Source organism: Tachypleus tridentatus, chromosome 2 (genome assembly GCF_004210375.1).
Source record: "Tachypleus tridentatus isolate NWPU-2018 chromosome 2, ASM421037v1, whole genome shotgun sequence".
In the NCBI taxonomy this organism is placed as follows: Eukaryota; Metazoa; Arthropoda; class Merostomata; order Xiphosura; family Limulidae; genus Tachypleus; species Tachypleus tridentatus.
Window position 1 is genome coordinate 146,293,040 of NC_134826.1, and position 125,056 is coordinate 146,418,095.

Here is a 125,056-nt window from a genome sequence, read left to right on the forward strand (position 1 = left end):
TTAAAGCGAGTTGAGTGAATAATTTTATTGATAGGAGTGAGCAGAAAGCAACAAAAATTTCATTTTGTAAAGGTAAGGGTTGATCTTGTAATTCTCCGTGTAATATCTGCCCAACACAGTTGAATAACTGAAAGTAATCCTCTACCAACAACAATGGATGACAATGAAAACCTATTTGTAAACAGACCTACCGATTTATTCAATACAAGGCACTGCAGGGATGGACAGCTCAGGAGTTCCGCACAAACCAAGTGAAGAAGAAGACAATAAAAAAAGAAATAATAACAAAAATGAAATAAACCTGACTGTATAAAATTAAGTGTCTAGTAATAAAAGCTCTGTATGAGACATGATGTATGGAATAAATAGTGAAATTAATGGTAGGTATACCACTACGATGAATTACACGTAATCCTAAATAACGAAGACCATGGTAGGCTTAAGAGAATGATACAGCAGAAAAAATACAACTAAGACTAAAGGCTAACCTTCACTTGACTATGAGTATTAACCTATCTAGTGAAACTTATGTTATGGAACCCAAATAACAAAAGATAATAATATTTACAATAGAAGTATACAAAGACCATAACAGTATAGTGTGTTATCTCCACAGTCACTGGACTGTATTTCAAATTTGTGGACCTCTAAACTCAGTGTGAGACCTGATAAAAGCCAGTTCTTTGGACAATGAATCTCATGATAAAGTTCTACTGAAAAAAGACTTGAAGTCTCTGTGAACGTGCTAACAGAAAATATAATCTCTGAAGTGGTAACATTGAATTTATGATGCAAAATGAATAACCAAGCACAACTGTGCCCGCAGAAACAATAAAACGTTTTGTAATGAAGAAATAAATTGTGTAACTGTATAATTCCACTGTGGAATAACTCAGTAAGTTACAAATATCGATATTCCATAACAGAGAGTAAATCTGTTGAAAGGAATTAATAACAAAGTTACAGAGAAATATTAAACTAAAACATTTGAAGGAGGCATAAATTGAACGTTAGATAACGAGGAATTGCCAAACGAAGAGTGATAGTTTGATAGAACTAATTAGGGTTACATGCATCGAGAGAGAATATTGCACTCTATTATTGGAGGAATCGGTCAATTCTAATTAAGAAGAGATAAAAAATGCTTATGCATGAGTAAGAAAATAATTTATGCTGCTTACAAATATATTGACAATTTAGAAAATGTGTTGATTAATTTAGTAACACATCTTCAGAAGTTCTCTTGATGTATGTAGTTTAAGTGTCTTATGGAAAAAAAAACACTCATTAGGCTTCAGTAAGTTATCTTTATATAATACTATGTAATATGAAAATTGTAATAAAGTACAGTTGTGTACATTGGTTCAGTAATATAGCACCAAGCATGTGGGCCACTAACGCAGAGTTTTACCCATATAAATGTATCAAAATAATTGAAGGGCTTAGTGATAATTCTTTAAACAAAACCATAATATATTGGGGTTTACACTGTAAAATACTACCTAAAACAGTCACTTTTTTATGATATATATTGCAAAACATTGTGAATGATGGCTCCTTATAAAATATACTGTTTTTCAAAATGAAGGTTAAAAATCACATCCTTCCAAAAAAAAACTAAACAGATTAGTGATGCAAGATTTTACTTTAATAGATTCACACTTTTTTATTATATCATATTTCAGTAAGTGAGTTTGCAAATCTGTTATTAGCACCTTTTGGTGTTTTCTCATTGATGTAGTAAAAACTGAAAGAGGGGCCCACATTTTTTACCTTTAACCTCCATTAAAATCCTACAAAATTCTTGCCTGTCCTTAACTATTATCTATTTTTAATGTCTATATTTTTGTACTTTTCACCAAAGGTTTAACATCAAATGACTCAGATCAATCCAAATATTTCCAATAAACTAGTAAGAACTGGAAATGTTGCTAACATTTGTTTTTGTAACAAAAGGATTGACCTTACTGTTTATCCTTGTTTTCTCTTTTTTTTTGCAATTTTTCTATACTTGTCTGTCATCAACTTTTAGTTTTTGTACTTCAGTTCACTGATGATACATCCGAAACCTGATTATTAAAAATTTTACTTTATTTTTATCTTAACAAGTAACAAAAACATCGAACTTAATCATGTAAAGATCAGTCTTTCACAAATGTTCCCCACTTCACTTCTAGCAACCACTTGTTCATTAATGGATGACAATAAATCTGAAATGGCACTTCTCTTGGTTCCTTTTCTGGCCAGTTGGTATTGACAATTGCTCTAAATAACCTTTATATACCTGTCTAGTTCACTCATTTTTTAACTCCATACAATTCTAATAAGTGTCTAAAATGAAATTCACCTGTAGATATTACATTAATAACAACTCTGATCTCATTACATAATTTCACACTGACATCACCTGCCTAATGAGATAGCCTAAAAAACTGTCAGTTAACAAGTTCTATTCCTGAAGCCCCTGACTGTGACCCGTATACCTTAAGGATCTTACCTCTTAACTACCACATGTTTTCAGTCTCAAGAGGTTGTAGTCATCCCTTGTATAAAGATTCAGACCATTGCCAAGCTTAAAACATTCTACCACTATTAAATAACTTATACAATATAAAAAAATTCATTTTGTCAATGTTTTCCAAGTCTAACAAGCGACAGTAGTTCATATTATATCAATCTTTCACTTTACTTGTGCTCTGAAAGCATTCATTTTTTTCTAATAACCATAATATTAAAATCATAGTAAATAAGTTTATTCTTGATTCCATTAGTGTTTTTATCTTCCAGTTTGACAGACATATCTTTAAAGATAGTTGTTATGCTCTAAATCTCTTTTAATTGATCGTGCTACCTTAGTTGTCCTATAAACGTGATTCTTTTCATCATCCCTGACCATTTTGAAAGTTTGATTGAAACTATTTCTCATAAATATTTTTAAGAGTTTGGATTAGTCTAATTAGTCTCATCTCTAGCATATAATTCATTGTCACCCTGTCAAACTAGCCAGCCTGTTGCTCTAAATATAAACAGAAGTAGATAATGCCTGAAGGTTTTAACAAAATTTTGGTACAATAGTGTGGATTCTTATATCTCTCACAAAGATTCAGGTAATATTTCACAGACAAGATTGAACAAAGCCTGAGTTATACAGGTGAGGTTACATTTGTTGAAAGTGTTTTATAATCAAAATTTTAATGGTCTGCAGTTTTTCTAACGTATTTATAAAATTATATGGCACAGTTTTATAAAACCACAAGATTTAAGATTATTTTTTTGTTGTTTTGAATTAAGGCATGTTGATATAATAGTCTGTGGGGTAAATAGGGAGAAAAGAATTGGATTATACTACCCGGGGACACAGATAGAGGATATAACTGACAGAGCAGGAAATATAACAAAGGGGACTAGCATATATGCACGCTTTGTGGTGCATGTAGGGATAATAATGTAGGGAACAGTAGTTCAGAGGAACTAATAAGTCCAAAGAGTTGATAAAGGCATTAAAAGAAACAAGTCATAACTCAATTTTGTCAGAGATACTGTCAAGAATTAACTTTTTGGATGAATATATAAGTAGTCATTAGAGCTAAATGCTAGACTCAGGTTTCACTTGTGGTACTGGTGGAGAAAAGGAGCTTTTTGCAATGGATGGTTTACATTTAAATATGACAGGGCGTGGCTTGTTTGCTAAGGCTATTGACTCAGCTGTGAGGAAAGTTTTAAACTAGGACTAGAAAGAGGTGAGGGCTAGGATAAACTAAAAGCGAAACGAATGAGAAGATAGAGATTTAGCACAGGAACAGATTATAGATGTTGTCATAAGAGTAGGCTTCATTGTTACTATTGCAATGCTGAAGTATAAGAAATAAAATAGATGACTTTAGAACATTAGTAAGAATGAAGGATTTTAAAAAGGAGAGAACAAAGTTTTGGCCTTCCTAAGCCATCTGAGGGTCGCGGGTTCGCATCCCCGTCGCACCAAACATGCTCGCCCTTTCAGCCGTGGGGGCGTTATTCGTTGGTAAAAAAAGTAGCTCAAGAGTTGGCAGTGGGTGGTGATGATTAGCTGCCTTCCCTTTAGTCTTACACCGCTAAATTAGGGACGGCTAGCACAGATAGCCCTCGAGTAGCTTTGCGCGAATTTCAAAAACAAACAAACAAACAAATCCTAAGTCATTTTCGGGTTAAGAAAGAAAGAGTTTGACCTACAACGGTCACTTTCAAACTCTGTCTTTCTTAACCTGTTCTCTACTTATCAATAAAAGTGTTAATACCCATACCAGCCGTTCTGAGATGCATTTTTATTTCAAGTGGGTTTCTCGTCATCAAGAAGAGGATTTTGATGTAATGTGGATAACTGAAACATGGTTAAACGTAGATGATTTTGATGACAAAAGTTTTATACGAAAGTTAAACCATTTTGAGGTGATCTAACACAATAGCAAAAATATCTATCACAAGTAATTTCATTTCAGAAACATGTTTTGGGTGTTACTTCTGTGGGCTACAAGGGCAAAAGTTGACAGCGATGCAAAGGTAAAAAATTCTCTACAGTAAAAACATTTGATGTTCGTAAAATATCGATTTTTTGGTTCTACACGATTCAATCCGTATTTCAATAAGATCTGTGATAATAATATTTTTGTTTATTATCCAACTCGTGAGTCGTGAAACGAGGTACAACCATAATTTTCCATGATGACGAGAAAAACCCACTTGCAGAGAAAATTATATATTTAGAAACGACTGGTATGGGTAGAAAAGGCACAAATAGAAGAGCAAACAACGTTTCGACCTTCTTCGGTCATTGTCAGGTTTACCTGAGTCTGTGAACCAGACGATGACCGAAGAAGGTCGAAACGTTGTTCACTTCTCTATTAGCGCCTTTTCTACCCGATACCAGCCGTTTCTAAATATATAAATGTATAACAACCGTAATTTGTGCACACTATAAAAATTATAATAAAATCATATAATACTAAATATTATATCTCAGCCTGTATAAAATTTTCATCATAAGCTTTTCTTCCTGCTATTAATGTATCTGTCCTTTCCATAACACTTTGAACTTCACCGTCCATAAGCAAATTCTATACTTTAACATAAATTTTGAATTGTTACAGCTACAATTATCAGTAAACAAACGACAAATTAACACAAAATCATTTCTTTCAGATTGTTTTCCAATGGAACAGTTTACTGAGTCACATTGATAAAATCCGGGGTTTGATTTCCTGCAATGGACTAAGCATATAGTCTAATGTGACTTTTCTGTTATAAAACAAACGATTCTTTGTGATGCTAAAGAAATGTATTAAAAGTCTCATGGTATTTCCGAGTTAATATTGAGAATTTAATGGTCATTCTTTTCTTCACTAGGTGTCACTTAAAGCTTGTTCACATGTGTTGAGAGAAAGAAATAATAAAAATGAAGTACGTTATTATATAGCCTTAACACATACTGTGATATAGTGTTTGTTGATGAGAATAGCGTTAAATAGTAATAATGTCAGATGTGACTTCTGAAGTATATAACAACACTGAAAAATCAGATGAAAATGATACTGACAGATTGGTAAATCAGGGTGATGCCCTGACGGATCCTGCGACTAAAGCGTTGAAGAAAAGCTTAGCGGAGACACAGGGTGATCAAAGTAAAGAAAACGAAAGTTATGATGATATTGGAGAATTTTTCTTTGAGTCTGATCATCTTGCTTTGAAGGGTAATTCAGACTACCATAACATGCTTAAAGTAAGTTATATGGTTACCCTGAAGATAACGTAAGATGGTCAAAACGTTGTTCTAAATTTTATTTTAATGAAAGTTTTAATACCCATACCAACCGTCTTGAAATACATTTTGTACGATTATAAATTAAAATCATTACCTTAGGACGTTGTATTTTGCACCGTAACTTCGTTGAACTTGGAGGAATAATGAACAGTAAGCTAAGTGATGGATTAATTTTAAAAATAAATAAAGAAGGCTGTAACTTTTGATAATCAAGTGCACGAAAGCTGTTACCATCATAACACTTAATAATAATAATAATAGCAACGCCAATAAAGATTTATAATGTCACTTATGATTCAGAAAATGTTTATGAAACCCATGATTTTTCGTTATGTTGTTGGCTTGAAAATTAATTCATTGATTAGATGGCAAGTCTTTCAAGCTCACTATAAAGAATGGATTGGGAAACTATTTGCTTGAATGGCATTTAGTTCAGTAAGTTGCAAGACTTTACCAGCTGGAAACTATAGATGTACCTTGACCTCATGTTTCAGTGAAATATGTAAAATTTACTTTGACAATTTTGCAAACTTGACAAGTGTATAGCATGTTTTCAGTTGTTCCTTACTTACTGTAGTGGACTTATATTTATGTATAATTTGGACAATATGTAGTATTGAATTATAAGAAATAAATATGAGACCTAGTCTTCAATTTGCTAATGGTTACTAGGTTATATTGGTTTTGGAGAATTCTGCCCCTAGTTCCTGGTCAGTAACCTTGAACATCAAAGTAAGATGAGGCTTCTTATATTGGTAGAGTTTGTATTATATGCATATGTTATTTTGTGTTCTCTGTCATACTTCGGTCACAAGTAGTGAACTGACAAATATGTTGGGCATAATATTTTAATTTTCATATTTTATCTGAAGAAGTTATAGCAAGCCCTCTAATGATATCCTTGAATTATCCATATAATAAAATAGTACTAAATACTAAATAAATGTTAAACCTTGAAGAATATTTGTCTACCCATTCTTTTTCTATTTTGCATGCTATTATGGATGCTATGCCTAGTTGTAGTTTATTTTGTAAATTACAAGTTTATCTCTGACTTGTTTTTGTGTTTTTAATTCACTAGACAGTCTGAAATTGTTGGCAACTGAAAAAATGCTAACAAAAAATACGGGAAAATGAAGACAAACTTCGGTTCAGTAATTTTTTAATTTGTTGTTGGTTTTTACAGTTTTTTTCCATCTCACTAGATTGCTTCAAGCTGTGTACAAAACCTTGAAATTTCTGTATTAGAATACATGTATGGTTAAATTTTGATAAGGCTCTATATAATATATTAATTAACATAGCATATGCTATAGATGACAAAGATTGTTTGTTCCATTGAAATGGTCGTTCCACACCTTCCCTTGGGTAAAAAATAACATTTAAAACCACTGCATATTTTTTAAGAGTAATTGATTCAACTTTTAAATTCATAAAAAATGCTAGCCTCTGCAACTCTTAATGACAATTCATTCCATAAGCTCATCAGTTGGTTATAAAAACTTTAAATGGAGTTATGCTTTTTCAAATTTTTAACTTTTTTTTTTTGGTCTATTACTTTCAGAATATAGAAATCAGAAGCCCTAATCCTATAAATAATGTCCTGACGTGACCAGGTTGTTAGAGAGTTCAACTTTCAATCTGTAGGTTTGAATCCCTGTGTCACCAAACATGTCTACCCTTTTAACCGTGGGGATGTTGTTATGATCAGCCATTGGTAACAGAGTTGGTGATGACTAGCTACTTTCACTGCTAATTTATGGATAGCTAGCACAGGTAGTTCTTGTGTAGCTTTTTGTAAATTTGAAACAACCCCCTTAAGTAACATTGTAAACTTTAATAAGATAGTTTTAATAGTATTCCAAGTTAGGCCTAACTAGTAATTTGTATAGAGATAATGCACTCCTTTAACTTATGATCTGGATGTCTATAAATACACCCTAAAATTCTATTAACATCTCTGCAAGGAACAGTGCTCGAGATATTTATCCATCACTTTGCCAGAATCCTTTTTCCTGTTGTTTTATTGGGCATATTTTCATCTGTATTTTAGTTTAAATTATGATAATCCAAATGCATTAGTTTGCAGTTGCTGTAGTTAAAGAATAATTTGCCAAATATTTGTGTAACTTACCAATTTATCTCAGTACTTTTTTTAATGCTTTTAAATTTGCAACACAGCTAGAAAAGTGACCTCTCAGGTATTCAATTAGTAGTAAGTTTCTAGTTTGACCAGACTTCATTGATAACAACCATTTGCTATTGCCCATCCTACAATCTGTCCAACTAGTTTCTCCTCAACTGTTACTGTTGGGATTTTTTCATTTTCTATTAAAATCACTGTTAGTCCATATAGAGTTTTATGACATTAACGGAAATTGTTCTAAAAAATTAGATAGGTCATGTAAAAAAGTAAAGGTTCTCATGTCTGATTCAGGATCTTTCTTGCTAGTTACTTCAACTTGTAAAAAATAAATATATTGATAATATTATTGACTAAAGATGTCATATTGTGAGAGGAAACTGATATTGAAATGGTTCATGACATGCTTTAATGATAAGTCAAGAAGGTTGAAATTTGGGTTCAGTAGCATTGGAAAGAAAAGTTGTGTGTGAATATTGGATAAAATTGAAAGTTTTTTGTCACTTTATATTTACAGTTTTTGTTTCTACTATATAAGTATGTACTTGTTGAAAATTGTACATGGAAGGGCTACAAGAAAAATCAGTATTTCAAAAATCTTAACTAAAATATTAATAGTTGTATTTTTTATACCCCCACCTGTGAAAAGGAGTGGGATACACTGGTTTGTCTCTGTTCATTCATCCGTCCATTTTCATGTTGTGGACAGGATGTCTCAAGATTGAAGGGGTAGATATTGACCAAATTGATGCAGCAGCTACTACATACAAAGTTATAGGTCTGGTTACCTTTTGAAGGCAGTTTAAATGTACATACAAAATCTGTCACAGTCTTATGGGCATATCTGAAGATTGGTTGGATGGAACCAAACTTGTACAACAGCTAGTGCATCATAACATAAAATTTAGGTTTAACAAGGTACCTGTTAGTCCCTCTAGGCTGTCCTCTATGCTAAATAAAACTATTAAACAAAAACATCAAATAAATAAACCTAAAAGCTAGCCCTTATCATTCATATAATTGTCCAGCTTTTTCTTAAACTCACTTAAATTGACTATATTTTCAACATCTGAAAGCAATCATTTTGAAGGCCAACCTCTAGGCTGATGGTGACTTCTACCCTGCCAAAATTTATATTTGTCTTCCCTAGTCCTACTGTTCTCACTGTTAACTATGAAAAAAAGTGATACATCAGGTCCCCTGTAACTATTCATATTTCAAGAGAAAACAGTTTCAAGTATCTTAGTATGACAAAGTTTCCATCCCAGGCATCATTCTAGTAGTTCCTCTGAACCATTTCCAACAATTCAGTGTTTTTCCTGAGGCAAGGAGCCCAAGACTGGACACAATACTCCAAATGTGACCTAACCAGTGAACTATTTAGTAAAATTATAACCTCTTTAACTTCAGTACTTGTATAGATATAACCTAAAATCCTATTTGTCCTACCATTAGCACACTGGTTGATTGGCTTGTGAAACTGATCAACCATTACACCAATATTCTTTTCTTTTATAACACTGTTAAGGTTATTCCCATCCAAATTATATTTGGAATTCAAGTTATGATAACTCATAAGTATTATCTCGCATTTATTATAAAACCCATCTATCATTTATTTGCCCAACTCACTAAATGATCAAAATCCTTTTGAAAATTAGCAGTATCCTCTTCACAGCTAGTAACATCCAATATCTTGATGTCATTGTTAAATTTAAGTAATTTATTAATCACACCTTCATCTGTGTCATTAATATCAGTCAAAGGAGTAAAGGTCCTAATGTACCCAACTTGTAACATTAATTCAGTGTACCTGAATTCCTTTTATAACAATTCTGCTTTCTTCCATCTAGCCACTATTTTATCCAGTTTGCTAACTTATCCCCCTGTACAGAGAGAATGTTTTACAATCTTTTTATGTAGCACCTTGTCAAATGTTATTTGAAAACAGACACACCAAATCTACACCCTTACCCTCAGCTGCATACACAGTAACATTTGTAAAGCATGTTAAAAGACTTGTAAGACAAGATTTTTACTTAGTGAAACCATGTTGACTGTAGGATAAAACTAAACATTTTTAAATCGCTTTACTAAGCATCTTTTATCAGACTTTCCAAAACTTAAGACTAATAGGCCTGTGATTACTGGGACCTCCCTTGTAAAGAAGAGTTACATTAGCTGACTTCCAACCTTCTGACTCATGTCCACCATTCAAGGACTTACAAAAACAAAAGTAGCAAATAGCTCACACATCCTTAACCTTCTTCATTAGTAAAAACTAAAGGAAAAGCAGAATAAAAACTTTATCATCCCTCAGTAGTCCTACACCCAACAAACAGTGACTTAAGCATACATCATAATATTAATGGAGGGCATAGGTGTTTCATAAACATGACTTGTTTTTCAATTCATTTTTCTCTCTGTTTTCTTTAGACTATAGTAATGCTAGAAGCTCAAAAGGTCCAAGCTATTCAAGACATAGAAAAGCTAATGGCTCTTCGGGAACAGGCTGTTAAGACTCCTATTCAACTTGTAGAAAAGTTACAGAGGAGAGAGTGTTTACAGATACCAGAAAGGCAGCGGGTTGTTCAACTACCACAGATTGACTGGGATCAGTATGCTCTTAGTGACGAACATCTTTCATTTGGTAAAAAACAGCTAACGAGGCAAATGCTTAAGGGGCTAGGTGAAACAGTATCTAATAACAGTATGGGTAGGTAACTTTCTAGATGTTTACGTAGAATTATTGCAGAGAAAATTTCATTCTTAAAACTACTGTTATTTAAGAACATACCTTTCAAGAACGTTTTTCCAAAGGTCTTCTGAAAATGTTTATTATTATTAAAGAACATTTGGACATTGTTCAGGGTGCTTTACACCTAAACTGACTTTGCACAAACCAGCATTACTTTTATTTCTCTGTTTTTTTCCTCTGTTTCATTAATATAAGATCAATAATTTGAAAACAAATTACTTTTCAAGATATTGTAAATATCAGTGTGTTATTGGGATACCAAAAACAATTACTTTTACAATGTGATTATTTTCATTATGGAGTTTTATTGAACAATTTGTGTGTGTGATATTTAAGAGTTTTGGGCCAGTTCTATGACTTGAATCTCTTGTTACAAATAAATATATAAATTATACATATCATTACAATGTTTCAAAATCCATTAAAAGACTAATGCAATTGACATTTGTCTCTGAAAGTTTTTAGTTCAAGATAAGTCAGCTTACAATCTAATTTAGGTTTAATTTTTATGCAACTTCTATATTCACTCATTCTTAAAGGTTCACTCATTCTTTCAGCTAAATCTAGCAATGTGATTCTCTTTGTGTCTTAGTGAGAAGAAATGTGATTTGAAATTTACCCTGGATTAGCCCACCATGAAACATACTGACCAGATTTATAAACTAACATGTTAAATCCATTTCTTGACACTCTGTATTTCCCTGGCAAAGAATCTACTGATCCAAAATATAAAGTGTGTTTCATAGTTTAGGCTTAAGATATGTTTGATGAGTCTACGCATGATGGAAGATTTGATTATTCTAATTCTCTCATCTGTGAGGTGATGGCAATCCTAATTTTCACCTAGCTTCAGTTTCTCTATTAAAGAACTTAAAACTTTCAACCACCTGTTTTATGGCTATGTTAAACCTCTTCAAAAATTAGTCACTTTGTAATTTCATAGGACCTTGTGTTTTTCCTCTTTCATTATATATATGTACGTACTAATTCATCTGTCACATTTTTCTGTGATAATTTCTACACACTGTCTATTCACACAAAGTTATTTATTTGTAGTTTTATGTTTATACTGAAACTTAAAATATTCTTAAATATCTACAATCTTTCATCATATTCATGTTTGGTACGTGTGGTAACTCGTGAATAAAATAATGTCCTTCATGTTAGTGGTAACTCGTGAATAAAATAATGTCCTTCATGTTAGTGGTAACTCATGAATAAAATAATGTCCTTCATGTTAGTGGTAACTCGTGAATAAAATAATGTCCTTCATGTTAGTGGTAACTCGTGAATAAAATAATGTCCTTCATGTTAGTGGTAACTCGTGAATAAAATAATGTCCATGTTAGTGGTAACTCATGAATAAAATAATGTCCTTCATGTTAGTGGTAACTCGTGAATAAAATAATGTCCTTCATGTTAGTGGTAACTGAATAAAATAATGTCCTTCATGTTAATAAAATAATGTCCTTCATGTTAGTGGTAACTTGTGAATAAAATAATGTCCTTCATGTTAGTGGTAACTTGTGAATAAAATAATGTCCTTCATGTTAGTGGTAACTTGTGAATAAAATAATGTCCTTCATGTTAGTGGTAACTTGTGAATAAAATAATGTCCTTCATGTTAGTGGTAACTTGTGAATAAAATAATGTCCTTCATGTTAGTGGTAACTTGTGAATAAAATAATGTCCTTCAAGCAAGAGTGAATACAAGATATTGTAAAAATAAACTTTGCAGACAGAGTGATAATATGGCATGAAGGTTGTGTTGGAATTGTAGTATATAAAAGTATCGGTTTATTGTCGAAACATTTGAAAAATATTCAAATCAATCTTTTGTTCTGATTATTTCATCTTTTGATTAATGTATAGAAGGCTGCTTGTGATATTCAATACCAACACTGACATTTAAAATTAGAGTGCTGCTAACACGTGTATCCATGTGCTTCACTGTTAATTCATGAGTGTTGTATGTAGACAAATTCTGAAACTCGGTATGTTAAGTAACCATGCAATGTTATGTAGTTCAAGGTGATGTTAAGTAATCATGTAATGTAGTGTAGTTCAAGATGATGTTAAGTAATCTTGTAATGTAGTGTAGATCAAGGTGATGTTAAGTAATCTTGTAATGTAGTGTAGTTCAAGGTGATGTTAAGTAATCTTGTAATGTGGTGTAGTTCAAGGTGATGTTAAGTAATCATGTAATGTGGTGTAGTTCAAGGTGATGTTAAGTAATCTTGTAATGTGGTGTAGTTCAAGGTGATGTTAAGTAATCTTGTAATGTGGTGTAGTTCAAGGTGATGTTAAGTAACCATGTAATGTAGTGTAGTTCAAGGTGATGTTAAGTAACCATGTAATGTAGTGTAGTTTAAGGTGATGTTAAGTAACCATGTAATGTAGTGTAGTTCAAGGTGATGTTAAGTAACCATGTAATGTAGTGTAGTTCAAGGTGATGTTAAGTAACCATGTAATGTAGTGTAGTTCAAGGTGATGTTAAGTAATCATGTAATGTAGTGTAGTTCAAGGTGATGTTAAGCCATGTGGTGTAGTTCAAGGTGATGTTAAGTAACCATGTAATGTAGTGTAGTTTAAGGTGATGTTAAGTAATCTTGTAATGTGGTGTAGTTCAAGGTGATGTTAAGTAACCATGTAATGTAGTGTAGTTTAAGGTGATGTTAAGTAACCATGTAATGTGGTGTAGTTCAAGGTGATGTTAAGTAATCATGTAATGTAGTGTAGTTCAAGGTGATGTTAAGTAACCATGTGGTGTAGTTCAAGGTGATGTTAAGTAACCATGTAATGTAGTGTAGTTTAAGGTGATGTTAAGTAACCATGTAATGTGGTGTAGTTCAAGGTGATGTTAAGTAACCATGTAATGTAGTGTAGTTCAAGGTGATGTTAAGTAATCTTGTAATGTAGTGTAGTTTAAGGTGATGTTAAGTAATCTTGTAATGTGGTGTAGTTCAAGGTGATAAGTAATCTTGTAATGTAGTGTAGTTCAAGGTGATGTTAAGTAACCATGTAATGTAGTGTAGTTCAAGGTGATGTTAAGTAACCATGTAATGTAGTGTAGTTCAAGGTGATGTTAAGTAACCATGTAATGTAGTGTAGTTCAAGGTGATGTTAAGTAACCATGTAATGTAGTGTAGTTTAAGGTGATGTTAAGTAACCATGTAATGTAGTGTAGTTTAAGGTGATGTTAAGTAACCATGTAATGTAGTGTAGTTTAAGGTGATGTTAAGTAATCTTGTAATGTGGTGTAGTTCAAGGTGATGTTAAGTAATCTTGTAATGTAGTGTAGTTCAAGGTGATGTTAAGTAACCATGTGGTGTAGTTCAAGGTGATGTTAAGTAACCAGGTAATGTAGTGTAGTTCAAGGTGATGTTAAGTAACCATGTGGTGTAGTTCAAGGTGATGTTAAGTAACCAGGTAATGTAGTGTAGTTCAAGGTGATGTTAAGTAATCTTGTAATGTAGTGTAGTTCAAGGTGATGTTAAGTAACCATGTGGTGTAGTTCAAGGTGATGTTAAGTAACCAGGTAATGTAGTGTAGTTCAAGGTGATGTTAAGTAACCATGTAATGTAGTGTAGTTCAAGGTGATGTTAAGTAACCATGTAATGTAGTGTAGTTCAAGGTGATGTTAAGTAACCATGTAATGTAGTGTAGTTCAAGGTGATGTTAAGTAACCATGTAATGTAGTGTAGTTCAAGGTAATGTTAAGTAACCATGTAATGTAGTGTAGTTCAAGGTGATGTTAAGTAATCTTGTAATGTAGTGTAGTTCAAGGTGATAAGTAATCTTGTAATGTAGTGTAGTTCAAGGTGATGTTAAGTAATCTTGTAATGTAGTGTAGTTCAAGGTGATGTTAAGTAACCATGTAATGTAGTGTAGTTCAAGGTGATGTTAAGTAACCATGTAATGTAGTGTAGTTCAAGGTGATGTTAAGTAACCATGTAATGTAGTGTAGTTCAAGGTGATGTTAAGTAACCATGTAATGTAGTGTAGTTCAAGGTGATGTTAAGTAATCATGTAATGTAGTGTAGTTCAAGGTGATGTTAAGTAACCATGTGGTGTAGTTCAAGTGATGTTAAGGTAATGTATGTAGTTTAAGGTGATGTTAAGTAATCTTGTAATGTGGTGTAGTTCAAGGTGATGTTAAGTAACCATGTAATGTAGTGTAGTTTAAGGTGATGTTAAGTAACCATGTAATGTGGTGTAGTTCAAGGTGATGTTAAGTAATCTTGTAATGTAGTGTAGTTCAAGGTGATGTTAAGTAACCATGTGGTGTAGTTCAAGGTGATGTTAAGTAATCATGTAATGTAGTGTAGTTTAAGGTGATGTTAAGTAATCTTGTAATGTGGTGTAGTTCAAGGTGATGTTAAGTAATCTTGTAATGTGGTGTAGTTCAAGGTGATGTTAAGTAACCATGTAATGTGGTGTAGTTCAAGGTGATGTTAAGTAATCTTGTAATGTAGTGTAGTTCAAGGTGATGCTAAGTAACTGTGTAATGTGGTGTAGTTCAAGGTGATGTTAAGTAACCATGTAATGTAGTGTAGTTCAAGGTGATGTTAAGTAATCATGTAATGTGATGTAATTCAAGGTAATGTTAAGTAACTGTAATGTGATGTAATTTAAGGTGATGCTAAGTAACTGTTTAATATGATGTAATTCAAGGTGATGGCAGTGAAATAGAAATGTATGAAACTGTCAAAACTTCAGAGGGTAATTCTCAGTCAGTTCTGGTACGTGGTCGCCCGTTTAATCAATCAAAACCCTCTACATTCAATCAGTTGTGGACACCTGATGAACAAAAACGCTTGGAAGATCTTCTGATTCAGTTTCCTCCAGAGGAAGTGGAAGCACGTCGCTGGAAGAAGATAGCAGCTGCTCTCGGAAACCGTACACCAATACAAGTAAGGATGCTGTGGACATTGTTTTTAAGTTAAATCACATGAAAATAAATAGTTTGTCTCCAGAATAGTGTAACTTCACTCAACTATTAAAAGATTTTCCTGTCGAATACCCAACTTGTATTATATTATGTTAATATATATGAATAACATTTACAAAACATGTTGTAAAGGTAGAAAATATTTGTCTGTGAACACAACAAATACAGATCTGTAGTGGTTGAACTTAACATTTATTTTTTAAGTCTGTTGGTGGAATTGTTGTTAAACTTGCCTGTGTGGACTAATATATGGATATTTACACTACTAAATACAAACTTTAGATTATTTGACCAGAAATCCATTGACATTATTTGACCAGTCAACTGACCAACTACTAGAAAGCAGAGGCAGTCTAACCTATATAAAACCCAGTGTGTGTCTTATCACGCTTGATTTCTTGTAATGGGAAGTCATAAAAGGAAGATGCATTTATTCAGACAAAATAATTTGATTACTATCTGCCCATTATGCTTTTAGGGATGAAAGGGGTCCATAAGGGAAGGGTGGTTGTTGTGAAACCTTATAAGTGTTATGAGTGTTGGTTGGTATTGATAAGTCTAAAGTAAAGACATGGTATGGGATCAACTAGCCCAAAGCCAAGTAGATAAAATTTATCAGAAAAAAATTTAAAAAATGATTTAGTTTTATCCTTAAGCTGTTTCCAAATTAAGCAATTTTCTGTTATATCACCAACATTTTAAATAAAAATCAGACCTGTTTAATCAACGTAGAGTTGAAATTAAAATATGAACAAAATTTGTTTCCAATTTTGTTGTTAATATATTTTATTTTATACCTAGACTAACATCAATTATTAGGTTATACTTTTGTTGCTAAGCAACATGACATAAAAGCCATTGTTGGAATGCAGTGTTTTTAAAATGTACTGGTTTTTTTATATATTAGAAGTTGTTAATCTAACTGATTTTTACCAATAATTGTTCTGTAAATAGACCAGAAATTCATTTCATGATGCCCTTGATTTTGATTAACTTACAAAAGAACTTACGAACATTTGACTGCATTTTTCTGCCTCTTTGTTGTTCATGTTTGATTTTGCAAAATTTATTTATTTCAATTAACTATGAAGTGTGATATACTGTGTATACTGCAGAGCAGAGGTGGTAGTACTTGCCTTGTCACTTTTGAAGGGCTACATGCTGGTTGAACATATAGTTCCAATCCCCTTTTACATCTATGATGTATTAATCTCTGATTCTGATATTCACAACAGCAAATTTTATGAAAGCTGTACCAGAGAATGGTAAGTGTTTGTGCTCTCAAGGATCTAAGTTGGGTAACTTAAGTTCAAGACATCCATTTAGGTAATGTTAAAACAATTATCATTTAGGACCTCTGTTATTTTTATGTTCTATAAAAACATAAATAATCAGAAGTTGTTCTGTCTCTACAGATACCACATTCATGAAAACATTTGCTAAGTTTCTTTTTGATAGCACCTTGTATCGTCATAAGTAATTCTTTACTTTAGTTTTAGTGTGTTCTCATATTTGTATTCTAAGACTATCAAAGGGACTTTCCCTGTTAGTTAAATACTTCTCTGTTTCATAAAGTTTTTTGTAATGGTTTAACATATATTGTTTCTTAAAATTTTTAATCCATTTGTAATAGTCCTCAGGGGATCATCTTGAAGCCATATGATAGCCTTAAGGGTATTTGTAAGTGTTGGATGAGTCTTACCTGTCTTTTAAACAGTCAAATTTCTGAATGCTTCTAGTATAATTAAAAACACCTGAGGTTTTATTGTCCTTTGAGAAACCATCTTTGGAAAAAGCTCCAAAAATTCCCTTTTGAATCCATCAGAGCTCTAGAAATTCCCTTTTTAATCCATCAGAGCTCTAGAAATTCCCTTTTGATTTCTAAAAACATAAGAATGCATTATCTGTTATTACAAGATTATTTTATTACCTCTTACCAGTTACAAGTTTAAATGTGTGACTGAAATGTGCATGTTTAAAACAAACTGTATAAATAAGTGATGTATGTATCTAGACAGCAAATGTTTGATTGAAAACATTTGTGTGCAGTTAATACTAAGAAATATGTAGTACAAACAGCATTGTTGTACATTTAAACCCAGAACCAAGTATGTTACTGTATCATAATCCCATAGTACAAGCAGCATTGTTGTACATTTAAACCCAGAACCAAGTATGTTACTGTATCATAATCCCATAGTACAAACAGCATTGTTGTACATTTAAACCCAGAACCAAGTATGTTACTGTATCATAATCCCATAGTACAAACAGCATTGTTGTACATTTAAACCCAGAACCAAGTATGTTACTGTATCATAATCCCATAGTACAAACAGCATTGTTGTACATTTAAACCCAGAACCAAGTATGTTACTGTATCATAATCCCATAGTACAAACAGCATTGTTGTACATTTAAACCCAGAACCAAGTATGTTACTGTATCATAATCCCATAGTACAAGCAGCATTGTTGTACATTTAAACCCAGAACCAAGTATGTTACTGTATCATAATCCCATAGTACAAACAGCATTGTTGTACATTTAAACCCAGAACCAAGTATGTTACTGTATCACTGTATCATAATCCCATAGTACAAGCAGCATTGTTGTACATTTAAACCCAGAACCAAGTATGTTACTGTATCATAATCCCATAGTACAAGCAGCATTGTTGTACATTTAAACCCAGAACCAAGTATGTTACTGTATCATAATCCCATAGTACAAACAGCATTGTTGTACATTTAAACCCAGAACCAAGTATGTTACTGTATCATAATCCCATAGTACAAGCAGCATTGTTGTACATTTAAACCCAGAACCAAGTATGTTACTGTATCATAATCCCATAGTACAAACAGCATTGTTGTACATTTAAACCCAGAACCAAGTATGTTACTGTATCATAATCCCATAGTACAAACAGCATTGTTGTACATTTAAACCCAGAACCAAGTATGTTACTGTATCATAATCCCATAGTACAAACAACATTGTTGTACATTTAAACCCAGAACCAAGTATGTTACTGTATCATAATCCCATAGTACAAGCAGCATTGTTGTACATTTCAACCCAGAACCAAGTATGTTACTGTATCATAATCCCGTAGTACAAACAGCATTGTTATTGTACATTGTAAACCCAGAACCAAGTATGTTACTGTATCATAATCTCATAGTACAAACAGCATTGTTGTACATTTAAACCCAGAACCAAGTACGTTACTGTATCATAATCCCATAGTACAAACAACATTGTAATTGTATATTTAAACCCAGAACCAAGTATGTTCCTGTATCTTAATCCAATTGGTGTAAGTATGATAGAAACTAATTCAGAGTATCAGATTGGTTTTCATCTTGTAATGTAAATTTGCACATTCTAAAGTTTCTTTACAAAAAACAAACTATGCAGTACTGCATACTTTACTTTACTGCATACAGTACTATGCATACTTTTTACTATGCAGTAAAAAGATATAATGTAAATTTATGTCAGTTCTTATTTCCTTCAATGAAGCTTCAACATATTTTATAGTCTTCTCAGTTGGTAAGAACTAATGTCATAAGTAAAGTATGACTTGGGAAAAGTATGTTATTTCTGTCTTTACCCGTAACAATCTTTCAGTCCTTAACTTTAAAATTATGATACATTTTTTGTAATACATATTATAAACCAAATTTCTATTAACACCTTGATATTTGTTAGTTATGGGTCTTTTAACAAATACATTAAACAAAAAACGTGAACAAAATGAAGAATATTGAAGTTAATCATACTAGTTACTGCTTTGATCTATCCTGGATCTTTCAAGTAATAAAATATGATTTTACTTTTACATTTGTATGTAGTTTCTTTCCTATGAATGTCATAGCAGTTTCAAACATGAAATTACTCAGTATGGTGTAACATTTGGGACCCACTAATTATGGGTTATATAGTTGAGTTGAATGGTAGTTAAGATGTGCATAATTATTCTGTATATTTTTTTTTATCATAACATCTTCACTTTATTACTTCTTTGCAGTAGTATTTAAAGAAAATCCATAATTATGATTTATACATCAGGTGTCAGTTGATAAACTTATTTTCTTAAGAATTTATTTGTAGGTAAAATGAAAGTATATTTTCTGAGAAATTTAAAACTGTGAAATGCTTGGAAAATCTATGTTATAGAAATATAATCATACAAGTGACATGATGTATAACTTTTAGTCTAATAAGTTTAAGCTATTTTTGAAACTATTATAAATATATCGATAATTTGCCATCATTAGCAGAGTTTTATATGTACATATATTAAAAGTTTTGTTTTCCTAAGGTTGCAAGCAGAGTTTTATATGTACATATATTAAGTTTTGTTTTCCTAAGGTTGCAAGCAGAGTTTTATATGTACATATATTAAGTTTTGTTTTCCTAAGGTTGCAAGCAGAGTCCAGAAATATTTTATTAAACTTGCAAAGGCAGGATTACCAGTACCTGGCAGATTACCCAATGTAAATTCCCTGAGAAAAGTAAGATGTTTTTTTTTAATATTCTATTTTATAATAAATTTTACAAAGTTCAACCTCTTTTACTCACTAGAGAAAAATTGTTTGACTGATGTAACCAAATTAACCATATTACTGGAGTCCTGTTTGCTATTTTTGTCCAGTAGAGTGAAAATATTGTTGAATTATGTATTGTATTAATATAACTATTTTTTTTAAATCAGTAAATGTGTAGTGTTAACACTCTAAGTAATTCTAAATGTTTTATTTCAGTTATGTATCAAAAGGGTAAGATTTAAACCTTCTAGTTGCACTCTTAGGTTCTATGCTTTCATTAAGACTAGATATTAGTCCTGTTATATCATTTAGTCGAAGCCAAATTAACGTGTGTAGAGAGAGTGTACGTTAACTTATCAAAACCTATGCAGTCTCTGTAACAAAAGCCAAGCCGTTTCAATGGTTTTTGGCAAATTTATAGTTACTTCCTAAGTGTTGTTAATACAGGAATACTGACATAAATATACATCTGTCGGGTTGTTGTTGAATTTTACACAAAACTAATCAAAGGCTGTCTGTATTAGTCATCCATTTTGTGGTAATGCATGACTAACATCAGTACACTAACCACCACTGGGCCTTCTCGCATCCATATCCTATGGGGATCATTGTCGTCTGTGCAATTACAAACAAGTTTCAGTGTCAGAGGGGAAATTTTTGCATTCAGTAAGAACATTTCTTGAGTTAATTAAAAGTTTGAATTTATACTGCTGTGAGATTAGCCAATGATTTGGATTGTTTGATACCCCCCTCCCTTTATTGATACTGTTATGAAATATGGTAATATTTGAGATTGACTGGTGCCATTATGATTCCTATTGAAACCCTCTTTATTCATACCAACTTATACTGTTATTAGATTAGCCAACAACTGGGAGTTATTGGTGCTGTTTATGAAAACGATTTTAAGACTACCTACATCTAATGACAAATTTAATTTGTCAAAATGGTCTAACACACATTCTAAGTGCTGCTATGTTAAGTAATGTATTTTTGTAGCCTAATTAGGGTTGTAATAATACTAAGCTTTGAATTAGTTTTCATGCTATTTTAATTCATATAAATCATTTTCAAATGACAGTTGTTGTTTTTTTGTATTGTAGCCACAGAATAACAAATTCCTCATAATTTTGACAAACACTTGTTCTCAGTAACCGTAAATGTTTTTTCACTTCTAGACTTCATCAAGGAGAAATCAGTTTAGTCGACAACAAGCACGTCTTATGTTCAAGTCCTCCTTCTTTGCTTCCCACGCTCCTCCCGTATTAATGAACGACCACGATGATGACCAAAACAGTATGCACACCTTTTCGGTACCAAGCAGCGTAGATGGAGATGCCACAAGTGAAGTCAACGATGATTCTTCTGTTAGTTTTCATTTGTTTAAAGAATTAAAATACACCCTTTACTCACCAAGAATAACTGACAGATCCACTGCAGAGGTCCAACATATAACAATGTGTTGTACTGCTTAATCACCGAGAAAAACTCTGCATGTATCAGGCAATTAAATATAAATATAAATCTTGTAGCATATGTATTGTTATTGATTTATAATGACAGAAAAATAGGAAGAACATTTCTTTTATGTTTTAAACAGTAATTAACTGCTGAATGTACTTCATTGTTATAGTGGTTCAGAGTTCTGATAACAGCCTAATATTTAACATTTAGTTAAAATATAATAGTAGTATATTCCTTGTAGGATGAAATAAAACATGGAATTTGTGCAGAATTAGTCAATCTTTTGGATTTTGAATGTAATTAGGATTTGGAATACAAGTTCTAATCTTGTTATTGAAAATTTGGTGTTGCTTCTTTAAGTGTTTTGTTGTTTTCCAGGATGAAGAAGGAATTTCTCCAGAGCTAAAGGATACCCCAGAGTACAAAGAACTGATGTTGTTGAAACGTTTGAAAAATGAGAGACTGAAATGTCAAGGGTTAGCACAACATGTAGGATTTAAAGTAAGTAATGAGAAAGAGGAACTGGACACTTAATTTTACTTAAATTATTGGCTCTAAGACTTGCCCAGTAACACAGAAATTCAGTGAAGTACGTCCCTAACTTCTTAAAGTTTGTAAATAGCAGTGAAGTTGGTGGTTCTAGTGTATGTAAATATTATTCCTCACTGATAGTTCTGTATTGTTTGCTCGACAACAACATTTTTAAGATGACTTCAGTGTTTATTTAATTTAACTGGTTATAGGAATAAAAATAATCATGGCTTGTTCTTAGAATTTTAAAACTTGCTTTTAGAAACATGTTTTGAAATATAGTAAATTTGTCTTTAATTTAGAAATGAAGCTTTAAGAATAGTATATAACCATTTGAAATTATCAACTTTTGTTTTTGTAGTGTGATCGTTGCAAGTGTGAGCCCATCGTAGGCACTAGGTGGCACTGTACAGATTGTCCTTCAGAAGATGCAATAAACTTATGCAGTGACTGTGTGGATTGGTATGAATAATGAATCTGTTTTTCTAAACCTAAAATGATAAATAAATGATGCATAGAATTAAAGGCTTTGAGGTTTGATGTGCTTAAAATAGTTTATCAAAATCAGAGCTCAAACTTTGCTGTTTCAACTATCAGCTTGATTTTCTATTCTGTGTATTTGTGGTTACAAATCTAACGATTTATGTGTTAACTGACAGTGGTAGACAACTAGCATTTTGTTACATTTTGGAGTAGCCATACTGAGTTTTGTTAAATTTGTGTAACAATTCAAAACAGTAAACCTAGAAGTTCCTTGGAGCCACTACCATCTTATTTAAAGAAGCTTTGATTATTAATGCATCCACCTACAAAAATTAGTCTGATCAACCCAATACAATTTATTAGAATGTATGTTATTTTATTTATTGATGTACATAGAGTACTGGAGTTTTTGTCGTTCATAAATAATACATTAATATCAATTTTAATATCTGTTTTGTCTTCCACCATATCAGTCTATAGTGGTCTATCTGTCTGTATGTGTTCACAGAATTAAAAATTACATTAGCTGTTTGATGATTTATTTAATGTACAGTAAAAACAAAATTTTGTTTCTTAAATTGTTCCAGTATTCACGAAACTGACGTGCACAAAAGCGACCACCACCTGGAATCATTTCAACACTCTCAAACCTCGGCCACATTGGATAAGGATTACATGTACTTCATGGGTGGGAACTACAACTACTTGGATCCTAATTATATGCCAGCAACTTGATTCTTTGTCATGTGCATTGGAAGAAAAAATATTTATTGTGGTGAAATTTAAGGAAAAAAGGTTTCATATGTTTTTGTTTTTTTTGTAACTATTTATTGCATATCTGCAGCTCGAGGTACATCTCATCATGATATGTTGTAATAATTTCAGATATATTAATCCTGCATCAGTCTTCTGGGGTCTTCATGGACCCCAAATATCTTGTGAACTTTGGCACAGTAGGTGGGAGCACTTACGTGTTTGTTGTTCTCTGTTACTTCAGTATTTGGCTAGTTTAGGTGGTGTTTTCCCTTCCATCTGTGGACTTGTACTGGTAGGAATCAGATTTCAATACCTGTGACTGGCTAAATACAGATAGCCCTTTGTATAACTTTGTACATAATAACAAAACTAGTTCAAATGGCAGAAAAGAAACATTGTAATATTCATTTACTGGTTAATATTGGAAACGATTTTGAGTTAAATGTTTTTGTTTCAAAGACAATGGGTTATTTTAAAATTAATTTCTTCTCATGGATTCTCTTATGACCCCATAAGAGTGACTGTATAACATTTTTACCAAAGACTATTGTAGGGTAATAGTGTTTTCATTCATATGTAAAACATTATTAATGTAAATATGTCAACGTATGAAAAGTTTCATTAATCCAATACACTGAATACGTATATAATTTAACATTTAAACCTACGTTGGTTATATTCCGTTTTTAAAAGTATCATTGTAAAATAGGCTAGTTTTAACTTATTTGGGATTATAACAACAATGATGGTAGTAATAGTAGTTTTATAAAGATAATTGTACACAAAATATGTTAAATATGCACATGTACAGATGAGTGATAGCATTGCTTTTAAACATCAGTTTCTCTCAATCTTGCACACAAGTTTTGGGTTCAAAATGGGAAGAAAATTGAAACATTGTTTATACTTACTTATTTAACAAAAATATAGTTTTGTTATTGTTTATATTATCTCCATATAACACATTGTGAGCTGGAAAATGGATAAACCTGGTTGCAGCATTTTGTCTGAGTTAATGTAAAAATTTTCTGCACGAACATACCTCAGAAGGCTTAATTAATTATTCACCTTGTGTTAAAACAGACTCTTAACAGTTGACATCTCTCTGAATAATACAGTTACTACTGTAAGTTACTGCAAGGAGTAACTTGTTTTAAAGCAATTCTTGTTTTTTGATACAATGTTGGAGTAAGTTAGAACTAGTTCACAAATTAAAATATATAAAGTTTCAATGCAATATGGCCTTTTCTTATCTAGCAGTGACAAAAGTACAGAGTAGAAAAATTGGAATTTTAGTAAATGTTACAACATCCTTAGCTTGTACAGTAAACAAAAATAACAGGTGAATATTCCTCACTGCTTAGTGGTAAGTCTGAGGCCTTATCGTTTCAATAGTTGTGGTGGATAACATTGTGCTGCTTGATGTCTAACAATAAAACTTGTATTTGTTTTTAATGAAGTTTTCTATTGAATACTTTCTCAATAAAAATAATATTCCAACATGACCGAGAACGTTGTCCTTTAGAATCAACTCCAACATTTAAAAAATTCTTACATACACAGATATTTAAAGTCACGTTTTTTTGAGCTGAAATATTCATTTTTATGGATTGGGTATTACTGGTTTAATAATGAAAAATAGAAGTTCCCACATTCAGTCAACAGTTTACTAATGAAGCTGTTGGATTGGATGTTACAAATGTAATACTCTTCACTATCTCCCACTGGTTTATTGGTAGGACTTGTAATGGCAAAAAATAAAGGTATGTTCTTAATGATAAAAAAAAACTCCAAAAATCGAGTTAATCTTAATTGTATGGTTGTCTTTTGTTGTATTAACAATTCTAAGAATAACTAGGCCACACAAACTAACATTGTGGTTAAAAAAAACAACTTGCATGCATTCATGTAAATAAACCTATTATAATTAATCAGGAAATGACTTGTTTTAAGGCTGGGAAGTTTCAGATCTATTTCTTTGCACATATAACTTTTGAAAAGTTTAAAGAAATAACAAACTTAAGTTTTTATTATATCAGTATTCATATATGATACATTATAAAGTAATTTTTAGTGCAAAACTGACAAAAACCATGGATAGTTAATAAATATTTTTAGTTGACTGCTACTTATATCACTACCAAGCCTTTTGTATGTACTTTATCCAGAATACTCATGACTAATATACATGTGTGTGTGTGTATTTATAATTAATATATCTTCAAGAAATGTAATACTCATTTCTAATGTTAGAGATCAAGAGATCTTGTGACTTAAGTAAATCAGCTAAAAATACTTAGGCCTTACTCATGTTCATCATTAGCATTTCTCTTTTCTGTATCAACAAATTTTGTTTCAAACTTGAAACAGTAACCACAATTAAGAATATCAATGTTTTTAGTAAAATAAAATATAGTAAAAATACTGGCAAAAAGGGACAGCAAAACCACATAACAAATTACATAAATAATTTATGGAATATAAATACACTAGTCTGGCATCTAAACGTTTAATACTTTATGTACTTCTGATTTGTTTAAGAAAACAAACAAGTTTAAAATATACATTTTAAGAGGAAGGAGATGAAAGATTGACACTAATATAGAGCAATCAAGGATCTATTAGTGGAATGATGGAATACTCAATTGTATAAATTAATATAAAAATAAAATCTAATCAATATTTACTTCAAAACACTTAACGTTAAACACTCCAGATTGTGTAACGTTTGGACATTATCACATCATGTAAAAGTAACAGTTTAAAACAAATTATGCAAGAATCAAAGATCTGGTACTTTCAGTAAAAACTATACAACTGCATGATCCAATCACATGTTGAAAACAGATGGAAATTCCTGATGACAAGAAACCCACTTGAAACAAAACTGTATCTCAGTTGTTAATTACAAAGATGACCTAGGAAGGTTGAAACATTGTTCACTCCTTATCAAGGAAAGTGTTAATACCCATACCAGCTGTTCTGAGATTAATGGAAAAAACATGCACCATAACACAATGTACATATATTATTTATGTATATACACACACACATGTGCAAGTTAAAAAAATAATTATATATTTTTGTTAAACTTCCGATTTATATTTTACACGTTTAACAGAAAGTAAATATAAAAAAGTTTTCCTATTATTAAAATTAACAATATTTTTATATATTCTTTAACTCAAAGGAACTAGGTAAATAAAACTGGTTCAGTAGGACTTCCATTAAACTATTAATAACAAAAATGTTGAAGTCTAAAACAAACTTACATGCCAACTTTCACATACCATGCAACACACACTTCACTATAGATTAATGTGTAAACTTTTTTTGTATGTGTTAACATGATTATTTAAATCCGTATTTTTCCAGATATAATCTTTTCGTAAACATCTTGATCCAGTGGCGTGTACTTTACAGTGTTCATGTCAAGGTAATACAAAGGATCCTTTACCCTGTTCATGTCATATCCTTCTTGTTGTAAATTAACTTTCTTCAATTTGTATGTACCTTACAGAAGAAAAAAAAAGAAAAATTAGTTCTCTCCCAAACTTGAAAACAAATGGTTGTTTACACTTTAAAAATGTCTTGTTGCAGCTTCAACTGAATTATTTTGGAATTTTAAAGGTGACTTACTAGAACTTAATTGTACTCTTAAATTTATAGTGGGTTTGGTTTGAATTTCATGCAAAGCTACATGAGGGCTATCTGTACTAGTTGTCCCTAATTTTGCATTCCAAGAGTACAGGGAAGGCAGCTAATGATTATCACCCACTGCCAACTCTTGGGCTACTCTTTTACCAACGAATAATGGGATTGACCTCACATTATAATGTCCCCATGGCTGAAAGGGGCGAGCATGTTTGATGGGACTCGCGACCCTCAGATTACGAGTGGAGTGCCTTAAACACCTGGCCATACCATGCCTATTTATATCGAAAAGAAAAAAGATATGTCTCAAATTTTTCACAAAAATAAATACTTAAGAGGAATACTTAATTTACTGATACAATGCTAGTTATTTAAAGTTTACACATTTGGTAATTTCAAAAACATGGTCATAACTGTTATACCTCTAAGTCCATCCTTTTCAATGCAAATCACTACTGGTAGGATTGACACAAGTGTTAATGTGATAGCAATAGATGAATAAATAATTCTCTGTTGGACTACAGAACAATAAGGTTTTGTTTTACTTGCTATTCTAAGGAGTTACAGCAGAACTGTTCTCAGTGAGCTAGTGGACTGTCAGAACAGTAAGGTTTTGTTTTACTTGTTATTCTAAGGAGTTACAGCAGAACTGTTCTCAGTGAGCTAGTGGACTGTCAGAACAGTAAGGTTTTGTTTTACTTGTTATTCTAAGGAGTTACAGCAGAACTGTTCTCAGTGAACTAGTGGACTGTCAGAACAATAAGGTTTTGTTTTACTTGTTATTCTAAGGAGTTACAGCAGAACTGTTCTCAGTGAACTAGTGGAATGTCAGAACAATAAGGTTTTGTTTTACTTGTTATTCTAAGGAGTTACAGCAGAACTGTTCTCAGTGAGCTAGTGGAATGTCAGAACAATAAGGTTTTGTTTTACTTGTTATTCTAAGGAGTTACAGCAGAACTGTTCTCAGTGAACTAGTGGACTGTCAGAACAATAAGGTTTTGTTTGACTTGTTATTCTAAGGAGTTACAGCAGAACTGTTCTCAGTGAGCTAGTGGACTGTCAGAACAGTAAGGTTTTGTTTTACTTGTTATTCTAAGGAGTTACAGCAGAACTGTTCTCAGTGAGCTAGTGGACTGTCAGAACAATAAGGTTTTGTTTTACTTGTTATTCTAAGGAGTTACAGCAGAACTGTTCTCAGTGAGCTAGTGGACTGTCAGAACAATAAGGTTTTGTTTTACTTGTTATTCTAAGGAATTACAGCAGAACTGTTCTCAGTGAGCTAGTGGAATGTCAGAACAATAAGGTTTTGTTTTACTTGTTATTCTAAGGAGTTACAGCAGAACTGTTCTCAGTGAACTAGTGGACTGTCAGAACAATAAGGTTTTGTTTGACTTGTTATTCTAAGGAGTTACAGCAGAACTGTTCTCAGTGAGCTAGTGGACTGTCAGAACAGTAAGGTTTTGTTTTACTTGTTATTCTAAGGAATTACAGCAGAACTGTTCTCAGTAAGCTAGTGGACTGTCAGAACAGTAAGGTTTTGTTTTACTTGTCATTGTAAGGAGTTACAGCAGAACTGTTCTCAGTGAGCTAGTGGACTGTCAGAGCACAATAAGGTTTTGTTTTACTTGCTATTCTAAGGAGTTACAGCAGAACTGTTCTCAGTGAGCTAGTGGACTGTCAGAACAATAAGGTTTTGTTTAACTTGTTATTCTAAGGAGTTACAGCAGAACTGTTCTCAGTGAGCTAGTGGACTGTCAGAACAATAAGGTTTTGTTTAACTTGTTATTCTAAGGAGTTACAGCAGAACTGTTCTCAGTGAGCTAGTGGACTGTCAGAACAATAAGGTTTTGTTTTACTTGTTATTCTAAGGAGTTACAGCAGAACTGTTCTCAGTGAGCTAGTGGACTGTCAGAACAATAAGGTTTTGTTTTACTTGTTATTCTAAGGAGTTACAGCAGAACTGTTCTCAGTGAGCTAGTGGACTGTCAGAACAATAAGGTTTTGTTTTACTTGCTATTCTAAGGAGTTACAGCAGAACTGTTCTCAGTGAGCTAGTGAACTGTCAGAACAATAAGGTTTTGTTTTACTTGCTATTCTAAGGAGTTACAGCAGAACTGTTCTCAGTGAGCTAGTGAACTGTCAGAACAATAAGGTTTTGTTTTACTTGTTATTCTAAGGAGTTACAGCAGAACTGTTCTCAGTGAGCTAGTGGGACTGTCAGAGCAATAAGGTTTTGTTTTACTTGTTATTCTAAGGAGTTACAGCAGAACTGTTCTCAGTGAGCTAGTGGACTGTCAGAGCAATAAGGTTTTGTTTTACTTGTTATTCTAAGGAGTTACAGCAGAACTGTTCTCAGTGAGCTAGTGGACTGTCAGAAAGCAGAACTGTTCTCAGTAAGGTTTTGTTTTACTTGTTATTCTAAGGAATTACAGCAGAACTGTTCTCAGTAAGCTAGTGGACTGTCAGAACAGTAAGGTTTTGTTTTACTTGTTATTCTAAGGAATTACAGCAGAACTGTTCTCAGTGAGCTAGTGGACTGTCAGAACAGTAAGGTTTTGTTTTACTTGTTATTCTCAGGAGTTACAGCAGAACTGTTCTCAGTAAGCTAGTGGACTGTCAGAACAGTAAGGTTTTGTTTTACTTGTTATTCTAAGGAATTACAGCAGAACTGTTCTCAGTGAGCTAGTGGACTGTCAGAGCAATAAGGTTTTGTTTTACTTGTTATTCTAAGGAGTTACAGCAGAACTGTTCTCAGTAAGCTAGTGGACTGTCAGAACAATAAGGTTTTGTTTTACTTGTTATTCTCAGGAGTTACAGCAGAACTGTTCTCAGTGAGCTAGTGGACTGTCAGAACAATAAGGTTTTGTTTTACTTGCTATTCTAAGCAGTTACAGCAGAACTGTTCTCAGTGAGCTACTCTACCCCTGTGACTTAAAGACTAATTTATAAGTTATTGGTTGCTAATTACAGAAATGGAAAAACGTATACAGTAAGTCGTACTTGTTTAAAGGTTTATAAATTTAACAAGACTTTCATATGTTTCCCTTCTTTTACAAATAATAAAATAAGTAATCTATATAAATAAATGTAAATATAAGTGTGTATCTGTTCCTTACATGTCTCCACAGTTATTGGTGATTCAGCATTACAGTCAACACAATGATACAGGATGACACGAAGGGGGTGACAACCTTTCATTTAAAACCATCCTATACAAGTGTGGCTTATGTTTTAACTATTAAAATCAAAAATGTCTTTTCTAAACAGTGGTTGAAGTTTCAGTAAATAAATGGTAGTGGAAAAAAACGAACAGTACCTGTGCTATCCAAGTTATTCACAACACGTAAAAATATTGGCACAGCATACAATGGTAGGAACTTTTTCAGGTTTTGTGCCAAAGTATTAAAGTCTATAGCACATTTACTGTCACTGATAGCACCCATTCCAGCTTTTCCTTCAGTACCTGGAGAAAGAGGTATTCCCTATAATTACTGACCACATAAAGAAAATCAAAACAATAAATATACCATTCCTTCTACATTGTATGTAGCCCAGTTTTAAATAAAAACTAACTACACTTCACCAAAATGATTTTGCCATTATTTAATTTAAAACTAATAAAAAAGTAAATTCAAGAAGAATTGCTTAAAAAGATTTAAATGCTAATTAATTATATATATAGTTAAATAATGTATAACCAATTTATTAATCACAAAATTTAATTCATCATACAACATCAAGCTTGGTTTCATTAAATCGTTCATAAATTATGGAGATTGGAATGTTTATTGAAAGAAAGATATTTCATTTAGCATTACAAGCTAACTATTTAACTACATGTTATTTTTATTGCTTTTCTGGCTGCAGATACTGAAATGGAAAACTTAAATGTGGAACAACTGCCACTAATGTACAGTTTTAACCGTTTTTCACACATGAGACTGATGTTAAACCTAACAGTTCACACATATTGGGACCCACTTTTGTAAAAATGTCCCAATAAATACATTCTCTTCTATAACGTATCTTTGTTTGTCAGTCCTTTGGTTCAACATTATTATGCTAGGTCTAGTTGAGTAATACCATTAAATGTATGGAGATGCTGTTATGTCACTCTCTGGAACAGGATTTCTGAAATGTGTGGGTCACAAGCACTCCAGAAAATATTTAATTTTTCTGTAAAATTTGGAGAAGAGAATGACTATGCTGTGACACTATTTAATAAAAAATAAAATAAACATTATAACAATTCTTCATAAAACATTACATTTTAATAACTCTTCGAATTGGAAATTTCCTTAATAGTGCAACAGACGAGCGTAATTGACTGAAAGATGTGGAAACACTACATCCAGCAAGTCTTTAACTATACTTGGAGCTCAGGAACACAAAGTGTTGTTTCAACACTATCCATTTTATTACTGAAAACTTTAATAAATCAGTTACACTTTTTGGACAATCTTTATGTTCCAGTAAAGATGGAACTTCTTAGGTTTCTAGATGAAGGATTATGCCATGAAAAAGGTTCATGTACAACAGTAATAGGTCTTAAACATGGCATGGAATTTATTTTAAATTACTTGTTTCATTATAAATTTGTTTTAATATACGTGAGCATGTTCATATAGGTTATTGAGCAGTTATAAGTTATTTAAATTAAAGTGAACATAAACCTACAATATACACTTATAATTTAAAACTTATACAGGAATTAATATTGACAGTATTCAATACTCACAATGCCTGTCAACAAAACAAAAGAACTTTCATCCATGTATCATTTTTGGTCTCAGACAGTTAGAATGAAACCTTACGTTACCTTAGTAGTAAACCATACCTATATACTTTACCTGTATGTATAAATGGAAATAATATTCCACTTACTTGTGAAATGCTAAAAACTTTAATTTTAAGATAATACAGCCTCTCAAGTAGATAAGCAATGTTGTTGACACATAGTAAGGATGGTATTTTCACACAATACTGAATCACTGTTGTATTAAACTGAAAGTTTACTTACTATAAAAAAAGTCACGTAATTATAGTTAGCGTGTAACATACGTTACAGTTTCTGTTGTTCCAAACGTAAAGAGCAATTACCTGGAATTTCTACTCCATAGACTACGCAGTCTGTAAACCCAAGAACTTGGCTTATGGCAGCTTCTACTTCCATTGTAGAAACATTTTCTCCTTTCCAGCGGAAAGTGTCACCTGTCCTATCCTTAAAGTAGATATAGCCATTCTCATCCATCACCATTAGATCTCCTGGTGAATAGAACTTTATTCTCAGTGATGTCGAGAAAACCCACTTGTAGAGAAATAAATATGCAAAAACGGCTCACATATTTTTTATATGTGAAATATTTTCTCAACCCAAATGAGCCATTTTTGCATATATAGAACTTTATTCTTCTGTAACAAGTTTACGTGAAAAGTAACTTTCCTTATTACATTACGTTCTGTTAAAAATTGAACAAACACTTTGATGATAGAAAATAATCAATGAAAACCCATAAAAGAAAAATTCCCACCTCGTATATTTTACATGACATGGTCTGTACCACAAACGTTTTAAAATAAAGTTAAATACAGATTGTCATTTCTACCTTCTTACAGCAACTGGTGTAGCATTATATTTATAAACCAGACAGGTCAGAATCGTTATGCATTAACTTAAATGACAGAATTCTTCTATCATTAGTGTGATAATTACACAAATTCTTTTAGTTACCAAATCTAACATTTATCATCAAAATCTAACAGTTTCAAGTTTTAATCAATATATTTAACATTTGAAAAGTTTTCAAATAAGAAAAATTGTATTAAAATGTGATCAAATCTTCTTTACTGAAAGTTCACACACTATGTACATATATTTTAAAACATTACAACAAAATATAACATATAGAACCAGACATTATAGTGACAAATACAGTAAGTGCAAAATCAATATAAATAACAGCCAAATGTCTGTCTGTCACTTTCTACATCTCCTGAGCAGTTAATAGGAGAAAAAGAAATTATCTATAAGATGCTTCTTTTTCAAAATACATTACAGGAAAAAAGCATGAATAAAAAAGTGCATAGAGAGAGAAAAATATTTAAGTGTATATTTCATTTTTACTTTTTTATATTTGTATTGGTATTATATATATGCAAGACTTTTATATCATGTAGAATAAATCAAGTTGAACCGAGTTTTATCCTATGAAAATTCCTATAGAAATGCCAACTGTCAAAAAACACCAACTTTGATAGAGGACTTTCCTTGCACTCAGTAAAACGACAAGGAATGGTGACATCCAGCTGAAAAAAAATCCCTGCTGCTACTCACCTAACCTGAGCTCTCTATTGTGTTGGATGCATCCATTGTATGAAATCAAAACCAATTTTCCAACAATGCAATGCAGTAGTCTCCTTTGTTTAAAAACAAACACAATGAAATTTTTCTTATTAAAATAAAACACAGTAAAGACAAAAAAAAAAAAATGGGACATTACACGTTGCTATCATTCAAATCATTGTGCTGACTGGAAATTTTATTTTTCTTCATCACTGTTTTAAAAAAATTATTATTGAATTGTTTTAATGGGCTTCTGCTTGTATTGTCATATTTTTCATGATCTTAAAATGATTTCAATGTGCACATTAACAAGTCTTAAAAATAGGTTGATCTTTTAAGATTTGTATAGATAATTTGACCTTATAGCAACACTAACTACTATAGATTGATGAAAATATGAACTATAGGACAGATGTGATTGACAGAATTATACTTCTAAGTTTAATTCAGTGAACAACATTTAAATCTTTTTTTGTGTTTATCACAATATGACTGAAAAAGAAACCTTCACTCACAAGAAAATTATTCTTCAACAACTTAAATAATTAAGAAAAACTAATACCTGACAAAAATGCTAAATCCCCCATGCTGAAAACATTCTTGGCAACTTTCATCGTTGTTGCTTGTTCGTTCACGTAACCATCAAAGTTGCGGACAGGGTCATTTTTTATTATCTTGCCAACAAACTCGCCTGGTTCTCCTTCAAAGATTAAAAAGTTAAAAAAATATTAAAAATAGGGCCAAGAAAAAATTTATCTAACATCACTTATTAAAATAAATTTTTAAAAAAATCAAACACTTAGTATTTCAGTTGACACTGTTAAACATTTTATGATAATTGTGGACATTATTTAATTAAAGATAGGTTATCCAGCAATATAAAACTAATATCTTCTGGAGATACATGCACTTGGATATTTTTATGATTCTAATGCAATTCAGGTAACAATGACTCCACAACCATCTCCACCTATATCTCGTATCTGGTAAATTCATTATGCAAGTTACCTCGTACAATGAGCTCAATCTGTTTTCCTTAATGCACTTACTTCATAATTTAATAACTAAATTAGTAAAAACTTTTGATTCCTTATAAAGTATGTAATTGTTTACTTTTATATGGTATCTGACTAGTCATTATCTTAACTAGGAGAAATAGTTCTTGTGGAAGACTACTGTCCAACAGTATAGATTCATACACCTTCAACAACATTCACCATTCATTACATTGTGGAAATGTTTATTATGCATCTCAAAGAGGCAAGACGTGCAAATATTGGCTCTGTTAATTTCGCAAAGTTTTCTAATCTCTAATTTTTCTTAGTAGGAGATACCTGAGGACTACCAAAAACAATGACAGCCTGAAATTAAAGCAAGACCAGAGGTACCACCAGATTGGCTGGACAAAATCTTGTTCCTAAAGGATGTTGGAATATTCCATTGACAACATGGCCTCGGACCACACCTCAACAAAAGACTTCATGGATGCTAACAATTGAACAGGTGACTCTGAAATCACAACTCGAGAAGGACAATAATAAATTCATGATGGTTGAAAAAGCAGAGACAGAGGTGGTAAGTAATGTTCCTGATGGAAGTAGTAAGATGGTAACAAGAAAATACCAACTACTGACAACAAAACACTAAATAACACCAACACTGATAAAAAAACATCCCTGTACTGATCACTGAAGGCATCCACCTACACTGCATATACCACAAGTAGTTAATGAAATAATAAAACTTTTCATTGGGTTAAATATTAACATCTGACATCTGTAAGCTCCTGATAGGAAGTGTGCCTCTTCAGTTATCTTACCCCTAGGACTACACACACACATATTAACCCCCTGGCCAAACATTGCCTTTGATGAAAACAAAGAACATCAAAACACAAGCAGCAATCGTTATCAGAGGTGTCGATTTAGACAGTAAAATAACAGAAGAACATAACGCCCCAACATACACAAACATAAAATCATAACTCATCACATCATTTAGGACAAAGCAGAAGACATCTCATAACTGTTGCCAACAGAATAATCTTCTAAAAGACAGTTGTACACTCTTTGTCAAAAATCATTACACAGAACCTGTCAAAACGCCTGCCAAACAAATTTAACAGTGCATTAAGTGCTAACACAATAAATAATACTGTACTGCTCCCCTAAACATGTTAGGTGATCCCACCAACCACAATTTTAGTTCTGATGTAAATGAAATAATTTTTTATAATATCCACATAAACAACAGAATAAACATTCCAATAACAGCTGTTTACTGTTCCCCACCTAAAAACTGATATAACAAACAGAATAAACATTCCAGTACAGCTGTTTGCTGTTCCCCACCTAAAAACTGATATAACAAACAGAATAAACATTCCAGTACAGCTGTTTGCTGTTCCCCACCTAAAAACTGATATAACAAACAGAATAAACATTCCAGTAACAGCTGTTTACTGTTCCCCACCTAAAACCGATATAACAAACAGAATAAACATTCCAGTACAGCTGTTTGCTGTTCCCCACCTAAAAACCAATATAACAAACAGAATAAACATTCCACTACAGCTGTTTACTGTTCCCCACCTAAAAACTGATATAACAAACAGAATAAAACATTCCAGTACAGCTGTTTACTGTTCCCCACCAAAAACCGATATAACAAACAGAATAAACATTCCAGTACAGGTGTTTGCTGTTCCCCACCTAAAAATTGATATAATAAACAGAATAAACATTTCAATAACAGTTACTCACTGCTCCCCATCTAATATATCATATCATCAAGAAATTAATGTTGCATTTTGGAACACTTTCATCAACTACCCTCCCCCAAGAAACAACAAGCATACATCACTCATAATATTTAAACTTCAGTATACTCTAATCACTTATTGTGATAGCACACAAGACACACACGTAATGTTGTTTGAATACATGAATGAAAATACCTCTGTAGCCACAAAGAATATCAAAGAAGTTTAGTTAGCAAGTGTCAGTGATGGTTCAGCAAATTTTGTTCAGGTGAGTTTAACCTAAAGATGGCCCCACACATTTATCATAAACAACACATACAAACACAAGATTAGCCCAAAGACTCACAATATGCATCCTAAACAACACATACAAATATTAAACAACCTTACACAAGATTAGCCCTGAGGTTCACAACATTCATCCTAAACAATACATACAAATATTAAACAACCTTACATAAGATTAGCCATAAGGTTCATAATATTCATCCTAAACAATACAAATATTAAACAACCTTCCTTCACTAAAGAATAAGTTATCTTTTGAATATTTCAAAAAAAAAAGAAGCAGCAGAGAACAGAAACAGCCTGACTTCAGCAAGAAAACTCAAAATTTTTTTTTCCAATAAGAACACAACTAAACCCATATATATACAAAGGATTAACCACTTAGGTCATATCTAATGATGATTGTGTTTTGCCTTGCAGCCAGGACACAGAACAGATATATTATTTAGCATCTGTCCTGTGAAAGTTCATCATCTCAACCACCCCTGAACAAAACACTTAGCCTGTCTCCTCCAACTTCCTTCACGGGACTCTGGCTATTATCTCTAGTTTATTTCAGTAACCATAACTTAAAACTAAATTCACTAAAACAATTAAATTTCTCAATCAGGGTTGAAGGGGAACAGAACTTGGGGGAGAGACAAAGTTTACTTTCCCTTCTTTCAAACTAAATCACTGTCATGTTTAGTTTGTTTTTTCTTTTAACATTAAATCACAGAATAGGTTTTATGGAAAACTTTCTTTGTAGACACAATTATTAAATAAAAGTGTCTTACCTTTTTCTTTTGCAACACTTAATTTTTAATAAAGAAAAACAACTTCTTTCAAGTTTGCTTTTTGATACTTTTATAACTGAAACCAATTTTAATCATTAAATCTGAAACTTGCTCCTCTCTGTTTGTAATCGTTATTGGTCAAATCTGGAACTTGCTCCTTTTGTTTGTGATTGTTGTTGGTCAAATCTGAAACTTGCTCCTCTCTATTTGTAATTGTTGTTGGTCAAATCTGAAACTTGCTCCTTTTCTATTTGTAATTGTTGTTGGTCAAATCTGAAACTTGCTCCTTTTTCTTTGTGATCGTTGTTGGTCAAATCTGAAACTTGCTCCTTTTCCTTTGTGATCGTTGTTGGTCAAATCTGAAACTTGCTCCTTTCTATTTGTGATCGTTGTTGGTCAAATCTGAAACTTGCTCCTTTCTATTTGTGATCGTTGTTGGTCAAATCTGAAACTTGCTCCTCTATTTGTAATCGTTGTTGGTCAAATCTGAAACTTGCTCCTCTATTTGTAATCATTGTTGGTCAAATCTGAAACTTGCTCCTTTTTCTTTGTGATCGTTGTTGGTCAAATCTGAAACTTGCTCCTTTTTCTTTGTAATCGTTGTTGGTCAAATCTGAAACTTGCTCCTCTCTATTTGTAATCGTTGTTGGTCAGATCTGAAACTTGCTCCTTTTTCTTTGTGATCATTGCTGGTCAGATCTGAAACTTGCTCCTTTTTCTTTGTGATCATTGTTGGTCAAGTCCGAAACTTGCTCCTCTCTATTTGTAATCGTTGTTGGTCAAGTCCGAAACTTGCTCCTCTCTATTTGTAATCGTTGTTGGTCAAATCTGAAACTTGCTCCTTTTTCTTTGTGATCGTTGTTGGTCAAATCTGAAACTTGCTCCTTTCTATTTGTAATCGTTGTTGGTCAAATCTGAAACTTGCTCCTCTCTATTTGTAATCGTTGTTGGTCAAATCTGAAACTTGCTCCTTTTTCTTTGTGATCGTTGTTGGTCAAATCTGAAACTTGCTCCTTTTTCTTTGTGATCATTGTTGGTCAGATCTGAAACTTGCTCCTTTCTATTTGTGATCGTTGTTGGTCAAGTCCGAAACTTGCTCCTTTTTCTTTGTGATCGTTGTTGGTCAAATCTGAAACTTGCTCCTTTCTATTTGTGATCGTTGTTGGTCAAATCTGAAACTTGCTCCTTTCTATTTGTGATCGTTGTTGGTCAAATCTGAAACTTGCTCCTTTTTCTTTGTAATTGTTGTTGGTCAAATCTGAAACTTGCTCCTTTCTATTTGTAATCGTTGTTGGTCAAATCTGAAACTTGCTCCTTTCTATTAGTAATCGTTGTTGGTCAAATCTGAAACTTGCTCCTTTCTATTTGTAATCGTTGTTGGTCAAATCTGAAACTTGCTCCTCTCTATTTGTGATCCTTGTTGGTCAAATCTGAAACTTGCTCCTTTCTATTTGTCATTGTTGTTGGTCAAATCTGAAACTTGCTCCTTTTTCTTTGTGATCATTGTTGGTCAGATCTGAAACTTGCTCCTTTCTATTTGTGATCGTTGTTGGTCAAATCTGAAACTTGCTCCTTTCTATTTGTAATCGTTGTTGGTCAAATCTGAAACTTGCTCCTTTATTTGTAATCGTTGTTGGTCAAATCTGAAACTTGCTCCTTTTCCTTTGTGATCATTGTTGGTCAGATCTGAAACTTGCTCCTTTCTATTTGTGATCGTTGTTGGTCAGATCTGAAACTTGCTCCTTTCTATTTGTGATCGTTGTTGGTCAGATCTGAAACTTGCTCCTTTCTATTTGTGATCATTGTTGGTCAAATCTGAAACTTGCTCCTTTTTCTTTGTGATCATTGTTGGTCAAATCTGAAACTTGCTCCTTTTGCTTGTAATCATTGTTGGTCAAATCTGAAAGTTACTCCTTGTTTGTAATCTTTGTTGGTCAAATCTGAAACAAGTTGTCTGGAAATTTCAATTGTTTAATTCAATGTATAGCTACAAAAATACCACATATTTATAAAAATATTACCCAGTTATGACTGGTGATATTCCATGAAATTGTTTCCGAGATCCAAGTTTTGGACTATACATTGCAAGCTCCATTACAATGAAATACTATCATCTATATGAATGATTATAATGTGGACTAAAACCTGTTAGTTGCTTCTCAAAAATCACATAAATATCCAAGTAAGACTTTGCTGTACTTTTGATATAGTTTTAAAATATATTTCCACCTACCAGGCTTACACTTCACACATATACCATCCTTGTTTCTTAATGGTTCTCCAGTAGCCTCATCAACCTTTATTAGAGTTACTGGATAAATTGATGGGATAATACGAGAAATGAAACCCACAGCTCCAGTAGTGTTGTTCGTGTTTACTGTAGAGATATTAAAAACTGTTAAACTTTATTCCACAAAACATAAAACACTGCCTTTTCAATGGGAGCTTTAATGAGACAAGTTTTACAATTAGTGTTCTAAAGATTACACAATTCTACCAACATGTTTACTTATGTTATTTATTAACTAATCTAGAGTTTCAAATATAATTAAATTAAACATAAATAATAAAAGTTGTGTAATTTCTTTCAGTGAGAAACAAATAAGTTAAAAAAAATTAGTCACCTATGAAACTTCACTGCAATATTTGTGTATACAAGAACATTTTTATTACAAAAACTAAAGTGCTACTGAAATATATACAAACATGATACAAAGTATGAAGGAATATGAAGACATGTTATTACTTAATGATTCCTTCCAAGTGAGTGCAATATTAAAAATATTGGCCAAACAATGTCTACGTTCGACAATGAAATTTCTGAATTATTAAAAACAACAACATTTCGGTATCTTCCCAGTTATGGAAGAAGGAGCCTGAAACAGGTGGTATCACTTTTAATATCTTAGGATGTTTCATGCTGTTATGTAAATGTTGTTTCATTTTCATATTTAAATATGAAATATCCTCTTTATGAGTGCAACCTGTTTCATGTCTCTATGCACATACGTTATATTTTGAAACTGCAGGTGGTGTATCTACACATGTTTCAATGTCTCATTTTCCATTTCCACAACTAATATTTCTCCAGGGAAACCAAAACTGTCCGTCACCTAAATATTTCATATTTCATCTCCATATTAGATTCAATTGATATTTATATCTAACTCCTAAAGATAAAAAATAATAACTATATCTATAAAAAGGGTAATAAAAAAAGATTAGATCTCTGTGAACTTTCATATAACAAGTCAGAGAAACAAAATAAGTTGACTTACTGATGTTTGTATTTCCTTCAGAAGACCCATAAAACTCTCCAACTGTCTTGATTTGAAACCTCTTGCAAAAACTTGACCACAGAGTTGGACGGAGGCCATTTCCTATAACAGTAGAAACTCTGTGCTGTCTCTGTTCAGGTTGAACTGGTTGAGCCATCAAATATCGACATGTTTCTCCGATATACTGGGCAACCTTAATGTTAAAAAATAAGTTATCTCATTCATCAAAAATTATTTTAGTTTTCTCACAGCATCTGGTTTATTTTGACAAAATAATTTTAGTTTGTGGATGATATTTGCATAGAAATCATTTAACTGAAAATACCACATATGAATAGGAAAGAAAAACTCTTGCCATAACCTCAGAAACTATTGTAGAAATTTGATTTTCTTGGTTACAAGCTTGGCAGAATCGGTCAAGTTTGTGACCCCAAATTAACCTTTATAGTTACCATACTGTAACTTCTTATATGTGTGTATCTTCACAAAATTTTGCAAGCTTCAGTAAGTATCAATCATTTGTAGACCAAAGAATTTTTTTTTAAAAAAAGAATACACACTAAAAATTCTCCATGAAAAAAGATGTCAAGATGTTGATGGCTCCGAGTGCAAAGTGATTTTTATATTAAGGTTAAAAAACACTTTTCTTCATCTGAGAAATCTCGAATTTCATTTGTGTAACCTCCTAAACACATTTCAATTATTTTACAGTAAAACTTATTTTATCTGTTATTTTCTCTAACATTACACTACATGATGTCGGTCAATTTGACCCACTTCACAAACACTTTATTTTTAGTTATTATTATTGTTCTTGATTTCACCTAATCTAACCTTATGTGCCATAAAAAGTTTCAAATTTTTTATTTCTGAATTACTTTTAAAATGACAAATAAAAAGTATACATGAAAAACAACAAAAATTATTTAACTGGATTTCTTTTTATTAGTTTCAACTGTCAATGATACTTAACCCTACTTTTTTATATATTGATGATACTACTTTATAAAATATTTTTTATTTAATCAAATAATGCACAAATTAATACAGAATAATAATGTGCAAAAGGCAGACAATGAATATATCTTAATTATTACAAGTATTCTGGCTTTCTAACTGCATGACAAGAGTTAATAAAAACGTTGCTAAGATCCTTAGGGAATAAAGTTTGCACTGGAAGTGAAATAAACAATTCTCTGGACAGAAAGCAACATATCATTCAATAAACCAAACACTTAATTTTCCACTAATTATAAATAATATAGTATTAAACATCAAAGAAAACTGTTAGCAATCGCAAGAGGAGTCTGGTTTTCTATTTTATAGTTCTGTAACTAAAAAGATTAAAGGTTATAAAAGTTATGCTTTGTGTGGGAAATGACAGCATTATAGTGTGTAATTTATGTTAAATTTTATACTTCTTGGAGGAATGGTAAATACATTACATAAAAGGGTGAATTTTATGATTTTTGTAACGTTTCCTGATAAGCTCAAGTACTTAAAGCTTGTATACTGTTCAAATTTGAAGTATTAGCTAAATTTTTATGCCAAATGGTTTAATTAACTTTTGAATGCAACTCACTAACACCTTGTGACATGCACTGAGTACGATGTCTGTAGCAAAAGTGTTATTTTTGTCATCTCACGAGTCAATAAAAAGTTTAAAAAAATGCTTTTACAAAAATAATACAAATAATGTGGTAGATGTAAAAGTACTCAAATTGACTAAGACAAAAAGTCTACTGCTGAAGACACAAAGTTATTTAAGAGAGAAGTTCTGACTCCAGCAGAAGTCCTTTCTTGGAAATAAGGCTTTCACTGATGCTGGTCAGCATACAAGTGCAGACTCAGAAAGACTTGTAAAGGTCTGTGATCCAAATCAGCACCTGAAAAGTAATGACACCTGAGTTGCCATAATGAATCAGCACACGTTCAGTCCAAAATCACTTGAGAGTTCCCTGTCGAACTCTCTAGACTACCAACAGCCTGATCATTATGGCTCAAGCTTTGGTGCAGACCACAAATGGTCAACCAAAAATTGATCAAGCCATTGGTAAATAACTTGCACCAGCTATCCCCATAGCAGGTGAAACAGTAGGTACTCACTGGTATAAGTAGAACAGTCAGATAATCTAAAGATTGCAGACTAAAAAGGTGGCATGATTCTTGTTTTCTGAGCCATAATTTAGTATTGTACAGCACATTGTATGGTTATAAAATTCTACTTGATTTACTAATTGATATAAGACAGTCATTAGAGCAACTAACCAAACACTGAAAGGGTTTTTGTGACACTTGCTTTCAACACTTTCAACTGCAGTTTCACTTAATGAGACATCAGCAGGATATTGGATGACTGCAGCTTATATGTTGCTGTTCTATACACTCACTGATATAAAAGAAATGGTGTTCCTTGTTTTCAAACTATCGATCAATGCAGTATATAATACATTCACTAGACATGTTACTTCCACCCCATTAAAAAGATAGGACAGTTCTTTGGCTGAGAGGGCTTTGCAGCGTTTACTTTTCAAGTTGCTGCATGGTATTATAACATTATCACTTGAGCATCAAAAATGAGGATGGTCATATGGCTAAAACCTAAGTGAGTGAGAATATAGAAATATTGCATGCTAGATTTTAATTTTCTATTGCACTTATAGTTCTCAATATGATGTTAAACTGCATCTAGCAGTAGAACAGTCAACTGATGTGGTGATTGTGAAACAAGTACTGTCTAGATACCATAGTCTCTGGGTCACCATCAGGGAATGTGTAGCCCCATTAGTCTTCATTACTGGGGGCACAGAATGATGGATAATCTCATTTGGTGGATGCTTACTGCAACTGGGACAATAATAAAGGAGACATGATTAAGTTAAGCACTACAACAATTAATATTTTGACATGTATAATCTATGGTACATCATTAATAAAAAACCACAACATTGTAAAGAGCTCTTGATAGAATTTGAAAGGACACCTTGCCCAATAAAGAAAATCAGGTGTAAATGGCAATTTCTTAATGTCAGCATTCTATTGGCTACACCCACACAAAAGTGGGTAATTGGAATTTGAGGACACTACACCAGCATGAAAAACACCTTAATATCAATTATGAAATAAAGAACTTAAAGCCCAAAATTCTCAGTCTGTGTGAAACATCTTGAAAAGATGCTGCAACTATTGTTTCAAAAGCTATAGAAATCATTTATTCAAGAGATTAGTTATAAAAAAATTTGGTTGATTTTGGACAAAGAAACTTCAAAGTGTTTGTGTGGATTTTGGACAATACCTGATAAAGTGAAGTTTGTCAAAACAAAGGTTAAACCTGTCAACATTATAATAATACAAGTATGTGTGTCGAGAGTTGAAATGAGAAAGAAGACATCGATAATTTCTATGAAGCTGATGATAGAGTGTAAAAGCAATGCAAAGCTCAAGACCTGATCATAGTGACAGGAGATTTAAAAAACAAATATTGGTTGTGTATGATTGGATAATACTTTTGGACCACACTGACCTAGAGAGAAAAATGAACTGGTTGGTGTATTGCAAATGATCAAGTGATTATGATCACATGGTACTCAAACACCACCTGAGAAGAAAATACGTGTTGACAGGTCCTGGTGATAATGTTAAAACCCACATCACCTTAAACAGAAGATACAGGAACATAATACAAAAATCAGTAACTACCATGGTAATAACTGTGGGAGTGATCACCTCCCTCTAATATGAACCATCAAGATATAATTAAGGAAATGTAAGAAGCCAAAGTGACAAAGATCAACTTTACAATTGTAATGGAAAAAGATCTGATTAAACAAAGTTACACAGTTGCTGTTGAAAACCGTTTAAGAAACTGAAGACAAAGTAATTACATTGAAGTGGTAAACTTTTAATAAAGCACTAAATGAAAGAGCCAAATATATGATTTCATTAACACTAAGGCAAAAGAAACAGAAATGGATAATGGGGGAAATCCTTGAGTTCATGGAAGATAGAAGGGAGATGAAAACCTGCAGTACAGAATAGTATAAAAAACTTGACAAAAGATTTCAATTAAAGTGTAATCATAAGAAGAAAACGACTTTATGAAATATATATATATAAATAGAGGAAAAACAAAATAATGAATATGTTATATCCATGTATTGGAATATCAAATGTCGCAGGTAAAGGTTTGGTTTGTTTTTTTTAATATTGCACAAAGCTACACGAGGGCTATCTGCACTAGTCTTCCCTAATTTAGTAGTGTAAGACTGGAGGGAAGGCAGCCAGTCATCACCACCCACTGCCAACTCTTGGGCTACTCTTTTGCTAACGAATAGTGGAATTGACCATCACATTATAACACCCCCACGGATGAAAGAGTGAGCATGTTTGGTGTGACAGGGATTCGAACCCGCTACCCTCAGATTACGAGTCGAGTGCCTTAACCACCTGGCCATGCCAGGGCCTCAGGTAAAAGAGGATGCACTGCTAGCAGATCTATAAAATCTAAGAATGATGATATATTTATAGAAAGGAAATAACGATGGAGAGAGTATTGAAAGTTTATTCCACAACAGGCGTACGTAAAGACTAGTAATGTATCAAGTCAGAAATACAAACAGTTATCAACAGAATAAAAAATGTTAAAGCTACAAATTAAATTCCAGTTGAACAAATAAACAACTTTGGTATAGAAAAGGTAAAAATTAATACTAATGAGATTTATGAAACACCCAAGGATTGCAGCAAAACTTGATCTTTACTGTGGTTAAAAATAAAACAAGAGTCATTGAATGTAAACATCATTGTACCATCAGTTTAATAAGTCATGTGACAAAGATCCTACTGAAGATGTTGATGACAAGGCCTAAAAGTATAATGAAGGCTGGAGTTCACAAAAGTTCAGTGTGGTTCTACTGAAGATCATGACACAAGAAAAGTCATCTTGATGGAGCAAATGCTTAAGAAGAGGGCATAAGCAATGGACTATCTTGTATTTTATTCATTATAACTAAACAGAGTCAAGTATATGGAATTAGTAAATATACCAGATGAAACAGATACTGAAGATAATGATTTGAGAGTTTTAAAAAACCTTTATTGGGTTCAAACTGCAACAGTGAAGACAAAAAACAAATTAAATGATTTGATCCAAATGAAGAGAAGCATGAGACAGGGCTGAACTTGTTTAATATACATATAGTAAGAATATCCTAAAAGAAGACTGAAGATTTATCAGAGCTGATCATTGGTGGACAAAATTTGAACTACTTATGTTGATGACACAGTTTCAATAAATGCTGATTCAAAAGATAAGCTGCACAATACATTTAGATAAAGCTGCTAATTAAAGTGACAAGAATGTTTCAAGTATCAACTGTAGGAACACACAATGCATGGTAATTACAAAGACAATAATTCCTGTATGTCAAAGAGAATAAAACAAAAGAAACAGATAAGGTATGTCAACAATTCCGGCTATCAGGGAAGCCAGACAACATCAGATGTTATATGTGATCATGCAGTAAAACTGAGGATAGAAATTGCAAAAGATGCATTTCTGAAAACAAAAAGTTTTCACTGGGGACAAAGTTGATGGTTTGGGATTGCTACGTTATACTAATTTTCCTTCATGCATCAGAATGTTGCCAAGTGCAGAAAAGAGAAGCAGTTCAGTTGAGGATTTCAGGGTGCATCACTTCTCAAACAAAGATATTTTGTCAAGAGCTGACCACAAGAGGAAGATCTTTGACATCAGAAATACAGTTGGAGTTTCTCAGAAATGTTGTGAGGAAGGAAACTGAAAGCTTGGTCATAAATGGAACAACTGAAGGAATATTAGATTGTTGAAGACAGACTGCATTATGTCAAGATTATTTAAATTAATTAATGTATTGGCAGAAGAGAACTGAAAAGACCATGGTCACTAATGTCCAGTTTGGATATGGTACATAAAGAGTGTATATTTGAAACTTTTGTAAAGTTGATATATTTGTCTTATTACAATTTTCTTATTTTTCTTAGCCCACACTATAAGCTACATATTCCTTACACCTTTGTTGTCTTGTTCAAAAATCCCTCCTTACACCTTTGTTGTCTTGTTCAAAAATCCCAAAGAACAATTTTAATTATACTTCAGAAAAACACATTTTAAATTTATAATAAATTAATTATTTTATAGCTACTGTTGCATTAAATTTGATACAGTCTTCCCAGAACTTGGAGGCAGAGAATTTTCGACGAAGTGCAACAGTGTCACCGTGCACTACAGCTTGACATGTAAACAAAAGGCCGGCTGCAGAATGGTATAATGGCAGGCTTGTGTAGTATATTTCATTATCTGGCATGTTCAGCATCCAACGCACACAAGTTCCCAGCCAAATAAACCTGTTGTGGAAAAGTAAATCTTGTATCATTCATAGATTTAAAGTGAAAAAATTATTCACATTTGAATTCAATAAACCCTTAAAAATTAAGCCATTGTATATTTAACCAAAATAATGTTTCATTCATTAGAAGGATTCCCAAAACACAATATTTATGTCTATTTCACCAAATATATATGTAAATCAAATACATATTTCCTAAGTAATCTTTCAGGCCTGATATTTTTATTAAAAAAAGAAAAACAGAAACAGGAAATGTTTCTGGTAATCAACAGATTGTTAAAGCTATGGATTCATTAAATAAATAAATATATCTATGAACAACAGCCTTATTTAGTTTAAACAATAAAAATTCATTTTTGTTTGTGACTGATCTTATGTGACCAAGTTTAATATGGTTTTAGAAAATGTTAAAAAAGGTCAAGGCTTTTAAACCACTTGTGTAAAACCATATAAATGTATAAAATAACAAAAAACTTAGTTTATACAATAATATGTTAAATTTCTTAACTTCAAATATAGAAATCATTGAAAGGGTAGATACTAAGAAACACTTGTGTACAAGTGATCATTGCTATATTAGGTTTGTCGATTTGCTACATACGGAGATAAGAAATAATATTTGGTTACAAATCACAAAGAACCAAATTTTTGAAGGAATGCAACAAGAATTATCTGTTGTTAAATGGATGAAGTTGATAAATATTTTTGACAAATAATTTACATACACTAGCAGTAGAATAAAACATTTAAATGACCTCAGTAGAATTATTAAAATCTTGTTAAATCTACAAGGATATAATATTCTTAGTAGCAAAATGTAGAAGTTTTATCTTTGAATCTTTTGGTGATTTCATTAACTATATTAGAAATTGTTAATTTTGAATCCTGAAATTGTGAAATCCTCCAGAATTTGTTAATTTGTTTTTAACTTGAGATTTATGTAAATTTATACATATATGTAATGGGTTTGAAGTTTTGTCCACATATTCCATATTACATTTAGTACCTGCTAAAAAATAAATTACATTTTTTATTTTACAAAATGAATTCTTGTGAGTAATTGGGTGAAAACTATTTAGAGCAGGATGTGTGAGAGCAATCTTTTTGTTATTACACTTTATAACATTAGCAGCAATATAATTACTATAATCAGCTTGCTAGGCTTAATTATAGTTTCAAAACATGTCATTAGTTAAGGCTATTACACTTAATTTCATAAAGATTAAACAATGTAATGGAAAAGTGTGACATAGTCAGCAATAAACCACATACATTGAATATATTTTAAAGAAAATTAATATTGATAAAGTAAATAAAATCAAAAGGAAGGACTGCATTAAAAACAACAAATCCAAACATCTGACTAATGATATTATAATAATATAATAATTATATTCGTTTGTTATAACATAAAAACAAGCTGAAACAAAAATAAATTAAAAGATAAACAAAAAATGCTGCACTTATTAAAAAGATCCCAGAGTAAAAGCTATAATGTGAGATGTAAAATGTACCCTAGGTTTTGGAGGTGACTGAAGAAGTAGAACCCACACTGCAGTGGGGATACACCATCTATCAGTTTTAACTTCCATTTGCTGGTCTAAAGAATAAAATAAAGGAGAAGCAATAGATACAGAAACAGAAATTAGGAAAGCAAGATGTGGGTGCTCAAACCCACAACATCCCACATCTATATCACTCTTCACTGCCTGCAGACAGTTGTGGGAAGATGACTGCTCTCCAAAAGAAAGTAAAGAAAAAATTAATTGAAAAATAAGGTTCTACCTTTTGAAGGTAAGTAATAAGTTAAAAACTTACCTCTTGAAGTTAGAATTCCAGCCTCCATTATGACAGAAAGGCACTAATTTGTAACCCAGTAAACAAATTATACTGGTATATAGCATCTCATCCACTTATCTAAATAAACTAGTATAGCACCCATTTATTAAGACTACTGTGACTATCATGTTCTAAACAAGCCTTTATATGTGGTAAGGTGTACATCCACATAAAGTAGTGCCAAGTTGTTAAATGACCTCATTCACAACTAAAAATAGTAATTAGGAATTTTCAGTAAAATTTCTCCAATTTTTATTTCCTTATATTTATTTAATACATTCTTATATTTATTACAGAATAATTTAATATTTTTATTTAAAGTTTTTTTATTAAATCCATTAACTATTAATTTTTGTATCAGTACTTTGACATTACTGATAAAATATTGTAATTTATTACAAATTTTACAATATCTGAATAACTGCAAAGTTATAATGTTTATAACAGATGTGTATGGTACATTACTATGTAAGGAGAGTTAACCATAAATTGGAAAGGCAGAATATTTTCTTTTATCAAATATACTTACATCAATACTCTTATCAATTATTTTAATTCCTAAATCTTATGCTTTCTTATGTTTATACTTTTTTTTATAGCAAAGCCACATTGGGCTATTTGCTGTGTCCACAGAGGGGAAACGAACCCCTGATTTTAGCATTGTAAATCTGTCCCACTGCTGTCCCAACATTTCTGAATCTAAAAATTGTGCTTCTGTATTAGATATTGAAGTATTTTGAATTTCTAATTCTGCTGGATTAACAGTGTTGATAACATTATTTATTTCAGGATTATTTATACTAATTAAATCATCTACATATATCTGTAAGTTAAGGTAAAAACATCTGGACTTATGCAGTTTTCAATAAATATATTCTCATAACGGTAAAGATATGAATTTGCTATACAAGTAGGATAGTCAGATCCCATCAGAACTCCTATTACTTGTTTAAAAACCTGGTTATTAAAAAATATATAATTATTGTAAATACAGAAACTTAATATATTTTTTATGTTTATGGAGCTAAATTTTCTTTCTTCCAGTTCTATGAAAGGATAACAGAAGTGTTCTATTAATGAATTTAAAACAAAGATTAAATCTTTTAATAGAATTGTTTTGTACAATGTTGTAAAACCAATTGTTTGAAGATTATTTATTTGTTTACAATTTCCGAGATATTTTAAAATAGGTTATGTTTTTTATTATTAACACTTACATTTTTTAATTTTATCAAGTAGAATATTAAGTAATTTATTTGTTTAATAATAAAGCCTATATTAGTTATAAATACAAAGTTCCAATTGGTCCATTACTATATAATTACAAAAGTCAATACACATGATGACATGGTTTCGACCCATGCGGAGAAAGTTAATTCAATGATATAAATGTAAGAATGGCCAATAAATTACTTAAATTTGTCAATAATATTAATATCTCAGGTGTTGCTGGCTGTGAAAAGGATGTTGCTTCTTCACAAAAAGATTTAAATCATTTAGTGACTTGGGCAAATAAATAACAAATGATTTTTAACTGTAATAAATATGAGATAATGCATGTGTGTTACCATAATTGGAATAACCTCAACCTGATGACTGCCAAGTATTTCAGCTGCTACAATACAACTCTAATGCTTCTTCATTTTGTAACATTTTCTTTTGTGACGCCATTTTGGATCGAAAGTGAAACAATTTGTAAGTAGGTCAAATGCATGTATGGTGCTAACATCTAGCGTTGAAGTTAGGTATCATTGAGAACGAATTAACTCGTCCGTGGCACTGTGTTACCAATCGGCTTGGACGAGTTATCTCGTCTATGGCACTGAACAGGTTAACAGTGTTATGACTGATTGATTGATTTAGTGTTTTATGGCACAAAGCAGCTAGGCTATCTGCACCAAACGTCCAGTAAAAAGGTAAAAATAAATTAAATGTAGTAAAATACATAAAAGGAAATGAAGGTAAAACAAAACATCATTGAAAAACAGAAAAAGTATAAAACCAATGTTGACACCTAGTCCACAATGTTAAGAGAGAAAACAGAGTAAGAGAAGTTGCAAAGGACTTTTTCTAGCATAATGGTAATGATCATAACCTGCCAGAAAGACTAACAGGTAAGTACAAGAACCACCGTCAGTCACCTGAAGTTGGCCTTTCCAGTTCTGGTTCCGGGTTATGTGTCATTATGGCCAGTACTAAAAGGTAAAGTAATAAAAGTTAAATGGCATGCAGCAAAAGTGTAATAGCAATTTGCCAGGATGACTAACGGGTAGTTCAAACAGATAGTTCAAACAACAGCGTTAGTCACCTGAAGTTGGCCTTTCCAGTCCTGGTGTCGAGTTATTTAATGTTCTGGCCATTTTACAATGTCAAATTGAACTAGAGAGAGTGAGACTGAAAAGAGAACCACAATTAAAAATGTGTAATGAATAAATATCAAACACTTAAATGAGGTTAAAAAGATTAATGGCCATTAAAAAACTAAAAACATTATCAAGGTGGACAGTGTCACCATCACCAATAACACTGTCCAATGTTACAGACAAACTCTGGGACAGAACGTGTTTAAAATAGTGCCGTCGTTGAGAGTCGTAACGATGGCAGGAAAGTAAAATGTGGCTTACAGTGATTTGAGTGTTACACAAACTACACATTGGTGCATCAGTTCCAGATAAAAGAAAACGATTAGTTAAAAAACTGTGACCAATGTGTAGTCTAGTTAGAACAACTTCCTCCTTCCAAACCTTACGGAAGCTAGATGGCCAAAGCCCAATATAGGGTTTTATTTAAAAAAGCTTGTTGTCACGTTGCTCACTCCAAGTGAACTGCCAGCTGGCACGGAGCCGAAGCCTTGAATACAGGACCATAGTCCATGTACAGAATAGGCACAGTGGTGATAGTGCCAGAGCAGATAGATTTAGCTGCCATGTCTGCAAGCACATTCCTGCAAATACCAATGTGGCCTGGTATCCAGAAAAACTGGATAGAAGTAGATGTTAATAAGAAATGGGCCAGTCGGTTTTGAATATCAGAATATCAGCGAAAACAGGGTGTGAGCCAACGTGAAGTGATTCCAAGGCCAGCAGAGAACTAAGAGAGTCAGTATAAATAGTACAGTCAGAGTACTGCTCAGCTTCAATATGATCCAGGGCAAGAGATATGGCATACAGTTCAGCAGTGAACACAGAAGCTGTAGAGGGGATTCTGCGTGCAACCACCGAACCTCAACTAACCATGGCAGAGCCCACAGAATCACCTGATTTTGAACCATCCGTATAAATTGGAATAGAAAGGTTGTTTGAAAGATGTTCAGTAAATAAAAGACAGTAGTTCCAATAGAGAGTATCTGCCTTTTTCAGATGACTTAAAGAAAGATCACATTTGGGGGCTGTAATAAGCCATGGGGGGAATGGGCTGACCAGTGGATTCTGCAATGTTTTCCAAGGACAGACCCAATTCATCCAATTTCACCTGGATGTGAAGGCCAAAAGGAGCAATGGCAGATCGTCTGTTCTGAAAAAGTATAGCCCACTGAGGAAGGAAAACACATCCCCAGGTGGGATGCTTTGGTAAGGAACGAAGTTTCAAAGAATACAGTAAAGACAGTTGCAAATGGCGAAGGTGCAGAGAAGGTTCATGAGGCTCTATGTATAAGCTCTGAACTGGAGAGGTGCAGAAAGCCCCAGTGCAGAGTTGAAGTCCTTGATGATGAATGGGGTCCAGCATCTTTAAGGCCCGAGGGTCTGGCAGAGCCATAGACCAGTGATCCATAGTCGGGTTTTGAACGAATAAGAGCACGATATATCTTTAACATAGAACAACAATCCGCTCCCCAACTGGCAGTAGAGAGGACACAGAGGATGTTCAGTGCTCTTGTGCATTTGACCCGTAGCTGCTTCATGTGTGGTATAAAGATCAGTTTATGGTCAAAGATAAGCCCCAAGAACTTGGTCTCTGGGACCACTGGCAGCAAAACTTCACCGATACGGAGTTCAGGATGAGGGTGGATACTCCGTTGGCAGCAAAAGTGCATGCAAACAGTTTTAGAGAGAGAAAAATTAAAGCCGTTCACCATAGTCCACTTCAGTACACGATTGAGGGCAGTTTGTAATTGCCACTCAATATATCTCATGTTCAACGACTGACACGAGATGTGAAAGTCGTCAACATAGAGCCCGTTTGCAACAGTGAGTGGGAGTTGTTCAATGATGGCATTTATCTATATACTGAAAAGTGTGACACTCAAAACACAAACCCTAAAAAAAAAGAAAAAGAAAGTGTCGAACCCACACAAACTTGGAATTTCCTACCATTAAAAATGTTAATAAATATGGGCAAATTGCCACGTAACCCATATACCCGAAGGTCTCGTAAAATGCCATATCACCACATTGTATCATTAGCCTTTTCAATGTCAAAGAATATTTATACAAGATGTTGTCATTTGAGAAAGGCTTCTCTGATTGACGTTTCAAGTCGAATCAAGTGGTTTATGGTGGAGTGCTGTCTTCGGAACCTACACTGGGTGGGTGAGAGAAAGTTATTTGATTCGAGGAACCAAACAAGACCAGCATTAACCATCCTCTCTGAGGTCTTACAGAGACAGCTCGTCAAAGGAATTGGACGGTAGTATGAAGGAATCTTGGGATCCTTCCCAGGCTTAGAGAAAGGTAAGACAATAGCCTGGTGCCAGGCAAAACATTCTCCTGCCAGATCCAGTTAAAAACAATTAGAAGAATATCAAGAGAAGCAGGAGAGAGATAGTGCAGCATGTCATAGTGTACATCATCAGGTCCAACAGATGTACTGCCAGACTGATGAAGGGCCATTTTCAGTTCCACCAGTGTAAAGGACAATTATAGTAAAAAGACAGTCATTACGAAAGGAAAGAAGTGAATGCTCTGCCCAAGTCTTGATAGCCAAGAAGGTGGAGAAACAAGCAGAAGGTCTAGATACCTGGTAAAAGCTTTCACCTAGAGTATTGGCAATGCTCTGGACATCAGCTACCACTTGGCCATCAGAGAGTAAGATGAAGAGGGGGACAGAATTGTAGTGCCCACTGACCTTTTGAATCCTGTCCCATATGACCTTGGAACTGGTGGTAGAAGATATGCTAGTTGTGAACTTAATCCAAGATTCCTTCTGGCTTTGACGTCTTACCCACCTAGCATGTGCACAGGCCTGTTGGAAAGAGATGCGGTTCGAAAGTGTGGGATATCTACGGAAAGCATCCCAAGCCCGTTTTTGAGCCTTCCATGCCAAGTGACAAGCAGAATTCCACCACAGACAAGGATATTGTGGAAAACATGTTGAGGTTTCAGGAATACACTGAGCAGCTGCATGTGTAATACAGTCAGTTACCGCTGCCACACAGTCATCTATTGATGGCCGATTCATGATGGCAGGATCAAGTTCTGCAAGAGCAGTGAAAGTGGACCAGTCTGCCTGATCCAGCTTCCACTGGGCACGTGGGTAGGGTGGTATCAACCACGGCCAGTCTCTCTCAAATTTATAGGAAAATGATCACTGCCTAGTGGATTATTGTCAACCCTCCATGAAAAATGGAAGAATAATGAAGGGGAGCAAACTGAGAGATCAATAGCAGTAAAGGACTGACTAGGTGCATGAAAGTAAGTGGAAGAACCAGTATTGAAAAGAGAAAGATTGTGATCAGAGAGCATACGCTCTACAGAGCAACCCCTCCTTTCAGAAACAGCACTTCCCCAGAGGGGATGATGTCCATTAAAGTCCCCCAGGATTAGAAATGGAGACAGCAACTATTCAACAAGAGCATCAAGGCCTGATTGATCATATGTCTCTCTAGGGGACATATGTCTCTCTAGAGAGAACAAACAGTGATGGTATGACTCAAGAAAACACTGATGGCTACGACCTCCAAAGGTGTGTTGAGTGACAAAGACAGGGTGGGCACATGCTGATCAACCAATAGTGCCACCCCTCCATGTACTCGTCCATCACACAGCCTGTCATTTCTGTACAGAGAAAACTACTGAATGGTGACTGTATCAGCAGGTTTTAGAAATGTTTCTTGTAAAGAAAGACATACAGGATGGTAGGAAGCAATCAGTGTTTTGATATCATCCAGATTGGAACGTAAACCTCGACAGTTCCATTGTATAAAGGTGGCCATTTTTAATGATGGGTTGGCAAAGTGGCTGGAGAATCCTTCTGTTTATGACCACGTCTTTTTTCCTTACTGACCTTATTTGGAAGAGGTCTATCGACCTCCATGGATCCTGCCCTGGGTCGATTGGGCTGGTCTTTGTTGTTGAAAGGGGATTATAGTGACTGAGGACGCAAACAAATGATTGTTTTGCATCGTGGGGTTGAAGAAAAAGATGTATCGGAAGAAATGCCTGCATTTGAAACCGAAGGATGTGGATCTTGAGATTTGTTGGCTGTATGGGAGGAACAGAGATGGGTGTAGAAGTTGATTCATCAACCTTTTTAACCATGGAGGTCTAAAAGCTTTTGGTTTGTTGTGAAAAAGATTCTCTTGGAGGTACAGAGAGATCTGTCTGCACTCCCACTGTAGTTGTGGAACAAAGTGCAGCAGGATATGTACGAGATGGAGTGGCGGACAGCAACTTCCGAGCCTCAGGATAACTAATGTTATAAGTTGTTTTCAAATGCTGCACTCCATTTTCCTCCAACCATTTTGGGCAAGAATGAAAGTAGGAAGGATGGGCACCATTGCAGTTGACACAATGTGGGTCCGTGTGACACTCATAGGCATCATGGTCCTTGCCACCACAATGAGCACATGTCAGGGAACCCCGACAGGATATCTTAGAGTGGCCAAACCTCTGACATTGGAAACATCAAAGAGGGTTTGGAATGTATGGCCGTACCCTGCAAATCAGATAACCTGCCTTGATGGTGGCAGGTGCACGTGGTGATGTAAATATCAAAACGAAAATATCTGTCGGCAGTGTAACTCCGTGTTTGAGAGTGGAGATGCGCCTCACTGCAGAAACTCCTTGAGTGGAGAGAACAGTGAGAATCTCTGACTCAGGGACGTTTTTCAAATCCCTCTCAACAATAACTCCTCGTGATGTATTCAAGGAAGCATGAAGGGTAACCTCAATAGGTACATCCCAATTGCCTTTGAATTCAAAAGGAGTTCACTGTGTTGGGATGTGGATGTTTCAACCAATATGTCTCCAGATCGAAGCTTCTTTACTGAATTTGGAGAGCCAGCAAGTCCCTCTGGTCTCTTCTGAATAAAAAAGGGGAACACTTGCCCTAAAGGTTTTTCTGGAAGAGAATGTAATATAAGAAAATGGGGTTACAGGTGTTACAGATGTTGAAGATTGCTGTTCAGAGTCTTCAAGATGTGGTCATTTACCTATTGACTGTTTTTTCACCATTTTATTTAAATTTTTTGTTGGAGGATCCATAGGAAAAGAGGAAAATTTTGGTACTCACTGACCCAACTCACCATGAAGCCCTACGAGGGGATGCACTACAATGTCATGCAAGGGCATTGCAGCAATGCCAGGGTTTCATGAGCACTATACCCAAACACCAGCATCAGACACAATGTTCACAACACCTGTTGAGAATATCCAACACTGGTTCTTGATTGACCCTAGCCCAAGTGGACCAGCCGATTGACCCAAGAGGGGGCCACCCAAAGGCTGTCCGTCTACAGGAATTCAAGGCCAAAGATGTGTGTTAGGATTGGACCCCTCAACCACCAGGATCCTCTCCTCCCCTTCACGGGTTGCCACGCATGGCAAACACATGGGTGGATGTTTAGATCCCAGAGGAGGTAAACTGAAAGAACAGAACCTTCTCTGGGAGGTCCCCTCACCACGTACAGGAATCTACACCGAGGGGGGAACAGTGTTATGAAGGAAAGGGATCTTGATGTAACAGTTGATCAGTCTCTAAAGCCATCCAAGCAGTGTGCTGTTGCTAGTGGTAGGACAAATAGAATTTTACCTTGTATCTACAGAAATATTGAATATATGTCTAGAGAGGTTGTTTCCATTGTACAGACCACTGGTCAAGCCACAATTGGAATATTGTGTTCAGTTTTGGATTCTTTACCTTAAGAACGACATTGAATTCTCAGACAGAGTTCAAAGATAGGTTATTAGAATAGTGGCTGGGATAGAGGGCTTGTCATGTGGGAAGACGTTGAAACCTCTCAAATTATTTTATCTTGAAAAAAGTAAAGTTTCAGAAGATCTGATTGACTTGTTTAAGATTGTAAACGGAACTGATGCTTTGACACATTTTTTGTTTTCATACTTAACAGTGAGAACAGTAGGACCAGGAAACACAAGTATTATTTTTGCAGAGTAGGAGCCATTTTCAGCTAAGACAGTTATTTTTATAACAGGATAGTTGTGGTCTTTAGCAATGGTTACCTTCACATGTCATTGAGACAGTAAAGTTATACGAGTTTCATAGAAAGCTTGATAACTATAAGAATGTTGAAGGCTGGCTTCAAGTACTGGGTTTCTTAATATCTTTAGTTTAGTTTGGAGAATGAGATATCCAAAATGGACCAAAACATTATATGGATAAAAATGAATTTTACTGTTTGTAATTGTATTATTTATTTATGACTTTACCCCAGTGTTCAAGAACATTTTTACACATGCATTAGTTGGAATTGCTTTATTAGTAAAATGTTTATTTATTATGCAAGATTACAAAACAAACATTGAGTTCAATGTGACTTAAAAGCCTCAAATCTTTCAACATTTTCTAAAACCACTGTATATAAAACATCGCTGAGACATGCAGAACCTCAGTAAGATAATAAATTTTAATGTTAATTAAAATATTTTATTAGCTAATGCAATCAAACACTCTATATTGAAAACTACATACTAGTTAACATCATGAACTAAATTTTATAGTCTTATAAATGATGCATGTATAAAACTTGCCTGCTATGTTTTATAATTGCTGCTTTAGGTAACCCTGTTGTTCCAGAAGTGTATATATAAAACAGTCGGTCTAAATGAAACCAAAAATGAGTATCTTATAATAATTACTGCTGTTTCCATACTGTTAAAATATAAATTCATCTTCGTCGTTAATAAATTAGTTTTAACAGGAATATATTTCTAATATAGAAACAGTGCATGAAATGTCAAAATAAAAGTGGGATAAAATGAGGCAAAGAAAAATAAATTGTAATTGTATTAAAAACCTATTTCTAATTATGACAAGAAGTCTACGTATACATTTCGATGGAATACAGATGTGTTGGTATTACACACCAACAAGAACCAACCCAATTCAAGCACTACTCATTATTTCACATATTTATATCTGCAACACCAAATTTATCTGCACAAATTCAGATAAAATATTAAAAAAAGAAAGAAACAGCAAACATTTAGTTTTTCTTTATAAAAATGTTAAGAATATTCAGTGAGTTTAAATTTTTTCTCAAATGTCTGTTGACTTACCACTGAAGTTAACTTGGGAAATTGTTAACGGTGAAACAGGAAGGCTATGTAGTAACAAAGTGTCAAGTGAATTTACAGAGAAACTTTTAGGATCAAAGTTCCCATAACAATAATATTTTAATCCATTTCTGTCTAATGTGTTACTGACGTCCTTAACAGCTGAAAAAAAAAAAAAAATCCACTTCAGTTTATTACAAAGTTCACACAGTCAAAATATTAAAATAGACGTTTTTTTTATACAAACAATAATAAATGTATAATAAAAATTATATTCACAAAACTTCATTAACTTGAATCTGGCATTGTAGACAAAGTGACAAGAGTACAGTATTATTTTCTGTAAAGTTACTCTTTTAAGTGCCTTTAAAAATAAAAACCAGAATACATTGAATCATCAGCAGGGTGCCCTCACTATTCCAATAATTATTCACAAATATTCACAAGCTCAGGAGAATTAGGCTAATTCATATTATTAAATGGTATTTTTCATGTTTACTAATGTAATAATACAAGAATTAAAATAAGTGTACACCTTCAGGTTACTCAAATTTCATGTTTGCTAATGTAATAATACAAGAATTAAAATAAGTGTACACCTTCAGGTTACTCAAATTTCATGTTTACTAATATAACAATACAAGAATTAAAACAAGTGTACACCTTCAAGTTACTCAAATTTCATGTTTGCTAATGTAATAATACAAGAATTAAAATAAGTGTACCCCTTCACGTTACTCAAATTTCATGTTTACTAATATAACAATACAAGAATTAAAACAAGTGTACACCTTCAAGTTACTCAAATTTCATATTTACTAATGTAATAATACAAGAATTAAAATAAGTGTACACCTTCAGGTTAATCAAATTTCATGTTTACTAATGTAATAATACAAGAATTAAAATAAGTGTACACCTTCAGGTTACTCAAATTTCATGTTTACTGATGTAATAATACAAGAATTAAAATAAGTGTACAACTTCAGGTTACTCAAATTTCATGTTTACTAATGTAATAATACAAGAATTAAAATAAGTGTACACCTTCAGGTTACTCAAATTTCATGTTTACTGATGTAATAATACAAGAATTAAAATAAGTGTACACCTTCAGGTTACTCAAATTTCATGTTTACTGATGTAATAATACAAGAATTAAAATAAGTGTACCCCTTCACGTTACTCAAATTTCATGTTTACTAATATAACAATACAAGAATTAAAACAAGTGTACACCTTCAAGTTACTCAAATTTCATGTTTACTAATGTAATAATACAAGAATTAAAATAAGTGTACCCCTTCACGTTACTCAAATTTCATGTTTACTAATGTAATAATACAAGAATTAAAATAAGTGTACACCTTCAGGTTACTCAAATTTCATGTTTACTGATGTAATAATACAAGAATTAAAATAAGTGTACCCCTTCAGGTTACTCAAATTTCATGTTTACTAATGTAATAATACAAGAATTAAAATAAGTGTACACCTTCAGGTTACTCAAATTTCATGTTTACTGATGTAATAATACAAGAATTAAAATAAGTGTACACCTTCAGGTTACTCAAATTTCATGTTTACTAATATAATAATACAAGAGTCAGTAAAATATTTTACAAAACAAATAAAGATATTTATTAATATCTATACATCTTAGTTAAAAATATCTTGCACAACCTACCATCTAGAAGTTCACTTCCAAAGATGATGGCTTTTGATTTTACCACAGTGACAGAGTGAGCTAAGGCTTGTAATCGCTGATTCGTGTTAATCAGAGCTGCCACAATTCCAATCTTAGATAGACCTAACCATAAAGCCACAAATTCAGGTTTGTTCTCCATAAACAGTGCAACTTCATCACCAGGTAAAAAGCCCTGCTCTGTGAAACAGTTGGCTACTCTGTTTGAGAAATCTTCAACCTACATTATATAATCGACAATCATAAACAAATTCAGTATTTATTTATTCCCAATAAACACATAGATCTATTCAAAATTTATACCTTTCGCTACAAGATCTTAAGTAAATAAACTTGCCACGTATGATGAATATTACAAGTCTTGTAAGTTCAGTTCAGAGCAGAAACTAAAACTTATTTTTAAAGGTTGGTTTCTATTTTTCACCATTATGTAAACTACACCTATTTAATTGTATTAGGCCCATAGATCTGGATGAACATTATTACATACTAAATACAAATGATAAAGGTGTTTTTGGGCCCGACATGGCCAAGCGTGTTAAGGCATGTAACTCGTAATCTGAGGGTTGTGGGTTCACATCACCGTCGCGCCAAACATGCTCACCCTTTCAGCCATGGGGGCGTTATAATGTTACGGTTAATCCCACTATTCGTTGGTAAAAGAGTAGCCCAAGAGTTGGCGGTAGGTGGTGATGACTAGCTGCCTTCCCTCTAGTCTTACACTGCTAAATTATGGAATGGCTAGCACAGATACCCCTCGAGTAGCTTTGTGTGAAATTCAAAACAAACAAACAAACAAACAAACAAACAAAAGGTATTTTCGTTTACACTTCACTTTAAGCATCATTTGACATCAACTAACATCAGGTTTAATAGTTTCCTGTTAGTATTACTATTAGATTTAACATTTACTAACGTCAAACCTACTTGTGTTATGTGTAACTTAAGTTAATTCTGTGAATAAAATAATATATATAGCTAAAATATAGTTCTAGTAACAACTAAACCTCAAACTATATCGATTTACACAAATTCGTTTTAGTTTGGTTTCTTTTGAATTTCGCGCAAAGCTACACAAGGGATATCTGCGCTAGCCGTCCCTAATTCAGCAGCGTAAGACTAGAGGGAAGACAGCTAGTTATCACTACTCACCGCTAACTCTTTTACCAACGAATAGTGATATTGATTGAAACACTATAACGCCCACACGCCTGAAAGGACTAGCATGTTTGGTGCGACGGGAAGATTCGTTTTGAATGTCACTAGTCCACTATATACCTCAAAAATTACATAAACAGAAATTTGGTTAATTTGCAATGCCTTCATTTTCAAATTTTTCAAAATTGGATACAACTACTTTGATTGATACTGCAAGTCACACAGCATTACTGAATCAAATTTCTAAAATATGAAAACAGCGACTGGAACTTTTTTAAGGGGCAGAGAAACGTATACATCAATACGTCCAGAAAAAATGCAACTAGTTTTATGCCTCATCACATATAATTCCAACTAAAATAAAACAAATTCAATGGTGCGTTGACAAGTATCAGAAATTTAACCCAACTTAAGTCTTTAAGTTAAGAGGCGCCAATTAAAAAAAAAACTGATTTCGACAAAGATACAATATCCTAGAAAACCTGGTTTTGATGCCTACTAAGTGCATATAGCTCACTGTGTAACTTACATTTATTAAGACGTAAATAAAGAATGGACTAGTGATGTCGAGAAAACCCACTTGTAGAGTAAAATATTTATGTAAAAACCTGACGATGACCGAAGAAGGTCGAAACGTTGTTCGCTCCTCTACGTAAAAAATTTTCTCAACCCAAACGAGCCGTTTTTACATAAAGATGAGACTACAAAATGCTGAATGTTTTAAATTTGCAGAGATGCCAACTATCTCAAATGACTGAGCATAATGATTGTAGACAAAGCCATTTCACATATATATGCAAAAACGGCTCGTTTGGGTTGAGAAAATATTTTACATAGAGCGAGCCGTTTTTGCATATATATTTCTCTACAAGTGGGTTTTCTCGACATCACTGAAAGCCCTTTCACAGTTTTTGTCCTTTTAGATCTGTCGAAAACAAGGCAACCTGGTGAACGAAGCCTCTTTTTTTTTCCAACTTGTGAACGATCGCATTGGTGTTTTTATGACGCTTAAAAAACAAGAAATACCCACCTACGCGAGTGGTGATTGGCTGACAAGTCCTGATGACCTCACTATAGATTCCCCCATGTACCCAGCACGGAGAAGCACCGCACTCAAACTGTTGGTAGACGTCGGAGATACAAATATTTTTTTATCGTTTCATGCACAAACATGATTATGGCAAGTAGCCATTTGGGCTATGTCTTTTATTTATTATCAAAATTTATTTGTACCTCACTAGAAATTTTCTTTTCACCCCTTTCAAGCCCTGGGGGAACAATTTATCACTTTATTGTATAGGCCTATATAATATATAATTATTTGGGAGCTGCAACAAGTCGTAATATTTGTCTGCATGAGCATGTAGTCGTAATGTATATACCAAAATCGTAATGGTTGGCATCTCTGAATTTGTATTCAATTATGAAAAGAAGTTATTTCAAAACATGAAAAAGAGAATGGCTTGAACTTAAATAGCTGTAAGGTAATATTTTACCTTTTCATATAGAAAACAATATAAAATACTTACATCCTGAAACGTCCATATTTGATTCTCGTAAAGAAAACAAGGCTTATACGGATGTTTTCGAACGTTAACTTGGAACAAACTTGGTACAGTGAGATTCTTTCTTTCGCATTTAGCCAAAAATGTCTTACATCGAATATAGCGGTATAAAGCCCTGGGGAAAATAAATTAACAATAACAATGTTTTATTGGGTAAGTTTTAAACAATCCTTCATTTTCTATCAATAAATCAAACTCTTAATAAAATAGGTAACGAACACAGAATTAATTAATGAAACGCGTTTCTACGTAAGTTCTAAATCTTTTTTTCTCACAACTGTATGTAATCACTACATTTTGAGTAATTATGACGTCATAAATCAAACGTTTTGTGTATTGGGCATTCATTTTAATTAGTTATAAAACTGTAGATAACTTGGGTTTTTAATATGCTTACTAACTACTTCAAAAGAATTTTAATGAAAATAATGGGTTGAATCACCTTTAACCAAGATAAAAGCTTGGACAAAGCACGGCTATCGAAAGTGTAATTTGGATTCGGTGTTCACGCTCATCCTAAAAACACTCAAAAGGGTTGAGGTGTATTTACTCTATTGACCAAACAAAAGTAACTGAAATAATTATAGTACTCTGTTTACCTAATTTCGAGCAACACAAGCACAAAGTAATACTGAATTACCGTCTTGGAAGATCGTTTGTCCACCAGTGTTAGGTGGACATAAACCGTACCGAAGTTCAGTTACACTCTGGTGTTATTTTCTCCAAATGAAAACTATGGATCCAATCCCTGACATAATTAGTTTCCCACATCATAACAACACCTTCAATAGCTTGCACTATCAGAACCATAAAAAGTATAAAATGTATTTAACTTACTAAACCACATTCCAAGTTATACAGTTATAGTGTATACGAGAACCATCGAAGCTACTTCTAATTTGCTTCAGAGAAAAGATTTCCAGATTCACTATCAATTATCATATGACGATTCTATAGCGTTCTATGTATGATAAACAAATCCTAACCACTGTTGAAACATCGAATAACTTTCTTAGATCAGTATGGTATTACCTTACTTCAAAAGCCTGACCAGTAGTGGTTCATCTTACTTTGTGGCAAGTAGTTAGTGGTATATTTTTCTAGTAGCAGCTGAATTTCCTATCGATTATCACTACTGTAGATTCTGGTGACATATTTTTGAGTGGCTAGTTCTCAAAGACCCCGATATGATAAATTTATTGACCTACATAAACATATGGAAGGTCTAATCGGTCAGTTTAAATATAACTTCAGTTTCGACAAGCTTTAAAAGTTCATAAATTTAGCCAAAAACACTTGACGTTTGAAGTTCCATTTTTACGTATGAACATTTAAATATGTTACATACATGTATTTAAAAATAATCCTGGTTCTAAGTCATGCCAAATTAATTTATATAGTCGAGATAAGTAAGATGACTCTTTAATTTTAATCGTCTGTTCGTTTTTTGAACGTATATACCTTTAGCTGATGCTTTTGATCGATAAATATCTGAAATTTAAATGTTTTGGTTTAACATGGGGAAAAAAATCCTCTACGTAGATCACAAGTTAAACTAACACGCGGACAAGTACTAAAAACCATCTTGTAAATGCAAAATAACAGACGTTCATTTTTCTTGCCATTTAAGCTACACTATGATCTTTCAAGTGAAGATTGACTTAAGTCCGTTGATGAAAAGAGCAATTGGTCAAAACCGTGCTGACATATGAATTATACTATCAGTAGTCACAACTTTGTTTTCTAAATAACTATCACTTTTTAAGATGTTTAGCATGCATCAGTGAGAGCTATGGAGTATCAGAAAGGTACGTCTCCTCTCTCACTAGTGTTGAAACTCAATAAACAACAGAACAGCCAGCCACGCTTGCTTTCATTTTAAGTGCCAATATTCTCTTCTCGTACAAAGTACTGAGAGTCGAAGGGATCAGATTAGAACGTCCTGTATCACAAATTGTGTGTGTGTGTTTTCTTTTAGCAAAGTCACAGGTTTTTTTTTTGGAATTTCGCACAAAGCTACTCGAGGGCTATCTGTGCTAGCCGTCCCTAATTTAGCAGTGTAAGACTAGAGGGAAGGGAGCTAGTCATCACCACCCACCGCCAACTCTTGGGCTACTCTTTTACCAACGAATAGTGAGACTGACCGTCACATTATAAATTCAAAAAAAAAACATGTGGCTTTGCTAAAAGAAAACATACACACACACAGTTTGTGATACAGGACGTTCTAATCTGATCGAATATTGAGATTGACAGTCACATTATAACGACCCCACGGCTGGGAGGGCGAGCATGTTTTGGCGCGACTCGGGCGCAAACCCGCGACCCTCAGATTACGAAGCGCACGCCTTAACGCGCTAAGCCATGCCAGGCCCTTGCAAAGCCACATCAGGCTGTCTGTTGAGTACACCGGGAAGAATCGAACCCCTGATTTTAGAGTTGTAAATCTGCAGACTTACAGCTACACCAGCGGGGGACATATTGCAAACTGATTGCGCCTATCGTACTATTGTATTATTACTTTATTAAATACAAATCAAACATTTAACTTTTGAAATATCACAGTGATTTGAAAAATAGCATTTCTTTCTGTTTTTTCGTTACCTATAAAAATATCACAAAATAAAACGTATTGTATATTACAACAATATTTTTAAGTTTTAAGTTTATGCATTTGTTTCGAAAAAAACAATTATTGTTGTTGTTAAGCACAAAGATACATCATGGACTATTTGTGCTGTGCCTACTGCGGGTATTGAAACCCCATCTCCGGTGTCATAATTCCAGACTTATCGCTGAGCCATTGAGGGACATTTTGAAAATGAAACTTATCACATTAAAACATGTTTGCTATTGTATTTGCATATGTTGGTAAATAAAAGCCTACATGCACTTATTAAAACTGTGCAGGCGATAAAAACAAACAGTTATGATGGCCAGATATCTTTAAAAAGTTACCAATATATAAAGGCCTAATTTGTGTAAATATAGTTCACTCGATTCTTTTTAAATTAACTTAAACCTTTAATTCAACTGTTCATTTAAAACTCCACATTCCCGTTCTATACGATTCAACCGAAGCCCTATTTATAAATATTATATTTAGATACACCTAAATCGGCAGCGAAGTGGTTCCAAATATTACTGTGCTTTTCTCGTTAAATATAGTAATGCGGCTGACGACCTCGTTCAAAGCTGAACCGTGTACAATATATTAGTAAATGTTCGCTTGTGACAACGTGAACGGATGTATGTTCTATGTCAAATGTAATTAGAATTAGCTTGAAAAGAAACTACAACAAAAATTGTAATATAAAAGCGCTCAAAACATCACACTATTGTTTTTATGACAATTCGTTATACATACACGATTTTTTATTCATTCTTGCGCGATAAAATAAATACTGATCTCCTACGTCATATGAAGGGTCCAAAATTACAGATCTTAATATCCACTTACAGCGTTGTATTTCATGTCTATAAGACGGAGACGTCGACTTCCGGTTCTAAATAACAATATAACATGCTAGCCGAACTACGGACATACCACAACAAGGAATAAGGCTTACGTTGGTTACTAAAGCAGTCTTTTAGTCTGTCATTTCAAAGTTTTGTATTAATCATAAAAGTTATCAACTTTAATTAGAACAGTATGGATATATCTTTTTAAACGTTATAAAGTTTTTCACTTTTAAGACACATCTCTAATGTGTTAAACGAGCACAAGTTTTTATGAACAGCTATCACAGCCTTAAATTTAATCACGTTTTCAAATTTAAATGTTTTACTGGTTTTCAAAACTGTTTGCCAAATTAATGTACTTTTCAAAACAATTACCATTTCCCACTATAAGTATAAAAAAAAAGAAGGAAAATTTTCCACCTGGACTCTTTGGTAGAGTGTTCCAATCTTTTTATTTACTCTTGAAGTGAATTTTTTTTGACAGTATGAGTGAACATATTTTGATAGCATGACATCACAACAGGTAAACATTTTCAAAAATGTTTTTACAGATTAATATACTTTTGACATACGTTGCTATTGTCAATTACATACTATATCGTTTATTGAACAAGCTTTTTATTCAAGTTTATATATAAGCCTAATGTGTGCTTTCTCTTTTAGTGGAATATTACAAACATATTTACGCCAGTGCACTTTAAACGTTTAAAATATGTTATATAATAAATGCAAATAAACTTTGAATGTCAAAAGTGCATAACTTCCCACAAGGAGCAAATAAAACTTTGAAATTTTACTTAACTTTCAGGAGAGAAATAAATTTTTGAATTAGGGTAAAACCATAATGATAATATATTAGACTTTTTAAAATGTTAATAACAGAGTGAAATGATTCGTTATATTTTGTTGGAGTATATACTTTAAATGTTTAGAAAACTGGTCCGAGTTCATTCTAGCTACAACTTACAAGCAAGAAATATTAAAGCCTTTGATTTAGATAATTGCTCATTTTTATACAGGCATATAAGCAAAACAAGTCGAAAATATTATATACAATCCAACGAATATTAGTTGTGACATCTTGAAAATGTATACTTAATGTTTAATATAATAAGTAATAACTAAGGAGTTTTTTTTTTTTTTTTGTATAAAACTACACAACGTAAAAGCACAGCAGTAAATCACCTTTCTCAAGTCTGTCTACTTGGAATATAAATAGACTACGTAAGTTAACGACAAATATTTCGTACAGCAATGCACAACTTTTTTGGTCATGTTTATCTACGTAAAGAAATAAAACTCACCTTAAATCTCGTCCACTAGTGTTAAAAATTAATAGAAACAAATTAACGATTGCTTGAAACCACGCAAACAAGAAAAACAGTTCATCGTTGTTTTCTCTGGTAATAGTATTCATTTGGATCGTTGTATAATAAAAAATACTCAACCCTTAGCTGTAAATGTAGTTTCTTCTTTTCCAGCAGGTTGTTTGAATCTTGTACACTATTTAATACAACCCCAGACAGTTATCAATTCGTTTATTGATGTTTTGACGTTGAGACAACTAAGTTCGCACATTCAACGCCAGTACCTCAGTCGTCACTTTGTCAAGCATTCACATGACCGCAGTTCCGTATCCCAACCAAAACAGAGGATATCGTATTACTTATGACACGCCATCTGCTGGTCGTTGTCGAAAGACTCAAAATTACAAGTTGTTTTATTATGTATAATGTACTTTTTATAGTTTTATTTATTGATCATTATTACTCAATCTGGGAACTCAATGACGAACTAATATGATTTTTCTATATTTATGAGAAAGTAGAATAATAAATTATCTTTAAATATTAAAAAAAATAAACCCTTGAAATACAAAAAATACACTACTTAAAAAATAATAAATTTAGAGCTTCTAATGAGAAATTAGTTCTAATACAAAATAAGAGTAAGCCAATTTTAGAATCTAAACTTTAAATGATAAATATTGAGTTAGTCTAAATCTCTAACATTGTTCCCAAATATTTATAGTTGAAAGATAGTTATTTTCGCGAACTTTCAAATCTGCAAAATATTCTTAACTCCAATACTTTTGTGGTAACGATCAAGAAATAATTAATTTGTCAGCACAAACTACTTTTTGTTTACATTTTATAACATGTTTAGAAAAATATCATTATAAAAACAGCTCTCAGAAACTTTTCTCAAATAGTAGCGTCTCAATAAACATGTTCAGTTACTGAGTGTAATGAGTTTATCCACCTCGCAACATGTCCGATGGGCAAAAACTTTTATACAAATTCTATGTGACTCCTACTTTGGTAGCTATAAGTTATTTAAAGATTAAAATTATGCTAAATCATTGGGAACTTTTCAGTACATTTATAATTCTAAATGTGTTAGCATATATACATTTAATATAATGTTCTTTCTGTTTCATAAATCACACAGCTATACAGTAGGTTATCTATGCTCTAACCTTCGCGAGTATCGAAACACGATTGTAAGCATTATAAATTCTCAGAATTATCTCTGAGCAGAAAAATGTATTGTCAATGTATCTGAAGTTTCATCTTCTGATTAATTAATACATTGGGTTTATTATTTTTTTAAATTAAATAGTATTTTCACCTCGATCTTATTTCGGTAAAACAAAACACATTATTGGTTAAAAATATAAATAAATATATTTTAAGTATTTTGTAATCCTACATTGTTATATTTATGAAAATACATTTTTAAGTGCAGGTTCTAACTAACTCGTTTAGGTATGTAAGTTATGACCTCTAATTTGGTTTAGGACAAGCTCAATAACCTTGTCCTTAATCTCACCATAAGGTGGCAGTAACAAATTTTGAGCATGCGCACTTCTGAGAAAATGAAATGACTTTGTGCCGGGCGAAGATTATTTTATTCAAGTAGCATAATTGGTTATTTACGGATATTTGGTGTGATTCTGTGCTTATATAAACGTATCACACTATAAGCAGTTATTATTACTAGGGTAAAAGAACGTAAGTAATTTATATTTTAATTCCAGAATACAGTGTTTTTATTTGTTTGCGATTAAATAAAATTACCATATTCTATACGTTTAAGTTTCGGCTTTTCGTGATGACGAGAAATCCATTGGAAGTAAAAATGTATTCTCCAAACGGCTGTTATGAGTATTAAAACTTTAATTAAAAGAAAGTACAAAACAACGTTTCGACCTTCTTAGGTCATCTTCAGGTTAACAAATAGAGAGTTTGTTAAAGAAGAGAGTAATCAAGAAAGACTACTTACGTTATGAAGAATAAAACTAAATTAAATACGAACTCGTTCTTTCACTTTAGCTTTATCAGCGGGCCTTCTTGAAGTTCAGAGACGCCAGGACCACTTCAATCTTTGGAGGACACTGGCTATAATACAAATAGAAAATGGTAACACGGGAAAACAAAATAAGACAATTAATAGGCTGAAAGAAAACGAAACATAATCTGAACATTTAACTTGTATAAATAATTTGCAGCTCCAATATGAAAGTTTCATTTTGGTCTAATTGGGAGGCATATAAAAACAAGTTACCTAACTTAACAAATTAAAAAAAAAAAGATTTGAAAAAAATGGTGTCTAAACTTGAGGCCTAAGCCAAGTAACTCTCCTGGTCCTACTCCTTATTGACCCTGTTTATCGGTTTTTATTAAGAAAACTTGAACTGGAAAATCTAATAACCTCCAGTTGGTATTGCAATGATAATTTTAAATTTCTGTTATGTAAAGTATAATATATCAAGTGTCAGGGTATACAAGTTTTATAAATTATACAGTAAATTTTGATGATTTTGTGAGTAAGGAATAACTTTGATGGGGTCACTGTTTTTCTGTCTGACTTGCTTTTCTCTTTTCTTGTTGGAGTTAAATATAGTTGGAGATTATATAAATATTGTAAGATACAATTAAGTGTTAAGAAAGTATCTATCTATGTATATGTGTGTTTTCTATATTTATATTGCTTTTTTATTAGTGTTTTCTTTTTAATTTTCTGATCAGAGCTAACTGCATACTGAAAGAGAAACTAAAAATCACTTGACTGATTGTTTTTGTAACATTATTACTTATCACAGTACTCATTGTTAATAATGTTATTTTAATCTATTTATTAAACACTTATGCTTATTGTGCCTACTTACTGAAGTTATTTCTGGAAGTTGGACTAGGTAGGAAGGTTTGATATAATTCAAAATTATATTTGATTTCCTGACTGTATTTCACACTTTAAGTTTTGACTAACCTGTTTTTAAAGTATTTCAGTTTGTGCAAATAGTGTGTCCACCAATAGATTGTTCTAAATGTCTGTCATCTGTTGAGTAAAACTAAAATTTCATAGGATGTAGATGGCAAGGGACCATTTGGTCCTTTAAGACTGCTCTTGTATATCCATGCTGAGAAAAGTAAAAATATAAACCCTTATTTTATTTTTCAGTAAATTATCATTTCTCTTCACAACTTGGTATAAAGTGCCCATCTTTACTCCTGCTGGGATCACAAGTCAATCACTGATTTTACTTTCAGAGAAATAAAACTAAGTGAAGCCCAGCTGGCTATTATTTGTTTTCATAATCTTAAATTTGTTTTACCTCTGTGTTATCTTTAGCTCAAAGAAATCAGAGGCCTTTAATATTTTGAGGAGCATATCTCCAGACCTTCCTACAGATAAACTGTCCTCACCATGTCTTCAGACCTACTCTAGAGAGCAAGAGCACTTAGCACCTGCTATTGGCAAAATTTTACTCTCTCAAAAGTCTCAATCATATTGACTCCCAAACATTGGCTGCCCTATAATTACCTTTTTTTGACCTGCAATGAAGATGAATATAAATACATCCCCAAATTCTGTCTATCAACAGATACCTGATTTTATGGTTTGAGAGATTTATCTTCAACAGTGCCAAAATTTGTTTATTTAGTCACAATGTTGAGTTGGTTCTCATCTGTATTTAACATGTGATGCAAGTTATGATATCCCAAGTGCATTATCTTCCATTTATTCTACATGTATCAGGTACAGTGTAGTTGGCACACTGTTATGTTTTATTAACTTAGAATGAATAGTTATATTCACCTGTTGACTGTGTAGTTAAGTTAGAATAATAAAATTAACTTACTGGTTAACTGGTTCTCTTGATTTTGAGTAAAGTTAAATCAAGTAATAATAAATTGGTGTTAAAACCAGTAGATGATATTGTATTACTTCTTTGTATTCTAATTATAATTTGTAAATTAGTCTTAATAAAATTCATGATGACAAGAAATCTGCTTCAAGTAAAAATATATCTCAGGGTAGCTGGTATGGGTATTAACACTTTTACTAATAAAGCAAAGAACAATGTTTTGACCTTAGGTCATCTCCAGGTTAAGAGTTTGCAACTGGCCATTGTGTTTCTTTTTAACAAATTCCCTCTTTTTTTAATCTGAAGATGACCTAAGACAGTTGAAATGTTCCCTGCTTTATTAATAAGTGTTGACACTCATACTAGCTGTCCTGAGATATAGTCTTGAGAAAAGTTATTAACTTCATCAGTTTACTTCAGTTTATAGCACAACAGTTGTTCATACAAGTTAATAATATAGTCTCTCAATAACTCAAACTGATGAGTTTAGTATTCTTCGGTGTTACTGGTGGTAATGAGAATGCTGTTGTTTTATATATGAAAATAATGAAATAAAGGAATCTTGATGTTTTGGTTGGTCAGTCTATTAAGTTGTCCAAGCAGTGTGCTATGTCTAGAGTCAAGGCATGCAGGATTGTTGGTTGTATTGACAGAAACATTGATTATAACTCTAAATAAATTTATAGTTTCATTGTGTAGATAAATTTTTAGACTTTGTTTGGAGTATTGAGTTTCATTTAGAATTAGGAGAAAACTGATATATGTTTACATTTCTTTAGGAAATTGATGGTGTTGATGTGTAATATATTTTTGTCTTAATGGTAAACGGTAAGACAAAAGGATAAATATACATGTTTACAGTGTAATAGTTACAAGTTAAATGTTTCAAACTGTGGTATTGACCTTTGGAATGGGTTGTCTTCATATGTAGTAGGTGCAGTAAGTTTAAGAGAAGGCATACTAAGTACAGTGGTACCTCGGTTCTCGAACAACTCCCTTCTTGAACAATTTGGTTTTCAAACATATTGTTTGAGAAAAAAAATGTCTCGGTTGTCCAGCATAAACTCTGTTCCCAAACCAAGCTGTCGTGGCCCGAACCCCCGAAATAACCCAACTGATGACCCTTTGACCATTTTTGGCTCATGCCAAGCTTACCCAAATCATTTTACCCGCACCTGTCGCTCAGTCCACACCCCTGATAAAATCTGTTGTGAACACTCTCAATTTTCTTTTTGTTTTACTAAATATTCTGATTAAATAAGCCACCACGGGGTTAAAGAAGGATAATGAAAGCAGCAAACCAAAAAGAAAAGTTGTTAGAGCCACAATAGAGGTGAAAAAAGATCTCATAGTGAAGTATGAGAGTGGTGTTCGCGTGTTACACAGTTTGGTATGGTGAAGTCTACAGTCTGCACCATACTGAAAAATAGAGGTCATCAAAGGAGCTGATGTTGCAAAAGGAGTGACAGTGCTTACGAAATAAAGATCACAATCAATGGAAGAGGTAGAAAAACTTGTTGATTTGGTTAAACGAAAAACAGTTAGCTGGTGATAGCATTTCTGAAACCATCATTTGTGAGAAAGCAAAACAGTTGTATGCTGACCTTTTGAAAAACACCCTGGAACAAGTGCTGATACAAGTGATGCCTTTAAGGCTAGTCGGGGGTGGTTTGAAAAATTTAGGAAGAGAAGTGGCATATAGTGTGGTGAGACATGGGAGGGTGCCAGTTTTAACAAAGATGCTGCTGATAAATTTGTTAGGGAATTTAAGGACTATGTAGAAGCTGAGGGTTTTATTCCCCAACAAGTGTTCAACTGTGATGAGACAGGCCTCTTTTGGAAGAAAATGCCAAAGAGGACCTACATCACTAAGGAGGAGAAGTCACTGCTAGGACATAGGCAATGAAGGACAGGCTAACTCTATTGTTATGTAGTAATACAAGTGGGGACTTGAAATTTAAGCCTTTGCTTGTGTACCATTCTGAGAGCCCAAGGGTTTTTAAGAAAAATTATGTCCTGGAAAGTAAACTAAATGTCATGTGGAGAGCTAATAGTGAAGCATGGGTAACCAGGCAATTTTTTATAGAGTGGGTCCATAAAGTGTTTGTCCTAAGTGTAAAGAATTACCTCACGAAAAAACAGTTGCCACTCAAGGCCCTTCTTGTGATGGACAATGCACCTGCTCACCCACCAGGCTTGGGGACGGGTTGGTGGAGGAGTACAGTTTCATTACGGTGAAGCTCTTGTTCCCTAACACGACTCCTCTCATTCAGCCCATGGACCAGCAGGTCATATCAAACTTTAAGAAACTCTACATCAAAGCACTGTTTCAAAGGTGCTTTGAAGTGACCTCTGGCACAGAGTTAACCCTCAGAGAGTTCTGGAAAAATCACTTTAATATCCTCCATTGCTTGAGGATCACAGACAAAGCCTGGAGGGAAGTGTCTTTAAGGACCATGAACTCATCCTGGAAGAAATTGTGGCCAGACTCAGTAGCAGATTTGAAGGCTTTGAGGCTAAGCCTGTTGTTGAGGATATTGTCTCACTAGACAAGTGTATGGGCTTGAATGTGAGTCATGATGATGTGGAGGAATTGGTGGAAGACCACAACACTGAGCTCACCATGGAAGAACTCCAAGACCTTCAGAAGGAGCAGTGACAGAAGGCAACTGAGGAAGTGTCTTCAGATGAGGAAGAGGGAAGGGAGGATGTTCATAGTTCACTAATCAAGAAAATGTGTGGAAAATGGAGAGAGCTGCAAAATTTTGTGGAAAATTTTCACCCTGACAAAGCTGTAGCAAACCGCAGCATAAAACCTTTCAATGACAATGCCATATCTTACTTCAGAAACATTTTAAAATGCAGGCAGAAACAAACCTCATCAGACAAGTTTTAGTGAGAAATAGGTCCAGTGAGTCACAAGCAGGTTGTAGCGATGCAAAGAGACAGAAAAGAAAAAAGAACCCCAGAAGAGAGAGTTGTCTGACGATTTTTGGAAGGTGACTCCAGTTCCAAACAATAATAATCCCCTACTGTCCACATTCCTCACCATCTTTCATTTACACCTTCAGCTCTCCTCAGCACAGGTAAAGTGCAGTTAAATTTTCATTTATTTTTTTTTATTGTGTTTATAGTTTTTGTGGTTGACATGTAAGTATAATTATATAGGTATAAATAAGCAATACTTTTACTTTAAATGCTTCATAATGCGTAGTTTTTGGAGGTCTAACGGATTAATTTAATTTACAGTATTTCTTATGGGAAAATTTGATTCGATTTTCGAACAGCCTTCTGGAACGGATTAAGTTCGAGAACCGAGGTACTACTGTATTTAAATAAGGACTGGTGCAGATGGTGTTTTTGTTTATTTGTTATATATCTTTAGTCTGTGAAATGTATGTTTAAATTTTCTGCTTACTTTACTTTAGTGGATGAGACAGCCTCATTGAACCAATAAGGTCCCTTATCTTTATATTTTATGTATTGGACAAAGGGTTTTGTTGGAATGGGCTACAGAAGATACAATTATTCATGTTATACATATTTATTTATTTTGAATCTTAAGTTATTTTAGAATTACTACAGTTGTCATTTGCTACATGTGTCAAATTTATCACTTGACACAAGTCAATATGTACGGTTCCTCAGCATTCTTAATACAATTAGAAACACCCTGGTTTAGTTTCTTCAGGAAACTTTAGTAATTTACAGTTATAATTGTTCTCTTCCAATTGTTTTTAATGTAAAAGAAAAATTAAGGCTTAAGCAGTGTCCCTGAGGCACCCAAATACCAAAAAATATCCATTAATGACAACCTTCTGGTTCCTCTCTCAAAACAAACCAATTAACAGATTCACCAGTGTTTAGCATTGCAACACTTGTAGCTAATAATTTGTGACCTTTTAAAAAGTTAGGTACACCAATTTACTTAACTTTCTTTGTTCTAATAACATCCTTAAAGTTAACAGACTAATACAATATTTCTCTTTGCTGATTCTGTCAACTGTTAATTATCTTTAACAATTCACTAAATGACTTTTTAAAGCTGTTTTTATCAGAATTTTTCTCATGATAAAGGAAAGATTAATTGGTCTCTAACTTTTATCTCTCCTTTACAGTAACATCAGCAACTCTAATCTCTAGACACCTGTCCACTTTCTGTTGATCTACTAAAAATTAGAGAACATGTTTCATATCTGGTGTTTAACCTCCACTATGGTAAACCTTTTCTGACTTGAGTGCTTTATTTACTTTTTATCTCAGGCTTTCAACCTACAACTTACAACCACGAGATTAATATCTACACACTTCAGGTCAATTTCAGTATTCCTTCTGGAATGCTAAAAAGTACAAATATTTATAAAACCTTCTCTTGTAAAAACAAAATAAAGGAAATGTTTAATGCTCAGCCATATTATACTTTTCTACGATAACATTATCAACAGCCCCTGAGGGTCCAATTTTCACAATAATGTATTACTTACCTTTTAACAAGAGATCTGATGTTACTTTTTAACATCACCAGCCAGTTATTTCTCATAAGCCCTTTTGGACTTCCTACTTTATTTAGTAACCAAATCCCTGGCCTACCCAGTTTTCTAAATCTTCCAACTCTTAAACTTGTGGTATTTTTCTCTGATTTCATCTTCATCTCTTTTTCCTTTTCTGTTTTTTCCTCCACATCACGTTTTCATACACTGTCCCAATTTGCTGATGATAAATCTTCTCATGGTTTCAGAATTAGCTTTCTGAAAACAGGATCTCAAAGTTTCACATCTTAACATGTAGTCAAACATTGAACATAATTATGTAGTGATTACTCTTCCAGTTTTAATGTTAAAGGACTATGTAGGACTTTTTGGTCCACCTAGGCCATCCTGTCCATTAAATTAAATACTAAAACAACTGTAGTCCTTATCATTAAAATATTTTTTCGGGTTTTCCTTTAAAATGTTACCCTACTTTAACAGTTATAATTATATCATTAATTGTAAACAGTAATTATAAAATGGCATCCTTTCTCGTAGACTCTGACTGTTTGGTGTAGAAAACTACCCTGAATCACCCCCCATCTCTCCTTGTTATCAATTTTCATACAGTTAAAACCAACATATCTAAAACTAGTCTACAGTGATTATTGTGTCAATGTTGTTATTACCAACTGTGATTTCTTTGTATGTATAATTTATAATTTACCCCTTCTCTCTAGTCAGGTTGACTATTGCAACTGCCACATAAAATAATTTTCCCTCTTCAGACTCCTGCTGGTAATCCATGTAGATTCTACCTCTAAGCTTCCTTCTTTTTTTTTTTTTTGTCATAACCTGTATTTAATGAATATCTTAAGAACTTCCTCAAATATGCTTTTCCCTGAAAGGCTTAATTAGAACCCATTGTCAGCATACAATTCACTCATACCTTGTAAATTATCCCATGCATGCAAACAGTCATATTGTTCAGGTTGTTTACCTGACTTAAGCCTTGTGTTCTGCTAAGCTCTTTAATCCCATGTTTAGCTGAAAGGACCACTCACTTTCCTTCTGTAAAGTTTTGAGGTCAGCTCTTATCTAAAAACTCTCTTCAATAACTCAACATTTTTTTCTTAGATTAAATGGCCAAATATAATACTTTAACACCTTGTAGGGCAAAACTCGTGACTCTCTTCAATTTACAGTCAGTGTCTTTGTGTCTGCAACCTAAAGTCTTGTATGATAAGATAATGAACATTATCTGGGCCTCAGATATTTTGTAATAGTTTTCTTCAGATGATTTTCTTCATTATAAAGTATTTTGTATAACAAGGCTTTAAGAGTAATTAGTTTTATTAGGTTTATTTTCTTAGTTTCATTAAAATGTAAAAGACTAAGTATTGTGTAAATGTAAAGTTTCTTTATAGATGGCGTATTGAAAAGGTTACATGTGAACATAGTCATGAGTAGGTTTTAAAGCTAGGAAGTTTAGATACATGTCAACATAATTATTTGGTATTTGCTGTTAACTTGAGTATTTTCAAGTGTTGGATAGTTACATGAATGTGAATTATACTTTGCTTAGGAATAATTTTTGTGCAGTTTTGTAAAGGAAGTAAATAATCTTGCTTTTCCTAATAGAGATTTGAATTTTTGAAATTCTTTTTAGTAGAGCTTACAAAAATGGAGATTGACTTCATTCTGGTGTTCAGAACTGAGGATAATTTGAGTGTTACTTATTGGTGTGTGGATGTGAAGGACTGTGTCAGATTTTAATTTTTCTTGTCTGCTGTGTTGGGCAAGGGTTCACTTAGGTGGGTCAAAATGCCATCTGTTTTGTTTTTACTTATGTTCCACTGAAATGTATATTTTGATTAGAGTCCCTGTGTTCAAATGATTATACCACTCCTCACAAAAAAAGGTCCATAACATTGTGTAACTTTGTTTATTCGTGCACCACAAGTAAAACTTATCCTGTTTGTGAGTGGAACTTAAGATAAAGCCATAACCTTAAAAAAAAAAAAAAACCTTTACAAATTATAGGCCTGATTTTGTTATGTATTGACATTACCGCAAAATCTCACACTTACAAAGGGATAAGTAAAACAAAAAAACTGCCTAATGTTTGACAGTGATAACACTTGCTGGGTTTATAAATTTAGCGATTTATTTTAACAATTTAAAAATCGTTAACAATTGCTTAACCAAACTTTAAGGGGTTTAAAGCGTTTATCTAATACAAGTCTTAACGGTGTAGTCGTAAAGAAGTAAAGTACACTGTATTATAATACAGTTTGTAATCGGACAGAACTTGTGCAGTCGTAATAAATGTTTACCAACTGGCCTTATATTTAACGTCCTACACGAAAGTTGTTGTCCGATAAATGTTTGAAATGACACTGATAATCCACGAGCTTTCATCAAAGCATTGGTTAGATCCAAACTTTGTTAAAATCCGTACCAAGTTACATTCTTTGTTGTATATAGAATTGTGAATAACTTAAATGCCACAGTACATTCACGTTCATTTATAAATATAATTGGTCGAATTTATAAATGTATAAACAAAATAATTGACATAATGCTATTTATTTTCGCGGACCAAACACCATAATTAAACTATTTGCAGTGTCTCCCTCTGGTGTGTCCGTGAGTTGTATAACATAATTCTCTACCGAGCGTATTTTATTTTAATTATTCAAAGTCTAAAGTAGACCCTGAAACAGCGTGAAGTTTAAATAGATTAATACGAAATCGCCCACTTACGCCCCAAACTAGTTAAAGAAAACAACCACTCATCGTTTGAATTTCGTAAGCTGACCTACAGTACCACACGAAGCAAGTCGCCACGTTTTATCACTTTATGGTTTCTTTGGGCATCGTTAATGATTGGCTGCCTTGTATATAATTGATACTGTGCTAAGTTGTCAGAACAGACGAGATTTAATCGTGGTGTGACATGTTAGGCAGATATAAGCGTTTTTAAAAGGGTGGTATTTATATCGCAGCTGCCTTGTTACCATCAGACGACAATATTTTGTTTCTGTTAACACTGTATTTTTAGTAAAGTGACATCCTGTTTTTACCCATTCTCTACCACCATTCGGGTCACGTGCAAGCAAGGTCATCTACAAAGGCCACGGAGCTCGCTCAAAGGAGCAAACTTGTGTTTACTTAGTCACTTCAACAACGTAGGTATGTGTACTCCTTCAGTATATGGAATGGTTTAAGATTCTTTCACATCCTGTATTAATTCTATAACGTCAGCTTTTCCTAAATTCTAAACTACTGCGCAACTGGATTTTGTAAGTATTTCTAATTACTGTATTGGCATAATTATGTATTAATATTTTCACATTGAAGCAATTGCAGCGACAGTGTATCTCCGGACGGCTGGTATTGGTATTAACACTTCTATCAAAATAAAGCAAAGAACAGCGTTTCGACTTTCTTAGGTTATCTTCTGAAGGAATATAATGGAACACCTTTATACCTATATTAAATTAACCCAACAACTAACTGCAACGCCCTCTACAATCTCGTACCCAAGAATGTCGAAATGTTGTTTTGTACTTTATTTTAATGAAAGTTTTAATATCTATACCAGCCGTCATTTCATGGGTTTCTCGTCATTGCGAACTGCAGTGACAATGTCTTATCTGCTAGTGGAGTTTTTTTATTCCTCTTTTTACGGGGACTTTACCAAAGCGTAGGGTATCTGTGACTTGAATATAATAATGCCTTAAATATGGGGCTTTATGCAACTTTGAAGAGAAGTCCAAAACAAATACTACCAATAAAGTATATAGACCGCATGTACATCAGCACGTATATTGGGCTTTGCATAATGAGTGTTGGCTTTTGATCTGGCATATTAACTTTTAAACGTTCTGCATATGGGTTTGATCTTGTTTCGTACTTCAAATTTTGTGTATTTACAATGAATCCATTTTCATTGTAACAGTAGATTAGTCTGAAATTATTACACCTGAGGATTGATCCATTAACCCTTTAATAAAGACCAAACACGATCCCTTCTAGGGAGTTAGTAGTCGTTCAAGTAACAATAAACCTGTCAGTTTTGAAAAATGGTTTGGGAAGTTTGTAATATAGTTTTGAAAGTAATTTAACAAAGCTTTTAGAATTTGATCGGATAATCGACATGGTTTCACTAAGGGAAATACTCGTCTTAAAATATTTTTATATGGTTTGAAAACGTTTCTAAATATGTAGATGAGGGTAAAGGTGTGGATTTGATGTATTTAGGAAAGTATTTGACAAAGTGTGACATAAAAGGCTCGTACAGAAACTTGTATCGGTAGGTGGTGGGAATGGGTCAGTTTGTTGGATACATAAAAGTTTATTGCTCTAATCAGACTCCACTATATCACCACTGTCATTATCCCTTATGGTTTGAAAGATGTTTGGGCTAATTATTTGTTTTACAGAACTCGGTGTTTCTTCCATGAATACTGAACTATTTCACCCACAAATGGTGCGCTTGACTTTGAAACAATGAAAATAAAGTATTGTAAAATACACTGCCTTAACATGCGATCATGAGCACTTACGAATTTTCCCTCTGTGACTCACCGGTAAACTTAAAAGATGAAAATAGTAAAAACCGAGCGCTTGCACAACACAGTTAGCCTATTGTGTAGCTTTTTTTAAAAAAACAACCAAACCAAACCTTTGTGACAAGTAGTATTGTCCAAAAAATAAACAACTTTCGCATTTACAATGTACGTAACTCAAATTGACATAAAACCTATCAAACATGAAGTGTAAACCTACCAGTTACTGATAGGACTGTTTCTGTTATTGACGATGGTGAAACACCCATTTGAAGTAAAAATGCATCTCAAAGCGAGATAATGTTACGGTCAATCCCAATATTCGTTGGTAAGAGTCGCTCAAGAGTTGGCGGTGGGTAGTCATGACTGCCTTCCCTCTAGTCTTACACTGCTAAATTAGGAACGGCTAGCGCAGATAGCCCTCGTGTAGCTTTGCGCGAAATTCAAAACAAACAAAACCAAAACCTTATCACGTTTATATTTTTAATCTTCTTTGTAATCTTGTCTCCAGTTTACTTGATAATTTTAGTAGTTTTAGCTGAATAACCATGTTTTTTCTAATGTAATAATAATAATACCAGGCTTAGGATAAAATGAAATCTTTCTAAATAGTTCTATAAATAAATGAGGCTATTTACTGATTAATACGGTTATATATAAAAATAATGGGAAAAAAAGCTAAAGTCGGACTTTATCACAATGTATGTTTAACTGAAAAGGTATTTTTTAAGACAGTTTTCTTTGGAAACATTTATTCTCATGAAATCATGCTTTTTTTTTTTTTAACTTCATTACATTACTTTCTGTAAGAACTTAAGGGGTGTATACACTAATACTTCCATGCACATGTTTCTTAGTTTCAGTGGACAGTTGTTTTTATCTGTAATTATTAGGTTGTCCAGAAATAAATGTTGGAATTCTCCCGATGACATACAGAAGCTGAATATTGAGTAACTTATCGTTGATTGGTTTGTTTAATCCAACGTTTGTTGCTTACAAGGTGTCTTTATTATCTACTGTTTCAACTCTACTCAGAATAAGTTTCGCAACCCCCAAGGCAGCATGGACAAGAAGAACGTTCATCTGATTTTCCTCTGACTTTAAACTTGGACGAAAAGTCACCGAAACTAACGGAACATGAACCAGGCATTCGGCCATGGATCTGTTATTGAACGTATAGTTCAGTGTTGGTTCCAAAGGTTTCGACATGCAGATGAAAATCTTGAAAACCACAAAGGTCGTGGAAGGAAGCCATCCTTAGATGAAAACACATTAAGGGAAGCAGTTGAGACAGACCCTCACACAGCAGTAAGTGAGCTTGTAGTAAAGCTGGATACAAGCAAATCAAGCATTGCCAACCACATGATTGTGATTGGAAAGAAGAAAAAGTTAGATAAGTGGGTTCTGTATGAGCTGACTGAAGGTCAACAAAATCGGCGTTATATGAGACCTGACAAGGATGACGCTCCAAATATTGAATTAATTGGTAACGGATGTTCTGCCTCATCCACCTTATTCCCAAGACCTTTCCCTTACTTTCATTTTCTCGAGCATTTTGACAACTTTTTGAACAATAAACACTTTCAAAACCAGGCAGCTGCAGAAGAAGCTTTGAGGGAGTTTATTGACCATACAAACTCTGATTTCTACAGCAGGGACATAAACAGCATCGTTACACATGTTGAAGCAAATGGTGCTTACTTTGATTAAAGCATGTTGTACAATACTGGTTTATACTTTTCTAAACTTTTGTTGAAAATCGACATTTATTTCTGGACAACCTAATAGATTTGGCGCTAGTAGTATTTTAGTTGTTTTAGTGGAAAGTTACATATAATGCAATACCACTGATGGGAAATAATTATTTTCACTGTGCAATTGCCATACCTACAGTTAGATATGGCGTCAGTAATATTGTAGTAGTTTTATTGGGCAGTTGCACTATCTGTAATTAGATAGTCATTATTATGAATGAAAGCTAAAAATCATGTTTCTTTTCCATTTCTCGTTAAGAGTGGTGCACAGGTTTTTAAAAAATCTCACCATACTGTATTTTAGCAAGTATGTAGATTTAACAATATAAATGGGTGCGAAACGTTTAAATTGCTTTCGCTCTAATTACACACATTTCTGTATCACTTCCTATTGGGGCCCGGCATGGCCAAGCGTGTTAAGGCGTGCGACTCGTAATCTGAGGGTCGCGGGTTCGCATCCCCATCGCGCTAAACATGCTCGACCTTTCAGCCCTGGGGGCGTTATAATGTGACGGTCAATCCCACTATTCGTTGGTGAAAGAGTAGACCAAGAGTTGGCGGTGAGTAGTGATGACCAGCTGCCTTCCCTCTAGTCTTACACTGCTAAAGTAGGGACGGCTAGCACAGATAGCCCTCGAGTCGCTTTGTGGGAAATTCAAAAAAACAAACAAACAAAACAAACGCTTCCTATTGGTCAGTAAACCACATTTAGCAATAGTTAAGACTACTATGTTGGTAGTAGTCTTAACTATTGCTAAATGTTATGTTAAGAATATATCCTAATGGTTTTACTTTTGAGATAACCAGCAATGAGTAGGTATTGCATACACATTATAAGACATGGATCTAGTGTATTGTCATTGAGACGTCTTTGTCTTGAGACAGACTAACATAGAAAAAAAATAGAGAATTTGATACTCTGTTCTGTAACCAGAAGTTGTCACTCTTACTTACGTTGTTTATTGGATAAAGATCACTTTACGTTGCATAGTTGCTTTTGTTTAATGGATAAAGATATTTGTACTTTACGTTGTGTAGTTTCTTTGTTTATTGGATAAAGATCGCTTTGTACTTTACGTTGTGTAGTTTCTTTGTTTATTGGATAAAGATCGCTTTGTACTTTATTTACGTTGTGTAGTTTCTTTGTTTATTGGATAAAGATCGCTTTGTACTTTATTTACGTTGTGTAGTTTCTTTGTTTATTGGATAAAGATCGCTTTGTACTTTATTTACGTTGTGAAGCTGCTTTGTTTTGGTTTATTTGGATTCACATTTTCTTCCATTTAAACATTGTTGGTTTTTATGTGCACGTGCTACCTTTCTATAAACGAGAAGCCGCAGAACTGAAAGTAACAAAGCGTTAATAAAAGCAGGATTTTCACGGTGTGGTCAAACTTTTTTATAAATCTATTCATTATGAATGACTCGCCGCATTTTCCAACGGCTGAAACGGTGTATATGTACGGTTGTGATATGCAACCATCTGATGCTTTTTGGTTGTTTTTTCGTATGTAGAAACTTTTGTAATATATTTTAGTTGTCATAGTTAAACTTGGAAAGTTTCCCAGTTATCAAAATCGCGCACTCGGCTTGGAACTTAACATTGAAATTTTCATAGTGTAATTTGATATATTTATATATTTTAAGATTGCCAAAAAGCATGATGTTTTATCATTTACCAAGTTCGTACCTTGAATGGTTTGTTAAATATTTGTCAAGAAGTACACCAACAATAATTGTAATTAGAAAGACAAATATTAACGTGAATAAAAAAACTGTCTACTTAGATATACTTCAAATATTACTGATTTGAAGCATAGTCCGGAAAGTCCGGGTTTTGGTTAATGTCATTGATAATTGTAGTGTGCGATAAGCAAGCGAAGGCGGATATAGGAGTTGTTGAGATAATTATGTGAACTTAAAGTGAGCAGTACTTGTTCTATTCCAGTACTGAAAATTAAAACGATATATCCGTTATTTTCAAAAATATATTGATATGTTTATTTTATTAACAAACATTAAGGAGTTATTGTGTATCATGAGCAGTACTTGTACGTACATTTTGGACCTACATTTGGATTCGCACTTTCAGCTCTCTCTGGGACAGCGATAAGCATACGGATTTCTGACGTTAAAATCAGGGGTTCGATTCCCCTCGGTGGACACGGTTGATATCCCGATGTAGCTTTACTATAAAAACGCCCAAGTACACATCCCTACTTCCAAAAATCCTTTGTCTTTGTTCATCTACGGATAAGGTTAGTAAGTTGGCCACAAGAGAGCGCATTTGCGTGCAAGTCAGTTGTATAGATTAACTATTCATTTTTCATAATTATCGTTTTTCTCTACAAGACAGGCAGTTGGTAGTTAGAAAAATTAGATTAGTGAGCTCTGATATGCAGTTGCATATTTCTCATTTACAACTTTTAATTTTGATTATAAGACAACATTTCATAATGTTTTAGAACCAATTTCTTTTTCTCCCCCTATCGTTGACTCATTAAAATCACGTAAAACGTACTCTGGAAGAACAAAAGTTACTTAATCATAAACATCCACGTAGTTCATTCCCTGCAATTTTTTAGTTGCTTGGGTGTGACCTAATAAGTGTTTCAGACGTTGAATCCAGTAGATCGCTTCTCATTACTACAGGATCGCACTTTGCCCTATGGAGCCGTAGATGTGTCATAAGAGAGACAAGTAGATATCACTTCAATTACACTAGCCCTGTTGGCTGTAGGTGCTACTATCTAGCTGTCACCCACCCTCCCTTGTTCTTTCAGTTTATAATCAGGAACAGCTGGTGTAGATAGTCCCTCAACTATCTGAAACAAACACTGCTTTTTAATAAAAGAATTATACTACTAGTTTTGGGTTTTTATAATAATTGAGGTTCATGGTTTATTCGTTTCTCCACAAAGTCCATTTTATAGATGTTGTTGCAAAGTTATAATCATCTTTGGTAGAATTGGAGAACAACAAAGCTGACATAAGAAACCAACTTGCAACAATTTTATTTTAGATGCAAAATGCAACACCATGAAGAACTAAAAACAAATTTAACAAATCAATGAAGTTGATTCAAAAGACTTGTGATATCAGAAGATTAAGTTTTCACGAATCATTCATGGTGTTCCAAGTTTGTGGATTGGAGAAACGTAAATTATTTGCTATCACAACTTTGTTGAGAATGTAAAACATTGTGGTCCACTCATGTTTAACCTGTCTAGCAGAAAAGACAATAAATACTTGTGAATGATAAACAGCATTAGACACCTACTGGGCTAAAAACTAATTACGTTTTTGCAAATATTAGCATAGGTTATTTTCTTTTTAGTATTTCTTCCTAGAGAGAAGAAACAAAATGGAAGATAGAACATGTTTTGCTGAGGATTACGTTTTTCCTGATTTTATGTACCAGAGAAGTGTTATAATGTGTGATTTTGTATGAAAATAAATCTATCGATACTGACCAATTTTGAATAATTTTAAAAATAACATTTGAAGTTAAGATTCATTATAATAATAATAATAATAATAATAAAAGGTTAGTGAAGAAAGTATTCAAGCTGTATGAATTTCTAAATGTCATATCTGAAGACCTTCATAAAAAAAAAAAATTTTTATTTGGGTTGATTAAATCATGTTAAAACAATTTTCAACATAAGTCGTATTACAAACTCCAACTGATGTACAGTCACAACGGAACATCATGCATCAGAACTATATTTTGTCATTGTTTAGTCCATTTGTATTCAGCATGATACCAACAAAATTGATTGCCTAAAGAAAAGACAAGTAACAAATATTTCCAGTACAAACTATACATATACTTAGATTATAAAGAGGTGTTCAAGTTGAAGATTTAGAATTTTCAAGATGGATATTCTTTGAAATTGCTGATCTTGAGGCAACAGGACCATCCAGAAAAGGTCAAATCACTCCAAGTAATGCATACCCAGATTGCTTTCACGAGATGTCAATTCAGCAGTTGTAAATTTCAAAAGGTGGTGAATGGAACATGTATTCATGCTATTTCATCCAGATCTACTGATCAAATCACTGTGTGCAATTTTGTAGATTTCTGTGCAGTTAGACCACTGAAACAGTCATCCTTCTACACTGGGTAGATTACAGAAAGCATAAGAAAGGAATAGTGCGATTTGTGCATGACAGTTCTTATGACCAAGCCTCTTCTACTGGAACTGCAAAGCAATTAACAAAAGTGGTCATCAGATAGAGCACAAGTCAACATGGGCCTTAATTAGATAGTGAAATTTAAATTAATTCACTGTAATTAACTTCTGTATGTATGTGTTTTGTTCTTTGTTTCGGTATAATTGTATTTACGAGTTGCACCTATTATCATAAAGACAGTGAAAAGATGGCTTAATCTAATAACTATCTGTGACTTATTTGTTAATAAAATGACTGTAAATGTTTTTAATAACATTCCTTTTATGTAGTGAAAAAGATGGGGGTAAATTACTATTAATGAATTATACCTCAAGTTGAAACTAGACATTGATTTTAAGAAATTTAAAGAATCGTGAAATTTGATACTGCTTCATAAAATACGTAGTGTTTTAAAATAAATTACACTTGTATTTTTATCTGTCAGTGTACTGTATCTTGTCTAATTTAACAACATGCTCAATGTAAGTAAAGCGTGTATAGTAGACAGATTTTTGATCAAACATAATTCTCCTGTAAGTATGCTACCTGTAGCAGTGTTTTAAAGTTTTTAGGTTTGATAATAAAGTCCTTGGTCTTGCATGCTGTTGTTTATAGTACGATCGATATACAAAATTTCATCAACAGAAGGTGCTAGAAAATTGTAAATTAAAAATACAGCTGTTGCAAGTGTCTTGCATAACCCATTAAAATTGACGAAGCATTTATGTCTGATTGATATGGTTTTCACCAACTTTTAATACCTCTAAGGTTCTGTGTCATGATTCTGTATTGTATTTGAAAGAAAGTTTTGTCATATCAAAGGCAGATTTGGGAGGATTTTTTTTTTTCCTTTTCCCATCAACTATTTTTGGGCTGTGGTGAATTAGAAGTTGTATTAATATTGTCAGTGTTAGCTGATTTAGGTGTTATTAAACAAAACATAAATTGGCCCTCAGCTTTTACACTGTTAATATGTGAATAATATAGAAAGAGTTGTAATCATTATACTTTTCAAACTTGTATTGTATTGGGTTGTTTCTGTTTAGTCATTACCATTAAATTGTAGTTTTTGAAAATTGCATGTTACAATGGAATATTAGTTTTAACATGTGAAAGTGTGTATTGATGATAGTTTAGCTTGCACACCCTTTTTTTTTTTGTTATTAATTATATTAAAAGTTTACAAACATGTCGTATGTCCATTAAAGTTCCCAAAATTCAGTTTTTGGTTTCTTATTCTTTTTAGGTTTAAAATATTATTCCATAAATCAGAAGAAAAAGTTCTTAGCAACTAATTTCTGGAGGACTGTTTACTTACAAATTACTTCCATTACAAATCTTTAACAATGAATCACTCTGTAATGAATCATAGTATGATGAACCACTCCATGATGGATCATATTGTGAATGCAAATGGACCTACTACAACTAGCTTTCTTCAAACTCTGATGACCACTATAATAGTGCATCAGATGCACAACCATAAATCCCCATCTAAAACTACGACGCCCTTTCCTAAACACGATGATCGGCCATCTCACTTCCAACCATTGATATCTCCTAATTTGCCAACAATAAATGATCCTCCAGTACAAGATGATAGTAGTCCTTCTGCGCACGGTGGTCATGATGGTCCTTCTGCGCACGGTGGTCACGATGGTCCTTCTGCGCACGGTGGTCACGATGGTCCTTCTGCGCACGGTGGTCACGATGGTCCTTCTGCGCACGGTGGTCACGATGGTCCTTCTGCGCACGGTGGTCACGATGGTCCTTCTGCGCACGGTGGTCACGATGGTCCTTCTGCGCACGGTGGTCACGATGGTCCTTCTGCGCACGGCGGTCACGATGGTCCTTCTGCGCACGACGGTCACGATGGTCCTTCTGCGCACGACGGTCACGATGGTCCTTCTGCGCACGACGGTCACGATGGTCCTTCTGCGCACGACGGTCACGATGGTCCTTCTGCGCACGACGGTCACGATGGTCCTTCCGCGCATGGCCACAGTGAACATCGTGGTGGTAATAATCTGGAACATAGTATGCAGGTAATAAGTATAATAAAGAGTTAATTGTTTTTCAAATAAAAGCAGTAGCTCATTTACTTTTACACACACGCACGCACACTTGTTCCATTCTTTAAACTGTTGCTCATTGAAAACAAATAAGGGTTTGATCTGGTTTGCTTATGTCTTGATTATAAACAGAGCATCTGTAAATATTCATTCTAGTTTGTAAATGAGAGTTGAAATGTCCTGTATATTATCCATGTTGCTAGCCTAATATTAATTGACTCTTTTTTTGTTAAAATATGAACATTTCCAAAGTAGCATAATATTTTTTTTATTCTATATTCTCTCAGTTTGAAATCAGTATCACAATAATAGCAGATGGTAAAAGACTTGAACATAGCAATCTGACTATAATAGAAGTGTAAAAACATCTAAGGCAAAATCAAATATACTATTCTCTTTAAAAGAAAACGTTTTCTTGTTGCTAATGCACATGGAAGAGATCCACACTTATAAGATAGGAAACCAGTATGTTCACATTGTAGTTATTAATGGAAAACATAAATTTGTGTTTTAAGACAAGAAGGACATCAGACCAAATGAAACCTGCTACAAAGAAGAGTATTTCTTTGACGTATTTCAGTTTTAAACCTGACATATTTTTTATGAAATTAGAATTGTTCTAAACAGTGAAATTTGCAGTTACTCGTGGGTTTTACTGACTAGTGGAATCACAAGTTTAGGCACTACCTAATCTCAGTTTTCACAGAAAAATGTTGGTACGTTTGTGCAATAGCAGCTACATTAAGTAGAAAATCGGGTACATTATTGACTTGTTGAAAAAAGTGATGTAGATAAGATCTTTCCTGTAATCTTGTGTTAAACAGTTACATAGTTGGATGATTATAGTTATGTATCTGTTCAAGGCTTAGCTTTAGAAATACAACTATTTCTAGTACTATGGGATCAGTTACTGATTTTGTTTGATTTTTCGTGTAGATGTACTTCACAGCAGGTGTGGAAGTGACCATACTCTTTAGACAGTGGCATGTGACAACAGTTGGAGGTACGATTAATTATAAACACTCACCTAAACTTTTATTTTGGAAATTTAATAAGCAAATTGTTAATTCAAATGTGGCATGACTAAAAAGGTTAATATTACTTTAATCATTATAGCCTTGAATAACTGACTAATTTGCTTAAGTTTTAAGTGTGAGATAAAGTTAGCAGTTGCATATGAATGTGTTTTATTTTCTAGAAGTATTTGTTAAATAAGTTTCTAAATTTTCCAACAGGCTTGATTGGATCAGTTATTGGCATATTTATTTTGGCAATGCTTTATGAAGGCTTAAAGTTCTTCAGGGAGCATCTGTACAGAAGAAATGCTTCCACAATTCAGTATGCCACAGTTGCTGTTACTGGACAAAGTAACAACTCTGGTGTTACGGAAATTCAAAAAGTGACAAGGTAAGCATTAACTTGAATCTTTCAAGTGTTTAGGTGTTGTACTACAACAGAATTACTAACCTAAATAACTGAAAGAATAAATATAACAATCAGTTAATTTGTGTTCACTGTTTTATAAATGCTGCTGTTGATTAATTAATAAATAATAAAATATTCACAACTGTCAATGTTGTGGTTATTAAGACATTAGAAACATTTACGTTTGAGCTATGTACTATTATGCTACAGTTATCTTTAATTGTATTTTATTTTAGACTTTTGTATTTTTTTTTTTTTTTACCAAGTTTAAAAAGCTGAAACTGTGGAGGGGGGGGGGTGAAGAATGTAAACTGGGTTGCCAAGCCCCCTTCTCTTTCATTCACGTTGCTAACCCTGCTTACATACAGTATAATTTGTAATGAGAAGTTTAGGAATGGTAGACAGAATCAAATTACTTCAGTGTCTTATTTATTAAAGAATTATACAGAATTATTTGTACTGTCAACAAGTTATATTCTGTTTTCACTCAACTTTGCTGTTAAAATGCTTCAAACATCAAATTAAAAGTTTGATACAAGTTTCTCTGTTTGATTACAAATATTAAAACTGACACAATGAATTGCAGGATTTCTAAATTTCTAGGGATATATCTATTTAGGATTTCTGTAAGGTTTTTACATATTTTGTTTCCACTGACTTGGACTGCTTAACATAGGATTCTGCAACATGTAGTTAATCAGATAAGTGTGAAGATGTTTTCTGTTAAGCCAATCACGTGAAAATATCTTTGTCTGCTTGTACATCACAGTGAATAGTATGAAGGAACACTGCAATCCTCCGTAATTTGCTATTATGTAAAGAATATTAAAATTTAAGTGCATAATTTTCTAAATTATTTTAACAAACTCCTATTAAGATTCTAGTTGCCATTTAAAGTCACTTTTATGTCAATCTGAAGACTTTCTGTGTAAAGAGGTTATTGAGAAATTGTCCCATCATTTTCTTGAATGCATATTTTAGGTCTGGGTTTAATTACTAATGTATCAGTAAACTGGAACACTTGTTATATTAGAATATAAGATTTGTTTGATGTAACATGTACATAGAATAGTATACTTGTTGTTCACCCTTGGGGTGGTGGGTTGGACATGTAATTGAGCTCTGTATTTCAGGGCTAGTGAACTATTTGAATCCATATAATACCAATACTGTAATACTTAAAGAAAAACAAATGTGGAAGTCATGGAACTGGCAGGATACAAAAGGTCACTCATGAAAACTATAAGAAAGAGACAAATGGAATTTCTAGGACACATCTGTAGGAAGAATGGGATAGAGAAACAGATGCTATCTGGAAAAACAGAAGGGAGGAAAAGCAGAGGGTGTCAAAGAACTAACTATATCGACAGCCTCAATAACTATGTCACCAAGAACTCAATGAGCAACATCGGTTGATAAGGAGGATTGACAACAGAGAAGTCTGGCATGCCATGGTCGCCGATGTCTGCAGATTTGACACATGAAGAAGAAGAAGAATACCAATAAAGTATTCCTTGTACTTGAAGATGTGTACATTATTAGAGTAACAGCCAATTCTTTAATGTTTCTAGAATGGTTGACAAAACCCTTGAGAATTAAAGAAAAACGTTGTCTTTTTAAATGCTTATGAACCTACCCCCTTTTGAATAGCTCTTCATCCTACACACTGTAACCATGTCGAATGAAGACTCGTCAAGGCTCATGTCATGGAATCATAAGTTTGATTCAAGACTTTTGATGTGTGTTGGGCAAAATTCACACTTTAAAGGAAAACAAACCTGTCAAGATGTTTTTCTTGAAGGATACTAGACCTGTCACCACCGATAAAAATTAAAATTTGAAGACCTGGTACTGGCCCTTGAGGATATTGGAAACCTAGTACAGGCCCTTGAAGAGGATATTTTATGGAAAAGAGTGGAATGTAAAAATATTGACTGATAATTATGTGGATGTTCCAGTAGTAAGTCCTGTAATATTGTGGCCAAATAATTCAGGTTAGCAGCAAGGTAGTGACTTCATTGTCCACTGCTTCATTAAAATGGAAGATTACCTGTTTAGGTGTGTGAAGTATTTAATAAGGTTTCGTAGGTATAGTTTGTTAACTTTTCTACGGCTACAAAAGATGGAAGTGATCTGGTGAATCTAACTCCAAAATGGAAGTGAAACAAATGGTACATTAAATGTGTTTCAAGGAAGATGAAGTAATATGCCCTCTGGTGACATTTTGATGTTCCTGTCTTGATGACTTTAACACATTGTTAAACTTCTGTTGTGGTGTCGCCTTCTTTTCGTTCTACACATGTTCATTAGTCAGGAAATATTGACATATGATAAAAGTAATTTGTGTCAGAAATATGAAGATATTGATAAACTTGTCTGTATTATTTTTCAGATTCTATTTTTTAATCCATTATGTTTCTAGTGTACAAAAACAGTTGCATTTACTCTAAAATGTTTCTTTGCCCTCAAGAGAATCTTATGGTTTGCGGCCTTCATATTTCTATGAAGGAACTGGGCATGAGATTTGACCTAGATGCAGCTGTTACCTGTTTGTTTAATATAATTTAATAGGGGAGCATGCATAGCTTGTACCTTTTTTGTTATAGAAGTTTATCTAGTCTGAATTGACTGTTACCGTAGGGAATTCATTCATTCTTCAAACTTTTCTCCCATCTGTCTTATTTTTGTACCGTAGCATATTAAGGTGATTTGATTCTATTTGTTGTCATAGAAACTGATGTTTCATGTCTTTTTTTTCACAGAAACAAGATGATGAGTGTCCCACATCTGATCCAAACTCTTCTTCACGTGGTGCAGTTTGTGATAAGTTATTTCTTGATGCTTATGTTTATGACATATAATATGTGGGTGTGTATAGCTATTGCTCTTGGTGCAGGTGCTGGATTCTTTCTATTTGGTTGGAAGAAAGCCACTGTTGTGGATGTGACTGAGCACTGTCATTGATGATTTAACAGAGCTATAGAAAACAGTTGTTTTATGTTTAAAGTTCATATTTATCTATACATGTATAAAGAAATGTTGAAAAAAATTCTTCTATGGAGCTTGGCTTGCTGGTATGACAGCCAGATGCATCTGTTCTTATTAGATGTTGTCACAAGTTAAGCTCCAACGTGGTGATACTATATTTTCGTGTGTATAAATTTCGAGATAGTTTTACTTTGGTGTTATGGAAGAATGAGCGTACTAAAAACACACAGTAATACTTTTCGATAAACGCAAACTGTTTATGTAATTGTTTGTGTCCTTTATTAATATACTCACTTTATAAGTTCTAGTTAAGTAAGTTCAAACAATTTGATTGGAAATTTATAAAAATACATTAAAATGTTTTAGGCGTGTGGTTACTGGCAGCTCATTTCATTTTAACTTTTATTAATTTTAATCTTCTGACAACTAATAATAATAGTCTTGTGAAACTTAATATTTTTTATGAAACTAGAACTATGAAACTTTAGAACTTCTGACTTGCATGTTTTCACTTCCTCTCGTGAAGATACTATTTGGATGATTGTACTTCAGTCTTATATTATGTCCTCTTTGTATTAGTAACTTTAATGTTAAAAGAATTGTGTAAATTGAAAGGCCAACAATTAAGAAAAAATTTAGTCTTAACATTTTAAATTACTCTCCATACTAATTTACTGTGTTTGTTGAACAGTTTTTGAATTGTCTACTCTAAGGTAAATGTTACCGACTCTGAGGAATAATAAGTAACTTGTACGTAACCCAGACTTTTTATTTATAATACTTAAACAGTAGCATAAGTTATAAACATTCCCTCATTCAAAACCATGTATGCCAGTTACCCTTGTATCTGTAAGTAGCATACTTCCATCAAAGTACTGAATCACTGAATACCTACTTGTATACCAACTTTTTTTGAACTGTTTAGTAACTTGCAAATGTGTTAATTAACAAGTGGAAGACTTGGTGAAAATACACATGTTGGTATGGATAATTAAACTTCATATTGGATATTTCAAACTCAACTAAGTTAGAGGGGAGGGGACATGCTAACCCTCTCGGATACTGGTAGGTGATCAATAACCCTTGTGTTAATATTGAAGTTTTAACTTGTCAGTATTTTTAAACTAGCACGATGTGTCCATGAACAGAATATATTAAAAGCGGGCTGTGTTGGATTGTGTTAAAATTATTTTGTACAGTTATCGATTTGTCAGGCGAGACTTGTAGAAAATGTCTGCACAAATTAAACTTTTCAATATTATTCAAATTTATCGAAGTGTCATTGACTAATGTAGATCTATAAAGTTATGACGTGTATTTTTTTAAAACTTTACTGAAAGGAAAATGGTAGAAATCGTGCAGTGATAAAGGTGTTGAAAAATGAGTGTGTTACATGATTCATTCCATTATTAGTGACATTTCATCTGACAGTGTATAGGACAACTGATCTCTGAAGCAAAAATATGTAGATTATTGGCAAACAGTTCCTTTGATTTCTGAAAAACTAAAGTTGTACGTTTTTTAATGTGATCTTAATTATGTGTGGATCTAACATTGCTTAAGATAATGTTATTTTTCAAGTACTCTGTTCTTGCTTTTAACTTGTTAACTTCAGTTGCTTAAATAACTAACAAGTTGTAACTGGGAGAAGTTTTGAGTGAAATACTGAATTGTTACAAGAAAGTGTTTATAGTATCTGTTAAGTACTTGTATGGTGTTCCAAGTGTCTTTGTCGTATGTATGTTAATCTGTTATTATTCATAGATTGTTTTCAATAGCTTGTTAACACACAGAGATTTAATCTTACTTGTAGCTTGAAAAGAGAAAATCTAAATAGGAAGTGTATTTTTATAACAAATTGACCAAGAAAAACCTAATATTGTAGTGAAGTGATTTTAAGCAAACTTTATGAACATCTTTAGTAATACATAGTAATGAAACTGAAACAATTGTTCTCTGAGGTATATATTGTAGTGTTTAATGCCATTACTTATTTGTTCAAAAACATTCCTAGAAGTGTAACCTTGAACATGGAAAAGGATTGAAAATGAATGATTAGCAGCTTATTTGTAGACGACATGAAGGTTAGCTGTTGTTGTTCTTATATAAAATTAGGTTCAAATACTAGAAAATAATTTTACCAATATTAGAGTTTATAAAGAATATCCTTAATTTAAATGAGGTAAATACAGTTACCCCTAGTAGCCTTGTGAAACTGATACTGTAATAGTTGTAATATTACTGGTTCAAATGACGTACTGTAATAGTTGTAATATTACTGGTTCAAATGAAGTACTGTAATAGCTGTAATATTACTGGTTGAAATGACGTACTGTAATAGTTGTAATATTACTGGTTCAAATGACGTACTGTAATAGTTGTAATATTACTGGTTCAAATGAAGTACTGTAATAGCTGTAATATTACTGGTTCAAATGAAGTACTGTAATAGCTGTAATATTACTGGTTCAAATGAAGTACTGTAATAGTTGTAATATTACTGGTTCAAATGACATACTGTAATAGTTGTAATATTACTGGTTCAAATGACATACTGTAATAGTTGTAATATTACTGGTTCAAATGACATACTGTAATAGTTGTAATATTACTGGTTCAAATGAAGTACTGTGATAGCTGTAATATTACTGGTTCAAATGACGTACTGTAATAGCTGTAATATTACTGGTTCAAATGACGTACTGTAATAGTTGTAATATTACTGGTTCAAATGACGTACTGTAATAGTTGTAATATTACTGGTTCAAATGACATACTGTAATAGTTGTAATATTACTGGTTCAAATGACATACTGTAATAGTTGTAATATTACTGGTTCAAATGAAGTACTGTAATAGCTGTAATATTACTGGTTGAAATGACGTACTGTAATAGTTGTAATATTACTGGTTCAAATGACGTACTGTAATAGTTGTAATATTACTGGTTCAAATGAAGTACTGTAATAGCTGTAATATTACTGGTTCAAATGAAGTACTGTAATAGCTGTAATATTACTGGTTCAAATGAAGTACTGTAATAGTTGTAATATTACTGGTTCAAATGACATACTGTAATAGTTGTAATATTACTGGTTCAAATGACATACTGTAATAGTTGTAATATTACTGGTTCAAATGACATACTGTAATAGTTGTAATATTACTGGTTCAAATGACATACTGTAATAGTTGTAATATTACTGGTTCAAATGACATACTGTAATAGTTGTAATATTACTGGTTCAAATGACATACTGTAATAGTTGTAATATTACTGGTTCAAATGAAGTACTGTAATAGCTGTAATATTACTGGTTCAAATGAAGTACTGTAATAGCTGTAATATTACTGGTTCAAATGAAGTACTGTAATAGCTGTAATATTACTGGTTCAAATGACGTACTGTAATAGCTGTCATATTACTGGTTCAAATGAAGTACTGTAATAGCTGTAATATTATTGGTTCAAATGAAGTACTGTAATAGCTGTAATATTACTGGTTCAAATGACGTACTGTAATAGCTGTAATATTACTGGTTCAAATGACGTACTGTAATAGCTGTAATATTACTGGTTCAAATGACATCCTGTAATAGCTGTAATATTACTGGTCCAAATGACGTACTGTAATAGCTGTAATATTACTGGTCCAAATGACGTACTGTAATAGCTGTAATATTACTGGTCCAAATGACGTACTGTAATAGCTGTAATATTACTGGTTCAAATGACGTACTGTAATAGCTGTCATATTACTGGTTCAAATGACGTACTGTAATAGCTGTCATATTACTGGTTCAAATGACGTACTGTAATAGCTGTCATATTAAAGATATAAATGTTTAATGCACTAGTAGATAGTTTTAATGAAACCAAATACAGGTTTAATGGTTTTAAATGCTTAACTGTAATTGAAATACAAGATCAGACTCGGTACTAATTTTTAAAAGTTAGTGTTAGGCAGTGAATGTTTGGGGTCCAAAAGTAATTCTAGGGTTTTGGTTGGTTCTATTTGTTTTTCTTTTTGCAAACAAATGTTTATGTATATATTTCTAATTAATATAATGTGTTCTTTGTTTTATGTTTTTGTCTCATTAGAGAAACCAGCGTGTTCAACAGAATGTGCAATTAAAGTTAACTGTAATGTGTTTACAAAATATATTCATTTGCTTACTAGAAATAAAGTTACGTTATATTTCCTTGGTTGATGAGACTACAGTAAAGTAGGATGTGGAAAGAACTGTAATTTTTAACCATAATATAAATGTCCCAGAGCTATAACTTTCAGAGAGCAGTCGGTTTAAAAATAATGTATTTCAAACTGTAATTCTTATGTTTACCCACAGTATGTCTGTCTGATCGTTGTCCAATCTTGGAGAAAACAACTTGTTTGTTTAATCATACTGTATTTCAAAAATATCATTTTTAAATCATTTAAAGTTGAGTTAAATTCAGGTAATAACTACATATGTTCATCACTTGTTTTAATTTCTTCAGAGAATGATAGATATTAATTCTTGAAAATTGTGAAGGTAATTGTATTCAGTTTTCTCCGTGTGCATATATAATATGGATCTCATCTAGTGTACCAGTAACTTTGAACTTTTGTTTTGACAGTAATCTAATCATTCTATTTCATGTTAATTTTTAACTAGTTTCTTTCACTTGTCTAGTTTTTGTTGTTATTTAGGAAACGTTAACTTCAGTGTTCACTGGATGATATTGTAAAGAAATCGTAACCCTGTAGTGCTGAGTAAGAAAATGAAAAACAACATTGCATAACACAATTTTGAATTTGTCTCTCTTTTCATTTTACAAGAAGTTGTATTAGTTCTGTACAGGAAGGACCAGCATGGCCAGGTGGTTAAGACGCTCGACTCGTGATCCGAGCGTCACGGGTTTGAATCCCCATCAAACCAAACATGCTTGCCCTTTCAGCTGTGGGGACATTATAATGTGACAGTCAATCCCACTATTCATTGGTAAAATAGCAGCCCAAGAGTTGGTGGTGGGTGTTGTGACTACCTGTCTTCCCTCCAGTCTTGCACTGCTAAATTAGGTATGACTAGTGCAGATATCAAATCGGGTATACACTTGGTATTACTGATGCACAAATATATGGCTTATAAAAAGGAAACAAGTATAAGTTTTTAAATTTTATAGATAGGATTAATATATACATAACATAGCTGTAGTGATGTAGTTTTAATGCTACAAAAATCTGATTAAAGATTTTTAAAAATCACTACTTTAGCTGGGATGAACGTGTAGTTTTGAAGGATATATGTTATTATTATTGTAGTGGCAAACCCTTCAATTCTTAGGTACATCTCTCATTGTTTCCAGTTTAACCATTTTATAGAAAAGGTGCTTGACTCGTAATCTGAGGGTCACGGGTTTGAATCCATCACACCAAACATGCTCACTCTTTCAGTCGTGGGGCGTTGTAATGTGATGTTCAACCCCACTATTCATTGGTAAAAGAATATCCCAAGAGTTAGCGGTAGGTAGTGATGACTAACTGCCTTCCCTCTAGTTTACACTGCTAAATTATGGACGGCTAGCACAGATAGCCCTCGAGTAGCTTTGTGCGAAATTCCAAAACAAACAAACAAACAAGCTAAATTAGGTCGGCTAGCACAGATAGCCCTCGTGTAGTGTTGCGCGAAATTAAAAAAAAAAAACATTCATAGAAAGGTCTGCTGTGGAATATGGGTTATGCTTTTTTGTATTGGTAATTTAAGTTTTTGTTATTGTACGTGTTTTCACTTAATTGCTGTATATGGTATGTATCGTTTGTTTTTGTCAAGCAATTCATTGGGAATTCTTCAGCAAGTAAAATATATTCAAACTGCTCTTGTGTATAAAGATTAGAGTATAGGCATTCTTCGCGTGTGCACAGCACTTAAGTCATATCGATGCATAACTATCCATTAGCAAGAACTTTGTCTTGATGTGGAATACAGTTTTCAGTAGAAGCAAAATTCGAGATTACTATTAGATTTAACGCGTTAAATGTACCAAATTCAGACAGTAAAAATCTTGACCACATCTCTATTGTGAAATGAGGTGCTTTAAATAGAAAGTGATGCAACTGCTTTGCCATTGCTTCCACGTTTCGCAACTCGACTGCTACGCCTCACTTCCGAATCTTTTCACCTGTTACAAGAAATTTCTTGGAGAATGGTCAGCAAAATCTTCACAGATAGTTTGCTAATTTTTAACAAATTTGTGTTTTTCGCGTTTTATAGAGAGACTTGGGTATTCAGTGTCTAATAAAATGACCTACAAAACTTAAGATATTTAAAGTTTATTACAAGAGCATCAAAAAGGAATTACATTATGGACTTCAAGTAAACTCTGATGTAAACTTTCACCAGAGCTGTGTACGCAATTTGCCTCTCAAGAAAAAGTCGATCGAATTGTACAGCTACTTAAATGTATGTCAAATTGAAACGAAACTTAATGGATAAAAGCGATTGGATATTAAGTTTTAATTTAAAACACTGTATCACTATTTATACAATAACTTGTACTTAAGCCACTTTACGTTACCTTAATGTGACATCCCGAAAATGATAAATGGAAACCGAAATGTGCTCCTTGTCGCTTCTTTAATAAACTGAAACAAAATGTATATAGTGTTATTAATCAGAGGACTGTAGTTCTAAGTATTTAAAAGTCGTACAAAGCACTGAATTGTTTGTATTAACACAGTATTATACAATTTACTATCGCAGCCGTTGGTGTCCAGTCCTAAGTTCTGTCGGTCTTATGGCTGCGCCGGTTGAAGAGTGACAACATATTTATAATAACGTGTGGTTTAAACATAAAGATGTTAAAATGCTCATTAAAGTTTAGTAGTAACGTAAACATCCAAGTGGCTCATAGGCAAGACTGCATACTTATCGCTATGAACCGGGTTTCGATACTCACGGTGGAGACAGCACAAGTAGACAATCGTGCGACTTTGTGCTAAGGAACAAACAGATTGGAAGTTTAATGGTTTGATGCTGTCACAAAATGTTTATTATTAAATACGAAAGTCACTGTTGTAAAGAACGCTAAGCCTACAAACTCAAACCATTCATTTTAATTCCATTAAATAATATACCTAATGCTGTTTACGTACACAAACCAGCTTGTTGGAGTAGTTATAAAATATTTTCTTTTTTGCTAAAGATGACCTAGTGACCTGCACCTTACCTGTTTAGAGATGTTAAATTTAAGGTGACACTGCCGCAGGAAAAAGGTTTTTGGCACAAGAAGAGGTAGTGTGAGTAACAGCTAGCCAATCAGTGAAATTTCTTGGCGACCTTCTAAACCTTTTCCTGAAATCTTTAAGAGCAGACTTTACAATAAAGTAAGCATTCGAGACCTGTTTACATTGTCAAGTGAAAGTTACATCTGACAAGCTAAGTGTCTCGAGTCGTCACGCTACTTTCCACGAATCGTCATTTATAATATTTATTGAAGGAGCAGAAACTTAAGGGATGTTTCTTGCTACTGTAGTGTTGTTAGCTGGAAGTTTCCAGATGGGTAAGTCTGAAAATTGCTTACCAAATGTCGACATATAAATTTGGGTGGTAAGAGATTATCTGGAAAACGATGTTTTCGTAGAATTAAACTATTTTTAGTCGAAAGATTTAGAATGGTTTTGTGCAGTAAAATGTCAACATTCAATTTGTGGCAATGCAAGTTTCGATGTCGTACAATAGTAGTTAATCATGGCCATCAAATCGAGCATGCTGGATGATGAAGACAGTAATTTTAATGGCGTAACTGCCAAAATCGTTTTTATAAAATGTGGCTAAGTGGTTGTCAATGTATTCGTAGAAAGTTTATCAAAGTGTAAATATTCAAGGTGCAAAAACAATTTATTTAAATTATTATTTTATTCATATAGATTTTTCAGCATAACGTGCTAATATTAACTTTTTAAATATACATTATTATGAAATAAGCTGTGAAAATGAGGTATATCTGTTCAAATGTGTCGTATTTTTATATGCAGAAACGGCTCGTTTGGGTTGAGAAAATATTTTACCCAACCCAAACGAGCCGTTTTTTCATATAAATTTCTCAACAAGTGGGTTTTTCGAGATCACTGAAATGTGTCGTATATCGGGTAGGCAAAAAGTTCTGTACATCTCCACATCAAGTAAAGATAGTTTACATGAAATAAAATAATTGCATGTGGGCGTGTTTATCTTATTATCACAGACCAACAATAGGTTTAATTAATAATCCAAAATGTCCGTCAGTCGACCTTCATTTCCAGAACAGCATATTATTCGGTGTGTCATCTTGCTTAGCATATTAGGAATGGCCCTAATGAAATTTTCAACAGTTCTTTGGTTCAAAGCATCCATTGTTTCGTATCGTTTCTTTGCTATAATCATTACTAAAACTCGAAAACCTAATTTTGTTAACATGACATTTAGATCGGGCATAATGTGGATTTGAGCCACTGGCAACAGTTAATCATCATGGGTCTGTCTGCAGATGTTTCTGGTATCGTACTTAGAAGAGTTTTAGGAAATATATATTGATTTTTACCAATAACTTGTACGTATTTTCATGGGAAGTAGGGCTGCAATAATAATCTGATTTTTTTTTAATTCATATTTTGGAAGCGAAAGTTTTGATGTATAGGCAATACGTAATTAATCTTATATGGCAGTCTGTGTTGGCTCAACTAGACCACATTGGGTCCGTGGATCAAAATTACTTTGTTTTTTTTGGGTGGGGGGGCTATTCTTTTTACCAACAAATAGTGGAAATGACTGTCACATCATACCACTTCCATAGCTGAAAGGGCGAGCGTGTTTGGTGTGAGGGGAATTCGAACCTGCGACTCTCAGGTTTAGAATCAAATGCCTTAACCACCTGGCACTATTAATTTGTGTCCCCCACTCCAAATAAAATGCGGAATTTTTGGAATATAGGTTATTGTATGATGAACTTAACAATGTAGGAAGTCCTGAAAAACAGAAGTACTATTACGTTAAATTTGCTTCTGGCTATCAGTTGTTCAAATGCAATTTCATTGGGGGCACATGATTTTCTTCCAAACATTTCATTCGCTTTGTACAAATATCCGTAGCATCACGTTTGGAGTTGACCTGCAAATGCAAGGTCGCAAGTGTTCGGAATGTTAACAGCGCACAAGTTGGAGATGTGATAACGACGGAACATCCGTAACTGATTAGTTCGCTATAGAAGAGGTCAAAGAAGTAATTTGTGATGACGAGGAGATGACTTAAGTACATCGAAGCGTTGTTCTCTGCTTTATTTTGGTAAAAGTGTTAATATCCATACCAGCCGTCTTGAGGTAAAGGTCAAATAAAATTTAACTATGGCAAAAGTAACGATCTATAGAAACACTGGAAGCGAAAAGCATCTCGTACCGATCGGATATTTTCAAGGAGGCCCAAGAAAAGATTTCTAATCACAAGAAGAGTCTGAGGAAGGAAGATAAGTGTTGAACTGTTTAGTGTTCGGTTTGGCTTGACCATCACCCAAAGCTGCTCAACCTTTGACATTGTAAAACTCTTCTTGTTCAACCTTGAACCTTTCTAATTACAGAAAAATGGCTAACAGACACCACCTACTGCCCTTTGTAAGTTACTCATGCTTTTCCAAATTTGGCGGGAATATATCCACTCAACAAACTACTGCAATGTTCTCTGATTGCGTCAGAGCTGATGTCACTTGCTAGATGTATTAAAATTAATAAGTAACATGTATAAAGCACCACCAGAGGGTCGTTATTGACTGGTTGGTGATTCAGTATTATAAAGGACAGCTCTACGTCATGGGCTACACACGGGAAAGGGAGCCTGTGTGAGAAACTCGTCTAGGGTGTAATCATAATCCAACCGTTGACGCAAGCTTAACATATATATATATCAATCAATATATTTATATTCTGTGGGTAAAGAATGACCACTGTCGAATTCGCAAATGGCAGCAGTCTCACCCAGAAAGAAACGAAGGTATTGAATTCCCAATTTATTACATTTCGCGAACAATTTCGACTCGGGTCGTAAAGTATAATATAATGTATAATAAAGCCTGTATCACTCGCTCCATTGGAACTTGGCTGCTAAATAGAATTCTCTTAACCTCGGTCCTTGCATCTCACTCGATGTCAAGTAACCATGGAGGGATGTTGCAATGAAATACTTGTATTATGTACAATGGATAAGAACTTTTGTGTATTTTAAAAATATACTCCTAATATTTAGTCCACTAGGCTGTTCACAGTGTACTATCGTTATGTTTACACATTTGTACGTTCTGGTTATCTACTTATAGCTAACAAGGTATTGCAATATTGGTGACACATTTCTTCTGCACAAAACAACAACAGACGAGGCATTATGGTCAACTGTATAGAACTCGGAGAGTATATCCTGATAAACATCTCTGATAATTAAAAACGACTAAATTAACTTTGATTAAAGGAAGCTACCTGCTAGATCATAATTGAAATCAGACCAGTAGCTAATAAACTTTTCTCACGTATCATGTTTATTATACGCTGCTTCACTATAAGTGGGTGTTTTCTGCCGTAATCCCAATATCGCACGAGGTTTGTTAACTTAAACCTTCCAACCAATACTGTTATTAAAAGTAATATTGAAGAAAGAATCAAGTGCAACTCGCAGGACGTACAAAAGTGGTTGTAATATTAACTGAGCCTCGAAGAAGTTCATCTGTACATAGAAAAATAAAAAACGTTATGTTATTTACAATCGTTAACCCAAATCTGTAAATATTTGAAAACCTAATTCAAATCTTTGATTTTTCTAATATAATTTGAAACTAGTAGTGGTCCAGATGTTTGAGTTTATTCAATATAATCATTCCTAGCAGCATCTTAGATGTCCACGCTAGTACAGCGGTAAGTCTACGGACTTGCAACGTTAAAATCAGGGGTTTGATTCCTCTCGGTGGGCTCAACAGAGAGCCCGATATGGCTTTGCTATAAGAAAACACACGCATCTTAGATAAACTGTTATTACCACTTTTTTAACTATAGAGTCGAGTAGTAGGACAATACAGACGTACTGAAAAAAATGTTTTAAGAGGATAAAAATCCAGTTAAATGAAAACCAAAAATTCTACAATAAATATTAAAATAAATGCTCTAGTTAAAGTAACCAAATTAAATGCACTGACAAGAATTTACTAAACAAACTACGAGTTGAATCCAACAAAACTGATCTAACTTTAATCGCCCCCTCTTCATTTTACAACACATATGGAATGACCAATCGGAATAAGTTAACACTGACCATTGGTTTATACCATAATCAATATGTTAGGCAAGTATATGATATAATGATGTTTGGTTACTTATTTATGACGTGGTGGTTAGGACGTCAGATTCGCAACTTAGGTACGTCGGGTTCGAACCCTCTTCACCTAAAATCCTTGCCTTGTTAGCTGTGGGGTCTTTATAGTGTAAAAGTCAATCCAACTATTCTTTGTTTAAAAAGTAGCTCGAGTTTTGGTGGTGGATGGTATTTTCTAGCTGTTTTCTATTTAGTCTTTCATTGCTAAATTAGGGACAGTCAGCGCAGATAGCCCTCGAGTAGCTTGTGTGATACGAAGCCAACCGACCAAATTATGTTACTTCATCTTATTGTCGCACAAAATGCTCATATCTTTATAAAAAAAATATTGTGTATTTTCAACCTAGACAGCACTGTATTCTCCATTAGCGACCATAAGGCTCAAACACAGTATAACCATCCCTAATTTTAAAACTATCAACCAGATGGTGGATGAAGAGTTAGCAGCACGCGCCATCTACTTGGGTATTCTTAACTAATTAGCTGGATTACTTGCTACGTTTACAAACTTTCATAGCTGGCAGTGTGGAGATTTTTCACACTGCTCGAGGGCTAGACTTTCCTATCCTCAGCCCGACACATTAATCTCTATGTGACACCGAACCCTTTTAAAAAAGAATAGAAGTTTTAAGTGATTTAGAATACAATAAGTGCGGTTTTATTGCTTGTTGTATTCCAGATCTTGGAGATTTATCTACATATATAGGTCATTCTAGTCATTGTCCTTTTATACCCACGTATGTAGCAAAGTCGTAAGGTGTAACGGGAAGGCAGACAACGTTTTATAAGCTCAAAAAGGGGACGAAGAAAACTGAGGGAAGAGGCCTGGAGAGAAAGGGTGAGAGTTAGGGACGTGTTTTGATTGTTTTTTGATGTTGTTTAATCGGGGATTACACAGCTTTATACGGTAAAGCTTGTTAGTGACGTGAGCCAAAATTTTGTTTCATAATTGTTGTAGACGTACTTCTGTTTTAAAAAATGTTCTGATTGTGGGGTTGTAGTTTAGAAAAACTAAAAGCAAAATTCCCAAAATAAAACCTAACCATATTTAAATTTCCAGATGCATTGTAAACAGAGTAAATATTTAATTAAGTCTCGTCTTATGAACTCGAGGAATGTTTGATAAATGTTTTTCAACACTTTTCTAACAGTCGACATTTCTTTTGTTTTGGTAAAGATAGTTGAGAAAAATAATAGCGTAATGAACTGAACACATAACGCACCTTGTTGAAAACTGACGCTGGACAATTAATAAAACAATTAACGTAAAATTTAACTTAAAAACTCTTCAATTATTTATTTTCTTGTCTGTTTCTTTAAAAGACAAAGCTATGCAATAGGCTCTATCTACTTTTCTGCTCCAACATTTTGTAGAATTTTCCCAACAAAATCTTCTGAAGTGGGGATCTCACACTCTCTCACCAGATGGCACTCCTAACTAAAGCTTCCCTCCCCAAATAAATCTATAGATAATTATGAGTACTGTAATAGAATAGGCTCAGCATGGCCAGATGGTTTGGACACTCGACTCGTAACCTGAGAGTCGCGGGTTAGAATCCCCGTCACACCAAATATGCGCACTCTTTTAGCCGTGGGGGCGTTATAATGTGACGGTCAATTCCACTATTCGTTGTTAAAAGAGTAGCTCAAGAGTTGGTGGTGTGTGATGATTACTAGTTGTCTTCCTTCTAGTCTTTCACTGTTAAATTAGGGACGGCTAGCGCTGATAGCCCTCGTGTATCTTTGCGCGAAATTCAAACAAACAAACCAACCCCTTTAAACTATACTCGGAATATATTATATAACTTATATATAAATCATTCATCTTCTACACAAACCAATAATGATAATTGTTTTCTGAAGTCTATTACCGCCTCTGGAATGTTTTCCAGGATGGAGCCAATGTCCTGAACCTAACGGGTTTTTTCCACATGAAAGACAGTGTGACAGATACTACGTCTGTCGTGAAGGTGAGCTCAGTGAGGGATTGTGTCCTGATGGTTTGGCTTTCAATGACCAAGTGTCCCACTTCAATCCCCGCTGTGATTACATCCAGGACGTTGACTGTAGTACCAGACCCGATCTACGTAAGTTTTGTCTTCTAAACTTACTATCGTAAGTAGAATGTTGCTATAGAGAAGTGTGTGTGTGTGCTGTTGTATGATTTAAACCAATGGTTTCCAGGTTTCGTTTTCAGACCTGAAAAATCACTTAAGTTTTAATATTTAATATGTTTTTAACAATCACACAAATTATACATACACAGTCATAGATATATATAACAGGTATGTTGACTGGTTCAAGTGTGCGCGCGTACATATGTACTCCTGGTTCAGGTATGTGTATAGATGTATGTATACATATATACTCCTAGTGCATGCATATTTTAGTAAAATTGAATAATTATACTTAAATGAATTTAAATGAATAAACAAAATCGTGAGGAAGGACTGCATTAATAACAGCAAATCCCAACTTCTGATGAATTATATTATAAACATAAACTTTCAAGCCATAAATCAAAACACATTAACATGAACTTTAAAAAAAAATTATTTAAATATGCTGCACATTTAAAAAAAAAAGGATCCTAGGACACAAGCTACAACGTGGGATTATAAAATGTATCCTAGGGTTTGGAGGTGAGTGCGGAAGAGGACCCACATTGCGGTGGAGAGACACTGATAGACGGTGTATCCCCACCGCAATGTGGGTCCTATTTCCGCAGTCACCTCCAAACCCTAGGATACATTTTATAATCCCACGTTGTAGCTTGTGTCCTAGGATCCTTTTTAAAAAATGCAGCGTATTTACAAAAATAGTGTTTAATGTGTTTTTGTTTATGGCTTTGAAATTTTATGGTTGTATATACTTCTAGTCTATATATACACACGTTTGTGTGTGTACTCACAGTTCAGATGTCTTACTCCCAGTTAATAAACTTGATGTTAAACAGTTAATCGTTTTACTAGAATGTACATAACCTTCTTCTGATCAAGCCAGCAGCTACTCAGCAATATAGGTAACTTTATAACTGATTTCTAAATATCGAAAATTACACAAAAATATTATTGACGTGTTTTAGTGTTTCATTCTATCATAAACTAATAACATTTATCTAGCTTATTGCAATATTCTTGAGTTTCTTTATAGTTTTTTTTAGTTAAACTAATGGACGACAGTAAAAATAAATAAATTTTGCAGGTGGAAGAAGATAGTTCTCTTGTTTGTTTAACATCACTTAATGAAATTAGTTTTAAAACTCACTCACTGAAAACTGCTCAAACACACACACATCTTTGCACGTTCTCCGGAATTTCCAGAGATCCACCACAACATACTTTACAATCCAACGATTCAATATACTAATATAAAAATATAATATAATAATATAAAAAGTTAAGAAACTGATTTTATTACTGTATCTGCATCAATAAAAATGTTATACGTCAAAATTCTTCTATCCACAAAACTTTTGTCCACCGATTTTTAATGATGACGACCCTACGTTTTAATAAGATAAATTAATGTGGCTCAATGTTGATTTTTGTTCACCGATATTTAATGATGACGACCCTACGTTTTAATAAGATAAATTAATGTGACTCAATGTTGATTTTTGTTCACCGATTTTTAATGATGACGACCCTACGTTTTAATAAGATAAATTAATGTGACTCAATGTTGATTTTTGTTCACCGATTTTTAATATTGACGACCCTACGTTTTAATAAGATAAATTAATGTGACTCAATGTTGATTTTTGTCCACCGATTTTTAATATTGACGACCCTACGTTTTAATAAGATATATTAATGTGACTCAATGTTGATTTTTGTTCACCGATTTTTAATATTGACGACCCTACGTTTTAATAAGATAAATTAATGTGACTTAATGTTGATTTTTGTCTACCGATTGTTAATGATGACGACCCTACGTTTTAATAAGATAAATTAATGTGGCTCAATGTTGATTTTTGTTCACCGATATTTAATGATGACGACCCTACGTTTTAATAAGATAAATTAATGTGACTTAATGTTGATTTTTGTCTACCGATTGTTAATGATGACGACCCTACGTTTTAATAAGATAAATTAATGTGGCTCAATGTTGATTTTTTTTTAATTCTTGGTCTAGAACCTGCTCAACCATCCGAGCACTGTGCCCGTCAATGGGGTGATTATCCTCACGAGACAGATTGCGGCAAATTCTGGCGATGTGTCGAAGGTTTTGCTTACGAGTTTACATGTCCAGAAGGTTTGGCTTACAGTCCTAATATCAGAACCTGTAACTGGCCAGATATGGTTGCGGAATGCGACAGTGAAGGTGAGAGGAATTTCACAATTGTTGTTGTTGTTTACAGGTGTTGTAGCACAACAAAAACTTTCATATAGGCGTATATAAAACCAGCAATTAACGAAACTACTTGAGTAATGTACAGGCCAATAATAACAGTAAACTGTGAGAAATTATTACAATGTAAATCACACACGTTGCTGTGTTTATAATGACAGTGTGATGGTAGCTTGGAACTAAACCATAGGTTTACACTTATATCTATAAACCATTATCTGATAAAAACAAAACAAACAACCAGTAAGTTAAGAGTGTCCGTTTATAACTTGCGAACTACTGTCCTTATTGTCACCAACCTTGAGATGTTGTGTATCAGGGCCTGAGGGTAGTAACGTGGGGCGGTTCGGTTTGGATTTGTCCATCTCATGTCATCTTTATGGAACATTTATGACTTCCCATTATGTTGTGTACTCTTATAAATGTTCAACCGCTGGGCTGATTGTCACCAATTCTGTCACATGCCCTTAATTCTCCGTGGGGAGTAATTTAGAAGATTCAAATTCTGAACTCGGACATCAATAGATCATCCTGGGGGCCATATGTCTTTCCCAAGCAATGACCAGATACGTAAGAAAGTATATACAGGTAAACATCGATATAAAACGCATCGATAAAGCGCGATAATCAGTTGGGCGCGATGGGGTCTTAGGCCCCAAATTTTTTGGGGTTTCTACAGAGGCCGCCGCTTAATATTACCACTGCTTAATGTAATCAGCCGGTTAATGTGATCAAAAATCAAATCCACTTCAATCTTTTTGTATGGTTTTCATGCCACATATTGTGATCAAACCCCGGCCTGCATGTAATAATTCCTGGTGCTGTCAACTGCAGTAAGGTACATAATCTGCCAGTCATAGGATAGCTCTCAGTGCGTAGGCAAGAAGTATCAAAACTTTATTTTCATTAAAACCACAAGTCATCCTTGATCGACCGATGGATGACGAAGGATGAGTCATATACACTCATACACCAGTGACAGTGGCATGAAGTGCTGCAAACGATAGCGTCAATGTTGAAACCATATAAATTTCTAAGAAACAGCTCGCTCCCCAGAAGCTTTCAGACGAAATAGTTTCTTGGAAATCTGTGACGTCAGCTATTCCCTTTTATTCTAATATCGCCGAATAACTGAAAGGTCTTGTAACACCAGCTCGTAGGCAGAATTTCGTCGACCGAATCAATTTTGTCGTGAGTGAATGGGATAGTGACCATCCGGTGGCGACAGACTGCGATTTTCATATTTTTTCAACATACAGCGTATTTATACCCATGGAGAAGAGAGGCACCAAAAGGAATGCTTACACAGTACAAGAGAAGATACAGATTGTGCAGCGAATCCGGAACGGGGAAGCAGGACCAAGATTACGAAAGAAATAGGAGTTCCAGAGTCTACACTTCGAGGTTGGCTGAAGAATGAAGATCAACTGAGAGAATTCTGCAACCAGGTAGAGAGAATGACAGGACTACAGAGGAAGAAAGCCAAGACCCAGCCACCCCTCACAGATGAAGAGATCCAGAAAGCAATAGAGAACCCAGCGGCAGCACCCACAGATTTTACCACTCCAGATGAAGAAGAAGAAGATGACCCCATTCCAGAAGAACTCAGGAATTGCATCACCTCAACTCAGGCAGTACAGTACACAGAACAACTTCTATATTGGGCAGAACACCACAATCTAGGAATTTGCAAGATACTACAGATTCAGGACCTAATGAGAACTGCGAAGAGGATGCGGAACCAAGGAGGAAGACAACAGACACTTTTGGAGGCTTTTGAAAGAAAGAAGACTACTGAGTAACTATAAATTTGTGCATTTCAACTTGTTTTATGTGCTTACTATATTTTATTGTTATTAAATTTTTTGAAAAATCCGTTTTTGTTTCAGTACTGAATTCGTATCTTAAACTTTGCCATGACATTTTTTTATCTGGTAATTATTTGACTTCAGTTTGTACTTAGATTTTAATAATTAGTAAATAAATTATCAAAATTAATTACTATATGTATTAACTTTTAAAATTGAACTAATTTTAATCAGCGTCTAATCGTAAAAACGATCACATGATTGCTCTGACGGAACTACTTTTAGAATATCAGCCCCCATCAAAGTAATGAATTCGATAAATTTCTTTAGAATTCTGCTTTTTACATTTAATTTCAGTCTTAAAATTGAGTTTAATAAATAAAAATAAATAAATAAAATGCTATATCATTGGTGTAAGTAGTTTTGTTTGTTTTTCTTTATTTCACTACAAAACGCGTAAATTTTGCATTATCGCTCACCCCGAGGGTCAAAAAAATATATAATCAAGGCGCAATCAGATACAACGCGGTCGAATTTTTTGGACCCCAACTAGCGCCTTATATCGATGTTTGACTGTATATTCTTGTATAATCTGTCTGATTTTCTAACTAATGATACCTAATTAATTTGAGCTTTTATTAAGACGATGGAGGCTGAACTTTCTCACCGTCCCCAACGGTATGCCCCTAATTGTTACCATTGATGTTCTTGTAAAGGCAGCCACTTTCTCACAGCTGTTTTCAGTCAGTTATGGACGATGTAAATTGGAACGTTGTTGGCTGGGGCACCCACATCTTGCTCTCGTATTTGATATTTATATTATTTTTTTCTTCTTTGCACGCGAAGCTTTTCGAATGACGGCTAAGACTAATAGAAAGTATTCACAGTCGCTTCCGAAGACTAGGACACGTCTTATATTTCCCACTTTGTTATCTACTACCTTTATTTTGGTTAAAGTTTCATCATAGCTTGTTTTATATTATAAACGTGTTTTATTTACTCACAGATTTGGTTTTGCTGCTTTTAATACATTTATTTCTTTAGACATGAATATTATCTTAATTGTTTGCTAAATAATGTTAACCAATATATATAATGTAATCTTGGTTAATGATTGAATTGTGGGAAATAAAGGGACTTGGTACTTAAAACTAACTTTATTCATTAAAAAAAAGAATATAAGATGTAGGATAATGCTTTAAGAGATCCTGAAAACTTCCAGAAATCTCTAGACTTCTGTAAAGAACTTGTAACTCTTGTTCAGAATGAAAAACATCACAGTACTACAATTATAGTATTTCCAGGGTGTGCATTACCTACGTTACTGTTTATTACAAATAGTTTAGATGTAATATCAAGGCATCACCTAACTTTCCAGTGAAAAATATTACTGCCCGCCTTTAAATTTCTTGCGAGAAATTACGCGTGACACCATAGGAAAATGATCCAGAACAATAAGTAACTAGGGCGAATAAAATTTAGACAATCACTAACTTTAAACTTGTATACACTTTTATGCATTAGGTAGATGAATTGTTTATTTTATTAAATAAGTTTAGTATGAATAAAAACAACTAAAATGTCTGCATATCACAGCAACTGGTGGTCCTACAGATTAGTTGTGGTGGTACTTTATATTCCGTGAGTCTGTTTATCTTCTTTCAGCAATACTTTCTGACATTTGAAAAGTCTGTCTTCGAGCTTCATAGCGAAGCCTGCAAAATGCTAATCACAAAGATAGCACCATACCTTTATTATATACTCTTCAAAAAAAGAAACACAAAAGGCAAAATATGAGACAAATTGTTAACAAGTTTATTCCGGGTAGTTCTGTATGACATGTGTGAAACTTTGCACATTAACTGCTGAACATCCAAAGTCTGCAAAGGCGAAGTCCACGCTCACTAGGTGAAGTTTAACGTCACTCAACGTCAATAACGAGTATGCCCCCCGTGAGCATCAATAACTGCTTGGCATCTCCTGCCTATGGAAGCGATGAAATGACGAATCACGTCCTGTGGAATGGCTCTCCACTCAGCCTGCAAAGATGCTGCAAGTTGAGGTAGAGTCTGCAGTTAAAGTTGTCGCTGTCGCAGACGTCGGTCCAACTCGTCCCAAAGATGTTCGATGGGGTTTAAATCTGGTGATCTGGAGGGCTAGGCAAGAACGTTGATGTTGTGGTGTCTCAAGAAGACAGTTGTGAGTCGGGCTGTGTGAGGACGGGCGTTGTCATGTTGAAAAACGTCGTTGACGTTCACCATGATGGGTTGCACATGGGGCCTAAGAATCTCGTTGATAGTTGCATACGGTCTGATCGGAAATCCTATGCAGCCCTGGTATGGTTGAGGCAGTAGACGTCGCAGTGGTGGTTCTATCCCGAAGGTGACGTAACCGGATGTTGCGATCTTGTGTGGGCGTGGTCACACGAGGTCTGCCAAATCGTGGATGGTCACGAGTTGATCCATGTTGTTGGTGACGATTCCATAGCCTTGTGATGGTGCTTGGGTGGACATTCACAGATCTAACAACATCTGATCGAGATTCGCCTGCTTCTTATCGACCAATGGCGTTGTTGCGTTGTGCTTCAGACAGTCTTGGCATAACTGTATTGTGTGTCGGTGGCTTAACACTGAGCTATGGAAACCGAGAACCCGTCACTTTTATAAGGATTTTGCACATGTTGCACTTGCAGAACATACAGATCTCTGAAACAAATTTATTGGACACGCATGCGTTTTGGCGAAAAATCCGATGTTTTCCTCCGTTTTCAAAGTGCACAACGTTTATTGTCATTTTTGTCTGACAATCAGTGCCTTAACACGTGTAACATCACATACTCTGAGCTTGTAACGTTATTACATATATTTCTCTTTAAAATAACAAAAATATCCCTTTTGCGTTTCTTTTTTTGAAGAGTATATTAACTTAACTTTCTGACATATCGCACGTTAATTCATTATGCAGTCATTTTGATTTCTGTGCTACAGTTAATGTTTTTTTGTGTTTTCTACTGATGGGTCTAACTTATCAAATCCAGTGACTTAGTTCTAATCAGCACAGCCCCTTTGAGAAACTATAGCAATAGTTGTATTTCCAGTGAATTAGTTCTAATTAGCACAGCCCCTTTGAGAAACTACAGCAATAGTTGTATTTAGATCAGATTAACAAATAATCCATGTTTGTACGTAAATTTTTATGTTTATGCTAAACGGTTTTATATATCAGGTGGTATATCAGTTCATGTTAAAGAAATCAGCTGTGTTACATGAGGAAGTGTGTGTGTGTGTTTTACGTATAGCAAAGCCACAAAGGGCTATCTGCTAAGCCCACCAAGGTGAATCGAACCCCTGATTTTAGCGTTGTAAATCCGGAGACATACCGCTCTACTAGCGGGGGCACATGAGGAAGTAACACACAAGAATGTGCATGTAAACAAGGAAGTAACACACAAGAATGTGCATGTAAACAAGGAAGTAACACACAAGAATGTGCATGTAAACACAAGAAACTTTGTGAGTTAGGAATGAAATCACAAAAATGAAATAACTGTTTTGTTGATGAACGACAGGTTTTAGGTTTGTTACTTAATTACGTGAACTTGATTACTAAAGAAAAATAATAAGTGTTTAAAACGGAGGCGCTACAACCTTGTGATGATTTAGAGTATATTACTGAAGAAACAAACAGAATATTTTTGTTTGCTCATTTGGAATTAATCACAAAGCTACATAATGAACTATCTGTGCTCTGCCCATCGCTGGTATCGAAACCTGGTTTCTAGTGGTGTTAGACATATCGTTGTGTCACTGGGGATCCAACCAGAATGGAAAATGTTGTGAAGTGGCAGTGGTAATAATACAATGTAAGTCACAAGACGTGACTGTGTGGATAGCGTGCCCGAATTGTGAGTCTGATGGTTCATGGTTTTGCGATCCAGTGTTGTAAAAAACAAACAAGCAAAACGCGATATAACAGTAACATCCCACTGGATGGTTAGACAGTAAGAGCTGACAAGAGCACTTTTGACTAATTTTTTCTTCACTACAGGACTTCGAATATGTTTTTCACTTTGAGGGCGCTTTTCTACCCGAGATGTGCCCTCAAAGTAAAAAAATCATAAACAATGTTGGCAAAAATATGCTTGGGGGCGCCCTCTTGTCCTTGTTCTAGTCTGGTGGTTAGGGCGATCGACTCGCAACCTGCGGGTCACGGGTTCGAATCCTCGTCAGTGTACGCTCTTTCCCTTTCAGTCACGCGTACGTAATAGTGTGTGGTTAATTCCACAATTCATTGGTAAAGGAGTAGCCCAAGATTTGGCGGTAAGTGATGATGACTAGCTGCCTTCCCTCTAGTTTATCGCTGCTAAATTAGGAATGGCTAGTGCAGATTAAAATACAAATTAGGGACATCTATGCTCACGTAATCATCGTGTAGCTTTGGGCAAATATTTCAGAACAAAGAAACTGACTGATGACCTGAATTTCAGTTGAACATACTGACAGTCACAGCTAGAAAAGAAACAAGAAAACTACTTAAATATCGAAGGGTTTTTACTTGTAAAAACTGACTGATGACCTGAATTTCAGTTGAACATACTGACAGTCACAGCTAGAAAAGAAACAAGAAAACTACTTAAATATCGAAGGGTTTTTACCTGTAAAAACTGACTGATGACCTGAATTTCAGTTGAACATACTGACAGTCACAGCTAGAAAAGAAACAAGAAAACTACTTAAATATCGAAGGGTTTTTACCTGTAAAAACTGACTGATGACCTGAATTTCAGTTGAACATACTGACAGTCACAGCTAGAAAAGAAACAAGAAAACTACTTAAATATTGAAGGGTTTTTACTTGTAAAAACTGACTGATGACCTGAATTTCAGTTGAACATACTGACAGTCACAGCTAGAAAAGAAACAAGAAAACTACTTAAATATTGAAGGGTTTTTACTTGTAAAAACTGACTGATGACCTGAATTTCAGTTGAACATACTGACAGTCACAGCTAGAAAAGAAACAAGAAAACTACTTAAATATTGAAGGGTTTTTACCTGTAAAAACTGACTGATGACCTGAATTTCAGTTGAACATACTGACAGTCACAGCTAGAAAAGAAACAAGAAAACTACTTAAATATCGAAGGGTTTTTACCTGTAAAAGTAAAATTGTATCCTTAAATTTAACAATGAACTAAACGTCAAAATTATATTTTTCTTTGTTTCTTCTTAATGGTATTATCTAATAAATTACCCCTACTTATTATGTTTCACTGTTTGTTTACAAATTAGATTTATACTTGCTAAAAATAGTCCAAACATATCCATCCATTATAACTCCAGCTTAACATATATAGTTAAGTATAAAATGTTTATAACAGGGAAGTTTGCAAACTTGTTATTGTTTGCCTCGTGTGTGCTTAAAATGTATTACGACACAATAGAAATAAAGGGAATGTTTTCTGAGTATCCAAACAATAGTCTAAACGCATATTTATGTTGTTTTTAAACAGTTTTGATAATGTTCTTTCTAACGACGATAGTGGATTATTTTACAATCACGCGGAAGAATACTAAGGCAAATACGTCTCGGTCATTTTTGGGTCATTCTACAATAATCCATAGCGAATGGAGGTAGGTGTTTAATACAGTGAGAAACGTATTCGATAAATTAACTTGCTCTATTTAACAGAACCCGTCCCTAACAGCTCAGCTGGAAGTCCAAGGGCTCATAAAATCGAGTATCGATACCCGTGATGGGTAGTGTACAGATAATTCGTTTTGTAGCTTTATTCTAAAAAATAATAAACAAAAAGACATTTAATATGTTGGTAGTTTCACGGCAAGTCTGGTACCATTGCTAATCATGTCTTATAACACTAAATATTGGGTTTTGTTATTTCCAATAACCAGATTACTGATAGTCCGTTGTGAAGTTTTCCCTCAGCAGCAAACAAGTAAATTGATTCTGATAAAAGTCCATGACTTCGCTTTCGAAATAATAAATCATATTTTCTAATTATAAAGTGCATTTTCCCCTGTAACAAAGAAAATAAAATCATTCAAGATTTAAAGTGTTATATGCTTTAGGTACTTTTAAGTACCTTAAATGTTTTGTCTGTTTTTCAGTTCATATTTCTTGTAAAAAAAAAAATATGTTCGCTTTATTTCAGCATTTCTGGGTTTCCAATGCCCTGATCCAACTCCCGAGGAGATACGACGGTTCGGAAACCCACGTTACCCTCACTCGTTAGATTGTAAAAAACTGTTCGTGTGTGTGGTAGACAACAACGATACCTCTGGCACGAGACGAGTTCCCCGATTGTTGAGTTGTGACGAAGGTCTCGTCTTTAATCCAATCTCGTCCTTGTGTGACATTCCTGCTAACGTAACTGGATGGTACGTCTACAACTTAGATAACTTTCATGAATATTTTACTCCAGTAATTATTATTGAGGACTCAATCAACTTTTAATAATATATAATTCAAGTAATAATTTCTGATAAGTTAATCAAACGTTAATTCTATTTCAGTTAATTATATTAATGTTTTACCAAACTTTAGTCGCATTGAGTTTTTATTTAGTTGTAAGTTACACTTCAGTCTATTTAATATTATGCCTAAAATGTGTGGCCCGGCATGATCAGGTGGTTAAGACGCGCGACTCGTAATCCCTGTCACACTAAACATGCTCGCCCTTTCAGCCTTGGGGGCGTGATAAAGTTACAGTCAATCCCACTGTTTGTTGGTAAAAATGTAGCTTAAGAGTTGGCGGTGGGTGGTGATGACTAGCTCCCTTCCCTCTAGTCTTACACTGCTAAATTAGGGACGGCTAGCGCAGATAGCCCTCGTGTAGCTTTGCGCGAAATTCAGAACAAACCAGTTTAAATTGTTCCGAGATGCCTAAACCATTAACCAAATGCACAAAGCATATCCTCACCCAATTATAATAACAGTGTTTGTTTTGTTCGTTTCTTTTTAATTACGAGTAAAACGCCTTAACCCACCTGGCCATGCCGGGGCCCTAATAGCAGTGACTGAGAATACTTGAAAATAAATTCATAGTTGATTATAGCGCTACTTGTGCTCTTTTCTTTCTAGTGAAAACTATTACGAAAACCTCACTGGCTAAAGGTTTTTACAAGTTGTGATTACGCAAGATATCCTGGAAGGTGATTGGTTGGATGCAACGTTAAAAACAATATATATACATATGTGTAATTCTTGAAAATGATGTTCTGTTAAAATTATTATTATTTCTTTAATGTTGTTCTATTTTTCTGATTTAAATATAATCTTGACTTATGAAAAAAGTACTAGATATACAAATAAAGAAAACTATTTGTTTAATGTCGTTCTTGTTTGTTTTTTAGCGTAATGCTACACACCATAATGTCTTTCTTGTTTGTTTGTTTTTTTAGCGTAATGCTACACATCATAATGTCTTTCTTGTTTGTTTGTTTTTAGCGTAATGTTACACACCATAATGTCGTTCTTGTTTGTTTTTTTAGCGTAATGCTACACACCATAATGTTGTTCTTGCTTATTTGTTTTAGCGTAATGCTACGCACCATAATGTTGTTCTTGCTTATTTGTTTTAGCGTAATGCTACGCACCATAATGTTGTTCTTGCTTATTTGTTTTAGCGTAATGCTACACACCATAATGTTGTTCTTGCTTATTTGTTTTAGCGCAATGTTACACACCATAATGTCGTTCTTGTTTGTTTTTTTAGCGTAATGCTACACACCATAATGTTGTTCTTGCTTATTTGTTTTAGCGTAATGCTACGCACCATAATTTCAGTGATGTAAGAAACTAACAAATTTTATGGAAAATCAGTTACATAACGTTTTGACAACTGACCGTTCCTTTTTGAGTTGAAACTTTAAAAAGATGCTTCACAAACCAAAAATTTAAAATATCGCTTGAAGAAGGTTTAGACACACAAATAAACCATAATATATTCAGACCGGTCATCTTTTATACGTTTGTTAACGAAATTTCAATTCCCTTGCTTTTACTGATTTGTAAAACGATAAAATTAAACTATTTTTATTAGGTATCATTTCAGAGGTCCAGCATGGCCCAGTAGGTTTAGGCACTCGACTCCCAATCCGAGAGTCTCGGGTTCGAACCCCCGTCACACCAAACATGCTCGCTCCTTTTAGCCGTGGGGACGTTATATTGTAAGGGCCAATTCCACTATTCGTTGGTAAACGAGTAGCCCAACAGTTAGCGATGGGTGGTGATGACTACCTGCCTTCCCTCTAGTCTTAAAATGCTATGTTAGGGACCATCATTAGTTTATAACTTCCAGTGCATATATTGACAAAACGTTAACACTTTATTCGTAACAATGGAACGATATAAAATGTTCAAAACAGTATTACGTTCACAAATGAATTATTTTTATTGTAAGGTTGTATTTAAAACCACATAGCTAGAACATAAAAGTTTGTAATACCAATTTTGTAGCGTAAGATGTACAGAAGTGTTCATGAGCATATTAGAAGTACACCTAATTAGAAAAATCAAATTCTCGTACTTTTCTGTTCTGTATATCTATTTTCTAAAGGGATTTACTATTTCCGATGTTTATTAAACGATTTATAAAAGTACTTATACAAGAAGCTTATAAGTCAGTATATCCATGCCTAAAGAAATGTTTAATACAACGTTTTCCAAATGTTTATCCGTGTGTTATATTTCGTCATTTAACCAATTGTTTTCATTCGTTTAAAAAAAACAAGAGGGCGTGAGCGGCAAAAGTTTGAGAAACGTTGGTTTAAAACCAAATGGACAGTGGAACATTTAGTGTGAAATAAAAACATTAAATGTTACTTACTTCTCCCATTTAGTCAACTAGCGTGTTACTGTCACAAAACTTGAATGTTCGACATAACATGACAAGGATAGTCACCCCTGGTGAATTTATTGTGCTGAATATTTCATGAGTTGCAAGAGATGTTTACAATAACCTATGTGAATAGAATATTAACTCGTAAGTTTAAAGATTGTTAAATTTTCTTCAAATTTTTACTGAAACACAAGACATCAAAAAGTAGGAGAGGACATTTTGAAAGATAAAGTGGCATTGATCTATGTAGGCTGTCACATCCTTTAAACTAAACTAAAACTATTAAATTAAAGTCAAATAAATGAAACTTAAAGGTATCCTTCAACATTCATTTAGTTTACAAGTTTTCTCTTAAATTTGTTTAAATTTAGTATTTCCATGACATCAGAAGGTAACCGATTCCAAAGTCCAACCATCCTGTTAGAAAAGTAGCTGTCTTAGCTGAAGATGACTCCTACCTTGCCAAAATTTATATTTGTTTCCCTTTTTCTACTATTTTCACCATTAAATATGATAAAAAATGATGCATCATCACCATCAGTTCCCTTTACAATCTTACCCCCCTCAATCAGATCCCCCCTAACTCTTCTTTTTCCTGGAGAAAACAATCTGAAAGATTTTGACCCACAACTGTTGAAAGATTCATTACACAGTCACGAAGATGTTACAAAGATATACCAGTTTTAACATTCGAAATAGACGTGATGAAAATCTTAACATTATAAGAAGATGGGGCTTCCGATGAATAAAATTCCCTTTAGGCAAACATTGACACAGTTAATTCAGTACCACATGAGGAGTGGCTTAGTTTCAAGTTATAATGTCCTCTATTGTATGTATCGTACAGAATATTTAGATTGAACATGTTCACTTTGGACTGTTTCAATGTTGATGCAACTTCGAAACCTAAGGTTTTTTTCTTTGTTTGTTTTGTAAATTTCGCACAAAGCTACACGAACGCTATCTGGGCTAGCCATCCTTGATTTATCAGTGTAAGACTAGAGGGAAGGCAACTAGTCATCACCACCCACCGCCAACTCTTGGGCTACTCTTTTACCAACGAATAGTGGAATTGACCGACACATTATAACGCCCCCACACCTGAAAGGGCGAGTATGTTTGGTGCGACAGGGATTGGAACCCACGACCTTCGGATTACGAGTCGAGCGCCTTAACCCACCTGGCCAGGCCGGGCCGCGAATGAAATTACTTATATATACAGGTCTACCATGAAATTAAACTTTACTGTAAATTCGTGAAATTGGATTTTTATGTAAATTTTGTGATTTTCATATCTATTTTATCTTCGATAATGCTTATCGGCTCCATGAAAAATTTAAGAATTATGTTGGTTAAAAAACAAAAACTGTGTTTCTATCTAAGCGCCACCAGTATTATCATATAAATCAGCTACACGTCTATACATGTATCTTTATTCTTATTGGCTTTTATAATGTTTCATTACACTTATGTTCAATATATTCTAACTGAGGTTAAGGAATACGGCTCGAAATGATCATTTTTAAATGAGAAATATATCGATAACACTGCCACCTGTTGTTCGAATTAAAATTTGCCTTTCATCAACTTCCTTTATGATCAAGGCCCGGCATGGCTAAGCACGTTAAGGCGTGCGACTCGTAATCTGAGGGTTGCGAGTTCGCATCCGCGTCGCGCAAAACATGCTCGCCCTCCCAGCCGTGGAGGCGTTATAATGTGACGGTCAATCCCACTATTCGTTGGTAAAAGAGTAGCCCAAGAGTTGGTGGTGGGTGGTGATGACTAGCTCCCTTCCCTCTAGTCTTACACTGCTAAATTAGAGACGGCTAGCACAGATAGCCTTCGAGATATGATCAAAAGTGTTCGGCAAGTGGCGAATAAAATAAAATGTTCTCTTTTTTTGTAATTTCGGGAATATTTTAGGTGTGTTATAACTGAATAGTTTAATTTTTATGACGTAAAGGAGAAAAGTCTTAATCGTGAAATTTTGATTTCTATCAGTCTATCGAGATTTGTTTTTTTATATTAATTTCTGTCAACATAAATGTAAGCGACGAATCAGAGACGTTATTCAAGAGAAACGATGTTTAAGATACTAGAATAAATTTGAAGTCCAGTCTAATACTCAAATCTGTACATTTCTGGGAAATCTGTGTATCAATAGAATGAAAACTGTTGTGTGGCTTTTCTATGAAAACCTATCAATAGAGTATATTTTTGGATTAATTTGTTACAAGTTTTAATACGTTTTATTGGGTGGATTTATGTTTTTTTTATATATTTTTGTACGAAAACACACGATTTACATTGCTATATATGATAACAAGAACAATCAGAGAGATTTCATACCCTCATCATGTGGATTGTGGTTTGTTTTAATTCAAGTGTTAACACTCCAACGAAAAGTGGGGCCTAATAGGCCCCAGAGCAACTTGAAAGGTTATTAATATTAGGCTAATAATTTTGTATTTAAATGAAATTGCCATTTAAATCCATTAATGAATGGATTAACGAGATTCCCACTGTCCCTATCTACTATCTAGCGAAACCACAGCCAGGGGAACGGGCTTCGAGAAATCAAGACTAGAAACGTCTTTTCGTCGGAGTGTTAATTAATTCAACCCCGAGTGGCACAGTGGTATGTCTACGGACTTAGAACACTAAAAACCGGTTTTCCTTACCCATGATGAGCATATCACAGATAGCCCATTTGTGTAGGTTTGCCCTTAGATACAAACATACAATTCGACATCCCACTCTACTTTTCCATCTCGGAATAATAATTTCGTGTGCTTGCTTTAAAAGCGGGAAATAACTGTTGAGATTTTTCCGAGTTATAGTTATTTGATTTAACTGCAGAGTTAAAACAATACCACAGTTAACGAACTGGGGGTGCTTGACACTATGGACCCCAAATGAACGTCCGTGTAAACATCAACTTGTCTCTTCACCTGAACATAAGATTACTCCGTTCCGGTGTTTCAGAGATAAGTAAGATTAGCTTTCAACGCTAATCTTCTTGGACAAAGCACAAATAGCCCATTGTGTAGCTTTTTTGCTGTTGTTTTTTTGTCTTTAGGATTTCGCGCAAAGCTACTCGAGGGCTATCTGCGCTAGCCGTCCCTAATTTAGCAGTGTAAGACCAGAGGGAAGGCGGCTAGTCATCACCACCCACCGCCAACTCTTGGACTACTCTTTTAGCAACGAATAGTTGGATTGACCGTCACATTATAACGCCCCCACGGCTGAAAGGGCGAGCAAGTTTGGTGCGACGGAGAGTCGAACCCGTGACCCTCGAATTATCAGTCGAGCGCCTTAACCCGTCTGGCCATGCCGGGTCATTTTTGCTTCATAACAGCCAACTTGATACATGAATATATATCTATATGTACTGGGATGATCCTTGGGTTCCTAACTTGGAAATATCGTGAGTACCTTTGAACAGACAACCATCCATCACTCGAAACAAGACTTTGGTTTTCTGTATCAATCGCGGTGAAAGCATTTAAAATTAATATCCCTGAATAAATACAACTAATTCAAGAGAAACTGGGGTTTCTTGGCAATATTCATTCTTCACTGTGTGTGAATTTCTCTCTTCTTCTTATGCAATTCATGGACGATATATAAAACTACATTTGTGATAATATTTTCTTCTGTATGTTGCATAGAAATTTTATACAAGTGGTATTCTTGCGTTTAGCCATTTAACAAATAATTTACTGTTAACAATGCCTGAATAAGGAAGAAGTAATTATTTAGAGTAACCAAGAAATGCACATTTCATGGTTTTAAACAAGTCTGTAGGCACTAGTTGTGGCCTGATGCACATTTCGTGGTTTTAAACAAGTCTATAGCCATTAGTTGTGGCCTGATGCACATTTCATGGTTTTAAACAAGTCTGTATCCACTAGTTGTGGCCTGATGCACATTTCATGGTTTTAAACAAGTCTGTATCCACTAGTTGTGGCCTGATGCACATTTCATGGTTTTAAACAAGTCTGTATCCACTAGTTGTGGCCTGATGCACATTTCATGGTTTTAAACAAGTCTGTATCCACTAGTTGTGGCCTGATGCACATTTCATGGTTTTAAACAAGTCTGTATCCACTAGTTGTGGCCTGATGCACATTTCATGGTTTTAAACAAGTCTGTAGCCACTAGTTGTGGCCTGATGCACATTTCATGGTTTTAAACAAGTCTGTAGCCACTAGTTGTGGCCTGATGCACATTTCATGGTTTTAAACAAGTCTGTATCCACTAGTTGTGGCCTGATGCACATTTCATGGTTTTAAACAAGTCTGTATCCACTAGTTGTGGCCTGATGCACATTTCATGGTTTTAAACAAGTCTGTAGCCACTAGTTGTGGCCTGATGCACATTTCATGGTTTTAAACAAGTCTGTATCCACTAGTTGTGGCCTGATGCACATTTCATGGTTTTAAACAAGTCTGTATCCACTAGTTGTGGCCTGATGCACATTTCATGGTTTTAAACAAGTCTGTAGCCACTAGTTGTGGCCTGATGCACATTTCATGGTTTTAAACAAGTCTGTAGCCACTAGTTGTGGCCTGATGCACATTTCATGGTTTTAAACAAGTCTGTATCCACTAGTTGTGGCCTGATGCACATTTCAACCTTTTCGTTTAGTAACATATGTTTGGTAGAGGATTTTCATCAACCACACCTTCATTGCAGTACTTTGTGTAATGTATATCTTATTATTTTCGAGGTAACTTTTACATCTGTATTTACAGCAATGTATGCTTGACCGTTTTATATATCTTAAAAAAATAGTTCTTAGGGAGTTTTAGTTTTCTTACTCAACCATTTCTGTAGTTAACAGTGCCAGTTTTATGTAACATATTCAGAGTATTTCCTACATACTGAAACTTGAAGTCTTGGTGTAACTGTTCTCTCGGAGTGGCTCGACACGTCCAGGTGGTTAGGGTGCTCGACTCGTAATCTGATTTTTGATATTTAATGTTACAACAATGTCCTTATAAAAAATTCAGTACTTTCTGTGTCATTTGAGAAGTGACACTTGCAATGAATCAAATGAAGGGCGAACCTAACGTCGCTGAGAGACAAACCCATGAACCACATTAAAAAGTTATTACCTGATCTCAGGCATTGAGATTTAATTACAATAAACAATACAATCATTGTACGGAAGAGCTAGGAATTTAGAGAAAAATTCTTCACGTGCCAAACTTAAATGGAAAATAAGGTAGCATGAAAAGTTCTCTGTTTATTTCTATAGCATTCCATGCAGATAAGAGTTGTATATTATTGCTGCTCAAATTATGAAACAGTTTACACAATGTAACTATGGTAGTAACTATGTAAGAGCTTTAAAGCTTTATTCAAAGGGACTGTTTGAGAGCGATTTGGAATCGTTTGTTTCTTGTCAAACATAAATATACACAATTATTTATTTATGCCCAGGACCAGGAGAGAGTAAATATGCTAGCTATGATGAAGTGTACTGTTAGTTACCTAGTCAATAATACCTTATTTATATTTAGGTCTGTTTATTTCTCGACACAATTTAGACTCGGTTTGTTTTGAATTTCGCGCAAAGCTACACGAGAGCTATCTGTGCTAGCCGTCCTTAATTTAGCAGTGTAAGGCTAGAGGGAAGGCAGCTAGTCACCACTAACTACCATCAATTATTGGGCTACTCTTTTACTAACGAATAGTGGGATTGACCGTTACTTCGTAAGAACCCCACGGTTGAAGAGGCAAGCATGTTTGGTGTGACGGGGATTCTACCCCGTGACCCTAAGATTGCGAGTTGAGCACCCTAATCATCTGGCTATGCTGGGCCTCTAATTAAGTCCATGTGATAATTTCGTTTACGAGTATTTACACTTTTATCCCGTGTTGAATCTTCAACATTTATAGAAATCAGTACACACGAATACGTGTAATACTGAACTATTCTTTA

General features: G+C 33.8%; 4 protein-coding genes across 12 annotated transcripts; 3 read left to right on the top strand and 1 right to left on the bottom strand.

Annotated features, from left to right (window-relative positions):
• The first annotated feature begins 5,378 nt into the window (after window positions 1-5,378).
• On the top strand, window positions 5,379-24,941 carry Atac1 (Ada2a-containing complex component 1). 2 transcript variants are annotated; one of them, XM_076491513.1, is made up of 8 exons: window positions 5,379-5,752; window positions 10,374-10,653; window positions 15,370-15,608; window positions 20,062-20,169; window positions 21,381-21,569; window positions 22,045-22,167; window positions 22,559-22,659; window positions 23,268-24,941. In XM_076491513.1, the coding sequence occupies exons 1-8, from the start codon at window positions 5,507-5,509 to the stop codon at window positions 23,413-23,415; spliced, it is 1,434 nt and encodes a 477-aa protein (XP_076347628.1). In that variant the 5' UTR covers window positions 5,379-5,506; the 3' UTR covers window positions 23,416-24,941. The 2 variants fall into 2 exon arrangements, with proteins under 2 accessions (XP_076347628.1, XP_076347629.1); XM_076491514.1 differs by having other exon boundaries at window positions 20,077-20,169.
• A 496-nt stretch (window positions 24,942-25,437) lies between these two features.
• LOC143245314 (long-chain fatty acid transport protein 4-like) lies at window positions 25,438-67,785 on the bottom strand. 3 transcript variants are annotated; one of them, XM_076491510.1, is made up of 12 exons: window positions 67,408-67,785; window positions 62,606-62,756; window positions 59,901-60,138; window positions 58,217-58,375; window positions 57,689-57,758; window positions 46,719-46,920; window positions 40,537-40,729; window positions 39,492-39,635; window positions 33,996-34,133; window positions 32,191-32,355; window positions 30,407-30,553; window positions 25,438-26,949 (listed from the first exon to the last, which is right to left on the bottom strand). In XM_076491510.1, exons 1-12 carry the CDS (start codon window positions 67,518-67,520, stop codon window positions 26,792-26,794), a joined length of 1,878 nt encoding a protein of 625 aa, XP_076347625.1. In that variant the 5' UTR covers window positions 67,521-67,785; the 3' UTR covers window positions 25,438-26,791. The 3 variants fall into 3 exon arrangements, with proteins under 3 accessions (XP_076347625.1, XP_076347626.1, XP_076347627.1); XM_076491511.1 differs by having other exon boundaries at window positions 67,552-67,712; XM_076491512.1 differs by lacking the exons at window positions 62,606-62,756; window positions 67,408-67,785 and adding an exon at window positions 61,606-61,731.
• Window positions 67,786-68,977: 1,192 nt separating this feature from the next.
• Window positions 68,978-93,974, top strand: LOC143245316 (uncharacterized). 6 transcript variants are annotated; one of them, XM_076491516.1, is made up of 6 exons: window positions 68,991-69,117; window positions 84,145-84,310; window positions 87,475-88,273; window positions 89,237-89,303; window positions 89,536-89,707; window positions 92,488-93,974. In XM_076491516.1, the coding sequence occupies exons 3-6, from the start codon at window positions 87,575-87,577 to the stop codon at window positions 92,687-92,689; spliced, it is 1,140 nt and encodes a 379-aa protein (XP_076347631.1). In that variant the 5' UTR covers window positions 68,991-69,117; window positions 84,145-84,310; window positions 87,475-87,574; the 3' UTR covers window positions 92,690-93,974. The 6 variants fall into 6 exon arrangements, with proteins under 6 accessions (XP_076347636.1, XP_076347631.1, XP_076347635.1 ...); XM_076491520.1 differs by lacking the exon at window positions 68,991-69,117 and adding an exon at window positions 78,547-78,915; XM_076491519.1 differs by lacking the exon at window positions 68,991-69,117 and adding an exon at window positions 78,909-79,029.
• A 6,058-nt stretch (window positions 93,975-100,032) lies between these two features.
• LOC143245318 (protein obstructor-E-like) lies at window positions 100,033-117,596 on the top strand. Its single transcript, XM_076491523.1, has 5 exons — window positions 100,033-100,255; window positions 105,972-106,166; window positions 108,223-108,411; window positions 116,419-116,644; window positions 117,348-117,596. The coding sequence occupies exons 1-5, from the start codon at window positions 100,210-100,212 to the stop codon at window positions 117,376-117,378; spliced, it is 687 nt and encodes a 228-aa protein (XP_076347638.1). The 5' UTR covers window positions 100,033-100,209; the 3' UTR covers window positions 117,379-117,596.
• Window positions 117,597-125,056: the final 7,460 nt, after the last annotated feature.

Coding starts and splice junctions, on each gene's coding strand:
- Atac1 (XM_076491513.1), top strand. CDS start 5,507: ATGTCAGATGTGACTTCTGAAGTATATAACAACACTGAAAAATCAGAT. Junction 15,609..20,061: donor GAAACCGTACACCAATACAA/GTAAGGATGCTG, acceptor ACATATATTAAG/TTTTGTTTTCCTAAGGTTGC. Junction 20,170..21,380: donor ATGTAAATTCCCTGAGAAAA/GTAAGATGTTTT, acceptor TTTCACTTCTAG/ACTTCATCAAGGAGAAATCA.
- LOC143245314 (XM_076491510.1), bottom strand. CDS start 67,520: ATGAATACTATTACCAGAGAAAACAACGATGAACTGTTTTTCTTGTTT. Junction 58,376..59,900: donor TGGAAGTGAACTTCTAGATG/GTAGGTTGTGCA, acceptor TTTTTTTTTCAG/CTGTTAAGGACGTCAGTAAC. Junction 57,759..58,216: donor TTCCCAAGTTAACTTCAGTG/GTAAGTCAACAG, acceptor GGTTTCATTTAG/ACCGACTGTTTTATATATAC.
- LOC143245316 (XM_076491521.1), top strand. CDS start 87,575: ATGAATCACTCTGTAATGAATCATAGTATGATGAACCACTCCATGATG. Junction 89,304..89,535: donor GCATGTGACAACAGTTGGAG/GTACGATTAATT, acceptor ATTTTCCAACAG/GCTTGATTGGATCAGTTATT. Junction 89,708..92,487: donor GAAATTCAAAAAGTGACAAG/GTAAGCATTAAC, acceptor TTTTTTTCACAG/AAACAAGATGATGAGTGTCC.
- LOC143245318 (XM_076491523.1), top strand. CDS start 100,210: ATGTTTCTTGCTACTGTAGTGTTGTTAGCTGGAAGTTTCCAGATGG. Junction 108,412..116,418: donor TGCGGAATGCGACAGTGAAG/GTGAGAGGAATT, acceptor GCTTTATTTCAG/CATTTCTGGGTTTCCAATGC. Junction 116,645..117,347: donor CCTGCTAACGTAACTGGATG/GTACGTCTACAA, acceptor TTTTCTTTCTAG/TGAAAACTATTACGAAAACC.